Below are 108,300 nucleotides of genomic sequence, written 5' to 3' on the forward strand. Positions count from 1 at the left end.
CTCAAATATTATCTTCAGCTAAAGACAAAGGAGGATTTTGGGGTGGGGGGTCAGTTACATGAGGTTGCCAGACAGTAAACAACTTAAGTTCTTGCCTTCCCCATTAAGAGTTTCCAGAGATAAGGCCATCCCTCCTTCCTCCTGGCGCAGAGAGGGAGGCATGGAGATTTCCTTCACAAATGCAATTGTCTCTGATCAAAGGGCAAACAAATTCCACTCCTCGGAGCCTGCTTCTTATCTGTAGTTTTAAAAGTAACCAGCCTAAAAATCCTCATCATAAACTGTTTTAAAATTAAGCAACCTAAAAATCCTCATCATTCTCTAAATAAAAGAGCACTACTGCCAGATCTTGAGAGTCCAAGAAATCTTTCTTTCGACTCCTCCGACCCCACATCATTTCAGGCTTTGCTTTGGTAGAACTAATCTTATTTAAATAGAAGACAATGCACTTTCTTATCAGCTCTTTCCTTTCTATGAGCCATTAATTGTTGGAGTTGCTGCTCTGTTCTAGTTTATTTTCTTTGCTTAGTATGATTCTTTAGCATTTGATGCTACTAATTTTGGAAAAAGTTTGTAACTTTTCTGCACCTACAGCGTTCTGAATATGCAGTGTGCTTACCAAACACCTGTGGGCGCCGGCACTCCCTGACCTTGTCAGCACGCTCTCCCTTGCTCCTTCCTCACTGCAACCCCTTCTCCAGCCCCTGGAGCCAGGCACTAACCTGACTTTCCCTGGTAGTCATTTTCTTGCTTTTCTTTCCTCTTTTCTTCTTCCTTCCTCAGAGAATATAACAGGAGGGCCACTGTATTAGGGTTCTCCAGAGAAACAGAACCAATAGGGTATATATAGATAAACAGAAAGAGATTTATTATGAGGGATTGGTTACACAGTCATAGAGGCTGAGAGGCCCGATGATCTGTTGTCTGCAAGTTGGAGGCCCAGGAAAGCCAGTGGTGTAGTTCCAGTCCAAACCCGAAGACGTGAGAACCGCGGGAGCCAATGTGGAAGTCCTGGTCGAAGGCCCAAGGCCCAAGACCCAGGAGTGCCAAAGTCCAAGGAGAGGAGGAGATGGATGTTCCAGCTCAAGCAGAGAAAGTAAATTCACCCTTCTGCCCTTTGGTTCTTTTCGGGCCCTCTGTAGACTGGATGATGCCCACTGCAATGGGAGGGTGATCTTTACTCACTCTACTGATTCAAATGCTAATCTCTTCCAGAAGCACTCCGACAGACACACCCAGAAATAGTGTTTTACCAGTTATCTGGGGATCCCTCAGCCCAGTCAAGTTGACACATAAAATTACCCACCTGAGCCTCCTTTATCTCACCTTTACTACTTTATCATCCTCATAACCACCCCTTGGGAAGCCACTCTATGTGTTCTCTTTACCATTCATGGACCCAGAGCACCCTGGACCGTGTTTGTCCCACCTGTAGGCTCAGATTGCTTGTAGCTCCTTGGACAATAATTCCTGCCCCCTGTCTCCTTTTTACGTTGTTTTCCTCCAAGGCTGACAGCCAGGACAAAAGGATTCATGTAAACCCAGGGAAAATAGATGCTTGGGGAGGTGCAAGTCACAAGGTCGGAGGGGTGGATCTGGGACTACCATCCATGCTGCCTTTCAGCCCCAAGAATTCTTCACCTTGCTTTAGGATTTTGCTCTCAGATGTCTCAAGATTTGCCTTTTGGGGCCCTCTGTACTGGAGTATGGAGCAGGGGAAGGTGGTGAGGGTGGAGGCTATGGAGGAGGAATGCTTTGAGCCAACTGCAGAAAAGAAGGGACTAGACTCCCATCTCCTCTCCTCGGCGAGAGAAAACCCAACACTCCAGTCCCTTGGTCAAGTGGAAAACCAAGTCCAAGACATTGCTGAGTCCTTAGCTCTGCACTGTCCAATATGGCAACCACCAGCCACTATTTACACTTAATTAATTAAATTAAATGAAAAATTCATGGACCGGCCCAGTGGCGCAGCAGTTAAGTTCACGTGTTCTGCTTCCCCGTGGCCCGGGGTTCACCGGTTCGGATCCTGGGTGCAGACATAGCACCGCTTGGCAAAAAGCCATGCTGTGGTAGGCATCCCACATATAAAGTAGAGGAAAATGGGCACAGATGTTAGCTCAGGGCCAGTCTTCCTCAGCAAAAAGAGGAAGATTGGCAGTAGTTAGCTCAGGGCTAATCTTCCTCAAAAATAAATAAATAAATAAAAATAAAATTTCCATTTCTCAGATGCACTAATCATATTTCAAATGCTCAAAAGTCACATGTGAGTAGTGGCTGCCATTTTGGACAGCACAGAACACATCATTTCCATCGTTGTTACTCTTGGCCAAGAAGTCCCCAACATCCCCCACAGCAAAGCACGAATCACGGAACCACCTCAGTTCCACAGGGAGGCTGGGCTGGGCCCAGGCATGGAGGGGAGGTGGCCGGGGTGAGCTGGACTTTGGGAGATCTACTGAGGACTGCTTTCCTGCCTCCCTTTTGCTGATTGCCTTTCTCCCGCTTCACAAAATAAGTTTTGCTGTCTTCCATCCTAAACCTTACCCAAGTGCTAGTCTGGAGGATGTAAAAACCTCAGGCCTCCCCACAAATGTCAATTTAAAATATGTGCATCCATTTTGAGAAAGTGAATGAGTCTGGACAACAAATTTTTGTAAATTAAAATTTCCAAATCTTTTCTTTCAACAGAATTTAAGGAGGGCTTAATCCAGTTGTCACCTGATAGTTCATTACGTGGTAGTGAGTGACATTGTTGAAACTCCTTCCATCTACTGATTCATGGGAACAAGATTTCTTAGGTTACAGCTATACAAGTGAAAAAGAAAAAAGCATTGGAACTAAACCCTATCTCCTGTAGTAATAAATAAGATGCATCCGTCTAATTAAGAGATGCAGTTCCAATAAAATGACACTTTTAGCTTAATAATTATCAAAATATGTAATATATTTATGTTGTATTGATCATGTCTACTAGTAATAAGTGTAATGACAAGTCAATCCAGAAGAAAAATATTAATGCATAGAATTTTAAATTCAAAGGATGTGGAGAAGTTTTGAAATTCAACAAATACACTTATTTTATCAGAAAAATATAATTCGGTAATCAAAACACATCCAGGTATAAAAATATTATATTTGTTTTAAATTCTTGAAGAAATGGAATGGAAAAACAAGTTCAAGAAAAAAAGGAATTAGGGGCCAGCCCGGTGGCATAGTGATTAAGTTCACCGTGCTCCACTTTGGTGGCCTGGGGTTCACAGGTTTGGATCCCAGGCACAGACCTAGCACAGCTCATCAAGCCACACTGTGGCAGCCTCCCACATAAAACAGAGGAAGATTGGCACAGATGCTAACTCAGCAACAGTCTGCCTCAAGCAAAAAGAGGAAGATTGGCAACAGTTGTTAGTTTAGGGCCAATGTAACTCACACACACACAGAAAGGAATTATGCAAAATTTTTTAACTTTTTAGAAAATTATGAGAGTGGGTATCAGATCTCTTGGGTATTTAGCTTCCACTGATTACATTTTAAAGTGATATAACAGCTTGGAGTATCAATATTTACAACACACAAAGTAGTCATCCATTGCACCTATTTAAACATATGATGTTGTAAGCTACTTTATGAACACCATACATATGATCTTTAAAATGTGGAAGAGGAACATAAATTTTCAAAATTCTTTTAGGAGGTACGAGAGCAAAATGTTGGACTCCCTGACCTCAACAGTTGGGCCTCGAGCTGGAACTGAGCACTAAAGGGAAGCAGCACCGCCCTGTGGCCAGCGTAGAGGCTGCAGCAGAAACGAGCCCAGAGTCCCAGGAAGAAGATAAACCTGGAGGAGCTGAGACCCGGAGGTCCGATGCGCCTTCTCCACAGGGACAGTGTCTCTCCACTTCAAAATTTGAAAGCATTAGGTATTCCTGTGCCCAGACCTGTCTTTTGTAGCTGTGGCCCCAGGGATCTGGCCACAACAAATAGAAACCAGAAGACAATCTCCAGGAAGAGGCAAGGATGATTCAGCATTAATCTCCTAATGTAGATCTCCACTGGAAGAGATTAGAGAAAAGCCATTTGATAATAATCCTGTGAATGCAGAAAAGGCATTTGATAAACTCAAATACTCACTCGATATTTATCTACCTATCTTATTATACTAGAAATAGAGGGGAATCTGCCTAATCTAATGAAGAATACCAACCAAAAACCTCTAGCACACACCACCTGTAACAGAAAGTAACTCTCTTTAGAGAGAAAAAGACAACAAGAACAACCAGTAAGTATCAACACTTCCACTGGATTTTGTACTGCAGGTCCTTCCCAGCACAGTAAAACAGGAAAAGAGAAAAAAAAAGGTACAAGGGCTGGAAAAAGAAAAACAGAATTATCATTATTCTCAGTCAATACGATTATCTTCATAGAAGATCCTAAAGGATCCAGAACTGTGCTGTCCCATATGGTAGGCACCGGCCACATGTGGCTATTGAGCACTTGAAGTGTGGCCAGTCTGAATTGAGATGCACTGTGGTATAAAATACATGCTGGATTTGAAGATATGTATAAAAAATTAAAAGGTAAAAATCTCATTTAAAATTTTTATATTGATTATATATTTATATAATATGTTGGGTATATGGGATTAAATACAATATATTACTTAAATAAATAAAAATAGAATTAATTTTACCTGTTTATTTTTATTTTATTAATGTGGCTACTAGGAAATTTAAAGTTCCATGTGTGGCTCATGTATTTCCACTGGACAGTACTGATTTAAATAATCCTTTAGAATTAAAGCTATATTTCAGCAAGGCTGTTGGATAGAGGACTCATAACACAAAAATAAACAGTGTTTTTAGGCAACTAGTAAGTTGTTTGAATTATAACAATCAATTAAAATTTTTATTTCAAATATCTATCATTTATAATAGCAAAAAATACTCCTAGGGTATTAGATGTAAATAATTGTTTAAAAAGACCACTCCAGAGTCAGTTATGTAGCTTTATAGAAGGAGGTAAAGAAATGAAAAATATAAATGGAGCTCATAGAATGGTAGACTCAATGTCATAAAGGTGGGAAATTCTTCCTAATTTAATCTATAAATTCAAAGCCGTGTGAATCAAAAATCCCAACAAAGGTTTTTATGTTTTGTATTTTTTGTTTTTTAGGTTATTTCCTGTATTAAATATCAGTGTGAATTATTGCCAGAAATGGACGTGTCAGCTAGACCATAATCAATGAAACTGCATGGGCCTCTCCAACCCCACATTTACAATCAGGGACGAGTCCATGCTTTCGCTTCAGACGTCTTGGAAACTCCATGAATGTGTGGAGGCTGAAAACAAAAGTTGACCTTCCTCGTGGTTCTTTAACCAGTGAAAGCTGCCCAAGACCCTCCCAGAGTGGAGCAAAGTCCAGAAGATGAATGCCTCCTACCACCTAGGAGCAGGGAAACACTCTCTCCCGAGTTACAACGTGGAAAGAGCTCAAAGTGTTCAGAGCGGCTCCTTTCCTGGCCCTTCCCTCAGCTGCTGGCGTTGGAGTGGTGTAGCTGTGACCACAGGGTCGGAACTTTGTATCTTCCCGGGTCTCTAACTTCCCATTACAGTGAAATAGAGCAAGAATGCCAGAGTACTGAAACAAATGAATGTGTGGGTGAATCTCACAAACATGCTAAGAAGCGAGCCACAGGGGCTGGCCCCGTGGCCGAGTGGTTAAGTTCGCGCGCTCACCTGCAGGTGGCCCAGTGTTTCGTTAGTTCGACTCCTGGGCGCAGACCTGGCACTGCTCATCGGACCACACTGAGGCGGCGTCCCACATGCTACAACTGGAAGAACCCACAACGAAGAATACACAACTATGTACCGGGAGCTTTGGGGAGAAAAAGGAAAAAATGAAATTAAAAAAAAAAAAAAAGCCAGCCACAAAAGGTTGTATGCTTCCGTTTATATGAAATGTCCAGAATAGGCACTTTAGGGACAGAAACTGGGGGAGTGGTTGGCAGAAGCTGGGGGATAGGGGGATGGGGAGTAACTGCTAATGGGTACAGTTCCTTTTTGGGGTGACGAAAATGTTCTAAAATTAGATTGTGGTGATGATTACACAACTCTGTGAATATACTAAAACCATTGAATTGTACACTTCAAATGGCTGAATTGTAGGGCAAGTGAATTATATCTAATAAAGCTGTTTCTAAAATGTATCAGACAAATTTAAACGAAGTATATGTCAAATACGATTGACTTGTTAGCAAAAGAACCAGCAAAATGAAAAATGAATGTGCCAGTTCAGAGAAGCTGTCAAAGTTTGGAAGTGGAATGTTTACACGAGCAGCTAGAAAACACAAAAACAAAAAAAGGTGTAGTTTCCTTTCCCAAGGTTGTTGGGTTACCACGATTGTTAGGGAGGAGTCCGTGTGGGCTGGTCAGAGAACAGCACATTTTAAAAGCATGGGATAAGGAGACGTGAGAGCTGAAACTGGAATGCAAGATTGCATGCCCAACAGCAGCGTCAGGTGGGGCGGGAAACCTGAAACGGAGCGCGCAAGTCCCAAGTTTAAACAGACATTGCCAGGAATTTTTCTCAGACAAAAATGCAGAATGTTCAAGAGTGTATATCCCGAAGGTACACGGTTAAAAAACAAACAAAAACACAGCAAACAAACAAAACACGGGTGCGGCCACTACGTAGCTGAAGAAAAAGGAAATTGTCAAGCTTTTTAAACCCCTGTGTGCCTTTCCCCAGACACAGCCGTCATTCCCCACCGAAGGGAGGAACCACCGCCCTGAATCTTGCGGCAATCACCTGTTTGGTAGTTTTTTCGTTTTCAGTTTAACAGCAAAGTCTTTATTTAAAAGAAATCAAACTCAAATGTACAAACACAGAAAACATCCCGATCGGGACGGCGTTTCGCTCCCAGCCAGCCAATCCTGCGCTTCGCCACCTAACGGTGACGCAGAGGCACCCTGTGAATACTAAGATATTTCCCCAATCGGCAGGGTGGAGACTCGCTTTATTTGCATACCCACAGTGCACTGCGCACAGCTTAAAGAGGCAGAATTTTAAAATTTCTTCCACTTATATTTGCTGAAATTTAAATTTTTATTTTTACGGTAGTCTGAAAAATTTTATTCAGACACTGGATCTTGGTGTTAACTAGCCACCATCAGTGTAATAGGACGTTTTTTTACTCGCGCCATCAGCTACAAAGTTGCAAGTCATACTCTAGTTTCTCTTCAGATCGTATAAATCTTTCGCCTTTTACTAAAGATTTCCGTGGAGAGGAACAACTCTGAGTCTTAAACCAATTTTTTGAGGCCTTGTTTCGGCAAGGCTACTTATGCTGTCTTAAAAAGAAGAGTTTGCTGGTGTTGGTACTTGTTTTTCTGTACAACACCGATGTTGTCGTACGATTGGGGTCGTAGATGTCGTGAACAAAGGTGGCTTATTTTTCTCTTGGTTGAGGCTGTATGTGCACATGTGCGTGCGTATGTTGAATGCGTGTATTTGGGGTCCTCTTTTTGTGTTTTCCTGCTCTAGTGGCTCAAAGCTATTTTGAAAGCTCAGCATTTTGCTGCCTGTGCTTGCAGTTTTTCTGTTCAGTGTAGCACTAAATAGAGACAGATGGAATTTTTATTTTTTAGAAGCCAATTAAGTAAAAAGGAAAGCGTGTGAAGTTGATTTTAATGTCTTTAATCCAATAGAGCAAAAATACTTTCATTTTAGTATGCAATCAGTAAAAAACATTATTAAGATGTTTTGCATTATCTTCTTTGGTACTAAATCATCTAAATCCAGTGTGTATCTTACACAGCACATTTCAGTTGGGACTAGCTGCATTTCAAGCACTCAACAGGCATTTGTGGCTAATGACAGCATCTGACAGTGCAGCTTTGCAGCATTACAATGTGTGAACAGACCACGGTTTATGGATCCATTCTCCCTTCATAGGGATTTAGATTTTTCCCGATTTTTCTTATGAGAATGATGTTACTCTTAGTGAGCATGTGCAAGACTCTGTCCCTGAAGTGTGGCATGGAATTGCAGAGTCTTAGGACAGGTAGGTACAGTAATTTTTCCTCAAAGTGAGTGTACCCATTTACACTTCCACTAATGGCCTGTACGTGTCCCCATTGCTTCTCATCCTTACAGGCCCTTGGTATGCTCAGACTTTAATTTTTGCCCATCTGGTAGTCATGAAGTAATATCTTACAATACATAAATATCTTAATGTACATTTCTCTAATGACTAATAAGGTTGAACGTCTTTTCAAAGATTTTTTTGGCCATTCATGGTTTCTCTTCTGTGAAATGCCTGTATTTGTCTTTTGCCCATTTTTCTCTTAGATTGTGAATCATTTTCTTAGTGATTATGGAAGTTTTTTACACAGCCTCTAGACTCTAGAGACTTTAAATAGTAATCTTTTGTTGGTTATATGGTACAATTACTTTATTCCAGTTTATGGCTTGTCTTTCCACTCTTCTTATAGTCTCTCTTGATGAACTGGTCTTAACTTTAATGTTGTCAGATTGATTTTCTTTTCATTATGATTTGTGCTTTTTTGTGTTTTGTTTAATAAATAATTCACTACCTAAAGTTATTAAAGAAATTTTATATCTTTTTTAAGCTATGTCTTTCATATTTAAGTCTTTGATTCATCTGGAATTGAATTTTCGTGTGAAGTGTGGATCCATTTTTATTTTCCCACCAAATGACTGACAATCGTCCAGCCTATTTATTGACTATTTATTGACTTGTGTCTCCTTTCCCCACTACTCTGAGATGACAACTCTGGCATACACCAGCTTTCCTCGTAACCATGGGGATGCTCCTGGGTGCTCTCGCTTTTTTTACACTGCTCTGCTGATGTCTGATGGACATACAAAAAGCTGTACATCTTTAATGGACACAACTTGATGAATTTGGAGATAAGTATACACCTGTGAAACCGTCACCACAGTCGATCCCATGTTTTTTCTGGGCTCTCTATTCTGTTAGATAGGTCTAATTTATCTCTCTCTGAGCTAATATCACACATCCTAATTACTATGGGTTTATAATAAAACTTGAAATCTGGTACGCTTAGTCCCTCTCATTGGTTTTCTTTTCAGGAGTCACTTGGCTCTTCTTTGTTCTTCCCAAAAATGTTTAAAATTGCCTTGTTGATTTCCATGAAAATCCATGTTGGATCTGAGTTTAAGTATGTAGCTTAATTAGGGAGAATTGAATCTTCATCTTATTCATGGACGTGGTTGTCTCTCCATATGTTTAGGTATTCTTTATTATCTTTCAATAAAGTGTTAAATTTTCTACTATAGATGTTACACCTTTGTTAGTTTTAAAATTGCATTTCCTAACTGTAACATTGCTATTGTATAGAAATGCAATTGACTCTTGTCTAGGATCTTATATCTGACAATCTTACTTGACTCTCTTATTAACTCTAATAATTTGTGTATAGATTATTTTGAGTTTTCTATCTGCACAATCGTATTATTGGGAATTTTTTTCATTTCCTTTCTAATATTTATATTTATTTTTTCTTATATTATTGAGCAGTTAGCATACACAACATTGATGTTATATAATATTAAGTAGAAACAACAGTGGACCTCTTTTTCTTATGCCTGATTTTAAAAGAAATGCTTCTCCATTGAGTCTGATGTTTCTTCTAAGTATTGAATACCTTTTACAGGTAGAGAATGTTTGCTTATATTCTCAGTTTACTAAGAGTTTTACTGCATCTATTAAGATGATCCTATGGCTTTTCTCTTAGTTTGTTAATATGGTGAATGGCATTGATTGATTTCCAGATGTTGAGCCAATCCTGCATTTCTAGAATAATCTTGCCTTAGTTAGCTCAGGCTGCTACAACAAAATACCATGAATTGGGTGGTTTCAACAACAGAAATTTATTTCTCACGGTTCTGGAGGCTGGAGTCTGAGATCAGGCGCCAGCGTGGTTGGGTTCTGGTGAGGGCCCTCCTCCAGGTCGCTGATGGCTGACCTCCTGTGTCCTCACACTGCGGAAAAGGAAAACCCAAGCGCTCTGGCCTCTTCCTATAAGGACGCTAATCCCATTCATGAGGGCTCCACCCTCATGTCCTGATTACCTCCCAAAGGCCCCCACCTCCTAATACCACCACATTGGAACGAGGGTTTTAACAAATGAATTCGAGAAAGAAGGTCACAAACATTCAATCCATTGCAAAACTCAACTTGATCATATTACAATTTTAAACATTGTTGGATTCAGTTTGCTAATATTGTGATTAGACTTTTATATTTAAATTCTCTAGTGGGACTGGCCTGTAAAATATTACTTCATTGTACTGTCCTTGTCTTGTTTTATTATCAAGGATGTAAAATCTCATAACATGGGCTGGGAAGTATTTCCTCTTTGTTTTAACCTCTGAAAGAGATTTTGTAACTGATGGAGTGATCTGTTCCTTGAATGCTTGCCAGTGATGCCCTCTAGGCCTAGAGATCCGTGTCTTCCTTAGTCATAGGACATTCAGGTGTCCTATTTCTTCCTGAGTCACTTTTCTAAGTTACATGTATAGTTGGAATATGTACATTTTCTGCAGTTTTAAAATTTATTGGCACACAGTTGTTCATTATTTTCTCTATCCTTTAAGTCTCAGCAGTATCTGTAGTTATGTCCCTTTTTTCATTCCCAATATTATTTGTTTTTGCCTTCGTTTTTTTTTAATCTGATAAATCTTGCCAGAAATTGTCAGTGTTATTAGTGTTCTTTTTCAAAAAGCCAAATTTGAACTTTGATGATCTTTTCTAGCGTATCTTTTTTTTCCACACTAATTTCTGCTTATATCTTCAATTATATTCTTCTGCTTACTTTCTTTGTAGTTTTTCTGTTGTTTCAAGGGGAATTTTTGTGGCATTCAACAAGCTGATATTAAAATTCATTTGGAGGGGCCGGCCCCATGGCCGAGTGGTTAAGTTCGTGCACTGGGCTTCAGTGGCCCAGGGTTTCACTGGTTCAGATCCTGGGCATGGACATGGCACCGCTCATCGGGCCATGCTGAGGTGGCGTCCCACATAGTAGAACCAGAAGGACCTACAACTAGAATATACAAGTAGGTACTGGGGGGCTTCGGGGAGAAGAAGAAGAAAAAAGAAGATTGGCAACAGATGTTAGCTCAGGGCCAATCCTTAAAATAAAATAAGTCATTTGGAAAAGGAAAAGATGTAGACTGGCCTTTCCTAAACCCCCACCGCAGTGATATTTCAGTCTCCCCACCCAGGTTCTCATGTTCTGCTGGATGTCTTCCTTGTCCTTCTGTGTTGGCTTTCCCTCCACACTAGAAGCTCCTCCCGACAGCCTCAGTCTTGTCCTTCCTGTAGCCCCTGGCCCGGGCCCGTGGAAACACTAGGTCTCAGAAAATGCGGAAGGGAGCTGCAGAGGAAGGCAACGTCCCACTGAGCGTCCTCAAGAGGAGCCAGTCGTCTGTGAGAAAATGGAGGCAAGTGTCCCCCCGCCTGCCTCACGGGGGGTGGTGAGAGGCAGATATACAAACTAAAACATGGCTCTAATGTTCCCAAACTAGGCAGCAACGCAGTGGCGCCCTGCAGGGCCCTCCCTGCGTCTTCAGTAACAGGTGTGATCTGCTCCACACAGGCGGAGGCAAAGGAGACAAGAACCCAGCTCAGACACACGCAGACACACACGCACGTGCACACTCGCCACATTTGCTCCACACGCTGGAGGTTTGAGGCGACTTGTGCCTGCCACACCAAAGCCCCGCTGTCCAGCCAGGGCCTGCAGGCAGAACTGTGGATGCTGCTCTCACATGTTGACGTTGCCCGTGCCACTTCCCTGTGCAAGCAGCACCTCTAGGATGCTAAGGACGGGGACCTCAGTGACAGCACCTCACTTTGGGTGTCTTGGGGGGTGAAGGGTGAAGGGATCCCTCCCTGGTGCTCCGCGTGGGCAGAGCCGAGAAGGCAGCCCCAGGTGCTTGCTTCCCTCTGTTTCCTCAGAGCCCAAATCAGCACTGTGGGGGGGCCATGTCACCACACAGCCAGAATCACTGCCGCCCCCAGCCCTTGCCCCCCCACCCCGGGATCCCACACCAGCAAGGCCCAGCTGCCTCTCCTTTCTGAGGCTCCCCCCAAGATCCCTTTCTACGGGCAGCCCTGGGATGGTCTCCAGAACACATAGGAATTCTAATTACGCCCCCTTTCCAGAACAACTGGGTTGTTGTCTAGGAAGCCTCCTCCCTGTCACGGAGAAGCCTCTTGATTCCCTCAAAGGTAGTTTTCCTCCTGAGGTGACACAGGGGACTTCTGACCCTTCCTCTTGATGACGAGACCAAAAACCGCTCAGGTTCAGTCTCCCAGGACTCCTGTTATCCTGTCATCCTCCCCCTTCATTCCGCAAACCTTCCCAAGACTCTCATCGAAGGCACAGTTTACTATTTCTTCTCCTGAACACCACATACTGAGTGAGTTTTGCCACTGTGTTTATCAAGCAAGAATTTAGTCATTTCCCATTTGTAATGAATCAAGAGCATATTTGCCCACCAACTGGAGTTCTGATCAGCATGAGGAGACCAAAGCTGTCTCCCAGGACCGGGCTAACGCCAGCCCAAGGGGAGGGGGTCAAGGCCCAGCCGTGGGTGGACTGAAGCAGTTCCTGCCTCCCGGACCACCCTCCCCAGTGCTGAGTGTCCTCAGCCCCAGCCTGGGGACTGTTGGTCTATGATCTGCAGACTGTGAGGCAGACAAAAGTGTGGGCAGTGGGGTTGTGGCAAGAGCATGATAGCGGGTGGAGAGATGTGGGTTCTCGCCCTGGCTCTGCCACTAATGGGCTGGGTGACCTCCTCCAGTCAACTGCCCTCTCTGGGCTTGGCCTCCCCATTTGTCAGGGGAGGGGTGAATTAGATAATGTCCAAATTTCCCTCCAGGCCCTGGCATTTTGTGATGCTACACTCTGGGCTCAGGGGAGTGGAGATAAGAGTGTGACAGAAGCCAACGGGCGCTGACTGTGATCAGAACTGCCCCTGCCTCCAGCTGCACAGCTGCTCCCACTAGGGCCCATGGAGACACTGCTCCCTGTGGGGATGAGAGACACGGCAGGGCCAAAGCAGGGCTGCGTGGTCACGCCAAGACAGCCAAGCCAGACATGCTGGCACACGCCCACACACATTCACAAGCACACCGGCGCACACTCACACATGAATGCACACACCCACATACACTAACACACTTATCCCAAGTGCTGTGTGCTACTTGGCTTCACCAAGTCTGGGGATCTGCCCACTTCTGTGCCCTGAGTCGCCAACTGCCATTTCTTGGGGTGTGTCTGTGAGGCTGGGCACGGGGCATCCTGCTGGCCCAGGTGTGTCAGCCTCTCTGGGCGGGCTGAGCCCACAGAACCGCAGCCTGGTTTTCAAGAGCAGCCAGCAGGCACTGGATGCCAACTTTCCTGTGCAGATGTCTGCTCTGGGTCCCCACTGCCGGCTCCCGCTCACTAATATTTCATGAGTCTTCATCGTTCTCCAGTATCTCCCACAGAGTAATGGCACTTGTCGCTGACTGGGAAGGGGGAGGGAGAGCAGGAGTGACACGGGTGGACAACTGGCAGCAGGCAGATGACAGGAACTGACTGGCTATTGGCCCTCCCCGGGGAGAACCCCAGCATCCACATCTGTATCCCCGGCATTTATCCCAGAGCCTGGCACCTCCTGGGCTCAAGAAATGTTTCTTGATATAAACCAATGTTACAGAAATGAAAAATTAATTAATTAATTAGTAAAGAAAATGTTTCTTGAAGGGATGAATGGATGTCTGACTAGAAGGAGGAGAGAAGGAAAGAAAGACAGGAAGAGGAGGGAAGAAGGTGGGGGAGGGGAGATGAATAAAGGGAGGTGAGTGGGGACAGGCTTAGGGAGTTTTTCTTTTTACATCTTAATTTAAAAGGGGTCAGACCGATACTGTAGAGTCTGGTAAGAACATCGAACTGTGGGCATGGCTCTTCTTTTCCTTCCCATTTCCTCTTGAGATGAAATGTGTCCATCCTGCTGTGACGCTGAGCGATCTCTCTCTGAGCCTCAGTTTTCCCATCTCTACGTTGGGTCTTCCCTTCCCTCACAGAGTCATCAAGAGATAAAAGTGAAATAACAGAAAAGGAATAGTGTTTTGGGAAACAAGCGTGTGTGCCTAATGGCGGGGTTGGTACGCCCACAGTAAAGCTGAAAGGCAGTGTGTTCAGTGGTTACCACTCAGGCCCTGGAGCCACACTTCCTGGCTTCTGATCCCAGCTCTTCCACTTCACTTCCTAGCTGTGTGACCTAGAGCAAGTTACTTAACTTCTCTGTGCCTCGGGTACTTCATCTGTGAAGCGGGCATGATGATAATAGTATAGGTTTAGTATTAAGTGTATTAAAATGGGTGCTTGGCCCCTAGTCTGTGCTGTAGAAGGGAGCTAATATACATTACTAAAATCAGGCACTGGCCCACTCTGTAGATCTGAATCAAAACAAAAGGAAAAAAAGAGGGTCTCAGTTAAGAGAGTTGCAGGAAGGTGGAAAGAGACATGTTTTATTTTTAATTTAAAAATTTCCCATGCTAAGTATTTCTGTACATGTGTTTTATTTTTATTACACGACCATTTCATTATGGTGGTGTTACTTGTTGCTTTGTGATTTAGATCTTTTAAACAGTTAGTTAATGTTCTTGAATGAATAATGCATGCACGGGGCACAGTTGGCAAGGTCGCTGTGACCCGCGCTGGCTGCAGCGGCGGCGTTCCCGGGAGGGCCGCGCTCCCCAGCACACCTGCGACCTGTCCCGCTTTGGGCCGGAGCAGAGGGCGGGCGCTTGAGTGGGAAGTTGGCCCCGGCGGGCGCTGCACGTTCACCCCCAGCGCTGGCTCCCGGGGCCACTGTCCAGCCTGGCTGTGGAGAACCGGAGAGGCGGAGAGGCAGGTGGGTGGGCAAGAGGATCCGGGAGATGGCCAGGGACTGGGGACAGGGAGAAAAAGGGACCCAGAGAAACTGGATCAAGATCAAGCTGAGATCGATGGATGGGGCTAGCTGGGAGCGAACTGGGTGTTTATTGATGGGCAAAGCTCCCGGATTCTCTCTTTGATCCTCAGAGCAGCCTTGGAAGAGAAGGAAGCTGCCCCTGCAAGACAAAAACAGCCCCCGTCCTCTCAGAGACTGCTGGCGGAGAGGGGGCCCCCGGTCACGCAGGGGGGTCGCTGGGCGGTGCGGTTAGATTCCCCACGCACGTGCCCCAGGACCGGCAAATGCCCTCGGTCCTACTCTACAGAAATACAAGCCAACGAGCACGGGGAGACCGGTCAAGGATGTCCACTGCAGCACTGGAAATCGGAAACTTTTTTTTTTTTAAGATTTTTTTTTATTTTCTCCTTTTTCTCCCCAAAGCCCCCCGGTACATAGTTGCATATTCTTCGTTGTGGGTCCTTCTAGTTGTGGCATGTGGGACGCTGCCTCAGCGTGGTCTGATGAGCAGTGCCATGTCTGCGCCCAGGATTCGAACCAACGAGACACTGGACCGCCTGCAGCTGAGCGCGCGAACTTAACCACTCGGCCACAGGGCCAGCTCCGCAGGGGGCATTTTGAAAATATAAGCGGCATTATTTAGTCTACCTTATATTTGACTTAGGTGCTTATGGAAGTCCATAATTACATAGAAAAAGGCCTGGAAGGATACCCTAAGCTGCTAACAATTATTACCCCTGGGAAGGGTCTCCCTTGGGAGGGTTGAGTGGGGACTTACAAAACACTTTTACTTTTTTTTTCAAATGAGAATGTTTTTTGGGTTTTTTTTTTTTTTTAAGATTAGCCCTGAGCTAACATCTGCTGCCTAATCCTACTCTTTTTGCTGAGGAAGCCTGGCCCTGAGCTGACATCCGTGCCCATCTTCCTCTACTTTATATGTGGGACGCCTACCACAGCATGGTTTAGCCAAGCAGTGCCACGTCCGCACCCAGGATCCGAACCAGTGAACCCTGGGCTGTCGAAGCAGAATGTGTGCACTTAACCGCTGCGCCACCAGGCCGGCCCCTAAAGGGGAATGTTTTTGTGTATAGTTTGTTTGACTTAATAAAAAAAAAATGTTTAAGGCGCAGAGCTACTTGAAGAACCAAACTGATTCAGAGGGAGAAGGGATTTGGGCAAGAATGAATGAAAATCCACTATAGACTGGAGTTGGGGAAAGAAAAAAGAGGTTTGGAGGTGAAGGAGGAGCCGTGAAATGATAGGGAGAAAGATGGGCAAAGAGACTATGTATACCTCTGGAGTGTATGACATGTGATATAATTCATCCTCCACACCTCTCCCAGGCTGTTCAGCAAAGACTCAAACAGCTTTGCAATTCGGATGTTGGACTTTTCTTTCACATGTAAAACTGAGACTGACCAAGAGGCAGACTGGTTTTATTTGAGTTCAACTTATTTGGCAAATATGGATAGAGAACCTTCTATGGTGGGCACTGGGCTGGGCCCTGGACACACGGGGACAGTAAGAGCTCCACAGTGACCTCTACTACATTGAGACAAATCATGCAACGAGGCAGAAACACAGGTTTGTGGAAGCAGAGGCGGGATCAGGGATTCTGCCTGAGAGTCACGAAGGCCTGGCAGAGGTGGGGACATGGGGGTTGGGCCTTGATGCAAACATCAGGATGCTCCAGCCAGAAGAACTGGGGAAAGGCATCTCTGGCTGGGTTGAGCGGACCTGCTCCCAAGGTTCTAGGCTGCAATCTGTGGGGTTGGAAGAGTCCCAGAGAGCATGCTCCTCCTGTAGCTAATGCTAAGGGCGCCCCCAGGGAGAACCATTTGCATGCCTTCCCTCCATGCAGGAAACCTCTGGGAGGCAGCGGACAAGCGCCAGCCTTTGAGCTGAAAATCCGGGATCCCTCCCCAAAAACAGCTGGCATGATGGGCCTCCAGATGTGATGCCCTACAAAGGACACAGCATCACATGGGAACTGTTTATGGCAAAAATATTATCTGACTCTCTAACTAGTCAGGAGGAAACATGAGACAAATCCACGCTGTGGGTCACTCTGCAGGACGACTGACCTTGTCCCTTCAGAAATGTCAATGTCAGCAAAATCAAGGATGTCTGGGGCTCAGGGGAGAGGAAAGGGACATGACAGCCAAGAGAGGGGGCGAGTCTTGGTTGGACCCTGGACAGTGTTGAGGGCTGACTGAGCGCACACAGGAGAAGCGGGGCCAGTGGTTAACACACTTGAGCCAGCATGGAAGCTTAATGGGGACCTGGAAGCATCTGCAGAGCCGATCCCTTGGGGATCCCTTCCCCCTTGGGTGGGAGAGGTACCCTCGGGGGTCTGCAACCCTTTTCTTCCCTCCGCCACCCCCACCCCTACCCCATTTCCCAGCCAGCCCCAGAATAGGTGCTCCCAGCAAGATTTTTTTAACCGCTGGGTACAGCCTGGAAACATGGCTTAGATCCCCTTTGTTGGTTTCCAGCAAATTAAAATTTATCTCTCAGGGAGGAAATGAGGGAGTTGGGTTTTTTTCCTTCCTCTTAATGGGCCCTGATGAAGGAAATGAATGCGGGGAAGGGATCAGAAATATGATCCACCACTCACAGGCTCAGAAAGGTCTGGGGGCTCTCTGTGGCCTTCGAGGGGGCAGCTGGGCACAGTGTGTTTTATTATATAATTAACCTTGACCCTTCTGGGTTCAAAGAGAGAGGTTAGTTGGAAATAAATCAGTAGTCTGGTCTGGTCACTTCAAAGGCTTCAGAACCCGCTGGAAAATTCCATGTTTGTTCAGTGTGTAAATTGGAATAGGGTGTGCAATTCTTTTTGAAAGGTGGGGGAGTTAAGTCTAAAATTGAAATTAATTGTGTATCCGCTTCCTTTAATCAAGCAATCAGGAGTCTTTATTGTGTATCTTGTTGGGGGGGGTGAATGAGAAGCCCTGGGGGGTACTGTGTGACCTCTATGAGACCACTGGGCTGGGCTCTAGGACAATAGGCATCTCTCCAAGCTCAGGAAGCACCTCCCCTCCCAGCAGTGTGCAGCCCTTTATTCGGACATGTCTGAAATTCTTAGAAGCACTGAACCATCACCATCATAATACACAGCATTTATCGAGTGCTTACTATGGACCAGGTGCCGAGGATTTTCCAGCTATTTTCTTATTTGAACCTCATAACAACCCTATTAGACAAGTACCATTATTATCTCTATTACAGATGAGGAAATTGAGTAGGGGCCTAAATAGCAAGTCCAGGGCCACTTTGAGGTTTCCAAAGTGTGTTTCAATGCCACGGCTCAAGGAATGCAAATAAAAGCCAAGGAAGAGACGAATTACCCAGTCTCCAGTCTCCGTGTTCTTTTCCTGAAGTTGCTAGAAGGTAAGTGGAGCCGGGCTGGTTTCTCTTAAAGTCTCTTTTGGCCTCATCTCTAGTTCACCGCTCATCCTTCTCCTCTTTCTCTTCATCTTTTCTTTCTGTCTCCTTCCCTCCCTCCCTCCATCTTCTTTCTCCTGCTCTCTTGCTTTCTTTCTGCAAACATTTATCGAGTATTCAGAGCTCCTCATGGCAGCGCTTGGCGGGCCATAAAGAGAGAAGATGCCATGGCTGTCCCTAGGAAACTCACACCCCACTCCAAGCAGGGACGACAGGCGTACGTCTTGTGCGTATTATGCTGCAGAAGGAAATAGTTCTGTAAGAGAAGGTTAAGCCAGGTGCAGAGGAAGGGCAAAGGCCAGGGAAGCAGTTCTAGCTGGAGAGGACCGGGGAAGACATCAGGAGGAGGCAATGTTTGGAAGGATCTGGAAAGAAGGGACGGTGGAGGAGTATTATTCCAGGCTGATGCAACAGTGTGCAGAAGGGCCTGGAGGCACCACTGTGCATGGTATGTTCCGGAGAAGCCAGAATCCCAAGTTGGAAGATTGGAGATGATGACAGAAGTAAAAGGTTAGGTTCTGCTTTGATTAATAGTAATAATAGCAAGCAAGAGGGGGCCAACCCGGTGGCATAGTGATTAAGTTTGCCTTCCGCTTGGGCAACCTAGGTTCATGGTTCAGATCCCAGGCGCAGACCTACACACCATTCATCAAGCCATGCTGTGATGGCATACAAAGTAGAGGAAGATTGGCACAGATGTTAGCTCAAGGCCAATCTTCCTAAGAAAAAAATAAATAAAATACTAGCAACCAAAGTCCTAAGTACTTTACATAACTGACTTGTTTACTGCTCACAACAACCTCTGAGGTAGGTGCCATCCTTATCCATAGTTCATAGAGGAAGAAACGATGGCATCAGAAGTTAAGGGACATCCACTAGGTCCCTTACAGCCAGACGGTGGTTCAGCGGGGATTACAAACCTGAGCCTATGCTCTTAACCACTGGCCTATGCTGCCTCTTGTGAGGGGCCTTGAATGCCGGGCTAAAGGCATTGGACTGCTCTGGGAGCAGTGGGGAGGTATGACAGGTTCCTGATCCAACCTGCATTTTAGGACATGCCCAACCTTCTACTCCAGGGTCTGACATTCCTGGGTCTTTCCTCAATATTCAAAAAGAAATTCTCAGCCAATTTAGACCTCCCCTCCCCAAGTCCTCCTGCCCTCTTCTCCTCCATACACAGACAACGAGTCAGCAGACAGCATGGGCTTAGCACGAGGAGGCCAGCTCCACCATGTCACTTCTCTGGGCTTCGGTTTTCTCATCTGTTCAACAGGAGGATGAGAGTAAGTCCGGCCCTGCCCACTAGAAGGCAGGGAGAAGACTCAGATGAGGTAATGTGGAGGTGCTCTATAAAACACCACAAGAGGTAATGACTGAACTATCATCATCACTGGGGCCCTAAGGAATCCATAGGGGCTCTTTCCCCTTCCTTGAGGAAGCTACAGACTATTTGACCCTCTCACTGGTTCCTTTTACACCTAGAAAGTCATGTAAGGCTTTCTCCAGACATATCAACCATGCAAAAAGCGTGTGCTCTGGAAACCTGGTAATCATTCACTTATACACATCTTTCGAGCATCTACTAAGTGTCAGGCCCCATGCAGCAAATGACAGCCTCCTGGCTGTTCAGTGGTCTCACCATGCACTTTCACACCTCCAAGCATTTGCCCATGCTGTGCCTTTGGCCTTGGATTCCCTTTCCCCTTCTCCACTCCTCTTCAAAGCCTTCTTAATCTCAGACTTCAATGGATCCCATTTTCTTCTGTTTCCCCATCTCGTTGCTGGTACCCATCCAAGGACGTATTTGGACAAATTGCCATTATTTTTATTCAAGCCTATACTTTCAGCTCATTGAGGGCTGTGTCTGTCTCTCTCCTGTATGGAGCTGAGCACGTCTTAACTTCTAGCTTCACTCAGAGGTGGGTAGGGATGAGGCCTTAATCCCCATATCTGTAATTCTTGCTGATTCCACAGGGTGGCAGCAAAACCCTCCAGTCACAACCCTTCTCGCAGGAGCTAGAGCTTCTAGGCTGGGAGGCTGCATCGAGAGGCTCCCTCCTCTCCAGGGAGGCCAGGCCAGGTGCAGAGGTCGCTTCCAGCTCGCTTTCTTCTTTATCCCGCCCCCACCCTCCACTTTGGGTCACTTTGAACTGCCTACCCCAGTTTCTCTGCCTGTAACAATGGGATGGTTTGGACACTTCAACGGAGCACGTCACTTATTATGAACTCATCGAGTCCTCTCAGCAACTTTGTTTTAAATCACAGCCTTACCAAGATGTAATCTGCATACCATACAATTCACCCATTAAGATGTGCAATTCAGTAGTTCTTAGTATATCCACAGGGCTGTGCAACCATCACCAAAGTCAATTTTAGAACATTGTCATCATCCCAAAAAGAAACCCTGTGCCCGTTAACAGTCACTCCTCATTCCCCTCCAACCCCCAGCCCTAGGCAACCACCAGCCTACTTTCTGTCTCTACAGATTTGCCTATTCTGGACATTTCATATAAATGGAATCATACAATATGTGGACCTTTGGAACTGGCTTCTTTCACTTAGCATAATATTTTCAGCGTTCATCCATTATCCTGATAAATGATATCCTATTCTATGGATATACCACATTTTGTTTATCTACTCATCAGCTGATGGACTTTTTGGGTTTTTCCACTTTTTTTCTATTATGGGTAATGCAGCTATGAACATTGGTGTTCAAGTTTTTGTGTGAACATGTTTTCATTTTACTTGTGTATACGCCTAGGAATGGAACTGCTAGATCATATAGTAACTATATGTCCAGGCTTGTGAGGAACTGACAGGGTGTTCTTCACAGCAGCTGTGCAGCTCCACATTCCCACCAGCAGTGTGTGAGGGTTCCAGTTTCTCCACATCCTCAACAATACTTAATATTATCTGACTTTTTGATTCTAGCCATCCTAGTGGGAGTAAGGTGGCATCTCACTGTGGTTTTAGTTTTTATTTCTTCCATGTGCTTATTGGCCAGTTGTATGTCTTCTTTGGAGAGATGTCTATTCAGATCCTTTGCCCATTTTTTAATTGGGTTCCTTGTCTTTTTATTATTGAGTCGTTCTTATTGAATTGTAAGAGTTCTTTATATATTCTGGATACAAGTCCCGTATCAGAGATATGATTTGCATGTATTTTCGCCCATTCTGTGGTTGTCTTGGCATTTTCTTGATGATGTCATTTGAAGCTAAAAAGCTTTGAATTTTGATGATGTTCAGTTTGTCTATTTTTTTCCTTCTATTGCTTATGCTTTTGGTGTCATATCAAAGAAATTGTTGCCTGATCCAAGGTCACAAAAATGCATGTCTATGTTTTCTTCTATGTTTTAGCTTTTACATTTAGGTTTTTGACCCATTTTGAGTTAATTTTTGTTTTGTTTCTTTTGAGGAAGAATAGCCCTGAGCTAACATCTGCTACCAATCCTCCTCTTTTTGCTGAGGAAGACTGGCCCTGAGCTAACATCTGTGTCCATCTTCCTCTACTTTATATGTGGGATGCCTACCACAGCATGGCTTGATGAGCAGTGTGTAGGCCCACACCCGGGATCCAAACTGGCGAACTCCAGGCTGACAAAGCAGAATGTGTGAACTTAACTGCTGTGCCACTGGAGTGGCCCCTTGAGTTAATTTTTTTACATGGTGTGAGGAGGGGGGTCCAGATTCATTCTTTTTCATGTGCATATCCAGTTGTCTCAGCACCATTTGTTGAAAGTCTCTTCTTCCCTTATGATTGATCTTGGGATCCTTGTTGAAAATCAACTGACCACAAATGTGAGGGTTTATTTCTGGACTCTCAGTTCTATCCCACTGATCTATGTATCTATCCTTATGCCACTGCCACAGTGTCTTCATTACTGTAGCTTTGTAGTGTTTTGAAATCAGGAAGTGTGAGTCCTCCAACGTTGTTCTTTGTTCTCCAGATTCTTTTGCTATTCAGAGTCCCTTGCATTTTCCATATGAATTTTAGGATCAGCTTATCGATTTCTGCAAAGAAGCCAGCTGGGTCAACAACCCTTTGAGGTAGGGGCACATTATTCCTATTTTACAGGTGAGGAAACTGAGGCCTAAGGAAGTTAATCACTTGCTCACAGTCACACGACTAGGAAATGGCAGACCTTGGGCTTCAAAGCACCTCAGTAAGACTCTAATGTCCACACTGTGGACCAGGGCCACCACTTTCTCAGCTCCAGAGGACACCATGCTTCCCTCTAGGAGACAGAACTCATCACTCTCACCAACAGGGTGGGAGCTCTGGGCTAGCTCCCAGATGGCAAAGGGTTGAGGTATGTGGCCAGCTGAGCCACCAGCTGGAGTTGGAGAAGGTCCTCCATGAGATGGCACCTGAGAGGGGCATGGAAGGGAAATCCTCACCGTTCCCCACTCCTCCAGGACCCTGGTTCTCCCCATCCTGGTCTCAGCCCTAATAGCTGGGGACTTGGTGGCCACAAGAGAGATGACTGCATGCTTTCTTCCATTGCTTAGCCCAAGACAATACCATACTAGCCAGGGCTTGGTCCAAGGGTTTTTTATTTGTAGCTTCACAACAGTGTCCCCAGCATTCCAGTTGGACATCCTGTTCCTGCATGCCTTCTTTCAACAAACAGTTACTAAGTGGGTGCTGGGGACACAAGTTCATCCAGTGGGGAGCCAGAGTATGAGGCAAGGAGACAAATGCAGGGACCTAGCAGCACAGGATGTCAAGGGCATTTGGGGGAGAGAGCTGGTGAGAAAGCTCTGGAGAAAGAGGCACAGAGGTGAGAAGAAACTGTGAGGGGCAGGGTCGGGCCAGACTGTGGGCATTTCAGAGTGATGGCCAGGGCAGTGGGCACAGGGCACAGGGTGAGCAACAGGCCATCGGTGTCCTTGGGAGCTCCAAGTCCTACGTACATCTCTCTTGAGTCCAAGGAGCAAGGCACTTCCCTCCATGGTCAGCAGTTCCTCCCTGGGCGCTTCTCTCAGCCTCTCCTCTCCCCCTTCCTCCCTGCCCCAGAGGGCTCCGTGAGAGCCCAGTGGAGTGACAGAGCTCCGGAATCAGTCCCGGTAATACCTCTTTGTGGGAGGGGCATGGGTCTAGATGTCCTCCTCCCTAACTCTAACCTGAACCCAGAGTTTAGGACAGACCCCCATCCTTGGTTGTTCCCACTCCCCTATTTCCTATTTCCAACCCAGATCCCCCCTGTCTTGAGCAAGTTGACTCCTCTCACTGCCCCACCCCCAGTCTCCAGGTAATAGCCCACCTGCCCACCACACTCACACTCCCACTCTCATTCTGGTCCCTCTCCCTCCCCTCTGCTCTCTGGAGTTCAGCCCAGTTCCAAGAGTCTGACTGTGGCCTGGCTGGGTTCATTGGAAAGGGCCCCATGTGGCTGTCCTGGGCGTCAGCCCTGGCTCTGCCTCTAACTTCCCTGTGACCTTGAGCAGCTCCTGCCCTCATGGGCTCTCAGTCGCCTGTCTGTCTCACGAGGGGTCAGTGATCCCTTCCAGCCTAGGTGGTGGGGGGTCTCAGGCTTGTGCCCGCTGCCCTTGGCCCTCACTCCTCACTGCACGAGGAGGGGGAGCAGGCAGTGGAGAAGCCCCTCTCCGGGTGTTCACAGAGGCCTGGTCCCCCCTCCCTGGAGCCTCAGGACTGGACCTCAGACTGATCTTCACTAATGATAGGATGAGACCCACAGACAGGGCCTGGCGTGGGAGGCGGCAGCCCCCCATCCTCCTGCGGCCCCAGCAGCAGCCCCTTCAGGCTGGGTCCTCGCCCCCATCACACCCCCAGGGCTTTTAGGGGGGGCTTTCCTGCTCACCCAGGTTTCCAGCTCGTTCTCCACCTGTCCCTCTGGAGTGGTCCTGTGATAGCTTTAGAACACATCCACAACTTCAACTCTACTCCCATCCAAAAGTGGAATTGAATTCCCTGCCCTGGAAGCTGGCCAGGTTTGGTGACTTGCTTCTAACGAATAGAAAGAAGATGGCAGAAGTGACACTGTGTGATGTCCAGGGCTAGGTTCGAAATGATGATGCAATTTCCACCCGGCTCTCTCTCTCAGGAGCTTGTCCTTGGAAGGCAGCCACCATGCTGTGAGGAAGCCCAGGCCACACAGAGAGGCTGCATGTGGGTATTGGGGCACGAAGCCGGCATCAACGTGAGCCAGCAAGCCATCAGATGATCCCAGCCTCTAGGCTTCAAGCTGCCCCAGCTGATGCCGAGTGGAGTGGACACAGCTGTCCTGCTGAGCCCAGCCCAGACTGCAGATTCCTGAGCAAAAGAAGTCTTACTTCCAACCCCTCAGTCGTGAGGTGGTTTGTGCAGAGCGTCAGACGGTTGGAGCAGACTGCAAGCCCTGGCTGCTGCTGCTTTCTACCCAAAGATAGTGTGTCAGTGGGGGTGTGGAGGTGTGGGTGTGTGGGAGGGGTGTCTTTAGCCAGAGGCCTCTAGACTATTTGAGATTCCAGGACCCAGACTCCAGCCAGGCCACTCAGCTTTGCCACCTATTTCTGCTAAACTCCGTAACTGGAACTCTGCTTCTCCCTCTGCTGTAGCCGGCTCAGGACTTTGTTAGAATAGGCCCTGCCTCTATTTGCATGGAATTTGTGTGCAATTTGCATACATCTTCATGGGTCATATTAGGTGGTATCCTCCCTGGGGAAGGTACCAGCATCTTGGACTCTTGGAGGAGACAGGGGCCCTGGAGGTCCTGACCTACCCTCTCACCCCCTGCAGGGTCCACTTAACGGATGGCAAATCCACCTGCCCCCAGACAGCCCTTGGATGGCTGGAGTTGTTGAGGAATTTCTGTGCTGCGAAGTTCTCTGTAAAGAAAGATGATATATTATATCTCTATTTGGGCTCAGTTCTTTCCTCTGGGAAAATCGGGGCAAATCAACCACTTCCCTAGAGACGCAGGACAGGTACCATGACGGCCTCAGGCTTCTCTTCTCAGTTCAGCATCCACAGCACCATCACTGTTTCTGGCCTGACCTTGGCCCCAACCATCCCTGCAGGCCTCTTCCAGAAGGGCCAGATCAGAGGCTTTCAAACCTTCTTTTAGGAGCAGAACCCTGTTTTCAAGTGAAATCTCAGGAAGAGTCCAACATCAGAGAGAGAAAAGTGGAGCTGCTCTGGGTGAGGGTGGGCAAGGAGAGTGGAACCCCCCACACCCCTAGCCACAGCCGGAGAACTCTGCTTGCAAACCACTATCCTGGTTTGTTCCTCTCAAAAGGTGTCTCTGGTTACAGAACCTGGCCCTCCAGACCAGCCGGGCCTCCCAGGGGTGAGCCCTGGCTGTCCCTTCCAGCAGCAGAGGGGACACTGACATTCTAAGTAGTCCCATCACACCATTGCCTCTAACTAAGCTTGAGGCTCGCTAAGATCTCCAGATCTTTGTCAGTACAACCACCTTTAAGCCAAGTTTCTCTTGGCTGATCCTAAGCCTTGGCAGCCCCAGACACCTGGCTTCAGGAGCCTGGACTAAGGCGAGGACAGGGAGGAATGGAGAGGCCTGGCCAGGAGTTCTGGCTGTGTGCCCTGGAAAGAGTCGCTAGGTCAGACCCCCAGTTTCCTCAACTTTAGGATGGGGAGGAAAAAAGTCCTTCCTCGAGACAATGCATGAAAGGCACATAGCCCTGCCCAGCCCCAGGCTTGCGGACAGTCACAACAGAGCTGAAGGACTGGTCTGAAGGAGGCACGGAGCAGTGGCTGGAGGAGCAGTGGTTGGAATGCCGACCCTGGGACTGGGCCACCTGGCCTGGATGCAAACTGTGTGAGATTTTGGACATTTCCTTCATTTCTCTTAGCCTTTCTTGGTTTCGTCATCTGTAAAATGGAGATAATGATAGATAGAATGTCTACCTCCCAGGGTGGTCATGAGGACCCAGGAACCTCCCCACCTGTGGAGAAGACCCCGCACGCATGGTGCCTGTAAGTGGTACATAAGGGTCTGCTGTTGTCCTTCTGGGCTCTGACCCTGTGAGGGTCTGCCTGGCCCCCTGCACTCCCACCCCTTCCCCAGGGCCTGACGCAGCCATCAAAAGACTCGAGGTTCACTTTGGCAACAGGACTTTTATTCAGTCAAAATGAGTAGAGTGTGACAAAAGTCGGGTCAAGTTAAGCCAGGTGGCCCCCCACCTTCTCCTCCCCCAGACCCACCCTTCCCACAGGAGAAGGGGTTCCAGGATGAAGTGGGGTGCAGAGAAGCCGCTGCGGGGACCGAGGGGGCACTGCCCAGGAGGTTTGAGGGGCCCCCGGCATGGGCCCTGCATTTGGGAGAAGGAACGACCTGCCCTTCACTGAGTCCACACGGACACGACTCCAGTCTTCCAGGAAAACACCACAGTCTACCTTCTTCAGCTAATGAACTAAAGTTTGGGGTGGGGGTCCCTAGAGGGTTGGGGGTCCGGGACTTTGTGGTCTAATCTTATACTTCAGGAATACACATCTTTTTTTTCCTTTAAAAAAAAAAAAGTATTCTTTCTGATATTTAAAAAAATGTTTCTGAGTGTAACCAAAAATAAGCATTTGTTTCCTTGGTTTTTTTTTTTTTTTCTTCTTTAACTAAGTATTCCAAAAAAACAACACAACAGAAAGAGAAACAAGAAGTCACAAGAACATGAATCCTTAAACACACCTTGTATAAAAATAGCTTCCGGCCGCATCCGCTGACAGTGGTCATTCCACTGTCCGGGAGGTGGGTCAAGCTGGCTGTGTCCCATGGGACAGAGGGCAGGGGCGCCTCTGCTGGGGACCACCCCCCGCCCCTGATGCACGCACACACCCGTCACTCACACAGTACATTCCAGGGGCCAGCCCGCTCCAGGGCCTCCGTGTCTGGGAGCGACAGGAGGCAGGCTGGGGGGGACGCCCACCCCCCGAGGCCCAGGCAGAGAGAGGGTCCTCGGGATCCTAATCAAGGACGAGTTGGCTGAGAGGGTCAAAATGGGAATGAACAGTCGAGACAATAAGACAGGACAGAGGACCGGCAGTGTGCTGGCAGGCAGCTAGTTTGGAGCAATGATTTATATTTCATATATTTATATTTCCTCATTTTTGGCTTTTTCTCACATTTTCTTTGACCAATTTCATCTTTATTTCTGTAGGCCCCGAGAGGCCCACCCTTGGTAATTTAGCCTCCGGCCTCCTCTCTGGGGGAGAGATGGGGGGGTGCTTTGGGCAGGAGGAGCCAGGAGGGAGGGTCCAGTGACACAGCACGGCCCGGAGAGCCAGCGAGCCTTGAGGTAGACGGTTTCTTTCACACCTGGAAACGGGGAAGTGCTTTTTTTTCCTTTTTTTTTTTTTTTTAAACTCTGGACAATAATGTGGGGAGGGAGAGGGAGGGCCCCTAAACGGGCTTGAGGTAGGAGTGCATTGGGGGCTCTGCAGGGGTGGGGGACTGAGGCCTCGGCCCCGCCCCTAAGGACATTCATTCCGGCTGAGGTAGGTGCTGAGAGCCAAAACAGCAGCAATCCATCCTGAGAAAACAAGGTCGGCGGAGAATGACCATGTCAGGGCCCGGCTACAGCAGGGGCGTATTTTTGGAGTCTAATTCACCTTTCTCTCTCTTCTCTCTCTCTCTTTTTTGAAGGGAAACATTAGTTCAGTTCCGAGTCACGTGGGTGCCAGGCAGAGGTGAGGGGGCATTAGCCCAAAGCAGGGACTCCTGCAGCGTCCCCTCCAGGTCCTTGGGGGGGTTCCCGCTGAGACTACTTTAGGTCTTGACAACCTGAGGGGCAGTCAGGACAGAAATGCTGGGAAGCCCCCATCCAAATCCCACGTGACAGGAGAAATCTTGCCTTTGACCTGAGAATGGGGGGTTGCCCCCCACTGGAGCCTGCCAGACACTGTCTACTGTCCAGAGAGAGCTGGCTGGGCAACTGGTGCCATGGAAGGCCAGGCAACCTGTCCATCACTAGGGAGGCCGGGGCCTGCATCCTGGGGTAGCGGGACAGCCGCAGAGCCCGCACAGGGAGCCTTGGCCTCTGACGTCATCTCCTCCAGGAGGCCGAACCCCTGAAGCGGCAGCATGGAGAACTGGGTTTCCTCACACAGGCCAGGGGCTGCAGGATCCTGCTGGGGAAAGGACTGGTCACACAGGTGTCAGCGTGAAGGCCAGAGCCCAGGAACCCCCAGCCAGAGGGTCAGGCTCTGGATCCAACCCCACTCAAGGCTTAGGGTCACCAGGCCTTCCTGCCTCATTCAGGGGCACAGAGAGAAACACCAGCCCTAAGTTTTGTGCGTTGGGAAAGGCTGATGACCAAGGCCTGCGACCAATGTACAGAGAGGGCAGAACTGGGAGGTGGTGAGAGCGTGGAGGAGGAGGTTTGCTCAAGGTGAGGGCACTCACCGTGGGTCTGGGGTTAGGTCTGGGGTCTGCCTGTCCCACTGCCCCAGCCAGGGGGAACAACTGCTCTAGCTCCTTCACGTCCACACGCTTCTCGTCTCGGCCCAGCCGGCCCCGCTCTGCCCGTCCTGCCCCATTCAGTGCCAGGATGCCAGGGTCCCTCTGGCTCCGAGGGCCCTGAGGAGGGGAGAGCTGGTTTTCCACATCCTTACACAAGAGGACCCTGAGGGGTGAGCCAAGAGTTAGGGGAAGGATGTGGGAGGGAGCAAGAACAAAAGGACATGCAAGGAGCCCCAAACTCTCCTTCCCCTGCAGCAGCTTCTTCTCCAGGCCCCTCCCACCCCGGGCCAGCCCAGCCCCTCCCCGGCCCAGGACCCACCTGCCCCTTTGGCCGAACAGAAGGAAGAGGACACAGAAGATGATGCAGGTGACCCCGATGTGGATGCCAATGACGATGCCTGTGGTGGATGTCTGGTTGGTGGCTTCCTCCTTGCGGCAGTCACATGGCGGGCTCAGGGCTGGGGTGGGGGTTAGGGATAGGTTCGGGGCGGGGGCTCTCCTGGCCTGAAGCACCCCCAGACACCCAGCCTTTGGGGGCTCCTTCTCCCTCAGCTGCTCCCACCCCCAAGTCCATATACCCTTTGCCCTTGCCTATGGGACCCCACCCCAAACTTTTTGATTCTTTTTACCAGTTATTGAGCACTAACATTGCATCAGATACTGGGAATAACACTTTACACGGACCATTTCATCCTCGCCACAGCTCTATAAAGTAGGTATTAGTATCCCTGTTTTATAGAGGCGAAAACTGGGGCTTAGAGAGGTTATGTAACTTGCCCAAGGTCACACAGCTAGAATGTTGCACAGCCACACTTTGCACTTGATCGTAGCCAAAAGGCTGAGAAGCGATCACAGCCAAACTTTGAACTCAGGTCTAAGCCTATGGTCTTGAGGGCTGCAGGCACTACTCCACCCTCCTAGCTTCCCTCATCCCTGCGCCCCTCTTCCCTCAGCCCCGGGCCTCCCTTCCCAAGCCAGTCTTGAGTTCCACGCCTCATCCACAACCCTCACCTGTCCTCTCAGAGGCTCCCCTCAAGGACACGAAGCGGACTGTGGCGTTGCCGTCCCCATGCTGGTTGTAGGCAAGCAGCTTCACCTCGTACACTGCAGTGGGGTCTGGGGAAAAGGCAGGGTGGCTCAGCCACTGTCCCAGCCCCCGCCGGGTGGCTCTGTCCAAGTGGGGAAATAGTGGTGACCTCTGCGCCCCTGCCCAGCTCCCCAAGCCCAGCTGCGCCTGCCTCACCGAGCCGGCTGAGGTTGTAGGAGGAGACGGTCCCGGGCAGCAGGATGGGACCGGTGAAGGAGGCCTTGCTTGCTGGGCGGTAAAACAGCTTGAAGCCACCCTCGTGCTGGGCCAGCCGGGGCCAGGGCTCCCACAGCAGCTGCAGGGAGGAGCTGCCGAGGACCCGCACGGACAACGGGGGTGGGGCGGGGGCTGCAGGCAGAGAAGGAGGCCAAGATGTGAGCACTCACAGCTCTCTCTACCTTCCACCTTCCATCTGTGACCCAGAACCCCAGGAGCCCGACAGCTCTCTGGCCTCTGACCCATGACCTCTGCTCGCTCCAACAGCACCTTTACACAAATTAGAAAAGGACACCCCTTCCTCCAGGTAGACCCAGCCCCCACTGAGCCTCAGGGCCAGGCACCCTGTGCAGTGCACAACCTGAACAAGTGTGCATGGCGGGTCTGCTCCAATACCCCGAGTATCTGCAGTTTTGTGTTGCACACCCAGGCCTCACCTTCTCCTAGGGTGCTGGCCAGCGTGGGGGTGGAGGCTGAGCTGGCTCCCCTTGGTGTGTAGGCCTTGATGTAGAAGCTGTAGGCAGTGGAGGGCTCAAGGTCGCTCACCAGGTGCTGAAAGGTGCTCTTGCTAACTGCTTCCTGATACTCCAGCTCTGGGGGGTCTGGGGAGGCAAGGGGTAGGGCAGAGGCGTGTAAGGGGCCTGAAGGAGTCCTACCGGCATTGGTGAAATGAGGGCAGTCAGGGTGCAGGGGGGAGAAAGAATGGAAGGTCTTGGGTCAGGTCTTGCAGGATGGACAGGGATGAGAAACAGTGGAGGGGGAAGAGGCTGCAGAGCCAGCCTTGCCCTCCCAGCCCCCACCCACCGGCGGCCTTCCTGATGTGCAGGACATAGCCGATGATCTCCTTGGTGTTGACCAGGGGCTCGTTCCAGGACACACGGACCTCAGTGGATGACACGGAGACCGCCCGCACATTGAGAGGGGGCCCGGGCAGCCCCTCAGCCCACAGCACGGTCAGCCTGGCACTGGCCTGTGAGGAGCCAGCACTGTTCTCGGCCACGCACTGGTAGATGGCCTCATCTTCAGGGCCGATTCCAGAAATGGTCAGGGTGCTGCAGGGGGAGGGAGAGCCTCAGATCCCCTCCTCCTCTCAGAGCATCCTTCGAGGTCAGCCAGATCTCCCCAGTTGAGAGATGGAGAAACTGAGCCCCTCCAGAAGACAAACGACTTGTCTGAGGTCTCTCAGCAAGTTTAGGGGCAGACCCAGGACTCAAACCCAAGTCTCCAGACTCCCAATTTCGTGCTGTTCCCTGGCGGGAGGTGCACGGCCTGCCCAAGCCACTCCTTCCAGGCCCCCTTTCCCGCCTCTTCCTAGGCCTCAGCCCAGCACACACCACACGTGCCTGTTGTTATTTTTGAGCCTCACGTGGCCTCCTGGCCCCAGCACCTGTCCATTCTTCAACCACGTGACGTGAGGCGGCGGCTCACCCTGGGCTTGGCAGGTGAACATGGCTGTGGTCCCGGCTGGCCTGGAGATGGACTGGGGGTGCTGGACAAACTCTGCTGGGGCTGGGGTGGGGGGCACAGAGAAGCATGAGGAGTCATGAGGGTCAGCTGGAGAGGGACGAGACAGCTGTGAGCGAAGGGATGAGGAAAGCAGAAGAGGGGATGGGGCCGGAGGTCTGCTGGGGACACACGTCCACCTCTGGCAGAATCCTCCGATGGGGGCTCACCCTCCACCCAGGCCCAGGCTCCGGGAGATGGTGGCAGGCCACACCTCCTTCACCCCAGAGAGGCAGACCCAAGAGAGGACTCCATTTTAATAACTATTTAAAAGACTGACATTTGTATCCGAATGCAATCAAGCTGAGCTCCCTGTTCAGGAAATTGTTAAATAAATAAATGTGCTAATAGGTTTGGCTGCACCTCCTAGGCAGGGAGATGGATGAGCCCTCAGTACAGGCCCCCTCACCCCTACATTCAATTCCACTCTCCTCCAATCCCGGGCCTCAAGACTCCATTACACCCAAGAAATGAAATGCTCCATCACTTTCATTTGGGCAGATTAACGGTACATGGAATGCTAAACAAACAGCATTTAAGTTCCTAATTCCCCTCTCTCCCACCCCGGGAGGGAACAGCCACAGAAACCCCTGAGAATGGGAAACCAAGCCCAGCGCATCCGGGCAGTTGAGCCCAGGGCAGAAGGATGGACAGAACGACCTGCTCAGCGGCAGAGGCCCTGCACACCACGGGAGTGGAGGCCAGCTCTGCATGTGGGGCGGGAGCCGGGGTGTGAGCATGAGAAATGACAAACACACTGAGAGCGCACAGGCAGGTGTGAGCACGGCAGTGCCACTCGTGTGAATGAAGACAGCACGTGGGGGGAGGGACACGTGTGAGTGACACAGGCAGGGAAACCAGCTGAGATTAGAAAGTGGAAATAACTCGGGGGGAGGCGAGGGAGTGGCGGTGGCACCTGGAGGGACACTCACGGGCTGGATGACCAAGAATGTCCTCCCATTCCCAACACACCAGCATCGGGGAGAGAGAAGAGAGCTGCCACCTCTGGCCTGGCCTGAGGGCCTGGGGAGGGGCAGGGGACAGGATTCAGGCGGGGATAGGAAACTGGGTGAGCACAGGACACGGGGCTTGGTCAGGGATGTTGAGGAGGCAAGGAATGGGGCAGGAGGAGGGGGCTGTGTGGGAGGCTTTTCCCTCCCTCTGCTGGGAGTGGGAGGTCCGTACCTTGTACCACCAGCCGGCCCTGAGCGGTTCTCCTCACCCGGGTGCCGGGCCTGTTGGCCGCACAGACGTAGACGCCCGAGTGCTGGACGGTCACGTCTGAGATGATGAGGTTCCCCGTGCCCAGCACCTGGATGCCCTCCACCCCAATGGGGCGGCCATCTGAGGAGGAAGGGGGAGGGGGATGAGGGAGGGCCAGGGAGACAGATGTGGAAGCAGGGAAGTGCAGGAACATTCCAGACTGTTGACAGTACTACCAATCTTCCAGGGAGCCCCAACCTTTGACTCTGCACCCTCCCTCTGCAGCATCATGCCATTGTGGAGGCGGCAGAAGCAGCACGGAAAACTCTCGCCTAGCAACAGAGACCCAGGTCCTAATCCTACCATTGTCACTGACTCACTGGCGACCTTCAAGTCCCTTCCCCTCAGTTTCTCAATCAGGAAAGCGAGGGGTTTGGATTAGATGGACATTTCCCAGCCTGGTTAATCTCTCTTGAAAAAAGTTCCATAGTCAAATATCCATTCCATTCCAGGACAGTCACAGTATCCCTTAATATAAAGGCTCTGAGAAGTCCTGCAGCAGAGACCTGGTTGACTCCGTTTGCCAAACTTGTTAGACCACCAAGCCATTCTTTTCCCCTGCAGATCACGCTTGGGGAAATGATGGACCAGATGGTCCTTGCAGTGCCTATGGGCTCCTCCTAATGGTGAGGCCACTCTTCTCAGCCTCTCCCAGGGACCGGGTCCTCCCCCTACCCCAGGATCAGATTAGCACAGTCAGAATGCAAGGAGACAGCTCCCCATTCAGTCCCTGAAGTGGTGAAATCTACTCCATTATCCCGCCTGCTGCCCCCTCCTTCCCCGATCACTCAGCTGCTACAATGTGGCGCAGTCTCCTTGTGAATGCCCACCCCACCCCAGCCCCTCCAGACTCTCCTTCCCCCAGTGACCTTTCTGCTCAGACAATGTGGGCCCATCTGCACCCTTTCATTTCTCTCCCTCAGCTGCCCAGGGATTTAGGCTGGCGGATTTAGGGGGCCAAGCTGGAGACTGGGGGGCCAGAGTGAGGGTTTGACAACTGGCTGAGATTTTGAGGGGTTTGGGATTGCACAGCTGGGGAGTGTGGCCAGGGTATAGAGCGCAGGGAGGTACGGGAGGGCAGAGAGTCTAGGGGTGCTGAGAGCAGCAGAGGGGTTCTGGAGGGTGAGGGGAGCATGGATGGGGGAGCTGGTGCAGGACGGCCAGGACTGGACCGACGTAACCAGGGAGCTAAGCCATCTGTGCAGGGGGAGGGAGAATGCAGCGGGCAGGCGGACCTCCCGGGTCCTGCCAAGGAGAGGGAAACAGCCCCTCCCCAGGCTTCAGAGAAAACAGACCCCCCCGGGAGAACAAACAGGATTCAAAGTCCTCCTCAGAGCTGGGTGATGAGACGGGCCCTCCCATGGGGTGGGTTAGGGCTGGGAGAGGCAGGGGCAGCGGGACCAGGCTCACCCAGGCGGCTCCAGGACACAATGGGGCGCGGGTTGCCCGTGGCGACACACTCCAGCACAGCGGTCTGGTGCACCGTCAGGGTGAGGTTCTCAGGCCCCACGAGGATCGTCGGCTCCTTGTAGGCCCCGGAGCCCGAGCCTGGGAGGAAGACGCCATGTTTCTTCACTTCAGCTGGGACCCTTCCCACCCCGCCCCACCCATAACCCAGGACATAGAGGGTGGGAAACAAGCTCCAGCTCAGAAACCAGGTCCGCCAAGCAGAGAGAAGATGCCAGGGGCCCCAGGCTGTCGCTTACACCCATCCGTCCACTCCGGGGCCTGCAGGGCCTCTAGCAGTGGGAGAGCCCCCGGGATGAGCGGGGATGGGCTTCCCCAGGTGGAACTGAGCCAGAGAGTGGGCTTCAGATTCCTTCTGAACCCTCATCACGAGGAGCACAGAGCTTTGTGCTTAGACGGTGCTCTGCACACACTTGGCTGACAAGTCTCCAGGGGTCAGTTGAAGGGGGATTGATTTGAAGGTGGGGAGAAGTCAAGAGGACGGTTGCAGGAAGAACCCAGCATGGCAAAGGACCCTCACCCGACACGGTGAGCCTGGCCCCGTGGCTGACCCGGACACTGGCAATATTCGAGGCCACACAGTAGAAGACGCCGCTGTCCTCAGCCCGAAGTCCTGTGATCTGCAGGACGCCCTTGGGCAGCAACGTGTACCTGTTGAGGGGGGCACAGTTGACCACTAGCATAGCTACGGGCACTAGTGGCCACAGGGACACTGAGCATCACATAAACAGCCCAATACCCAGGCACTGCCCGGATGTCACCATCGTCATCAGACACACACCGGGACCCTCAAAAGTGGATGCACCCGCAATTCCAGCCTTGACAACAATCACACACAGTCCTTCTCACAGACACATCCCAGAGGGTTGACTCTGGGCCTGACAAGCCACACGGATACTCAGCCTTAACACAGGTGCAGAAACACCACTGTCTCAGGTGCCTGTGGGCACCGGCTTCCGCGCCCAGGGCTGCGGGCAGTCGTTCTCCAAGGCTCAGACACTGGGCCTGCCTCTCCGCCCTCCCTCCATCTTTCCCACGCAAGGCTCACCTCTCATTGTCGGTGTCAATGGGGACTCTGTTCTTTTCCCATGTGATCAGGGGTTTGGGAAGCCCATGGATTTGGCACTGGAAACGGGCCACACCACCCTCCTCGCCCACAGCAGCCTGGGGATGCACATGGAAGTCCGACATGGCTGGAGAAAGAAAGGAGAATGTACATAAGAAAGGCACCCTGTAGAGGTGCAGGGGAGAGGTGGGGTGTGGGGCTCACAGGCCTGTGTCCTGGAGCTCACTTGCTGAGGGCAGGGGTCTTCCTGGAGCTGGCAGATGCAGGGCAACAGCTTGGGGGACACATCAGGCTTTACCCTGTCTCCACCCGTGGGAAACATCTCCCCCAAAGGGGTGGTACAGGCTGGGCTGGGGCACTTTGAGAAAGGTCTAGACAAGTTATTGGATGACGAACCTCTAAAAAGGAAATCTTGGGCTGCCGACCCACAAAGGCCAGTCAGAGAAAGCTCTGCCCCCTGCCTTTTCCAGCTGCTTTTGGATTTATTTTTATGAACTCCCCCTAAGGTATGCAAGGCCTAGGTATTATGTTGCACATTTTACAGAATAGGAAACTGAAGCCCAGAGAGGAGAAGTCATGTCACCCAGCAGGGATGTCAGTCTTTAGACCCTGGGTACCAGCGCACGGTGGCTTTTTTTGCCCCTCTCATCACCCTCCTACCCCCAGTTCTTCTGCAGCCTGTCGATGTACCCCACAAGGATGGTGTATCCCTCCAAGGTGACAAGCCTCTCAGAAGACTGTCAGACCTACCAATCTACATTTCAATGTGTCATAAATATTCAGGGGCCCCCTCCCCACCTTTTGGGGATCGAACTAATACCGTGAACTCTGTTCTGCAGAGGCCAGCACAGAGAGGCTGTGGTGCACCACCCCCCACCCATTTTAGGCTGGTTATGTGTTCCTGCCCACCCTCATTCCCACCCATCCCCAAACCCCAACCTGTAAAACCCAGGGAAGGGGCCCCTCCCATGCGGGCTGCCAGCTTCAGCACCAGGGCTGCGATTTCATTAAAATCCACTTTGCTTCAAGTGCGGGAAGGCGGCTCGCCATCTGTCCAGGCAGGCAGGCAGCCCCTCCCCTCCAGCACTCCATCAACTGGGACAATCGTCCCCTCCCAGAAGGAGCCCTCCCCCCACAGCAGCAGAGACACTGGAGCTTGTCCTGGCTCCTGCTCCTGGCTCCCTGGTGTGGGTGGGCACACCCCGTCTCAGGTCCCCTTCATCCTCTGGCCTGTTCTGGACTCCAGGGCAGCCCCAAAAGGCCGAGCCTTTGTGCCCTTCTTCCCAGAGTCTCTGGGGGCTGACTCTTTTGTGGCGTGTTCTCCATCTCATTTGCATGTGGTTCATTAAATATAAACATGCATAAAAATCCCCTGCCCTGCCTCCTCCTCTCTCAGGGCCTCCTGGGAGTGTGGCTGATAGGTGTGAGCGCCTCCTTGCACATGTGAGTGGATTGTGTTTGCCAGGAGGATGTGGCTGTCTCCGTGTATGTGGTGTGAGTGTCCACGGCTGGATGTGAATGGGGTTTGTACCCCTCAGCTCCTGTGGCTGATGTGTGATTCTGGAACCGTGTAGGTAATCAATCATGCATGTCCCTATGTAGGTATAGCCTTTACAAAGGGTACCTCAGGGCCCTCGGGGTGGGAGGTGGGGGCAAGTGCCCCAGCTGGTGTCCCCAATCAGGTTTGGTGAGATGATCCCCAGGGAGCACCATGAGGTCAGCCTGCTCTCTCTCAGGCCAAAGGCTGTGTTTGGCCGAGGGCCTGCAGGTCAGCCCAGGGCCTTGGGGGAGGGGGCCGAGGCACTGCTGGGGCCCCTCTACTGCCTCCAGGCCTCAACCTCCAGGAAAGCAGGACCGGACATGGGCCCAGGGAGTGGAGAGGGCACCCAGGCTCCTGGGTCAGCTGTCTGTGCACCCGGGGCCTTCCCCATTCAGGAGCTGGGGAGCTGCCTGCCCCCTCCTCATTCCAGCTGGAGAGGAGCTCCAAGCCCCCCAGGGATCTGGGGTGGGGACTAATGGCTCTGCTGACTACAGATGCCTCCTCATTAAGGAACTGAATCCTTTTGTGTTTCTAGCCCCCATCCTGGGCTCCCTGGAGGCACCTAGAGCTGGGAGCTGGCCTGAGGAGAGATACAGGGAAAGGGCTGCTTCTCATCAGGGGGCTGGGGATGGAGTAAGCCTGGCCTCTACCTCTAAGCCCCTCCTCCTCCCCCAAAACTAGACACCAACAGCAGCGGGATGTGATGCTGAGGCAGGAAGGGGCGGTAGGCAAGGAGCAAGTCTGACCCTCTTCACAGCGCACAGCAGGACTCCAAGGGGTCCCTTGGGTCCCCTGCATGCAGCTGAGCCCCCTCCCTGCCTGGGGCTCCACATTCCCCTCCCATCAGAGCAGCACCTCACAGCACCTCTCTATCAGCTTTACTTAATGGCAGTTCTGCCAAACATTTCATTTGAAGGATAGCTTTGCCTTTAAAAGTGCTTGAAAGCCACTAAACCCAATCCATTCATTTCATGAAGGGGAAACTGAGGCCCAGGCCCATGTGGTGGCTCTACCAGGCCCAAATTAAGTCCCATGCCCCAGGCCCTCTGCAGGGGTGTCCTGTCCCTTAGTTCTCAAGCGAGTTTTTCACTCTCCAAGGGCAGGTGACCCCAGAGTGGAACGCATCTGGGACCCGCCTCTTCTCTCTGGCTGCGAGTTGGTGTCCTGTTGCGAGTTGCAGGGAGGATAATGAAGCTCAGAGATCATTCCTCAACCCCTCCCCTCCGAGCCCAGCTGCCTACACAGGCATGGTCCCCGGGGGTGGGTGCAGTAGGAGGGTGTGGTCCCCTTCATCGGAGGCTCCTTCTTCCCTCCCCTTCCTCATACTCCTACCCAGCCCTTGGGTCAGCCCTGCTTATCCCATAGGTGTCCAAGGGATTGCCATGAGCCCCTGGGCAGGCAGTGTTGGAGCCCTGGTCCTCCCATTCATAAATGAAGGGGTGAAAGGGTACTCTCCAGGGCGCTTCCAGCTCTGACTCCTGCCACCTTCATAAACAGGCCCTTCTCCATGCTCAGCTTAGCTGGGGTCTCTTAGAATCTTCCATGCACTTCTAGTTCACAGGTAGCAGCATTTTTTCTTTAGGAAGTCAGAGAAGGAAGTGTCTCAGGGACACTTAGGCCTCCTCCCATCTCTTAGGTGGGACATGTTTGGTTTACTAGTCTGTTTTGCCTTGGCTTGTGCGAGCAGGCCACAGAGCCAGGGGGAAGCTGTCCCTCATCATGTCCCTCTGGGGTGAGGGTCCCTGGGCAAGCATGGGCATGTGTGGCCAAAGGCTGGATCTCTGAGTGCCCTGAGCCTTGAACAAGTCATCCTGGAGGCCACTGTGTGGCTGCTGATGGTGTACACAAGTGACTGTTGTGGCTGGAGACACTGTTTGTGGCCATTGTCGGTGGTATTGTGTCTGTGGCTGGTGGACAGGAAAGTGGTACTGTGGCCTGTGGCTGTAGATGCTTTTATGCTCCTGCTAACACCTGTCCTTCCTGTATATTCAGGTAGGGACAGTTTTGGGTCCCTCACTTCAAGCTGGGTGATCAGATAGGGTAAAGGGCAGTGGTTGGGAGGCCCTTCCAGTGTGAGGACCAGAGACAGCGACAGGAGGACAAAGGCCTCTGTGGGGGCAGTTGTGGAGAAAGGAAGAAGAAAGCACCTTTGTCCCCAAGCAATCTGAGAAGGAATCGCCCAGCCTCCCTGTTCCAACCATGGGTACAGCCCCACCATAGGGAAAGACAGGGGCAGAGAGAGAGCCCAGCTATCCACGGGCTGGAAGGGAGCAGAAACAGGCAGGAAATGGCTCCTGGACACCCCTATAAATCACCCGAGGGGAGGGGTCTCCTGAGAGCCAGATCTAGAGGGGCTCAGGGAGGGGAGGGGGCTTTCCTCCTGGTTCAGGACCTCTGGCGAGGTCAGGCCTGGATCTGATTAGACAGACTCCAGGGGGACGCAGGGTGGCAGCGAAGGGTCAAGGCAGAGTTCTGGGAAGGAAGCTGGCAGCGTCCCCCAGGCCCAGCCTCCCACCACTTGGCTACAGCCAGACTCTCATCCGGTGTGTGATGACAAAAAGATCAGTAGGCCTGTTGGGATGGAGAGTTCAAAACAGCCTCTGCAGAAGCCAGCGGCACTGGGGGTCTGAGGCACCGACTGTCCCCACTCACACAGCCATTCAAGAGGAACAACCTCGAACCACAGACTTCCGAAGGCCATCAAGGCCAGTACCTTCCTTGTATCCATCCCTGCCAAGGACCAGGGACACCCCGGATGCCCAGCCCCTCCTGAGGCAGCTCGAGTGATTGTAACATTTTTCCTTACACTAGAGATGTCCCTGAATCCTACATGCTTCTACCCACTGCTCCCAACTTCCCCCTTGAGAATCACATTTTCCAATATGGTAGCCAGCTATTAAGCACTTGAAATGTGGCCAGTCCAAATTGAGATGGGCTGCGAGTGTAAAATACACACTGACTTTCAAAGACTTAGTAGAAAATAAAAAGACATTAAGCATTTGGGAAATGTGAATCAAAACCACAATGAGATACCACCTCACACCCATTAGCACGGCTACAATCAAAAAACAAAAACAAAACCAAAAAACAAGAGATGATAAGTGTTGACACTTATATTGGTGGGAATGTATAATGGTATGGCTGCTGTGGGAAACAGTATGGCAGTCCCTCAAAAAATTAAAAATAGAATTAGCATATGACCCAGCAATTCCACTTCTGGGTATATACCCAAAAGAATTGAAAGCAGGGTCTCAAATAGATATTTGTACACTCATGTTCATAACTGCATTATTCACAATAGCCAAAAGGTGGAAGCAACCCAAGTGTCCATGGACAGATGAATGGATAAACAAAATGTGCTATATACATACAATGGAATATTATTCAGCCATAAAAAGGAAGGGAATTCAGACACATGCTACAACATAGATGAACTTCGAGAACATTATGTTAAATGAAATAAGCCAGTCACAAAAAGACAAATACTGTATGATTCCACTTATATGAGGTACCTAGAGTAGTCAAATTCAGAGACAGAAAGAATGGTGGCTGCCAGGGCTGGGGGTGGGGGAAATGGGGCGTTGTTGTTTAATGGGAATAGAGTCCACTTTTGCAAGATGAAAAGAGTTCTGGAGATGAATAGTGGTGATAGTTGCACAATAATACAAATGTACTTAATGCCACTGAACTGTACACTTAAAAATGATAAAGACAGTATATTTCATATGTATTTTACCACCATAAAAAATTGGAAAATTTTATAATTTTAATTAATAATGGTAATAATTTTAAATATTGATTACAAGTTAAAATGATAATATTTTGAATTTTAAAGACACTCCAAAAATTGCAAAAATCTTAATAATTTTAAAATAATGATTATATGTTGGAATGATAATATTTTGGATAGATTAAGTAAAATAAAATTTATTATTAAAATTAACTTCACCTGTTTCTTTTTTACTACTAGAAAATTTAAAATTACCCATGGTGGCTCACATTATATCTCCACTGGACAGTGTTCTGGAAGACACAAACAGTCTTGTTCTTTACACAGCAGCCCTTTAAATACCTGAGGTCTGGGCCGTTCCCTGAGAAACACCTTCTGAGGTGAAACACCCTAACCCTTCAGTCACTTGTGATGTGAAATGATGTTCAGATCCCTCGAGCCTGGAGACCTTCCTCTAGCCAAGCTCTGGGTGGGCAAGGCCCCCTTATAGTGTGGCATCTAGAAGTGGCCAGAGCCCCTTGGGGATGCTCCTGGCCCACAGGGCCTCATATCACCAGAGGACTTTGCACAGATTTCACCTGTCAGCTGTAGTGAGCACCCCTGTGCTGTTCAGTATGGTAACCACTAGCCATGTGGTCATTTAAATGAACATTAGAATTTAAAAATTCAGTTCCTCTGACTCACTAGCCACCTTTCAAGCGCTCCACAGCTACAAGTGGCTACTGGTTCCATTATGGGACAGCACCAATAGGAAACTTCCATCATCACAGAAAATTCTATTGGACAGCGCTGATCCAGACCCCAGGCCAGGCATCAGACCTCCAGCTGCCTCTCTCTTGCTTCCACGCTCTTGCGGCCCCACAGAGAGCTGACCTTTCCTCTCCATCATCGTCACTAGCGTAGCCTTATCCCTGCTGATCCCTCCCCTCTTGGCCACATGGACTCAGAGGACACTGACAAGGCCCACATGTGATCACATCCTAGGACTGTCATCGCATGGCAAAGAAGGCGTCAATGGCAAGATTTCTGCTCCTGGTGGGGAAGTACTTGTTACATACGAGTGAAGAGGTTAATGGTAAATAGTACTCTGGAATCTAGTAGACAGAACTGGGTTCAAAACTCAACACCACCACTATTAGCTGTGTGACCTTGGGCAAGTTACTTAATTTCTCAGAACCTCTATTTTCTCACATAAAATAGGGAGGATAATAGCTCATGTCGCCAGAGCTGCAGCACAATAGGGATTCAAAAAGATATATTTATAAAGGGCTTAGCACAGTCCTTGACAAATAGTAAATACTTGCTAGCTATTGTTGAGGGAAAACAGTAGGATGTGGAGTTAAAAGGGAGCTGAGAGGTGATGGAAGAGCATGGCTGGGGGATGCAGGGAGGGAGCATGGCTATCTCCTCCAAGGGGGTAGCCATCTCTCCTCAGAGAGGCTAAGGCTCAGAGTTAGTGGTAGGGCCTCAAGCCCTCTGGAAAAGTGAGTACAGACAGAATTTGCAAAGCCTGAATGGTGAGGGGGTGAGCGGGGGCAGGGGCAGCCAGAGCTTGGCTGCTTCCATCTCACTTCTGCCTGGAGGCTTCACAGAGGCCCCAGTAGAGAAGCTGTCAGTTGGAAGAGGCCATTGGGTAATTGAGGCCTTGATTTCTCTAGTAAAATGTTTATGAAGCCCATAAACTCATGCCTTTATTGGCCAGGCTCATTCTGGGGGATGGATGTGGCTCTCCGAGGCGTAGTTAAAGCACCTGCTGAACTCAGGCGCCCGATGGCCACTCCGCCCGCCACTCAGATCCACTGGGCAGAGCCACTGGTAGAGCACGGCCGGGGCAGAGTGGCCCCTGGAGGGTGATGAGGCCAGCCAAGGCCCACCTCACATGCTCTTTAAACTCCTCAAAGCACCTGTAAATGTCCTATCTCTAACGGTCTGTGGGAAGGAGGGAGGTGATGGCAGAGAACTCTGGAGTCCTGGGGAGGCTGGTGACCTGACCACAGTCCCCAGCAGGGTATTGGTCTTGCTGTCAGGGTTCTGTGGCCCTGGCTTGCCCTCCCGAAAACTCTGTCCCATCCCCATTATCTGGGTCCCCACCTTGCTCTGACTTTGGCTCTGTTAGGGAAGAACCCCCACATTGATTGGCTCTGGTCATTTGGGGGAGGGAAAGTATGAACTTAGAGGACCTGTATTCACTTCCCTGGGCCTCCACAGGGAAGTCTGAGAGTTGAATTGAGGTCCTGAATCCAAAGACTATGTTCTGAGGAAGAGAGGGGGAGGGTGTGTGGGTTTTGGGTGTTGGATGGGTGTTGGTGGACGATGTCTGGCACTTACACACAGGCCCAGGAGACTGCGATGGCTCAGGGGCCCAGCTCTGCTTCCCTGGGGATGATTGATTCATGGGGGCCTTTGCCTGGTGACCCTGCTCTAAGAAGCCTCTGGATCCCTTTGTCTGCCTCCTCGTCCTCCTCAAGCCCCTCACCCCCTGCCTTGGGCTCCTGAACCCTAGCTCCTCCCTCCCATCCTCCCACTCCACCACCAGCTCACCACTCCCCTGGCCCCAATTCTAGCACAAAAGGCAACTTTGTCTTTCAAGTCAGCAGCCATAAATCCACGACTCTCCCCTCCCTCCCAGCAGCCACCTCTGACAAATGGGAGCCTGGATGGGGGAGAGATAGGGGGCTGTGGGCGGCTGGACTCAGCTTGGGAAAACCCCTGCATCCAGCTGTTGACCCACTATAGGACTAGTGAGCTTCAAACCTTTATGGCCTGATCTTTGATTCCAGTGGACCAAAGGCCCAAGGCACGGCTGCAGGGGAGGTAATTGGGGCTCTCTCAAGCTCCTGGCTGGGCTTTTACAACCCAAGGAGAATAAAACCTCTCAAAGCCCTACTTTTAATTACTCAGCCCATAATTCCAGGGGCTCCAGTTCTTCCTCCAAAGCAAGCCATGATCTCCTCCCCACCCCCTACCTCCACCCCCGCACTCTCCAGCCTTCCATGGAGGGTGTGTATCTGCTGTAGGACACAGGCAGTGCGCCTGCCTTATAGGCCTACGGGATGAGCTGCTGGGTGGGTGTGCCCCACTGCTGTCAGTGGCAGCCCCTTACACATTCAGGCAGAGAAGCATCATCCACCCCATGCGACCACCCTAACTATCCCACTGCTAGGTTTTCAAAAACAGTCCCAATTTCAAATATTTTGCCCTGTTTTCATCCCAGACATCAAACAATGAGTCAGAGGATGTGTCCCGGTTTTCGGTTTTGGAAACAGTCATCCGTCCTAGTTACACAGCAGACCCCCTGGGTCAACTCTATGCATTCATTCAATAGATGCTTACTGACTGCTACTGTGTCAGGGAGGATGTTCTGGCACCCCAGGAGCAAATCTGCCCCATCCCACAGGCCCTGTCCTTAGATGTTCTCACCCAAGCTCCTAAGAAATATCAGAAGGGGGAAAGCAGCAAGGCCAGGGTCTTAGGTATTCTCACAGTAATGTGGCCCTGAAACACAGGGCCTGCAGAAGCCACCCACGGTCAAGGATTAGATATTACTTACATTGGTAGAATTCTGAGAAGTAGGGATTACTAGTCCTTCTGAGGCTCAGACACCTTAAGCAACTTGCCCAAAGTCACACAGCCAGTTAATGGTGCTAAGGCAGGCATTTGAATTGAGAGCAGCCTAACTCCAAATCCAGCGCTCTTTCCCTGCCCCACAGCTGCCCTGGATGTGGGGAGGGGGAGACATATTCAAATGCTGCTCAAACCTGACTGATGATACCCAAGGACACTCACACTGGAAACACAGAGGCACACAACATCCCAGACCCTTACAAGTTCCAAGCCTACTCACATTCAGAGATACTCATGCTTGACTTTAGCTGAACACCCCCAGGGTTTGGGGGTGGGTTTCATGGAGTGTAACTAATGCAGATAAGCACCACGATAAGGTGGTGTTATCACCCCACTAATGCTCACTGAGCCCACACGTTTCCTAAGTTCTGTTAACACAGGTAAATCAACAACCCAGAGCTTGTCGCGGGGTAACTTCCCTGAGCACTTCCAACTCTGCAATCCAGGAAATCCGAGTGGCAGGGCTACTCCTGTCGCCTGTTGGGCCTTATAAAGTAGAGGAGTAATTTATTTCCCTGGTTTTGGGCAGGGGAGGGCAAAGCACTGTGAAATGCTAGCAGCTTCCGTTGGGTGAGTAGGAGGGAGGGGCAGGGGGAATGGAAGACTAACTCAGGCCTTTTAATAACTGGATGTGTGAGCTTGATAAAGCCAAAGTGCCTCTCTGGGCCTCTGTTTCCTCCTCTGTAAAATGGAGGAGTTGAGCTGGATGAGTTATAAAGTCTCATCTAGCTGCAGCCTTTGGGGCACATCTGCTTCCAAGCTCCAGCCAAGGGTGCAGGGTCAGGGCTTCAGGGCCGACTTGGGAATCCCTCTCCGTCTTAAACTTGAAAATGTCCAGGCCCAGCAGAGCCCCTCTCCCCAGACTGCGCGTCTCTGCCTGTGTCAGGGTCACCAATCTTCCTTATGTAAACCTGCCCCGACCCACAACATCCTTAACTTCCGTCGTTCTGCTCAGGACACCGGATCTCCCTCACCTCCCGGAAGGGCGTCTGGTTAGGGGGCCCAGGCTGGAGCTATTAAGTAAATTGCTTTCACATGACCATGAGGACTACTCAACAAAAACAGATACTTCCCCAAACTTCCAGAGCCATCTATTAGGATTTGTAAGGACTAATGTAGTACAGGTTAGGTAATGGAAAGGTGACCTGGGATAGGGCCTGGCTCTGTCACAGACGCCCCATGTGACCTTTCACTTCCAACCTTGGTATTCTCATCTGTAAATTGGGAGTGAGGCAGGATAGACAAGATAATCTCTAAGGTCCATACCAACTTTAAGATTCTAGGATAACACTGGATAAAGTGGTCCCTCTCCACCCATGAAAGGACCCTCTCCTATTCTTGAACCTTGATCTGATGCTGCATTTATGTCTCATGGCTCTATAGAATCTCTGGTGGCTCAACACTGGACCATGATAGCTTAAGGCCTGCAAGCTGTCCATCCTAACAACTCTCCAGGATAAGCCTTACGTGTCTAGGGGGAGAGGAAAGCCTACATCCCATGGGAAGCTCATGGAGTTTCTTGGTTGGTATGGGGCTGGCCACTCTTGGAAACAGACTTATTTGGGGAACTCCGCTCTTGCCCTTGAGTTGATGGAGGTCTCCTGGAGCCCTAGGAACCATCCTCTGTAGGGGTTTCAAAAGCTTTCCCATAAACTCAAAGAAATCACCACACCTACCCCTAACCTTTTTGCTCTTCCCATGTCCTTTATTAACAGCCTCATCATGCACCAACTGCCCAAGCTATAAACAAACCAAGGGGTCACTGCCCCATCCTTCTCCCTATCTCCCACAAGCTAACTGGTCACCCAATCCTGTCTATCCTCCCTCTGCCTTGGCTCCGGCTACCACTCTCAACTGTCTCTGTAACAGCTTCCTCCCTCCAGCCTGCCCACTTTCCTCTCTCTGTCCTCTTCTTCCTCCATCCTGAAGCTATAATTATCTTCCTGAACATCCAACATGATCCTTCAACACCTCTGGTGGTTCTCCATTGCCTTGAATCAAGGTATTCTCCTTGGGATGGCATTCAAGGTCTTCATTATTAGGTCCTGTTTCATCTTTCCAGTCTCAAATGTCAGGTAATTCGTCTTCATATGATTTGTACTCTGACCACGTGAAACAAGTTTGCCTTCCCTGGACATATCATAGATGTTCACGCTTCTATTTCTTTACTTCAGTTGTCGCCTCTGCCTGGATTGCTTTTGCTCCTTTCTCTACAAGTATCCCCATCCTCCACATCCCCTAAAAGAGGCCAAATTAATTCCTGCCTCAAATATGTTGCCTGTGTCTCTCTCCTAGCCCTTGTCAGACTGCATTAGAGTCAGGTGTCCACAGGTCAATCCACCTGCCGGCCTGTGAGTTCCCTATGGGCAGAGAACGGTCTAATTTACCTCTGTAGTTCCAGCATCTAGAACAAATCCCAGGTAAATAAGTCCTCACAAACTGTTTCCTGGATGCCAACGTTAAGGGTCATATGGTCTTGGGGGTCATTCCCCATCATCTTCTCTTCTACCCAAGTCCCCACCCTGCCACAATTCAATGTCTATCCTTGGGTAAATTACTTCCTCTACTAAGACTCAATTTCTTCAGTGAAAATGAAGGAGTTGGACTAGGCCCCTGTTCTCACACTTGGCTGCATATCACAATAACTTAGGGTGCTGGGTAACAATGCAGATTTCTGGACTCCACTGCCAGAGATTCAGATCTCTTGGTCTGGCGTGGTGCTCAGGAATCTGTATTTCTATTAAAGCTCACCAGGGTGTCTCATATGCACAGACAGGACTGGGAACCCCTGACCCGGCAGGTTCTTGAGAATCCTGACCGTCCCCAAGGCTCCAGCATCCGACAAGGGCAGATTCTCAGCCCAGCCCCCCAGCCCCTCAGTGCCCCCCTACCCCCCAGCCTTGCTAGAGGCGGGACTGGTCCAGGCAGTCTGACTCCAGTGCCAGGAAGCGCAGAGTGGGCATCTGTGCGGGTGGAGGAGCATGTGGGAGCCCAGCCCCCGCGGGGCCCCAGTTCAGGCATTCGGATGGCGGACGGGGTCAGGGCCCGGAGCCTGGGGCCCTGAGAGCCGCTCGCTCGGCGGCAGGAGTAAGTGGGACCATCTGCTCCACTCCTCAGAGGTCAGCGCTTTGTGTCAAGCTCCCATCCCCCTCGCTCCTCCTCCTCCTTCCCCTCTTTGCCCTTTGACTCCCGGGACTCAAAAGAAAAAAGCACTTGAGGTCCTGATGAAAGTGGGAGTGGGACGGCGAGCGACAAGAGCCGCCGCCGCAGCTCGGGGCGCCAGCAGCTCGGGCCTGCCCGGCGGAGCGCGCGGACGGCGAGGGCCCGGGCCAGGAGGCCGGCGGTCCCTGCCGCGGCGACGGGGCGGCTCCCGAGGGCGGCGCGGTTCCCACAGCCGCCCGGGCCCGCCCGGCCGCTTTGAAGTGGCCGCAGCTGCACACCCCGACCCGGCTAATCCCCGCCGACGCGGGCGTCCTCGCCCCCCCGCATAGCAATAGTGTCCGCGCTGAATGGCGCTGGCTAATTACCTCGCTCGCACCGCCGCGGGTGAATGAGAGAATCCGCATTGTGCGCGGCGAATGGAGAAAATAAGACAGCCATTGTCCTCGCACGCCAAACGAGGGTTTGATGTCGCTGGGGCGAGCGAGGCACCACTTCCCGCCACCCCCTCCCCCCAGCGGTGCAAATTCCCCAGCTGGGCCTGGCCCCTGGAGGGAAACTGAGGCAGCAGTTCCTGTGTCCGGGGAGAAACAGCCCCCCGCTTCCGTGGAAGACTGGAGAGCACACAACCGCCCCCGGGCTCCCCTCGCACTCCCACCGCCGCACCCCCACCGCCAGGCTCCTCACCCTCACCGAGCCTTCTCCACCAGCAGATTCTTAGGGGCACCAAAGTGGTCGTCCAGTTCTGTTTCCGACTCAGAAAAACAGGCACGGTCCTGCATTCAATAGTCTAATTAGATTTCCTTGGGAACGCATGAAATAACTGGAGAAGGGGGCTGGGGATTTATATAGGGTACCTCAGTGCCCAACTGTGTGCCACCAGCTGAAGGGGCTGGAGAAGTTCAGAGAATGGCTGGGAGAGATGTGAGTAGAGAAGGCGGGAGAGAAAGACGCGCAAAAGAAGGGGAAGGAGGATGGAACTGTGGGGAGACCCACCCGACTGATGAAGAGACTGGAAGACTCAGGAGGAAGAGGGAAATGGTTGGAATAGGGAGGTCCAAATTGCAGACGGGCTGCAAAGCCAGGCCTCGGAATTTGGATGTAATGCCTGAAGTACTGGAGCCACTGTTTCGACCCAAGGCAGGTCCTGATGAGAATGGGGGGCTGATAGGTAACACTGGCGTTCCAGCCACATGCCTGTGGAAACTGACTCATTATCAGAAAACTGGACTAGCCCGAGGCATTTCACTTTTTTTCATGTATAAGGATACAAGGTGACTCAGCTTAGAAATCAGAATTAGGGGCTGGCCCTGTGGCTGAGTGGTTATGTTTGCACGCTTCACTTTGGCAGCCCAGGGTTTCTCTGGTTCAGATCCTGGGTGCGGACCTAGCACCGTTCATCAAGCCACCCTGAGGCAGGTCCCACGTAGCAGAACCAGAAGGACCTACAACTAGTATATACAACTATGTACTGAGGGGCTTTGGGGAGAAGAAAAAAAAAGGAAGATTGGCAACAGATGTTAGCTCAGGGCCAATCCTTAAAAAAAAAAAAGAAAGAAATTATACCAAAAGAATAAGACATCCTTAAACAAAAAATCAGAATTAAAGGAAACCACGATGTAGATGGACAAGCTGATGATCTTGCTATTGATGCATTCAACAGATTCTTTGTGCTCTATCAGGCTGTCTTGTCTTCACCATCACCACCAAATAAGGCTGTTTTTGGACAGGAGGGTAGAGGAGATTACATCCTTCAAGATCAGGAAGTGTCTTATCTTTCTATTGCTCAGAGTACTTAGCTCAGAGGCAGGTAAGTACAGGACAGATGCTCTTTGAAATTTGTTGATTTGAGAACTGACCTGCTTTAATATCCTCCAATTCCATGTATCCTTTTCCTGGAAGCACGTATCCTTTTCCTGGAAGCACGGACTTCCTAATCCTTTCTGATGGGCTCTTAGACTATTTCTGCCTTAGGCTATTCCAGTGTTCTATTGGGCTTATCAAATGATAAAAAGGTCTGGTCTGCTGCTCAGATCAACAGTAGGCTGTTGGGCTGAACCAGTGGCCCTTAGCACCACTTATTTGATGCGTATCATAGAGCTCTTTCTGAGGCTGCAATCTTTTCTAACGTCCGTGTCACCACAAGAAGATTATAAACCCTTTGTAGGCAGCACTCTTAAAGGTAAACTCTTAAACAGGACCATCCATCTACCCAGCCAGCCATCCATTTATTTGAGATAAACTTAAGGAATGGACAACACTTGGGCCAGCCTGGCAGCGCAGCGGTGAAGTTCGCACGTTCCACTTCGGCGGCCCAGGGTTCACGGGTTTGGATCCCAGGTGTGGACATACACAACATTTTTCGAGCCATGCTGTGGTAGGCATCCCACATATAAAATAGAGGCAGATGGGCATGAATGTTAGCTCAGGGCCAATCTTCCTCAGCAAAAAGAGGAGGATTGGCAGCAGATGCTAGCTCAGGGCTAATCTTCCTCAAAAAAAAAAAAAAGGAATGGACACTTGTTGAGAGACTGAATGAACAGCAGCCAAAATTGTTCCTTTCTCTGACCATTAATATTACCAAGTGCTAGTTGTAACAGTGATACATGAAAAGCATGCTTTTAAAGGAGAGAAATATCTAAGTATAGCTCATTGTTTTTCTGACCCAATTCTGAATCAAGGTTTAATCTAACCCTGGTCATAACTTCAGATGTGATCATAATATTTTTCTTCATAATTCTCCTAAATCTTCATCTTAGAGTCATATTTCTTCTGCCTAAGGCTCTAGAACCTTAAGCTGCTTGGCCTTCCAGCACCTGCTGCTGCTGGACTATCCCCCTCCTTAGGCCAGTCTGTCTGGTTAGTTGATCTGCTTGGTTAGTTGATCTGCCTGGTTAGTTGATCTGCCTGGTTAGTTGCTTTGGAGAACTCCAAAACAAAACAAAACAAAAAGATAAAGCAGAGCTGTTACAGATGGGGTAGCTGTGAGAAGCCTGGAGTCCCACCAGTTGGGCCTCCGTCTTTCCTCCATGTCCAGACCCTGAGCCCCCTCCACCAAGGACCCAAAGACTCTAAGGAGTGATGCTTCAAGTCCTCTGATCTAGCAAAAAAAAAGGACTTATCCAAGGAAACAACAGCCAGTCAATAGCAGATCAAAGATCATTCTAATGCTATACAGGCCACTATGCTTCACTTTGAAAGACTGATAAAATGACCATCCAAACAGAAACCACAAATATAATTGTTCCTAGATATTACTATATATGTGCCTTTATGGTTTGTCCAGATTTCAGCAAGACTGCCTGAATGTCTAATCCCCAGATGAATTATACTTTGGAAAATGATCCACTATTCAAAAAGCAAGAGGGGCTCCAGGCCCAAATTAGAGACCCAATACTTTTAACTGAAAAAGTGTTCTTTTGGTGTGTTTTTGGGTGAGGAAGATTAGCTCTGAGTTAACATCTATTGCAATCTTCCTCTTTTTGCTTGAGGAAGGTTGTCCCTGAGCTAACATCTGTGCCAGTCTTCCTCTATTTTGTATGTGGGATGCCACCACAGCATAGCTTGATGAGTGGTGTGTAGGTCCACACCCGGGATCCAAACCTGCGAACTCAGGACTGCCAAAGCGGAATGTGCGAACTTAACCACTATGCCATGGGGCCAGCCCCATGCTTTTAAAGGAAGCCTATTTCTCCTCACATCTCTTCTTTCCCCAAACCCAAGACCATAAGTAACTTTAAAAATAATGCTCTGTGGGTGAGTATTCTGACAGGAAGACAATGGGTATAATAATGAGAGTGTGTTTTTCTCTCCCCTTACCCACTCCCACAGCAACATGCATTCACGAGATGCTTTGCTATCACGGTTATGACTTTTCAAGATAACAGGAAGGTAGGCTTGTACATGCAGGGATAGTCCTTCCAGAGAGGACGCAGAAGAAGCGGGAGGGCACAACGATGCCTCTTAGCATGGAACCTGGCCTGTTAGCTATTTCGAGGGTGAGGCCAGCGGTCTAGCATCCTAAGAGTTTCTCTAGCTTTGGGAAGGTGTCCCACCCTGAGGTGACCGAGGACCAGCAGCCACCTCTCCTGGGGTGGCAGACTGAGGACTGAACTTACCAGGCTTGGCCCTTCCCACGCAGTACCTGGTAGTGGCACCTGTGCTTCAGTCTAATCCTCATCCTCCCCCAAGAGGCCAGCAGTGGGACCTCAGAAGAAGGGTGTTTCAAGGAGGGGAACAGAATAGTGGGACAGGGGTGCCCTTTAAGACTAGCAGAGGCTGGGAGAGGAGATTTAGGATGCAGTTAGATGCAGACATGGCCACTCTCAGCTCCTAACAGGAGTGACTCAGAAGCCTGTGGAGAACAGCTTGGGTGAAACCACCCCTGGTGGCCCTTGTAGAATAATATCTGACTCAGCTTCATCTGCCCTCAAACCCAGACTGTTGAACTCCAGAGGGGGAGTGGCCCACAGAAGGCAGGAGGTGTTCCTACCCTCCCATTTCATATACCCACGGCTCCCCATCTCTCACCCTCACCAGGCGCCAACTCTAGGCCAAGCTCTGTGCTCAGCACTGAGGATGCACAGAGAAGCTAACCCCTCCCCTCAGGGAGTTTGCAGACCAGTGGGAAGGACAAGCAACATACTCATTGTTCCAGAATGGACCATGTCTCCTGATTCCCCCCACCCTAAAAAGCAAAGCCTAGCATACAGCCCAATGAATTCTTCCTTAATTGATGGAAGAAAAGCTGTATCATTTTAATTCAGCAAAGCCTTGATCCCATCAACATTACACTTACAGCTTGCTTGTAATAATCTTGACTTTTGTCACAGTTCGATGGGAAAATGACTGATCTGAGAAGCCAAATCAGAAAAACAGGAGAGGAAGAATATCAAACAAGCTCAATCTTGATGCTCATTCTATGTAACATCATTATTGATCATCTGACAAAATGGAGTCAAGAACATTCTATTCCAATCTGCAAGTGGGACTAAATTAGATAGGGCTTCTCTAAGATGCTAGAGGTGTGGAATACAATTTTAGGAAACCTCAAAAAATTAGAGTGAAAGGAATTATTGCAGAAAGAGGGTAACCTTTCACATAAGCCAGGATGTAAGAGAGGCAAAACAAAAATAACCCAAAAGGGGAGTGAGGAAAAACCAATCCAGGTGTGAAGATGGCAGAAAAAGATCTAAGAATTGTTTGTCATAAGTCAAATACTGGGTTTCTGTTCTCTAGATCTGGGCTCTGAAGTTGGAGCCTGGGTCCCATTAGGCCAATCAGCACATTGGAAAGAGCATCTGGATCCTTTCTGTCCCAGCCCTTACACCCAGGACTTGGGGCCAGGCCCTCTCTCTGGGCCTCAGTTTCCACAGCAGTGACATGAGAATCATGGGCAGGAGGCTGGGGACGAGGGGAGAGGAAGGTTGGGTGAATCAGCAAAAGCTGGAAATCCCCCCCTTCCCCATGCCTGTCTGCCCTTGGGGTGAGAGCACTGTTGAGCACTGTCAGGGGGCCAAGCACCCAGCCGTGTTCAGGTCTGCTGTTCCATAAAGGCTCTAGGACCCTCTCTGCTTCCTTTCTCTCCTAGAGCTGGTCCGTTCAAAGGTGTGCCCACAAACTGTCTAGCTCTAGCTCCTTGTCAGAAATCCCTGGCCTACACCCCAAGCCAGTTGGGAAGAAGGGGGCTGGGAGCCGGAGACCTCCATCCGCTCTCCTGCTCCATTTCACCGCCAAGACCAGCTCCAGGCCCCCAGTTGGTGGGGCTAGGTCTGTCCCTTCCCACCCTGGTCAGGGCAGCCCACTGGAGTAGTGACCCCAAGGCACTGTGTCCAGGATACCGGGAGCTCCAGGAAGCGAAGACACTCGCACACGCACACACTTGCACACGCACACATGTTCTCACTCACACGGACACACCACACCCACACGGACACACCCGGCGCGGTGACTTGACAGCCCAGCGACTGCGTGGCGCGGGGTCAATTGAATACCCATTGATTCTGCAAGAAGCAGCCACGCTTTGTGCTGGGGGTGGGGGAGGTCCCTCCTCCCCTGCCGCAAGAAAGAGCCGTCATTTCCAGAGCCCGGCTCCTCCCAGGCCACTCTCTTCCCACTGTGCTTGGCCAGGACGGGGAAGCGAGTTCCCGCCTGGGGACCGGCTTCGCAGGCGGCTGGCTCCCGGCTCCGGGAGCACGCCGGACGACAAGCGCATTGAGGAACTCGGTCTGGACCTGGCCCGGCGACCGCTGCTTTGGACACATGCGCTGGTGGGAGGAGGGGGACGACCAAATTGGGGGGAGCAAAAGAGAATGAGAATGACAAGAGAGCTTCTCTGCAAAACTTTGATCCTAACATTTAAAAAAGGAAGAGGCCAAGCCCAGCGCACCAGGAGCGCTGGAGAGAGAAGTCAGAGCGAGAGATGGAGGAGACAGCTAGAGCAAACGGAGAGAAGTGGAGAGGAGAAGAGTTGGGGAGGGGCGAAACCCTGTTGAAGATAAAAAAGGAGTCAGTGTCTCTGAATTTTAGAAGTGGGAAGGGACTTTAGGAATCTTTTAGCCTGGTCCTCTCCACACCACCTTCCACCTATAGGGAAACTGAGGACCATGAAGGTGAAATGATGGGTCCAAAGTCACACAGGGATGAAGTGAATATTTACATTTTAAAAGCAGCTTCTGTGGAAGTGGGAGCCAGGGAGGGCGTAGGAGTAAGCAGGATGATGACTGGGTCAAGTCCAAGCTCCTCCCAGGGTCCCCGATCATAATGGTGGGGCCAGAGGAGGTGGTCTCTCCAAGCCAGTCCAAGCAGGCACTTCCAGTTGGGGTCCTGTCTCCAGGAGTCAGTCCTCCCCCCAGCAACGCCCACTGATGCCTGAACAAAGGATGCCTCCACTGGTGGATGGGGGCAGCGCCCTACACTCTACAAATGCCTGGGACCTACTCATCCTCTCCCTTCAAAAGACAAGCAGGGCCGTGCTCCCTTCTGTTTCCCACAAAGACAAAATGAGGATCATAAGTGTTAAGGGAAGGAGGAAGCTTGAACCCAGAGCCGGTCCTCAGGGCAAGTCGACCTGCATCTTGAGTTGGCTCCAGCTCCTTGAGGGTGTCTGTAGTCCCACAATGGTCCCGCGGCAAGAACAAGTGGGGTTTATTACAGGTTGGCTTTGGGGATGAATTCTAGGTTGTCCTTGATTTCTCCCTGCAAAAGTCTTTGCAGAGTCTCTGTGGACACAATCCCAGGTGGGAAGGCACTAGGTTGAGAGAGAGACATGGAGGTGTGTGCCCATGGCAGGCAAGGCCACAGCCCGGGGCACATGCTCCAGGAATTAGTCCCCCAAATTAATGGCCTTCAGGCCAGGAATGGGGGCAGGGACCAGGACCCTCACCAGAAGTCAAGCTGCTAGGGAGTGAGTGTGAAGAAGCCCTGAGCATCCAGGGCTGCTGCTGGATCCCAGGAGGGTCTTGTTTGGTGCTCTCTGGAGGTAACGTCCCTGTTCCTGGCTCTCACCCTGGAGACCTAATGCCCACCCTGTTCCAGGGACCCCAGCCACAACTGCCCCAATCCTCCTTGCCAGTAAAGCTCCCTGCCATGTGCTTGGGGCCACACCTTTCCAGCAGGCACAGCCTGCCCCTCCCTGCTGTGCTGCTGGGGTTACCATGCAGCCTGCCGTCCAACCCATTGTTCAGTGGGACCAAGAGGGCAGGGGACCCAATGCAGACCCCTCCCCCAGGTTGGGGGGAGGGGGCAGAATCTCCCAGCCATCACAGCGAGCCAAGCCGGAACTGTGGCCTGGGGTCGGGGGCCAAGTAACTCCATGAGGCCTTAGGCCACCTTGCCCAGGCCAGGGGACAGCGCAAGGACAATCAGCAGCCTGGGTCCTCCAGGCTGATTATGGCTCTTCCCTACTACGCCTTCCCCCCTAACAGGACCCCTGGGGAGAAGGATCCTTCTTGAGCCACACCAGTTCTTCTCCTGTGATTTGTTCTGAATTTTCAAACAAAGAGTAATTATGACAGATGTGGAGCAATCAGCGTCATTATGCGGAAACAAGAAAGGAAAGGGAGCTGAGGGAGCCCCAGGGGGAGGGAACTTGTCTTTCCTCCACAGGGAAGAAGCACTCCCACTTCCACCTCCAGCAGCCCACCCCCCTCCCAACTTCCTTTCCAGCAGGGAACCTTGACCCAGCCGGCCCTGCCCTGCCCCACAGGTAGGGCAGAGGAGAGGTCCCAGCCTAACCAGCCCTCCAGATTCTCTGGGCCTCCAGCTACAGCTGGGGGTGGGGGGCCTGTAGCCCTGCCTGGCCCACCCAGAAGTGCCTCCTCCTTTGGTGGGGGTTCTAAGCTGTTCTGTGCTCCCCACACTCCCCCCTACATGCGTTCAGGTCCCTGGCTCTATTTTTGAGGCATTGATACTGATTATGTTCTCAAAGGACTATAGCCCCCTCTAAGGTCACTCAGGCCACTGAACCTTGTGTCAGGCAGAAAGAAGCTGAGTTTGAATCCCAGCTTCCCTACTTACTGTGTACCCTTGGGCAAGTTAATGAACCACTCTGGGCTTCTGTTTACTCATCTGTAAAATAGGACTAGGAATACCCATTAATGGAATTGGTGTGGGAATTAAGTAAATTAACACATAAAGGGCTTAAGACAGCGCAGCCCCACATTATTAGGCCTACCAGTTAGTGTACCACAAGCGCCAGCAAATAGGCAGCCCTCAGACCACTCAGCTCAGTATCCAGCGTGCTCTGGAAACTCAGGCCCTCTGTAACATGCCGTGGATGCCAGGAGCCCACACCCAAGGTCTGCTGGTTAACACTCACATCCAGAACCACAACCACAAAGCCTGGGCAGGGCAGGACACAAAAAAAACAGAAATAGGTGTGTCAGTCTGCTCTGGGGGGACAGAAAAAGATACCCCCCTTCTCCAGTAAGAGAGCAGTGAGGCACCAGGGAAGGTAAGAGGCATGAGGGACCTCCTACCTGCCCAGGCTGGAGGGACCAGCTCCGTCCTTGGGCAGGTTACTCCCTGGGGGCCTCAGTTTTCAAGTCTGTAAAATGAGAAGGTTGTTTCTCCAGAAGCTCTGGATGCCTGTGATCCTACCTGGAGGCTGTGAAGACCTCCAAGGTCCCAGATGGGCTGGGAATTTTAGGATTCTTTTGCTGCAGCCTGAAACTCAGTGAAAGGGCTAGAACTTGGTTCTCTCTCACGGTGGTCTGCCCCCTCCCTCTCCATTTAGGTGGTCTGGTCTCCATCTGCCCACCCCAAGTCCCTGGGGCCTCTTGCTAGTGCCCCCCCTCTCACATTCCAATGGCCTTGGGGGCAGCAGCCAGACCAGAAAGTCCAGTTCCTGCCCATTATCACTGCTCGCATCTGCACTGCAACCCAACACCAGCATTCCAGAGAGCAGCCCAGGGCTGCCCCCACCACCCACCGTGGTCAGTGTCCGGGCTCAGAGACAGGCCCCAAGCAGGGGCCAGTGTTCTCAGATTCCTCTCAGTGAAGGTCTGCCTCCAGGGAGACTCCGACTTGCTGGGGAGGCCATGGACCCCTTCCTTTGGGGTCCTCTTTGAACCTCATCTTCTCAGTCTCTCTTCTTCCTATCTCTTTGTTCTGTGCCCCCACCTGAGCTCACCTACTTTTGCTCCTGAAACAGAGGGATCTCTGGACAAGCACAGCAGAGGATGGTAGACACTGGAGTTGCCACAGTTGGACAAAGAGGCAGGAGGAGGAACAGAATAATAAAGAGAAAGAGGAGCTGGAGAAACGAAAGTGGTAGTAGGACAGGACAAGAGACACTAGGATTGAGGGATGATAGAGACAAAGACCCTAAGCGTGGGCTCACAGGAAGACAGAGGTGGGGGGACAGTGTGTGTGTGGGTGTCAAAGCCTGAGGAGCATTGAGACCAAGATCCAGAGATGAGATGGAGAGGGTGGGTGGGAGAGGCTGGGATGTGAGGCCTCTGCATCAAATTTTCCTCCTTCTGTCTGATCAGGTAGCTGGCTGGCTGTATTCAGCCCACACTCCCCACCACCTCCATCTCCCTGGGCTCTGGGGTCTGGCCAGGAGCTCCTCCTGCCTGCCCCTCTTCAGGCCTCAGCTCAACCTCTGCCTTCCTACCTTCACTGGGTCCCAATATCTCCTGTCCAGGCATCCCTCCTCAGGAAGCCACTGGGGCTGCTCCAGTCCATAGGGATGACTCTCTCTTCTGCTCTTCCCTTACATTTGAGGGCAATCACAAAGGGTTAGCGTTTCTTGGAATAGGGTGAACAAAGTTGGAGGTTGGGGGAGCAAACTCAGAAATGAAAGACCATCCTTTTTGGGGGATGGAACAGCACAGGCCAGCCGGCTTGGACCGCAGCCAGATTGTTGGCACCTGCCTAGTGAGTAAGGAAACTATGGCCTAGACTCCTGGAGGTACTGTGGCCATGCCCACAGGCCCATAATGTAAGCCCCCACCCTCCGCCAATGACCTAGGGTTTGCTTGCCCCTCTCTTACTTCAGCTGGCTGGGCAAGTATCAGTCCCTTGTAGGACCAGTGCCTCCTGCCCTGCATCAGTTCTGTCCACTCCAGTTCTCCAGCCTGGCATATGCTCAAGGGAAGGATTCCCACAGGAAAGCCCCTTGAGGAGAGCTGGACCCCACTCCTGGGGCCCATGAACATCCTCCGGCACGCACCTGTATGCTCAGGTACCCACAGAGGTCCATGTGGCCACATACACACATACTGCTGGTTTCTACATTCCTTGTTGCAACAAAGCTATGGCCAGAGAATCTCAGGGTGCCATAGGTTAGTTACACAAGGCAGACATTTTTGGAATCACTCAGCCCAGTTTAAACAAAGACAGCAGTGAGCTGTTTGGTTTTCCATCCTGGGTGTCCTTCTGTTCCATTCTACTTTTATTGAAGGCTGTGTCGAACAGCCTTCAAGCTGCTGTGAAAAGTCTCTCTCTGTCTTATACACACACACACACACACATACACACACGCATGCACACACGCCTGCAGGGACTCTGGAGAGGAGAGGGAAAGGCAATACAAGAAGGCCAGGAGTGAAAAAGTCCTTTCTCCCTGGGTGTGGGGAGGGGACCGGGGTTAAGGGGGGCTGGGGGCCTGTTTCATTTGCAGGCTGCAAATGCCTCTCCTATTCACCGGCCCACATTCCCAGCCAAGGCGCCCGGCCCCGGACAATGCCGGGAACAGGAACAGAGAAGATTTGCACATTGTGTTCAAGGGGCCAGCTGGCTGCCTGCGACAGTGGAGCCAAGGTGTGGGAACCAGAAGCGTTCAACTTCCACACTCGAGTCCTGCTGGGGGGGCGAGGGGCAGCCCTCCCCGCCCACTTGGGGCCAGTGGGCCTGGGGACGCAGGCCACATCCAGCCCGGGAATAGAGCACAAGGCAGGAGACCCCAAGACCCAGGTATGAGGGATACGAAGCAGTTCAGTCTGTGATTCACACCCCATCTGGCGAGGAAGAGAGAGTCTCAGTTCCTCTAGAGATAAACACGCAGCAGCAGCCACCCCATGACCCTGCCCCGGTGTGTCATAGTCCCTGCTCACAAGCTTTTGTGCCTTTGAGCTATGCTATCAATTACGAGGCGGGAGAGACAGGGAGAGAGAAAGTAAAAGAGAAGCAGAGAGAAACGAGAGAGACAGAGCTTTGCACCCGGAAGGCCACATGTTCATTTCGTTTTTACCAAGCTCCGCAGGCAGGGGATGTGAGAAATACAAAAGAAAGAGAAGCCCTTTAGGAGCTTAAAATCTATGGAGGAGACAGATGGAATATCCCGCCGCAAAACAGTTACTTAACAATGCAAGCAGCCATCACTGAGAGGAAGGTTGAGCCTGAATGCCACAGACCACAAATACTCCCAGCCTGAGAAGGGGGAAGAAGAAATTACTGCAAGCTAAGTGGTCTTTGGGGATGGATTAGGTAAGGGATGAGCAGTGGCAAGAACAGACTGGGAAAAGGTCCAGCAAAGGCAGGCATGTCCCAAGGACTGGCTGGATGGTAAGGAAGCCTTAATATCATAGAGCAGAGACAAACCTTGGTCCAACCACTCAATTTTACAATGAGAAAAGCAAAGCCCAGAGAGGGTGAGCGACTTGCCCAGAGCCACACAGGATTTCCCATGTGCAGGCAAGAGCCTTTCCATCGACCTCACAGCTTCTCAAGAGTGTCAGAAGGGCTTGGTCTGTGGAGTACCGACTGGCAGGTAAAAGGGCTGACGCTCACCCATTTGCACCTACTGCTGTGCCATGGTGTATGTACACGTGAGCTGCCTGGCATAAGAGCAGGCCTAGGCACCGCCACTCACCCATCACACCAGTGATGCTTCAGCTGTAGCACCTGCTGCCTCCCCTCCTGGGTAGGTAGATGGGTGTGTTTGAGGGGCAGTGGCAGAGACTTCCTCAGGGCTACCTTAGCTGAGCTACCCTTCAAGGAGGAGAGAAAAGCTTGGGTTCCACACACCAGACCCAAGCATATACCCTGCAAGTGACAACGGCCTCCAGGGTTACCAGCCACTGTGCCCGGAACCACTTCCCTCCACAACCCACTCCCCTACACTGAGGCTCCCCGGGGCCCCCTAAATCCACTGAGCCCCCCACACAAACTATACTCCCCAGCAGCTTCAGCCCATGGTTCTCCCAACCCCCAACCAGACCTCTTCCACAGACCCATGCCTGGTCCCTGGCCGCGGATCTGCACAACCACGGGTCTTGCTGCTGAACAAAGATCCCCGAGTGGCTGGTTAAACTGCCCTCCCTCAGACAGGTTGAGGGTGATTCCGACTTTAGAAGTGGGTAACCGAGGGCTGGAGAAGTCAGCAACTTTCTGAGGTGGAGACAGCAGGGGATCAGAAGCGGACTTTCTCCCCTCTCACCACACCCCACTGCCTCTTTCCAGGAGTCTGAGCTCACCAGGGGCCTTTCTGGAATCACTACAAATAAGGAGCTTAGAACTCCACATTTCTCGCTTCTATTACTTCTCCAGAATCATAAGAGTTAATATTTAAGAAACACTTTCTGGGCTGTCCCCGTGGCCAAGTGGTTAAGTTCGCGCGCTCCGCTGCAGGTGGCCCAGTGTTTTGTTGGTTCAAATCCTGGGCGCGGACATGGCACTGCTCATCAAACCACACTGAGGCAGCGTCCCACATGCCACAACGAGAAGGACCCACAACAAAGAATATACAACTATGTACTGGGGGGCTTTGGGGAGAAAAAGGAAAAAAATTAAATCTTAAAAAAAAAAGGAAACACTTTCTGTGTGCCCCGCACCAGGCTAAGTTCTTTATGCATATTAACATAGGTAACCCTCACAACATTCCTCCTTGGTAAGTATTTCCTCCTTTTTAAAGATGAGGAAACAGAGAGGCTAAGTGACTTGCCCAAGTCCACCCAGCTGGGGTCTGTTTGCTTCCACAGCCCACCCTCATAACCACCCTTGCACCCTACCCCACTCTCCACCCCCTATCCCCCACCCAGTCAGGCCGGGAGGGAGGCAGTCCTGGCTCTTTGAGAACCCAGCTCGCACTGAGACAGGCTGGACCTCATCCTAAATTAGTGGTCAACCCCTAGCACTAACAATAATACTTAATGAGCATTTCCCAGAGGCCAAGCCCTATGCCAGGTGCTTTCCATCCATCATCATTTAATCCTTCAACAGCCCCGAGAGGCTGATAGGATTATGCCCATTTTTCCAGATGAGGGCACAGAGGCTCAAGAGAGTTAAGCAACTCAGGCTGAGGACACAGGATCAGTGAGTGGCAGAGCTGGGGTCCAATCCCACTTAGGTGTGTCCCAGAACCCCTGTCCTACAGACTTCGCTATGCTGCCCGCAGATCCCACACCAGCAGTTATGACACGGGCGTGGTCTCTCCTCTAGCACCCATGGACCAGCACCATCCGCATCACCTGGGCTCTTGTTAGACAGGTGGAACCCCAGGCCTTGGCCCAGACCTACTGATTCAAATCTGAATTTTATCAAGATCCTCAGGTAATTCACGGGCCCAGGAAAGTTTGAGAAGTCCTGCTCTGCCTCATATAGCTCTTCACTCCAGTTTCCCAAGGGGCCTGCGACCAACAACCGAGGCCAGGGACTGAGGGCTTCTGCCTGAGGGGAGCTGAGGGCGGGTCCCCCAATCACCCCCGCTCCTGGAAGCTAGCCCATCCCTCTTTGGAGTCATCAAGGCACACAGACCTCAACACGTATGAGTCAATGCACACATTCCCACTGGGTCGAGTGACCCTCGCGCCCTTCCTGGAGCCCCTCCAGAGGGATGGCAGAGGGTCTCACAGGCCAAGCCAGCTTCAGCCGACGCCCAGAGGCTTGGGAGAATTCCCAGGTCCTCCCAGGAAGGGGTTAAAACAGAACAAGTTGCACTTCGGCTCCAGTAATTCCATTCCCTGACAGATTTCCCTGGAGTGCTCCCTAACTGAATCCCAGTGAGGGGAGAGCTGGGGGCTGGGAGCGCGTTCAGGCAGTTTGCTTTTGCCAGCAATGTCAGTGAAACTGTCTTCAAATGAAGCAGAAAGCATTGGCTCCTGTTCCTGAGCGCCTCCTACTTGCCAGGCAAAGTGTGGGGTGAGTTAGTCCTTGCAACCGCCCCACAAAGTAGGATGATATGCACACTTCACAGGTGAGGAAGCTTGGCCACGGAGAGGTTAACTTGTCCAGCTTAACTCGTCCATCAGTAACAAGTGTCTCAATTTTCAGCCCCCTCCTATAGGCACATAGAAACCAAGACATGCTGGAAGCAAGAGTACTTTTAGGACCCTGAGCCACTTCACCGTAACAAGGAGATACTTGGAACTGAAGCCCCAAGGAATTAGCCTGTAGCTTAGCCCACCCTAGTCAGGCCAGCCTTCAATGTCAGCATCCGAGACCACTGGGGTGGAAGAGGGGCGATTCCCAGCCACCAGCCTGTGGCCCAGAGCTCTGAGGCCCCAGCAGACCCACCCACACGGACCTGGATCCCCATCTGCCTCACTGGACTAGTCCACTGGGTGGATTGTGTATCTGTGAGGGGCACCTAGCATGCTCCTGCCCCACCGGCCGTGGAGCAGGCAGGAGAAGTAGGGGCTCCAGAGGGCTCCTCACACCTTTCAGCAAGGCACTCCCCCCATGTCACACAACATCTGCAGTGCCTGCGGCACACAGGCAGGGAGTTAGTACTAAAAAAGGAAACCCAGGCAGCTAATCAGCTTTGCAGGTTTCTAGGGACATCAGCCTGTGAAGTGAGAAAAGGAGATCCAGCCACGCGGTTGCTTGGTACCCAAGCATTCCCCCCATGGGGCCACGAGCCTTGCAGGGGAGAGAGAGCCCACATCAGACTGCCACTGTTTGGAGGCAAACCCCTCAGCTGTCCTTAGGACCCCAAAGGATTAACCAAGCTGACCTCACTCACTGGCCCTTCCCCCAGCCAGAGGCCACAGCTCAATTTCTTATGTTGTTAGGAGTTTAGGGAAATCAAACATCTTGAAGGTATTACCATTTATAGAAGAGCACATTTACAATTAGCTATATATTAACACCTGGGGATTTATCTCCCACAATTCTCCGCTGGTGATGCAGGAGCCATCTAGCTCTCAGCACTGACACAGGCCAGGGAGGGTGTGGGAGTCATCTCCCTGAGAAGTCTCATTTCTCCCACCCGCAAGTCTTCCTGGGGTCCCCACCCTCCATCCACGCTTCTCTTCCTCACACCCAGCCATCTGCTCAGAGGCTGCACCAGCCTTCCCCTACACTGCCGGGAGGGCCGGGAGATGAGGGGTTGCTGAGCCAGAAGTGATTCGGTCTCAAGGTCCAGGGCTGCCTCCCAGAGAGCTCCATATGGGGGCCTGGATCAGCCTTCTTTAGAACAAAGGGGCATCTTAAACTCAACGAGAGAGCTCCTGCCTCAGAACGATTCATCACTCACCAGCCGTTCAGAGCAACTGTGCAAATGCCCTCAGAGCCAGGAAGAAACTTGTCAGCGATCAGACAGGGGAGAGGCAGTGCGCCACAGGAGTTAAGTGGGAGGGTGTAGGGTTCACACTGCCTAGACTGCAGCCCTGGCTCCTCTGAGGACCAGAATGTCACTGAATCCTCCTACATCTCAGTTTTCTCATCTGTAAAAGGAGAGATGATAAGGGCCTATCTCCCTGGGTTGTTGTGATGACTAAATGAGATAATTCATGTGAAACATTTACGCAGGGTGCCCAGTAGGCAGCAGGTGCTTAATAAGTATTAGCTTATTAATAATTAGCTAGAATTATTACAGGACACCCACCCCCAGAAGGATAGAGATATGGGATGGAGAACATTTTCCCCTTGTCAAAACTTCTGCCCTTTCTCAAGAGCAGTGGTTCTCAATCATGACACCCCTCCCCACAGCCTGCCACCTCCCCAAGATACATAGATAATTTGGGTTTATGCAACACACTCCCACAAGTGTGCACAGATTAAACAACAACAACAGAATTTTTGCAGGACAGGGCAGTAAAGCACAGCCATCATTTCATCACCACAATTGGCAGTCCATCAGCGCAAGCAAAGCACAATTCTAGAGCTGAAACGCTCTGGCTGGCCTTTTCTCTCCTATTCAAAAAAGCACATCAGATGTCAAGTCACCACAATGTACGCTTTAAATGTCTTAAAATTTTATTATCAATTACACCTCAATAAAGCTGAAATTCAAAAAAAAAAAAAGCATACCAGCATGAGGTGAGTAGGAGTAATGTCATGATTACAATAACCCTGAAATTATTCCACCATATTTTTTGTAAAGCAAATTTTTGACAGGCTTCAGAATGTTATTACTAGTATAGTGAGGTTTTATCATACTCAAAATGTTTGAAAGGCAGCACGTAATTAAAAATTGCATGTAGCCAAAATTACCCTTCAAAATTCTCTTAAATTACCCATAAACTATGACAATTGTTTATCTTTAAACACAAGAATTGTACCCAATGGACTGGGATGCTCACAACACACAGGGATATGGAAACTAAGACACACTGACCCAAGAGGTGGATGAAACACGTTCTCACTCTCGCTCGCTCACTCGCTCTCTCCCCCAACAGTGTTTGGCTACATTCTTGTCTAATCACATTCTAATAATTTAAATAAGTATATGATATAATTCCACCACCACAAATTGCTACTGCTATGCACCTCTCAACTGGCCCATGCTGTGAATTCAGTCCTCCAGAACTCTGCATAAGATGGAACTGCTCCACCTGTCCCCCATGCCCTAGGCTGACCCTAGATCCCCAATGTGGGAAAAAAAGAAAGAGGCGTCCACTTACTTGCAGCCTGGATGCGAGCCTTCCGGCTGACCACCAGCCCAAAGCGGTTCTGAGCCACACACTCATAGTCACCCTCGTCTGAAAGGCTGCCTCCCGGATCCAGCCGGAAGTGATGGATCATCAAAGACCCATTGGCCAGCAGGGTGGAGTGGGTACTCTCTGGCAGCTCCACCCCATTCTTCCTCCAGGAGATTCGCACTGGAGGGGTGCCCTCCACCCTGCAGCCCAGCATTACAGGCTGCCCGGGAACTGCAACATCATCACTCGGCTCCACAGCAAATGCCAGTTCAGCAGAGTGGCCAAGACCTGCATCAGGCAGGGGAGGTGAGAGGAAGAGGAGAGGTTAGTGTGGTGTGAGCAGACAGGAAGAACGCCACACCGGAGGATTCTAAGTTCCCTGGATCTGTGCAGCCCATCCCTATCTTTCTGTAACGTGAATAGGAATCTCTATTATACACAGAAGTTTATGCATTACAAAGTGCTGTCCCATGCAGTATTTTACTTAATCAGCAGACCATCTCAGAGAGGTAGAAATTATTTGTACCATTCCCTCTTTTAGAGATAAGGAAACTGAAACCCAGGGATATTAAGCAACTTGTCCAGTGTCTCACAGCTAGTAGCGGCAAATCTGGGATCCAAAGATAAGACTGATTCCAACACAGCTGGTGCCACTTCTGTGGTGACTCTAGTTAAGCACTGAAGCCTCAAAGAGTTTCGGGATGTGACCTTGGGTAAAGTATTCAACCTGTCCTGGGGTCCGGTTCCTCATGTGTTTAAATCAGGAAGAATACGGCTTGTGTCATAGGGTAGTTGAAATGATTAACAGACTCAAAGACACTATGAAAAGTTAAAAGTTCTGGGGCCAGCCTGGCGGTGCAGCGGTTAAGTTTGCACACTCCGATTCTCGGGGGCCCCGGTTTCGCTGGTTCGGATCCCGGGTGCGGACCTACGCACTGCTTATCAAGCTATGCTGTGGTAGGCAACCCACATATAAAGTAGAGGAAGATGGGCACGGATGTTAGCTCAGGGACAGTCTTCCTCAGCAGAAAGAAGAGGATTGGCAGTAGTTAGCTCAGGGCTCATCTTTCAAAAAAAAAAAAAAAGTCTAAAAAAAAAAGGGGGAAAGTTAAAAGTTCTAAACAAATATACAGTGAGATAGTAATAAATCATTGCTTCTTTTCACTGGCAAAGCCATCAGATGCTTGGCAGGCCGCAGGACATGTGGGCCCAGTACCAGGTACAGGCTGGGCTATGACCCAGCTCCACTGCCTCTCCCCTAGGATGCTCGGGATTTTGGTTGTTCTGCCTCTGTCATAAGGAGAGATGAGGGGTACCAAACATCAACTCAGTTTTCCCAAAATTCAGGAAGAGAAGAGTTCCTAGAATGTTTACTCTCAGCAACCTCACAGCTCCTGCATAAGAGAAATGAGCTGGAAGAGGAGGAGGAGAAAGAAGAGATGGGGAGAAGGGTGATCACGGAATTAAGAAGACTGACAGGAAGGACAAGTGCTCCAATGCCAGGCATGATACCAAGTCACCAACTTCTCCAACAAGCAACTTACCAAACCAGTTACAACTTCAGTCCAGGAGGAATGAATCCACCTGCGCTGAAACGGCAGCCACAGACCCCTCACGTTCCCAGGGAACTAGCGATCCTAGGAGAAGCTGGCCACTCTGCAGCAGAGCAGCGCCCTCCCAGGCTGGGGGAGATGGGGAAGGGGGGCGGGGGCTGGGGTTATGGGCGTTTCCCCTCACCCTCAGGGATATGTAATATTTTAAGACATTTGAGGGTCACACTCCTTCAAACCCCTACCCATCCTGCCCCTGTGTTTCAGAGGCCTCAGTCCCCAACGCAACCCCGCTACAGTATAGCAAATTGGGGGATAAAGTTTCTCCTAGTGCGGACGCGATATCCTGCTTCTCCGGAGGCGAGAGGAGAGAACACGGCCCACATGAGCGTCTGCTGAGAACTGGGGGTGGGAGGGGAAGGGACTAGACTTGCACCCCTCTCCTGTGAGATGCGCCCACTGAGGGAACAGGGTGGTGGTGGTGACGGAGCTCTGGGCAGCAAAGCGGCAGACCCTCGAGCCCGGGGGGAGGGACGCTCTGCGTGTGCACACTCCGGGGAAGGGCGGGCACGTGGGCACTCCTGCCCCTCGCTCGCTCTCGGTCGGTTTCTCTTCCCCCGCCTCAGCTCGCAGGCTGTCCACGCGCGGCCCGCCAGGAGTCTTCGTCCTCCTGTTCCTCGGTCTCTCCCGCGCGCTCCGGCTCCAAATCCGGGACGTGCCCTCTCTGCCCAGCGCAGCCCGCTCTGTCCCGGCCTCCGTCCCCCGGTCTGCTGTCTCCTGCCTCGGCCGCCTCGGGCTACTCTGAGCCACCGCCGGGCTCCGCGCAGCCCAGCTCGCCCCTCTCGGACGGGACTCAGCCCTGCGGTCTCCCCTAGCTCGTTTCCTGCTCTCCCCAACTCCAGCCCGTCCGCTCGCTCCTCATTTGCCGCGCTGTTTGCCCCTTGGTCCGGGCGCCGGGTCCTGCCCCGAGTCCCGAAGCCGCAGCCGCAGCGGACTGAGCCCGGTCTCTCTCCAGGGGCTTCTCAGCATCTCCCTGCTGCCCCCAGCAGCCCGGCCTCCTCGGTGCCCTCTCCCCGGGCTCCGCCCCGTCCCGCTCGTCTCCCCTCCTCGGGCAAGTCCCTCCCGCCCCGGGTCCGCGCCGCTCTCCCCAGGTCCGCCCCTCGCGCCCGCTGACTCCCTGCTCGCCCTTCCCCGGCTCGGTCCGCACCGCGCGGGCGGCGGGCGCCCTCGCTCACCGTCGCTCGGCGCGGGCAGCAGCAGCGGCAGCAGCGGCAGCAGCAGCGGCAGCAGGAGCCGGGGCCGGCGGCGCGGGGACGCGGCGCGCGGAGCAGCCATGGGGCTCTCGGTCCGCTCGGCTCGGCGACGCGCGGCTCCGGGGCCTCTCGCGGCTCACAGCGTCCCGCGGGGCCGGCGCCGGGGCCGGGGCCGGGGCTCCGGCCGGGGCCGAGCCCGGGCGGCGGGGGGCTGGGGCCACATGCCTGCCTAGGAGCGCGCGGGGCGCAGGGGGAGCGCCGCTTGCGCCATCTTGCACCCCTCCCCGGCGATCTGTCAGCCTTGCCCGGGGTGCGCGCTCCGCACTCGCACTGCCCGCGCCCGCCCCGCCCTCCTCCCTCCGCCCGCCGCCCCCTTCCCTCCCCTCCCGGTCCCCTCCCCCAGCCCCCTCTCCCCGGAGGCCCGGTCTGGGGAACAAAAGAGCCGGCGAGCGCTTTAAGCGGCCGGACATTCCCGGCTGCGCAGCGGACGCGCCCCCTGCGCTTTGAACTGCGGCTGGAGCGGCCGGCGCCGTCCCGGGCTGCAGCCCCGTCCCCCCTCCCCGCGGGCCGGCCCGGGTCTTCAGGGCTGGGGGAGCGGAGACCCAGCGGACTTTGGAGTGGGTCGGGGCTGTAGAGAAACACGCTAAGCTGCGGGATGTGCTCTGACCCACTCTTTCTGCTACGCCTTCCTCCACAGTGTCCAAGTCTATATTTTCGAGATAATTCCCTAAAAGCTGCACAAAGTTGTCAAAGATTCGGTTTTCCATGGGTTTCTGGTTCTTCCACCCAAAGGCTAGGACGTTTAGCTGCAGGGCCGGCCTCTCTAGACTGAAGAGTTCTGGCACTTGGGTGGACGGGAGGTAAGAGGGCCCGGGGAGAGCAGACCGACAGGACGATGAGAAGGTTCAGGTATCCCGGGTTCCGACCCCGGGTCCGCCTGCGGTCCAGCCCAGCCAACAGCCGGGCAAGTCACTCTCTGAGCTCATCTGCAAGGTAAAGATAATCATTTCTTCCACCCCTAGAGACCCTTAAAGACACAGGTCCTGACAAATGACCTGGTAACTGGAAAAGCACATTGAAAGTTAAAATTCCCAGTAACATTTCTCTGCCACAGAGGAGACTTTCAATGTTTCATGTCACAATATAAGGAGACAACATAGGTCCCAGGTAAGAAGGTTATAGAAGATAGGCCTGCCTCTTTGGAGGTACATATCCACGCTAGTCCTCGAAGATCTTGAATGTGGGCCATTCACTATTGAATAATCTTCTTATGAGTCCAGCATGTTGGGCTAGTCCATCAAAATAACCCAGCATCTACTAAGTCCAGGAGTAGGAGATTTGAAGGTGGTAGTCTCTGCCTCGCTCAGCTATTTGCTCCTCTGGTGTTGGACTGGAATGGCAGAGGAGTAACTAAGTCTCTCTTTTGATACCAACTCTGGAATCTTGGGATTAGGAGTGTTAACCACACATAAAACTAACTTTGGTTCAGATGAGTAAAGAAGTGCGGTCCTCCAGAAACGGGGTAAGGTTACTAATAATGGGGTGTGTGCTGCCCAGGGACTCCTTTCTCTGTAGTAGCAATTGGAAGATGAGTTTGTGAGGCAGGACATGAGGCATATGAATGAGCGGAAGGAGGCAGTGGAGAAATTCACGGCCAGGGACCCCGGCATACCAAAGCCCTAAACCGATTTCCTTGTGAGGAAGGGCAGGAACGGGCTCTACTGGCCATAGGAAAGGAGGGAAGGGGGCCCCTCCCAGGGGCCCACAGTCCTGTAACTCCCTCCTGCAGGGCTTGAATTCTCAACAACCCCTTCTTGGCTTGTCCTAGATCGGGAGAGGTCAAATTGGTGTCCTGAGTTGCTGTCATTTTAAATTCATTTTGACAAGTGTTTAATTCGTCTTTATCACAACCCTTGGTCTGAGAGTGATATGCAAATAATGGCTATTCTGCTGCGTGTAAAATTCGCAGTATCTCTCCCTATGATCTGTCAATTAACTCGGGTCTGGCCCACCAGCCACTTGGGGGGTGGTCCTGGGCAGGACAGCCTCTGGCTCTTGGTTCCCTCCAGTAGAAAATCATGCATGGTCCAGGCTCTGTAAACATCTTAGCAGAACAGCTGCCAACTGTGATCCTGAGATGTGTGTGGGGTGTGAGTGTGGAGTTTTGTGTGTGACTGTGTGCCCATGTTTGAGTTAATGGACACAAGGGTGTTTGTGAAGGTGAGGGTTCACATGTGGGTCTCTGAGCCTGTAGGCACAGTGCCCATATGTGTGAATGTGCAGCCATGCACAGTTTTGGAGACCAGAGTTATATAGAAGAATAGTTGTTGAGCCCAAATCTCTGGAGTCGTTCGTTCAATCCTCCCTTGCACCCAAGAAAGTTAAAAAAATGTATGCCCAGGGGCCGGCCCGTGGCCAAGTGATTAAGTTCTTGTGCTCTGCTTCAGCGGCCCGGAGTTCACCAGTCTGGATCCTGGCCACGGACCTACACACCGCTCATCAAGCCATGCTGTGGCAGCATCCCACATAGAAGAACTAGAATGACTTGCAACTAGGATACACAACTATGTACTGGAGCTTTGGGGAGAAAAAAAAAAAGAGGAAGATTGACAACAGATGTTAGCTCAGGGCCAATCTTCCTCACAAAACAAACAAACAAAAAATATGCCCAGATGGAAAGAGACCCCAGACAGCCTAAAAGAGTACCATCAAAGAAATCATCTTTCCTAGGTTTAAGTCTTTTTCCTAAGTGCCTGTTGGGGGAGGAAGATGGTTCAGTTCTTTCCCATGACCACTTGCTCTCTACCCTCAAAACCCAACATTTCCCATCCTGGTAGGAAATACATTCTCTAGGGCAGAAAGGCTGAGGAAATTCTAGTCATGGCTTCCAAAAGAGAATTCCACATTTTTGGAAAATAGTTTATTAAGCCATTATAGGGACAGATACATGATCAATGCCTTGGCCTGACACTAAAGAATATCATATTTGTAAGGAGAGAAAAAATGCTGGAACAAATAATTAAATAATATAGCATAAACTAAATACAGACAAATAAATGAGCAGGTACTGATTACACTTGTCATGCATCAAGAAAAAGAAGGTTTTTAAACGAGACTCAAAAAATATAAGGCATCGATGGTAGGTGACAAAGGGATTAATACCCTGTAAAAGGCCAATAGACTGTTTTCTAATAAAAATACTGCCACAAAGACACAAACCTAACACTTCCAAATTACCCAGAGCCCAAATCATATATAATGCTAGTGAGTAATGGCCACTTTCTTATCAACTGTGAGTTATAGGCAGATACCAGATTTATTACTTATTTGCTTTTGAGAAACAATTTTCCACCCAACCTAATGGGTTATAAATTGTCTCATTTGCAGCTATTTAATTTAAACCAGAACCTCAGTGCCTGTTAAACAAGAACATGAAAAATGACTATGTGGTGTAATGCTAAGAGCCTACTATTAAAACAGTCATTTAATTCAGGGCAGTTTTTTTCCTTTAGAAAAAAAATCAAACCAGAAAAATAAAAACGAGGCTTTTGACCTTCAGAGCAATGATGAAACATACACAGTGGTGTTAGCCACAGCAACGCTGAATGCTACAGAAGAGTACAAGTGACAGTTCTGTCCTTAACGAGATACAAAACCAACATTAATAATCTTTCGTGTTATCACAGGCTGGTTGAGGGAGGGGGAGGGGAGGAGATGTGGGTGCGGATGTCAGATGTGAGTGACACCCGAGTGTAATAAACACAAATGCTGAAAGGGTCTGAGGAAGCTGCAACTCTGCTGAGAGACAGTTCACCATTAAAGAAAGAGAGAGAGAGAGAGAGACTGGTTATTTCTAATTTGGCCCAGAAGCCAGAGTTAACCCTTGATGTGCCGATCAGTTAAAAAGATGGCACTTAGGAGAAAAGATCCCACATTCTATGCTCCTATGAGAGGCGGAGGGGCAAAATCAAATAAATGACATTGTTTTCTCTACACAGAAAATAGTCGTCAAGCTTGTCCCTGTGTGGTGGGTCAACAGAAAATGACTTCAGGATTGAATTTAAAGAAAAAATGAAATGAAATGAGCCAATGACCCTTGTCTGTGCAAAGACCTCCCTTCCAGCACCTAGAGAATGAGATTCTCTTCATCCCTACCCTATCAGCTCATGTTCAAGGAGCACAGAGTGGGAAGCGGCCAGAACGTGGCACCCCTAATCCCCAATCCCCTTCTCCCCCATAAGCTTCATCTGGGAAGGAAGGTCCCAAACCACCCCCCCATCCAGCAGACCTGCCAGCCTGCACAGAAGGGAGGGAGTAATTTTATCCTGAGCCTCTGGGTCACGTTCCCCTTTCACTGTCTCAAAAATCCCCTTGTGTGACGTGGATTCATCACCTCCTAGGAGAACCCTCCTATCTCAATCCCAGAGAGAAAGATGCAAGGGAAGCTGGACGGTCTTCTCCAAATCTGCAATGGGGATGGGCAGTCTGCTGGGGAGGGGGCAGAGGAGGCACAGAGAGAGGAGGGAGCAGGAGGATGATGGTGAAGTGAACGGTGGACATGGGAGCCACGCAGCTGCCTCCTAGAAGCAGACATGAGGTAGTCGTGTTGTGAGGGAAGGATGCAGAGACTGAACGCAGGCAGGAGAACCACGTGGCAGTGTGGGAGAGGCAGCAGAGACCGGGAACAGCGGAGAGGACAGGAAAGAGCATCAGGGAGGAGGAGAGGGGCTCTAGAATTGGGAGAACAAGTGGACTGGGAGACAAACCACTAGTGTAGTGAAGGGGAGGGCAGGAGGGGAGAGCAAGAGAAAACAGACTTTCAAAACCAGGCACTTCCCAAATTACAAAATGCAAGGCAGAGTTGCTTTGAGGGGAGCCAGAATCACCCTCACAATCTGAGCAATGGGCACATGGGAGATGGGAGATGATGCATCCAAAATGTTAGGCATTCAGGGGCCAGCCCGGTGGTGTAGTGGTTAAGTTCCCGCACTCTGCTTTGGCAGCCAGGGGTTTGCAGGTTTGGATCCCCAGTGCGGACCTGCATACTGCTCATCAAGCCATGCTGTGGTGGCATCCCACATACAAAATAGAGGAGGACTGGCACAGATGTTAGCTCAACAACAATCTTCCTCAAGCAAAAAGAGGGAGATTAGCAATAGATGTTAGCTCAGGGCCAATCTTTCTCACCAAAAAAGAAAAAAAAATTTAGGCATTCAGAGTCTACTTGCACTCAGCCCAGCCAGACAGGAAAGTGAGCTGGGGCTGTCTTTGTAGACAGGGCATTGGAGACACTCTCAGAGTGTGTAATAAAAGGCTGGATGATGGAGGTGGGGGGCCCACAGGGCTGGGGGCTGACCTCTCTGGGGCACTGTCCTGACCTGGAGGATCAATTAGGCCTTAGTGACCACTGCCTGGACTAAGGTTTTCCAGCTCACCAACCAGCACACACACATGTGCTTCACACATGTGTACATCACATATAGCTGTGCCTCACATGTCTCTCATATATCACGTGTCACAGAATATGAGGGGAGTGAATAATCCATTTCTTCCTCTCCCCCAGCCAGAGCACCCTAGGAGGCTCCAAATGGCTTGATGTTCAGTATCTGCAGGTACACACGTGTACACGCATGGCCACATGTGTCACGTCCCATGATCCATACCAGCCTGCTCCAAACTGTACCCTCTGGGGGAGCTAAGCAGAGGGGAGTGGGGCTCTGGGCAGGCCTGGGCTGGCTCCTAGAGGGCAGGGGGTGGCCTTTGGCTGGCAGCTGTTCCCAGGGGCCTCCTCCAGAGCCTCACTGGGCTGGAGGTCCGGGTAGGTGCAAGAAACATTGGCTGCCTCTGGCAGGCAGGTAAGTCTGTCCGGCCCAGTGGTTGTCTGCCCACACCCTCCCAGCTCCCTGTCCAGCCAGTCTGCCCCTTGCCCTAGATCCACAACACTCGAAGTGAGGTCAGGAGCCTCCAAAGGCAGGGGATCCTCGGGTTCCAGGTCTCGGAGGTGGAGGTGAAGGTTCCCCTTGGATGCACTAAAGTCAGAGTGGACAATGACTTCAGCCTCCACCTGGTTCCTGCAGGCTGGGGGAGGCTTCTTCCTCCCGTTGCCCTGGTCAGAGCAGAGAACACAAAGACAAGGTGACCATCACTGAGAGTGATCATCAGAAGAATGACCTATATACCGGGGGTGGAGAGATTGACCCCCCCCCCCGGCCCCAGAGTGTATATTACATGGGAGTTGTTGGTAAAGGAAGCACAGTGACTGTCCTACAAGAGATGATGATCAGACCCATGGGAAGGCAGGGAGAAGAGGAATACTACCCATTTGCCCTTGCCCAGGAGTTCCAGAAACACCAGATACAGTCAGGGCCTCAGTAAAGAGGAGGAAGGGCTGAACACACCCGGGCGGGGCCACCCTCAGGTCCATGGTATTCTGCTGTGACTCGCTTAGATCTAGGTAGAGGAGGGTCTGTCCCCAACCCAGGTGAAACAGGGATGCCTGCAAACTGGCCTGCCTTTCCCCACTCACCATTAGAGGGTCCAGGGGTCTCCCGGCTAGACTTCTATCCCCAGGGAAGTTGCCATCAGGGGTCTCTACTCCTGTAGTGAGTAGGGAACTCACTACTTGATGTGGACAAGCATGGGGACCCTTTTCTCCTTTCCTCCCAGGACACTGACCTTTATGGCATCGTACACCAGAGCCTGCAGCAACAGCGTCTGCCCAGTTCCAGCAGGGGGCAGCAGGGCCCGGGTCAGGGAGGGCATGGGGCCTGCCTGGGGCAGCTCACAGCCTGCCCAGGAACCTGCCCAGCTCGGCCCACCTGGCTGAGCCCAGGAGATCTGCACAGGGGAAAGAAGCAGGAGCGCTGAGACGTTGGCTGGGAGAAGGAAGCATGAGAGAGGGCAGTGGGTGGAGCCCCTCCACAGACTCTCAGCCTCGTTGCTTTCTCTCTCCCCAAGGCTGTGGGGAAGAGCACAGAATGAGCTGAGAGTTTGGGGGTGAATTTGAGGATGGAGAAGTCTTCCTGCAGAAAAGCCTAATACCAGATGCTCTGGAAATGCCCAGAGGCTTCCAAGCCAGGTAGGATCTCTGTCACCACAGAGGCAAGGAAAGAGCGAGGAAGGACTCAGGGGTTCGAGCAGGCTGGTCAGAAAAGGGCGGGATGGGTCACTACTGCCAGCATGGGGGGGCCTGACCTACGTGGGCCCACCTTATCAGGGTCCCGGTCCCACTTGGCCACAGCCAAGCTGACCAGCCTCTTTTCTCTGTATTGGGGAGGGCTGGGTCTCAGCAGTCTCCTGGGGTCCCAGGATGAGGAGGGATCTGGGTGTTCTGGCCACCCTGAGTCACCTGCAAACAGCCCATTGGGGGCCCTCCCCTCCTTCCGTGAGAACCAGGCTGATCTATTCTGCCAGAGATGGAGGCCCATCTGCTTCCCTGCCCTGCCAAGGCTTTCATGGAGGAGGGGGAGAGTGCCTTTTCTTCTGCAGCTGGCCTAGGGAAGGCGGGGGAGGGGAGAGGGGTTACTCTCACTGGGTCACACTTTGTCCTCTTGCGCCCCCTGGTGTCCCATTTGGGAATGAGCCTCAATGTGGGGCTGCTTGACCTACCCAAGCTCCAAGCTCACCTTTCTCTTGGAGTGACCCCGGCAGTCTGAAACGCCACCACCCATAAGGCTGTGCACTTCAGCTCTGTCCTCGATGTCTGAGGGTGGTGGGGACCAGTCTTGGGGACGAGGGTGTACAAGGGACTCCAGTTCATGGGCAGCTGGGGGACTAGGGGGGCCAAGGTGGGCTCGGGAGTACAGCGTGGGGTTCCCAGTGGTGGCCGTGGAGGACAGGCCAGGGAGGGCCTCCCTGGAAGGGAAGATGGGGGACAGGCACAGGGGTCAAAGAGTGAGGGATGGAGGCAGGACTGGGATCCAGGCCAGCCTATGTCCCTGGGCAGATTCCCGCTCACCCCTGGGCCTCAGTTTCCTGGTGTGTGCAATGAGTGAGAAACTCTGTTCAAAACAACCATGACTGCAGATGGCACCCTTCCTCCCTTGGCTCCAGACATCTGGAGAGTCGGGGGCCCTCTTTCCAAGATGCTGGCAGCTACAGAGGAAGCAGCAGAAAGCCTCTGCCCACCCTCCCTGAGAGGGGAGGTCGAGGGCTCCCCTAAACCCACCCCCAATCCCTTCATCCCAGAGTCCTAACTTTAATGGGGCTTCTGGGGATGCCTAGGGCAAGTCATGGCCACTTTCCTTGCTCTCTCATCTCTGCAGCCCTTCTGGAAATATCTCCTCTGCGGTCACACTGGCTCCTTTGCCCACCTGTGGGGGCTGCGGCGCAGACCAGCACACATGCAAGCCAGGAGGCAAAGGAGGCCAAGGCAGACACCCACAATGATGCCAGTGACTGAGTGCACGTCCAAGGAGTCTGGGGAGGGAGGGAGAGAGAGGGGACAGAACAGGTCAAGGACAAGAGAAGGCCCAGGGTTCATAGATCAAGACTTGTGGCTTCCTCAGGAGACCACTGGCCTGAGTCTCATCCTTTGAACACTTGAAATCTTCTGATGCAAGGAGAGGAGGGACCCACAGCCTCACAGGGACCACCACTACCTCTCTCTCCAACTGTCCTCTCCACTGGACATCTGGAAGTTGTGGTCCCTCCCCCTCAACCTGGCCTTTCAGTGAAACACATGTGTTGCCTGCCCACCAGGGCTGGTTTCACAAGTGTGCAACAAGTGTGGTCACACGGGGCCCATGCTTAGAAGGGCTCTGTGCTTGTTTTAACGCTCTGCGGTCACCATCTTGAAATTCTTCCTAATCTTTTAATAAGGGGTCTTGCATTTTCATTTCACACTAGGCCATGCAAATCACGTCATCGCTGGTCTGGTTGTGCAGCTCCACCTCATAAATCTCGTCACCTCTCCAAGCCAATCCTCCAATCAAAGCAATCCCCCAAAGCAAAAAGCCAGCATCCCATAAATTTGACCTCTTAACCGAACCACCACTGAACCACACCCATTTCCCCTTCATTTGTCCTCTCCCCACCAAACCAGAAGGGCAGCTGGCCAAAACAGTGAAATGTAGTCATGCCCAGCGGCACAGCCTTGGAAGAGATGACTTTAAGGTTAGAAGTCAACCCCAGGGGCCTCTGGGGACCTTGGGCTGCCCCAGGATGGCCCCCACTCCTCCCTTCCTGCCCTTGTACCTGAGAGCTTCTCTTGGAGGGTGATCACATCCTGCAGGCCAGAGAAGGGCCCTGGCCCCACCTCTGTGCGTGCCCCCATCTTGAAGAAGTACCTAGTGTCACTCTCGAGCCCGTGTACTTCAGCACTGAAGATGTTCCCTGAGGGGTGAGGAGGCAGGGAGAGCAGGGTTGGTGGATGGGGTGGGGGTGGGATGCAAGGATAGTCTGGGAAGTAGGACTGAGAAAGTCTGCTCCTCCTAAGGACAAATCTTAGCATCACTCTCACTACTAACTCAGCCACTGGAGAGGGTGGGAAGGCGGGAGAGGGTAGGTAAGCTCTTGCTCAGATGCCCTGGGGTGGGAGCTCTCACCCTCCGTGGTGAGCAGGGTCCACTGGTGCTCAGGCTGCGTGTGGTTGTTGCTGTACAGGATCAGATACTCCACGATCTCGCCGTTGGGCTCCGTGGGAGGGCACCAGTGCAGCCGCACGGTGGACGGCGTCAGAGGGCTCAGGCGCAGGTCAGATGGGGGTGTCGACGGCCCTGGGGTGCAGGGGAGGAGATGGGGAGAGGCAGGGTCACTGAGAGCCCAGCTCTGGGGCAGCTGGGGGACAGGCATGAGGACATGGCCTCCCTTCTTCCTCCTTCACTGGAGCAAACCACAAAGCAAAATGAGGTCTGATCCCTAAATGGGGGATTTCTGGAACACAGTTGGGAAAGAGGGCTTCATCCCCATCCCTCCCCTTCTGGAAACTCCTCTCCACTCCTTGGAGCAGAGCTTCTTACTTCCACACCCAAACGCCTCCCAGGGTTGAGGAGATTGTCTGGTGTTCTGGGGACCTGGGGGCAGAGCTCAAAATTTTTAGGAAGGCTTACAGTTTATTTTATACTCTCCTACTAAGTTTGCCATCTATTCCACGGTAAAGCTTAATACAAAAATAGTGTTTAAACATATTTATCATTTAAGGTGCCCATCTCTCCTTCCACCCCAAACCTTCAAGTCAACTTGGCCAATGCCCTGAGCAGCCTTTGCCTGTGTCTGCCCCCAGCACAGGGCCTACAGGGTCACAGGAACCCCAGTGTGAGAAGGACCATCTTAGAAGACTTTGTTTTGTTTTTAGAGAAGCAGCTGAATCTGAGGCGGGGCAGGGGGAGCAAATGAGGAAGGGAGAGAAGGAGGGACACGTGGCGGCTGGTGAGTTGAGAAGGGACAGAGATTTGGGGGCTCAGGTCTTCAAGGCCCGACAGAGGGGGGGATGGGGACCCAGGGCTCTAAGGTGGAACAGAGCCACAGCACCACAGGCTGCCAGAACCCTCTCTGACACTCAGTGACTCTCAGCTTCTCAGGTTCCAGTGTCCCCACCTGCAAAAGGAGAAAACATCCCCCCTCTGCAGTATGGTCGGTTGTGCTGCGGATGCAATGTCACGAAGTCTCTTTTGAGAAAAGAGCAAGTCTCCCTCAACTCCATATGCAGTTTAAGACCATCATGACTGAGGTCATGGGTGGGTGGGAAACAATTTGTAAGCAGTTTTTTAAAAAGCAAATTCGTGAGAGTGGAGGGCCTCCACACCCCACCCACACACATGTTCCTATTTCAGATCCTGGGACAAAGGTCTTCTGTCGATGGGATGATCTTAGGGCCGGCAGGACCGAGGAGCCTCTGCTGTAAGAATAAAAGTTCATTTGTCTTGGAATGCCATTTCTAGAGGGTTCCAGAGTCACAGACTTGCCGAGTGAATGGTGCCATCCTCTCTTTTTACAGATGAGGACACGGAGGCCCTGGGTGGGGAAGGGACCTTCCCACGTCTCCCTGTGTGTCAGGGGCAGGATGGCGATCTGAATGCAGAATCCAGGATGCCTGCCTCCCTGACCTGGCCCCTCTTCACCAGCCCAGAGAGGTCTTGGCACAGCCTTTAAAAGAAGCTGCTCCTCTAAATCATATGTTATTACGTTTATGAGTAAATGGTTAAGACCAGCACAGGACTGGCCTGTGTAAATACAAAGGGAATGACAGACACTTATGGGGTTCTGAGGGAGGTTTTAGAAAAGAGGGCTGCTGGGGCAAGAAGGAGTTGGGTAAAAGACGGGTTGGTGGCCAGAGGGCTGAGGGGCCACTCACGGTCAGGCAGGGTGGAGCGCTCTACCACGGAGCCAAAAGGCCCATCCATGTCCACGCCGTGGGACTGTATGGCAAACTCGTATTTGGTGAATGGCTTCAGCCCGCCAATGAGGATGTCTTCTCCAGAGCTGCCGAGGCAAGAAATGTGACTAGTGCTCTGAAGCACACCCTCCTAGCTGGGCAGGCCCCTCCAAATCTACTCCCCTACCCCTAGCCACAGCCTCAGGCTCTGCCCTGGGAAGGGAATCTGTTCCCTGCATGGGGGCCACTGACACCATCCAGAGGACCCACAGAGGGGTCTGGATGTACGTTGCTCCCAGGGTATCGTGTCCAATCTCCAAGCCAGGCCTCCTCCTCTAGGAAACCTTCCTGGATTAATCCAAGCCATTCTCCACCCAAGGAACCATCTCTGATACACCTTTTCCTTGACTTCCTGTCTCCCAGTCCAACTGGGGGCCCTCTCAGGACAACAGCTGGGCTGTCTCCTCCCCATCATATTTGGAGCCCTCTGAGGTTGCACAAGTAGGTCAGTCTGTCCTGCATCACGTTCCCCAGGGTTGAGTACAAGGCTCTGTTGTGAGTGAATGGTATGGGATGGAGTCCCCTTTTCCATCTGTCACAACAGGTCATCAGACCCCAATCTAACAGGTGAGCCATGAAACGTTCCTGAACCCCCAGGGTCCCTCTCCTCCTCCTCATCTGCTGCCTTCTTCCCCCTTTTCTGCTCTTCCTCCCCCTCACAGCGTTAGCCCCTCTTCCCACCTGGTGTAATAGGTGACCAGAGAGGCATTCCTGAGCCCCCAGGGGCTGAAGCGCACAGTGTAGTTGACAATCTTGACTGTTGTGAAGTCTGGCTTTTTCCACCGAAGCCAAATGGATGTGGAGCTGTTTGATTCTGCGTGGACGTGGGCAGGAGGCAGCGGCGGCCCCCTCTGGATGGGCAGGTCTGGAAGGTGAAAACTAGAGTGTGGGAAGGGAGGGAGGGTGCTCATCCCTAAATATGTATAGTGGTTTACAGTGCCCAGGCACTTCCTTTTACCCTTTCTCTTTTGATCTTGAGCTGGGTAGCATCATGCTTACTTTACAAATGAGGAAACTGAGGCTCCCAAGAATTTAAGTGATTTTTGCCAAGGTCATACATGTAGCAGACTGCGGAACACTAGTATGTAAGAATATCATAAAAAGAGGCAGCAAATCAGGGCAATTAAGAGCACAGATTCCGGGGCCAGGCTGCCTTGGTTCAAATTCCAGCTCTGCTACTTACTAGCTGTGTGACCATGGAGAAGATACTTAACCTCTCTTTGCCTCCATTCCCCATTCTGTCAGTGGGGCTGATAATAGTGCCTATCGCATAGAGTTGTTAGGAGAATTAAATTAGTTAACATTTGTAAAGTATATAAAAAAGTGTCCGGCATATTGTTGTGGATTGACTGTGTGTGTCCCCCCAAGATCATATGTTGAAATTTGAACATATGGTGGAGCCCTCATGAATGGGATTAGTGCCTGGTTTTGTCCATTCAGGCTGCTATGACAAAGTACCATACACAGGGTGGCTTATAAACAAAAAATGTATTTCTCACAGTTCTGGAGGCTGGAGGCTGAGATCAGGGTGCCAGCACAGTCAAGTTCTGGCGAGGGCCCTCCTCCGACTTGCAGACTGCCCATTTCTCAATGTACGGTCAAGCGGTGGAGAGCAGAGAGAGAAAGCAAGCTCTCTCAATCCTATAAGGGCACTAATCCCATTAATGAGGGCTCCACCCTCATGACCTCATCTAATCCTAATGACCTCCTAATACATCACATTGGAGGGTAGGGTTTCAACATATGAATTTCAGGGGGACACACACTTTCAGTCCATACCAGTGCCCTTAAAGAAGAGACCCCAGAGAGCGCTCCAGCCCTCCTTCTGCCACTTGGGGACACAGTGACAAGATGGCCTATGGTCTATGAACCAGGAAGGGGCTCTCACCAGACACTAACTCTGGGGGCACTGTGATCTTGTGTTTCCCAGCCTCCAGAACTGTGAGAAATGAATGTTGGCTGTTTAAGCCTCCGAGTCTATGGTATTTTTGTTACAGCTGCCTGAACTGAGACATATATAGTAAGTACTATAGGATGATAAGTGTTTATTACAGAAACATTAAATAAAATAAACTCCGTGAGAACAGGTACCTCATTTGTGTTTTCATCACTAAATTCCCAGAACAGAGCTGGCATGTAGTAGACATTCAGTAAAAGATTTGCTGGAGGAACACACTAGAGTTAGAACCCAGGTTCCTTGGCTCCTAGTTGAGTGCTCCTTCCACTAAACCACATGACTGAAAATCAGCCTGGAAAGTTAGGGGTGAGGAAGTGTCATGATGGGCAACTGAGGCATCCAGCACAGGGCCAGGAGGCAATGGACTGCAGTGGGAAGACTTCTGCTGGCAGCCAGGAGGCCTGGTTCTGGTCTAGGCTCCGTGTGACCTTGGACGAGTCCGATTACCTCTCAGCCTCAGTTTCCTGGTGGGCCACATAGGGATAGTCTCCCGGCCTAGAGTGGAGGGATAATCTGATAGACAGTGTGATACAGGTGGATGTGTTTTAAAAATTGTTTAAAGGTTAAACTTGGGGTCAGGAGTCACTGATCAACCATGAGGTTTCTCTCTGTCCAGTGCTTTCAAATTAGCACTGCTCACGCACAACGAAAATACAGTAGCAGGCCTAAAGACAGTGCACAAACTGGAGCTTCTTTCTATGACAGAGGCTGTCTGGAGCTAGAAGAGGACCCCTGAGCCTAGGAGAATGGGTTTGGGGGTGGCTGAGGCTACCAGATGGCCTGACCATCAGGGCCGACTCAGAGGAAAGGGAAAGGAAGCCACACATAGACCCCTCGACTGAGCCCCCTCACCTGGCGTGGGAGCCTTCTCCGTTTTGCCCTTCCACACTGCTGCATAGCCGTCCTCATGTTTGTTGAATGCCACAAGCTTCACCTCGTACAGCTGGCCAGGGACTAGGGAAGGTCATGGGAGTCACTCACTGGCTAGAGGGATCTCTGAGGTCACTCTCTCATCCCCAGAGAGAATTCTAGCTCCAACTCCCGCGTCCAGCTTGTCCAGTCCCCCAACGAAGCTCCCCCAGCCCACCTCACCTAGCTGGGTCAGCTCATACTGCTTCACCTTCTTCTTGAGCCGGACAGGCCCCACATCCCAAGCCTGGTCTCCACGGCCCCCTGGGGGGCTCTCACCGTTGGCCTCTTCCTCGGCCCCCACCTCCCGCCAGTACAGTTTGTAGCCAGAGATCTGGGCGGGGTGAGGGGGTGGCTGCCACGACACGACCAGGGACTCCATCCTTGCCCGTACCTTCAACTCTGCAGGGGCAAAAGGGACTGGGGACAGAAGAGCGGGATGGGAAGGAGAAAGAGAATGGGGACCATGGAGGAAGAGGCCAGGGATGGGAGAAGGGGAAGAGGCGAGAGGAAGCAAAAAGCAGGAAGATGGCATTGAGTGAGAACCTTGCCAGCCTTCTCCCAGTGCATCACCCCTCAGCCACCATCCTAAGTGCCAGGCCTGGGTGGGGCCTAGAGGTGAACTCACTAGTCTACAAGCCCAGAGTGCTGAGAATGTAGGGATGTCTCCTGGGCATTTGCAAAGAGGTTAGCAAGGAGCACTGTGGGGCGGGGTTGACAGTACCTGGCACAGGGTAGGGGCCTATGATTCTCCTGAAGGAATGGATGCATGGATACTGGCAGGCAGGGGGGTAACAGGGGATGCTGAGGCCGGGAAGGAGGGATGGAACCATTGGAGTGAGGAGCCCTTCTTGGAGCTCAAGAGTGAAGAGGGCTTACTCTCTGTCAGTTCTGAGCACTTTGTACGTGTATTTTAACTTTATTCTCAGAACCCTAACAAATAACGAAAATACTATTACCTCTATTTTATAGACAAGAATACCGAGGCTCAGAGAAGTTAGATAACTTGCCCAAAGTCACAGAGATAGTATGTGCACCAGGTTCTGTCTGCATTTAATCACTCTGCTATTGGGCCTCTCAACAAAACCAACAACAATCATAACTATGGAGGCAGCTACCATTTAACAAGTTCTTATTATGTACTAAACATCTTGTTTATAACGCCTTAGTAATCCTCATGCCAACGCCTCGCAGTAATGAAGACTTAGAGGTGTGAATGGTTTGTCCAAGCTCACATAGTGGCAGAAGGGTGAGCCCAGGTGCATCTGCAAGGCCACCCCTTCACCTCTACACCCCTCGCCCCTCACCTGTCAAGCAGGGGGAGCCGTGGAAGGACTCTGATGGAGGACGTGGTTGGGTCTGGGTTCCGAGAGCACACATACACCCACACAGTCATGTATACCGCCCTGTCCTGTCCCCTCCAACCCCGTACCGTGGCTCTGGTTGTGCATACTGGGCGTCCTGTGCTGCATCCACTGGGAGGGGGCCCCATAGCCAGCCCCTGTGCCAGCCGAAATCCGCACTCGATACACCTTGTTGGGCTGAAGCGAGTTCAGTGTAAGCTGTGTCTCATTCCCTGGCACCTCGGTGAAGAAAATCTGATCTGCTGGGACAGAAAAGACTGGCTGCTGGATGGCCACCTGAGGACCACGACCCTTAAACTCCCCTACACCAAATCTGCCACCTCAGATCCTGATTCCTCAGTGCCCATCAGAGCCTGAGGCCCTCTCAGCACTGACCCCTCGGTGTCTGGACAGACTCCATGGCTCCTGGGGTGACTCCTGGGCCTCCAACCCTGGCTGACACAGGCCATCAGCCTCGTCTCAGAGTGGGGAGAATCATGGCATGCTCTCCCCACTTACCCATAAGCTGTCCGTGACCACCCCCACATACACCAGGGCGCAGGCACAAGGCGTTGGCTATGGAGACACGAGGCACTGCCCACCTTCCAGAGCCCTTCCTCACCCTTCCCTCCCTCCTCACCCTCACCCTGGCCCCCAGGCCACTTGCCTTCTAACCCTTTATCCTTCTTAGACACCCTTCCCTAGATTACCAACACCTGCCCTAACATGCCTTCCCCAGTGCGCCATTTTACCCAGTCCCACAAGCACAGCCTCTACCTCCCTATCCCTCATCTGCTTTTGAGCTGGAAGCCACCCCAGGGATGGCACAGGCTCACTGCCTCATTTCACAGATAAGGACACTGAGGAAGGGACTCACTGTGGAAGGATCACACACCGTGGCTGCAGAGGAGGTGGGGCTATCGCCCAGGCCTCCCTCTGTCTTGAGCTGGCCCTCTTCACCTTCCCTTTTCATCCCTGACACCCCTCCCCCTAGTCCACACTCTCTTTTCCAGGTTCACCTTTCCCTGCTCCACTGGGCTGCCTAATTTCCTCAGACTCCCCACCCCACTCTGCTCAGGACCCCAGCTGCTCTGACCCACCCTTCATGTGGACAGTTCCCCAGCAGGTGGAGCCCACACCCTGCCCCCACTCACCTTCCCTTCCCAAACTGTACTCTATCTTGTACTTCACCACCTGCCCATTGCTCAGGCTGGGAGGCAGGGGCAGCCACGCCACCCTGATGTCCGAGGGGTTGGGGCTGGACAGGGAGAGCTGGGGTGCTGCGCTGGGGACTGAGACAGAAGAACATCAGCGTGAGCTCTGCTCCACCGACGTGGAAGGTGAGGCCCAGGAGCGGTCAGAGACTTGCCCAGGTCACACGGCAAGTCAGAAGTAGGCCCAGGATCTGAGGGAGGAAAGGGAGCCTCTCAGGGGAGCCCCAAGCTGGAGATGATGAGGGGACATCCCTCCTACCCTGAAAAAGGTTTGGGGCACAATCTTCCACATCCTGTGGGTCAATGTCACTGGCCCCTGCCTGACTGGATGGTACAGTTTTTGGAGAGAAGGGCCATAAGATTTAGGGAATCATGAGACCTGGGCTCAAGTCCCTGCTGTACTACTGACCTTGGGCAAGTCACTCTCATTTTCTGGGCCTCAGTTTTCCCAACTGTAAGTTGGGGAGAAGAACCCTTGTCCACTCCCTTATTGGGCACAAAAGATGACACAAGGCAGGTAAAAGTGCCTTAGCTTACGCTGGTAAAGAGAAGTATGCAACCACCCCCAGGGAATTCTCTGGGTCCCAAGGTGCCCATTGCAGGTTCAGAGGCCCTACCATCATCCGGCGTGTGGACCAGCGCCGGGGTGGAGGTGCGGCTGGCCCCCAGCTGGGAGTAGGCCACCACGTAGAACTCATAATCAGTGTTGGGTTCCAGGTCCCGAACCTGGAGCTCTGTGGTGTCATTGTTCACTGCAAACTGGTATTCCACGTTGTCCATGCCTGGGGCAGTGACACAGGGGACAAAGAGACTGTCACAGGGCCACCCCCAGGGGGCAACTAGCTAGAGGCTGACCAGGGAGCCCTCATATTGTTCCAGTCTCTGGAATAGTCTATTTATAACTAAATCATCCCAGATCATCTGAGTTGGAGAGTATAAACTCTCTTGGCTTCTAGCCCCACTGTATTAATTCCTCCATTGGTTAGGAAGTTCTTTTTAGCGTCTAAGTGAAGTGACTCCTGCTGCAGTTATGAGCTGGCTTCAGGAATGCCCAGGCATCTTCCCCGGGAGGAGAAGCACCCTCTCTCTCCTCTCATAACCAACTACCGGCTGAGAGGGAAATGTGCCACACTCCACCCCTCTCACCAGTCCTAACCCCCATCTACGCGGGTCTCTCCTGAGGACTCCCACCTCATCCCATCTTAACCCCAAAGGTACCCACCAGGCAAACTTTCAGTCATCCAACATGTAGCCCCCTCACGGCGCCCCCACGTGGGCCTTTACTGGGACATCTCGAGCCCCCAGCAGACGTACCCCGTGCCTTCTGGTAGTGCAGGGAGAAGCCGATGATCTGCTCGCTGTGCAGCTCTGGCCGCTCCCAGGCCACCAGCACCGCGGAGCTGCTCAGCGGCGTGGCCGTGACCCGGGTGGGGGCGCTGGGCAGCCCCTCGCGCACCACCACGGCCAGCGGTGCTGCGGCGCACGCCGTGCCCGCGCCATTCTCGGCCACGCACTGGTAGTAGCCGGCGTCCTGCAGGCCAATCTGCGTGATGACCAGGCTGCCGCCGCCGCCCTGCACCTTGACGCGCCCGTTGGGCCGCAGCGGCGCCCCGTCGTGCAGCCAGCGCAGCACGGGCCGCGGCTCTCCGGACGCGCGGCACACGAAGCGCGCCGTGCTGGCCCGCGTCCGCGACAGCGCCTCGGGCGCCTGCGAGATGGCAGGGGCCGCTGGGGGCGGGGAGGGGGACGCTGACCGCGCGCCCCCGCCACCAGGGGCCCTCCCCCGCCCCTAAACGCCCTGACGTCCTGACGGACTCCCGCATCCCCTCCCCTCACTCTACTCTCTCCCTGACTCACCCCTCCCCCCAAACAGTGCGTCGGAGCTCCACCTCTTCTCCCGCAGTCACCCCAGTCCCACACTGACATTCTCTTCCTCTCCCCAGTGGTCCCCAGGCCTTCTCGGCCTTCCCCCAAATACCCTCGCTCTTCCTGGATCTAACCCCAGTCCCTCATTGACCACCTCCTCTTCCCCTACCCTCCAGTGTCTCCCACACCTATCAGATTGAGCCCCCTCCACAGTTAGGGCAGCCCTGAGCACCCCTGCCCCCAGTTTTCTTAGAACCACCCAGGCCACTCCACTATCTCCCCCAAGACCCTCAGTCTCACCCTTCCCTCCCTTACCTAGGTCCCCCCAGACCACCCCCTACCCCTCAATCACCCGAGCCAAGTCCTAGTCATCCCTCTCTTCTCTCTAATTCAACTCTCCCCACCCCGTCCACCAAACTTTCTGCCACTTCTCCTCAATTACATAGTCTCTCCCCTCCAGTGCGCCCCCCCAATGTAGGACTCCTCCCCACGAGCTCGACCCCCCAGCGCTATCCTTTTTACATCCTCCAGGATCACCCGCTCAATTTCCTCTAACACACTGCCCACTTCCCCTCTCCCTGTTCTTCCCTTAGCTCCAGCTAACCAGCTCCGATCAGGTCGTCCCAACACCCACTCCTGGGGCCTCCGCCCCGCCTCTCCCGTCACCCCGCCTCACCCAGCACGCGGAGCTCCGCGGCGGCGGTGGCGAAGTCGCGCGTGCGGGGCTTGTTGGCGCGGCAGACATAGACGCCAGAGTGCCGGGGCTGCGCGCTGGCGATTAGTAGGTTGGTACGGCCCAAGACGATGACATCCGTGGAGATGGGCTTCCCGTCTGGGGAAGGAGAGGGAGAGCGCTGGAGGGGGTCACTGAGGACGCCCCTCCTTCCACTCTCCTGACCCAGGGGCCCCTCTACACCCGGGTTAAGACCACACAACAGTCCCTGGTTCTGTCAGTTCCTCCACGTGCTAGACCAGTGACTCTCTCTGAGCCCACCTGCCTCTGTCTGTAAAATGGGGAGATAGTCCCTAGCTGGAAGGGCTGCTATGAGGGTGGAACGAACAAGGTTTGTGAGAACGCCTGGCACAATGCAGGCACATATAGGTGCTCAGTCCACTAGCCAGTTATTACCATTACCATTATTATTAACTTCATTTCTCTCAAGAAGGACACACTCCTCTCGTATGGTCTTAGCCCAGTACCATGATGACGATATGGCTGGTGAGGTCTGACCAGAACCAAAATTTTGAATATGTGCTGAGACATGTTATCTTGATGTGAAATGAAAACCATTTTAAAAGCCCTTGCCTTATGGATGTGAACAGAAAACCCAGAGAAGAAATGCAAATGACTAAGAAACACACAAAGAGAGCGTTCAACTTCACGTAATCAAAGAAATGCATATCAAATCACAGATGTTAATTTTTCACCTATCAAATTGGGCATGTTTTTAAAAATAGTAAGTTGCAATGCTGGAGAAAGGGTACATGTTGATAGGACTATACAGGGGCCCCACCTAGACCTCGAAGCCAGGGAGTCCACTTGTGGTCACCTGTCCTGCGGAGATGTGAACAGGGCCAATCACCGGAATGCTAACTGTAATAGTGGACAACTGGGATGGACTTGAAAATTCAACAGTAGGAATTGGCAGATTACATTCAAATGAGGGAATATCATATAGTCATTAAAATTATCGTCTGAAAAAGTTTTAAAGATGGGGAAATGCTTACGATATACTGTTGAATGAAAATAGAACTTGGAACTGTAAACAGAGCATGCTCTCAATTTTGGGGAAAAATGTACATGTGCATTAAAAAATCTGGAAGAAAATACACTCATATGTTAACAATTTTAATCTCTGAGTGGTGGGATGTTTTCTGTTCTTGCTTTTCCCTAGTTTTCTACCATGAACACGTACAACTTTTGCAATCAGAAAACAAAGCAAAGCAAAAAGCCATGCCCTTTCCCTGTCTTAGTGGAGTAAGTTCTTACAAAAAGAACAGTGCCCGGGGGCAGGAATTAAGTTCTTTCCCAGCCTTTCTCTTTCCAGTCTCTGCCCAGGAGTGCTATTAGCTAAGTTTCTCCAAGTAAGTTGCTGGAACCACAGGTGTCAGGATCCTCTGGGACAGCAATTCTGAAATCCTCACTGTGCACACGAATCACAGAATTGCAGGGGACCTTGTTAAGATGCAGAGGCCTAGGGCAGGCCCTGGATTCTGCATTTCTAACTAGGTCCAGGAGGTAGGTCCAAAGACCACACTTTCAGTAGCAAGGACCTAGGGCATTTGTTAAGCATTAAGATTCCTGGGGCGTAACTCTCTAGGTGTGAAGGGAGGGAGTCTTCAGGTTAAACAAGCTCCCGGGGTCATTCTGATACAGGGTCAGGATTTGAGAAATATTGACTAAAACTACCAGGCAACACCACAGGCTTACCTCAATAACAGGAGGGGCCTGCTGGCCCCAGGATCCCCCTAACTGGGCAAGTGTCACAAGTCCAATGAGGTCGTTCAGGTCAGGGAGGCGCAAAGATACCAGCACTGTTCTATCTCATCAGCTTGGCGGGGGGTGCATGGTTGTTTGGTTTATTATTTTCCTTTAAACTCTATGTATTCATTATATACTCTTGAATATAAGATATAAACTTACAAAAAAGGAGGCAGTGTAGGGTAATAGACTGAGCCAGGGTAAAGAGAGCTGAGTTTGAGACTGACTTCTGCTATCAACTTGGGACAAGTCACTCCTAATAGATAAATGGAAACAAAAACAATCCTTGTTTTTCTTCCATACAGGACTGTAGGGAGTGATGCACTGGAAAGAGAACAGGCTCCAAAGTTCGGGTCCTGGCTTTCCACCTGCCTCCCTGAGCCGCAGTTTCCTCATCTGCCCACTGGGAATAATAGTCTTGGCCTCTACCCTCCTCAAAGGGCTCTTGGAGGCTCCAGCAGGAGAATGGGTGTGAGTGCTCAGGAGACTGCAAGGTGACATTCGGCCCAGTGCTCTCGTTACCCTTATAGCATCTCCTGTAATGCAGTCCCACTTGGCACTTATCACTTGCTCCTGATACCATCAAGCCTGTCTTCATGGGTGTGTGTTTGGTCTCCCTCAGCCAGACTGTGAGTTCCAAGGGCAGAGTCCCTGGCTCTCTCATCTGGGTATTTTATTCACTGTGTCCAGCAGGAAGCCAGCCACACAAGGGCAGCAGCACCCGGGGTGGACCAAGAGGTGGCTTTGTACTTAGACCGCAGGGGGGTCCTAGTTCTCCTTGACTCGCTGGCTGTGTGGCACCTTTCCAGCTCTCATACACTCACTTGCAACACAGTTGTGGAAATAAGTAAGGTGGAGAACCTAGCCCAGTGCCCACCCTAAGAAGGTCTCAACGACGATTTCGTGAGTGGCAGACTCAAAGTGTCTCATAAAGGAAACGTGCTACTCAGATTGATGATTAAGTTTGTCCAGGTTCTCCCTCCCACACTCAGCCATGGGAGAGGAGTTCCCGCCATACCAAAGGTCGGTGACCATGGAGTGGTCACGCTTATAGCTCCCTGACCTGGGGACATGTGAGATGCCACACCCCTCCTTTCCCATGCCCTCTGGTCCCCTCCTTCCACTTACCCTGTCGGACCCAGGACACGAAAGGGGTGGGGTCAGCCGAGGCCACACATTCCATCACCACACTCTGGCCAGACACCACGGTGGTGTTCTCGGGGGCTGCCACAATGACCACGTCCTGTCCCCTGGTGGATGCCAGGGACTCTGGAGAGAGAGCAGGCCAGCAGGCAGCCTTATCATTAGGCATCTTCACATGCAGTACACAGTCACCTGGTGAGGCAGGTGGGGCAGGGAGCGGCCAGGGTTCCATCTGATACGTGGAGTAAGCAGCCGCATGGTTCAGCAGAGCTGACTGGAACTCAGAGCTCTTTCTCTTGGATCAGGAGAGGAAAAACCTGGCCTCGGACACACCACCCCCCGTCTTCCCTGCCAAATCAAACCCACCCGCCAGACAGAGGACCGTCAGGGTCATGGGTAGTCTTGGAGTCTGGACTTGGAGTCAACAGTCATAGTTTCTAGTTCTGGCACTGTCATTAATGTGCTGTGTGACCTTAGGTAAATCCCTTCTCCAAAGGGCTTCAAGTTCCTGTGTGGAATAGGCACGAGGCGGGCTCCAGTTTCTGCCAGCTTGGCAGCTCCCTGAGCACAGATTTCCTGCGACATTCTCAGTGTGACCCTGGCCCCCTGGGTCAGCATGGTGAATACCTGATCTGTCCAGCAGGTGGAGGCAGAGACCCTGAGCACAGAAGGGAGAGCCGCTCAGGAGCTAAATTAAGCCTCAGAGGACGGAGGGTGGGAGGGAAGGGTGGGGAGAGGAGGGCAGGGATGGGAAGAGATGTTCAGAGGGGCAGGGGTGGGGGGAGATGCCATGGCAAAGGGAGGCAAGTGAGAGGCGCATGGGGGAGGCCTGAAGTAAGATCTGTGGGGCACCTGCTAGGTGCCAGGCACTTTCCGCTCTTAATCTCAGCTATTCGCACGACCTCCCTGCGCTGGACATTTGATAATGAGCCCAGGGTCACACAGATGGAGAGTAGATAAGCCAGGATTCAGACCAGGCCTTTCCGACCCCAAAGCCTGTGCCCTTCCTTCTGCATCTCATTGGGGCAGGAGCCTCTGAGAGAAATGGAGAGGACAGGAGCACCAGACCTCAGAGAGCCAGATTCCCTGTGCACAGCAAGCAGCAAGGGGCGAAGCACAGCCCTCAGGGCACACAGAGGGGTGGGAACCAGGGCTTCAGGGCACTGACACCCTCCTCAGATGCCTCACCTCCCCACCCCTGTCCCCAGTCCTGGATGCTAATCCAACCCAAGGGAACACACAGCCTCCGCAGGAAGGGAACCTGACCGGGAGGGAGTCTTGGTTTCCAGCCCTGGCTCCTTCTCTGACTTGCTAGGTGGCACTGCCTTCCTTGGGCTTCATTGCCTCACTTCTCTGATGGGACTAATACCCTGTCACCTATTTGAAGGCAGGGCTTGGACCTCCTGAGGCCCTCCAAGCTCTGAGGTGGCAGACTCCAGAAACCCCCAGGTGTTCCCACCCAGCCAGACTCCTTACCTCTCCCGGCCACGCTGAGTAAGGCCTCCTGGCTGAAGCGCTGGCGGGCTGAGTTGGTGGCGACACAGCGGTAGGAGCCTGCGTCACTCTCCTGAACGTCCAGGATCTGGAGGACCCCGTTGGGAAGAGTAATGAGCCTTGGGAAAGGGGAGAGGGCACCTGTGAGGTGGGCAGGAGCTCCGCAGGGAGGGTGTCGTGCCCAAGCTGGCCCGCTCCAGCCTGAAATACCTACAGCATCTCACTTTCAAGCTTCACTCACTGTTTTAAAAATGCAAATTAAAACCATAAGATACCATTTTCACCTATCCCACTGGCAAAGGTGAAAAGGTTTAATAACACCCTATGTGGATGAGGGGATGGGGGCAAGGCACTCCTGTCTTGTCGGTGGCCCTGCCAATCAATACACCCTCTTTCAAGGGCAAGCTGGTGACATCTTAAAATCAAACCTGCCCGTGTCTTTTCACCCAGCAATGCCACTTGGAGAACTCTACCCCACAGATATTCTCATGCATGTACACAAATGTATGCTTAATGATGTTCACTCCAGCACTGACTGTAATAGCAAAAGGCTAGAAACAATCCCAGTCCATCTGCAGGCAAGAACTAGCTAACTCGGCGTGGCTACGTGCATACGATGGAATGCTAGGCAGCTGTTAAAAAGGAGGCAGCTCCATGTGTGCTGATGTAGGACGATCTCCAAAATGTGTACAGTGCGGAACAGTGTGTGTGGGGGACATGCACACTTTTATGCTTGCACTGAATGTCCCTGGTAATGGTGGTTGTCTCTGGGGAGGGGACCTGGGATCCTGGGAGCTGACAGTGGGAGAAGGCTTGCTTTTTATTAGACAGGCTTCTACACAGTTTGAATTTGTTTACCCCTGCCTGTATTACTTCCTCTGCCCCATGAGGAAATCCATTTTATTCACACTATCTCATCTGACTCTCGAGAAACAAGCCCAAGAGATAGAAGGGATCACATCTTCATTTTATTGGTGACAAAACTAAGGCTCGGAGGGAGGGTATTTTCCCGGGGCCTCACAGCTGGAGCAGAGTTAAAACTTGAACCCAGGTCTTCTGGTGCCAAATCCCATGTTCTTCCCACTTGCCTGTCTCAGCAGCCATTAGACAGCCGAGAACACCACTGAGAGGGATGTGGTCCCCAGCAAGCCCCAGTCAACACACACATTACTGAGGAGGGGCAGGATGGATGAGGGTGGTGTTCTCTGCCCTCTTGGTGAGAGGGTTGGAAATCAGCTCAGGTTAGAAAGGCTCAGAGACCTTGCTTGAGAGACAACACAGTCTGGGGCAGGGAAGTGTCCTTGGGGGCCGGGGTGGTGGGGAGCCAAGTGGGCTCTGGCCCAAGCAGGGGGTCAGCGGGTCCTCCTGAATCCTCCAACTGTGGTCCCTGCAGGGTCAGCTCCAGGTTGACAGTCTAGTTTCTCAACAGAGAAAACAGTGCTGGCCCCAGGATGTAGGCTGGGCCAAGGTCAGAGAGGGATAGGGCAGCTGTGCACTTGATGAAGATCCTTTGGCTCATGGGAACTGGGGTATGAGAAAATCTAAACACAGGAGAGGACTAGCTCAAGGGTGTTGGAGAGAATTCAGGCCTCAGGCCTGGGAACCTGCTGTTGGCCAAAGACTTAGAGAAAAAACGTAAACTTGCATCACTCCTCCCTCACCCCACAGGCAAAAGCACATCGGCCCCAGCACCCCACTCTCAGCTCCAACAGCTCCTGTGTCAGTGCCGGGGCCCGTGGGGGAGAAGCGACAAGGAGCAAAGGGTGCTGGAGGGGAACTCCTGGGCCAGGCCCCAGCGTACTGCCATGGAAAATCTGATGGGAAAGGACAAGCGGGACCCATCTGGGAAACAAGGCCCCCATCCCCATCCAGGTCTCCTCCACCTCCTGTACTCTGCACCCAAACCCCTGCCCCCTCCTCCAGTCTAGCTAGCTGACTATGCCTGCAGGGTTCCCGCCAGGAGCTGCCCACACTTCCTAACCCCAAAGGTTCTGTGTCTTTCCAGGGAAACTGTTCTAGGTGCCAAGAGCCAATACCTCCTTTGACAAGTCACATTTCCTTAATTATGTGTGTTGAAGGAAGGCAGGCAGGAAGGAGGGAAGGAGGGAAGGAAGGCAGGAAGGGAGGAAAGAATGGAGACCTTTCCTTGGATGTGGTGCTTTTGCTGCAGCCAACAAAAGCGAGATGGAACCACTTTTGGTGTTCATCTAAAATCTTTTCTGTTTTGTTAAAATGTGTTTTTAGAGGCTCTGTCCTTAGAACGATGTCCAAGATATATTGGTTAGTGGAAAAAAAAAGTCACAAAACAATGTTTATGAAGCAATTCTATTTTTGGAAAGTAGATAAATGATATGTTAGGATATGCGCAGAAAAAGCCAAGGGTGGTAAAGCTCACGTCATTCGCGGAGGTTTTCTCTGGGAGTGGAGTTACGGGCACTCTTAATTCGTTGTGTTTAAAAAAAATTTTTTTTGCAGTGAATATTTATTTGGAAATATAAAACTTTTAAAATTTTAAATTGAAAGAAGCATGTGTCCTTGTACACTTTCTTTTGTGACGCCGGGCTGTAATGGAGAAGCAGCTGTGGCAATGTGGAGAGAAATGGGTCCAACATATGTGATTTCAGCAAGTGATAATCCCATGTCTGGGCCTCAGGTTTCTCATCTGAAAAATGGGTTAAATAATTCCTGTCCTGCCTACTTCACAACCCTTACCCTTTTAATGTGTTAGAAGCCCACATTAGATAATGGATATAAACACTATTTATGAATCACAAACTCTAAATACATGTTTACAATGGTATAAACTGTACACATATTTAAAGACTGGGAAGGAACACTCAAAAGAGTAATAGCTGTCTGTGTTCAGTTGGTAGGTGACTTTTTTTCCCTTTAAGTTGGTATATTTCATCATTTTAAAATTAATTCAAGTTTCAAATAAAACAAAATAGAATCATAGAGTGAAAAGCAACCTCTACCCAAAAGGAAGGGATCATTCTTTCTCCAAGCCTGAGCTCGAGCCTTCTGCTCCCACCCCAAAAGGCCACTTGGACCCAGGGATCCAAGAACGCAGAAGAAATGACACAGCTGCTCTGAATTTGCTGAGGGCCAAGGAGCACCCACCCTAAGCCCTTCAGAGATCCACCCAGGGAAAAGGGACACCAGCCGAGGGTCACATGAGGTTGACAGGCATGATGGATACCAGGAGATGGGTAGGGCAGAAGACTGGAGGAGGGAGCCTACGGTATTTAAGTCCATTCGCGCCATGTTTTTATAGTGTGAGTGAATGGTGATAACAAAATGATTTCAAGTGGATCCAGACACACATTTTTTATTCCAGTGGTTATGTATTCATTTTTATGGCTACCTTCTATTTATGGTAAGTGTTGCTGGTTTTCCATTTTGCTGCCCTAAGATAAGATTCCTTTTCAGTACATGTTAAAGTTACAAAAGAGAACGTTGATTTAAGGAAATGTATTAAGTAAGTGATTGTATAAATGGTTTAGGAATGGCCAAAATTAGGAACGGGGTTTGTGAATGCCTGGGACTTGGGGAATATTGCTCTCATTGATTACAGGTTCTCATGGAAGAAAAATGATCCCCTATCACTAGAAATTAGCATAAGTACCAGGGAATTGCCTCAATGTCTAGTCTTCACCATCAGTTCCAAAAATATGTACATATACCGTGAGAGAGTGTGTTTATTAACTGCACATGTGCACAGCCTACACCCAGGCATATGGTCTCCTTCCAACCACTGGGCTGAGTTTATGAATAGCATATTTGCACATGTACTATATCTGGGCACGTGTAAAAATACATACCTTGGGCAGAATCAAGTTGCTGTTTGAGACATTTCTTTATTCCTCCCACACAATGTGCTGGGACATGTGAGCCTGGCTTATTTATAGATGAGGATCACTTTTCAGAGGACCCGGGGCAAACACTCCAAGAACTCAAGAACTGGCAGCTCCAGCCTCTTGGGAGAGGACTGTGGCTTCATGGAATGATGCCTGAACTAGCTGTTGGGAGGTGAGGTCTGAACTCACCTTTTGCTGAGAAACTTTGGGGAAGTAACTTCTCTGCTAAGTCACAGCTGGACCACCTGATCTCTAAGCCCATCTACAGCAGGAACTTCTACAGAGCCTGTAGCTTCCCCACCCCAACCACCAAATCATAAGAGGCTTATGTGTCATCCACACTGGGGCTCCAGTGTCCGACACTCTGGGCACTAGCTGTGTGACCTGGGGTGAGTTACTTCTGTCTCTGATCCTCAGTTCCCTCATTTAACAATCCAGATAATATCTGCCACAACCATACGTACAGATTGGGAAGGATGCTCCTCATGTGTTAAGTGAAAAAAAGTAAAAGTTGCAATATAATCCCATTTTTGTTTTGAGAAAAAGATGATTGAACAAAAAACCTAGTAGGTACAATATAATCCAAATTTTTAAAGGAAATATTTATAAACACATAGGGGGAAAAATCCAGAGGATAGACATCAGAACTAACAGTGGTTTTACATGGGTGAAAGGATGATGAGTAACTTTTGCTTCTTTTTTGTTTCTATGAATTTGGAAAATGGATCGACTAGGAATATAAACTAAAAGTAAATGGAGGAAAACATGAAAAATAAGAAACACCTACCTTGAAGGATAATGTGAAGGATTAAGTGAGAAAACATAGCTCTCATTAAGCGGTGCCTGTCGTGACCTCAATGCAGGCAGATTTTTCTGCTCTCTCCCACTCTCTCTGGGGGCTGCCAAGTGGGTTCTCACTTGGTTCTCACCAGCCACTTCCAGGGAGCACCCCTCGAACAGTGGTGAGAGGCCCCGCAGTTAGGAAGGCAGAGAACTTAAACTGTCAGTGCTGGAAAGGCTGGGTCAGCATCCTGAAGGCCCGCTCCCTGGAACGCTCGTCCATGGGATGCTCACAGGGCTGCTGCAAGAGCGGCTCTGGGCAAGGGAGTCCAGGAAGCCCTTGGTTAAACAAGTCTAACAGGCATTCAGTACAGGACTCATCAGGGCCTTGGCAACTCCAAGAGGGAGAGCTATAGGCAGTTTCCTGATCTTATTCAATCACAGAATACTTTTTTCAAGGACCATCTTTAGGACTAATGTTCTGCAAAGAACACACTTTGGGAAACCATGATCTGATCCAACTCTTTCATTTCCCCCCCCCCTTTAATTTTATAGATGGGGAGAATGAAGCTGAGTGAGGAGCAACTTGCTGAGGACCAATGGGGCAAACCAAAAGTTAGCCAAAGTCCACAGGGTCCCTTATGTCTTGACCTTTCATCCTTCTTCCCTCACGACTGTTGCAGGGATGTGTCCTGTGGCTTTTCCACCCAGAAGTCTCTCCTACACCTTCACCCCTACCTAGACGTGGGCAGAAGTCAGAGGAGCTGGGACAACTGAACACACTCAAGATGGGTTAGTCCCAGGGCAGGGAGATGTGGAAACCAGCATTTCAGAACCTCACCTCCACCAGGAGGGAAGGAGAGAGCGAGCCGGTAACTCAGCTAGAGAGACACAGGGAGAGGATTGTAGGGTGGCTGGGAAAGGCCTCTGGAGTCGCATTTCCAAGATGTGAGAATCCACGGGGTGACAACCAAGCCACGAGACCAATTCAGAGACCATAAACGCAAAAGAGCCTTGCCCCATCTGGTCGTGCGGTGTGCACATCTGAGCCACCCAGGAGGCCACCGTGGGGATCAAGTCCTGAGTGGAGCTGCGGCTTCTCTTCCACCCGACAAATGCTCCCCTGGGATTGTTCCGCCTACCCGCTGCCTTTATGGGGAGAGAAGAGGGTGAAGCAGGAAGGACCTCCACACCCCATCTATCAGATGCTGCACCTCACTGGATGGAACTGACAGAGGAAGAGAAGTTACGCATGGAGGGTAGGAACTCCAGAGGATCTCTGCAAAGAGAAAACCTGAGCCAACAACGAACGTTCTGCCGATGCCTCGCCAGGTGGCCTTGGGTAAAACATAGCTCCTTTCTGGACCGCAGTTGCCTTCGCAATAAAGCAAGGGGTTGGACTAGATATGCTCTGAAGGACTCTATCACTACTCCCTACTCAAGCTCCACAGCTCGGTGGGTGGCTTTCCTCCCAAGGAGCAAAATCTTGCCCAACTTCTCTTTAGGACCAGAAATGAGCTGAGAGCCAGGTGGTGGTTGGCTCCTAGTCAATTTGGGCAAACGGGGCCACCCTGACTGTAAGAATCCCAGCTCCTGAGCACATCCCAGAGCCCTCTCTGGCCTGCCCACTGGGAGCCGCTCCCCACACCCCTACAGGCCACTCACCGAGGCTCCTCAGGCACTGTCACCTGGTCCTTCTCCCAAGTAATGACGGGTGCTGGCAGCCCTTCAATGTGACACTCAAATCGAGCTGTGCCGTTCTCCTCCACCGTCTGAGACTCCGGGTGCAGAGAGAAGCCTGCGAGTGCTGGGGATGAGGACAGTAAGACAGGGGCAGGGACACGAGAGAGAGAGGCCACAGCGAGCAGAGACAGTGAAACACACACACGGACACATGGACAAAGAAACACAGGGTAATAGAAATACGAGCAAATTCAGACCAACAGAGACACAGTAGAGAGGCAGCCGGAGGGTAAGAAGTGGTGATCGTTGGTCAGATGCTGCAGGCAGGGTGAATTCCAATGTCCCCCTGCCTGACATCACCTTGATGGTCCGACTACAGGGAGATGCACATTTCTTCTGGCCTGAAAATTATTTCATGGTGGTCTGTGCCTCCTGAGAGCCCCCTGGGGGTGGGCTGGAGCATGGGTCATGAAGCCACACACTCCACCTGCTGTGAGGGTGGGGGGCTCCCTGAGGAGGCACCTTTGTGCCCCTGACCCTCTCTGGCAGGCTTCCTGGAGGAGAGCACAACTCTAGACTCTCAAACTCAAAGGGAAAGAAAAGGAGGAGGAACAGAGGAGTGGAGAAGAACAGGGACTACTGAGCAGTGAGGCAGACAATACCAGGAAGGGACTCGCTGAGCAGGACGGGAGGCAGGGAAAGGGGAGTGGGCTCAAGAGATAAGCCTTTGTGCAAGCACCTAACTGCAGATCCCACTTCCCACACCCAAGGTCTCGTGGGTCTCAGCTCAGCCCCCAGTTGCTGGCACTTACTGGCAAGCTTGACCACCGCAGCCTGGCTGGCCACCACTCCTAGGGGGCCATGGGCCAGGCAGGAATAGCTGCCCTCGATGACTTCAGAGGCCCCAGGGGCTGCCTCATCACTGCCAGCGGGTGATAGCGGCTGGGACAGCCACAGGGAGCCATTGGGCAGCAGGCGAAGGTAGTCATACTCTGGCAGGACACCTCCATCCTTGCTCCACGTGACGCTGGTGGGGGGTCCGGCAGCGGCAGAACCCAGACTACAGTCCAGCAGCACGGCCTGCTCTGGGCCCAGGATCACCTGCAGTGGCCCTGCTCCACAGCTCAGCTCCACAGTCATCTCCGGGGGCAACGGCAGCTCCCCTGTGTAGAGGAGGGGGCACCAGGGCCATCAGTGTGTGTCCTCCCACCTCCCACCGACCCAAGCAACTGAGTCACCCAACCAGCGGCTGCGGCAAATCACGGAGAAAGTGGACTCATGGAAACACCTATGTCTGGATCCAGGCTCTGCCCCTTACTGTGATCTCGGGCAAACCACTGCACTTCTCCATGCCCATCTTCCTCGGCTGCTCAATTTCCTCATCCACAAAAAAAATCAGAGTTCATAGCAACATTATTCATATTAGGCAAAAAGTGGAAACAACCCAAATGCCCATCACCTGACGAATGGATAAGTATATTCTCAGCCATCAAAAGGAATGGGGCACTAATTCATGCTACAATGTGGATGAACCTTGAAAACCTTATGCCATGTGCAAGGAGCCAGTCACAAAATGACACATATTGTATGATCTCATTTCTATGATATGTCCACAATAGACAAATCCACAGAGACAGAAAGTAGATTAATGGCTGCCAGGGACTGGGGAGAGGGAAGAATGAGGAGGGATGATTAACAGATATGAGGTTTCTTTCTTGGATGATGAAAATTTTCTAGAATTAGATATTGGTAATGGTTGTACAACCTTGTGAAAACGCTAAAACCCACTGATTTGCACACTTTAAATGGTGGATTTGGTGGTATGTGAACTGCATCTCAATAAAAAAAGACATAGGAATTCCTTCCTCATGGGGCTGTTATGACATTAAATGGGAAGATGTGTGGGAAAGGAGTATAGCACAGTGTCTGACCTGGCACAGAACGGGGCTCAGTAATGTCATTCCCATCTCTGGAACCTTAGAGATCATTTCAACCATTATTACCCAACCAAAATAGACAATAGGCTAGAAAAGCACTGTACCTAAGAATCATTGAAAATGTATTGTGAGTGTGAGAAAGTGCATGTGTGTGTATACATATATATCTTGAATAAACAAAACAAAAATAAATCTCAGCTGGTTTGTGGAGTCACCTGGATGATGGGAAGTCCCCCTCCTGCCCCACAATGGACAAAGTGAGTAGACCACACTGGGCAAAGCTAAGAGCTCCAGCCCCATCAGGTAGGGGCCAGACTCATGCTAGATTCAGAGCAAGCCCAAGAGGGGCCTCCCTGGTTCATGGGGCATCTGGGGGCCAGCTGTCTCTTCTGCCCCAGTGACGAGAAGAGCTAAACACTGCTTCCTGCAGCTAAGTTCCCCAAGGCCACATGGCAAGCCAGACCCAGAACCCAGTCTCCTGACCCCATCCAGGGCTCTTTTCCCTCCAGAGGACATAGAAGAGCCTGCAGCTCCAACACTGCCCTTGCCACAAAGGGAAGAGTAGAGGAACACTGGAGGACGGGAATGCCATCCCAGGGTTAGGGCAAAAACACACAAGGGAAAATGCTGATTATTTTAACCAGCATTTCAGTAGCACCCAGTAACCATTATTCACGGAGAAATGGTTGGTTATCTCAGTTGTGTCTTCCAGAACGTTGACCTGCTGCCTCTCTGTCCCTTCAAAGCTCAATGGCCCAAGGTCCCTTCTTATCCTCTGGCCTGACTCCTTCCTTCAAGGTAGAACGGTGTGTCTGAGAGTGAACCAGGGACAGAGGAGGGGACAACGGCCCATACTCATCATGAGGCAGGTCTGGGCTGACAGAGCCATGTGGGGGCAGGTAGAAAGCACAGTGACTCGGGAATCAGACAACCCTCAGTTCTAGACTCAGCTCTGTCACAGTCTAGCTGTGTGACCTTGGGCCAGTTACTTCTCCTTCTGGGCCTTAGTTTATGCAAATGTAGTAGGTGATGTCTGAGGGTCTATGATTTTAGGACTATTCAGTGAACTGGACACATCCAATCCTGAGGAAACAGAGAACATCATCTGAACACAGACAAAACTGTGTACAACCATCCACACCCGAACAGATGCACCCTGGTATCTGCCACGCTCATCAACACCTGGACCCAGAGATGCCCACACTTAGAATTCCTGTCCGTCCCCAGGCTCCCTTCCCACCAACCTCAAAGGAGAACAAGACTGAGGCACAAACAGAAGTCCCAAGTGGCTGAGATCAGGAGGCCAGGGCAGAGGCCAGGGCTCTGATACTGCTGTGTGAAGGACGGACAGACAGATGGCGTCTTTACCAGGCCTCTGCCTTTCTTAATCCATCAGAAAGGCCCTGCTGGCATGTCCAGCTACACAGCTGGGCTCAGCATTACCAGTGGATGCAGGGAGGAGAAGGTAGCCCTTGCCCTCACCCAGTTTCCACTCTAACTGGGAAAACCAAACCGGCGTTTCCCACCACTGCAGGCCATGTGCTGTGGGGGAAAGAGCATTTGACCTTGGGACAGAAGATCAAGCGCCCAGTCTCGCAGCTCCACCTACCAGCTGTGTGACAAGCCGCTTAACCTCTCTGGGCCTCAGTTTCCACATCTGTAAAATGAAGATGATACTAGCAAGCCTGTGAGGATTAAACAAGGTGCTGTACGTCAGGGCTCCAGCCTGGAGCCAAATGGACCTCACTCAAGGAACAGGCTCACTCTTTAAACACACGGCAAAAGGTTGTACAAATGCTAGTGGCTGTTCGTAACACCCAGTCCCTTCTCTCTCTGAGGCCCTTGATTCTATGATTCAAACACAGGGTAGGGAGAAGGCCAGCCCAGGCTGTCAGCCCAGTCGTTTCCAAATGCCTCGTTCCAGCCGCTGAGCAGTCAGTTTGAGTTTCAGGGGAGAAAAGCCCCACATAACACGAATCCCTGAGCCCTCCGGCAGCCTCCCCGCCCCCCAAAGCATGTCCGGGGCTTGGAAAATCCCCTGCCGCGCTGAACAAACAATGCGAACAGTTGGGGCCCTAGCAGCTGCTGGGTATGTCAGCAGCCTGGGCTCTGGCGGGCAGGACGGTGGCCAGAGGGGCCGGCGGCTGGCTCGGGAGCCCAGAGGAGGCTCCGATTCCCTTCCTGAATATTCATGGATCAGCAGATGTCTGGCTTCCCCACCTCTGAGGAGCCCAGCTCCTCATACAATAAGGCAGAATGAGAACCCAACAGGGGTGCAGATCTGGAGAGAACTGGGGGTCTCCCTCAAATAGCACAGGGCTGTGCCAGAAGCCCATGTTGGTTAAAATGTCTGCAAAGCCTGAGATTCCTCATTTTCTAGACCGGGAAACTGAGGCACAGAAAAGGGGTCTCATCTCTCTGAGGAATGGCCTGGGGAAACTGTCCTTTGACCTTCTGAGGATGAACCCAGCATTGAGGAGACAGTGGCTCCCAAATAAGAGAGTTCTCTCTGCCTCAGTGCCCAGCCCAACTTCTGAGCCCAGGACACGCCTCCTCAGGGCTCAGCCCAGGCACCAGCCCTCCAGGAAGCCACGCTGCCTTCCCCAGCAGACACCGCACAGACACCTGGAGGGCCCTTCCCGTCCTTCTTCTTATCTAGATGGACAATGAGATGCAGTGGGACAAGCTTTGGCCTGGAGCAGAGTCCTGGGTCCATCATTTGTTGTATGACCTTGGGTCTGTACTTTCTTCCCTTCGGCCTCCGTTTCCCCAGTCTTAAAATGAAGAGTCTCCACGTTTCTCATTTTCACCAAAATTCTCCCAGCAGCAGCGGAGAGCATACTCAGGAGGCTTGCGGACTGCCTGAACTGTTTTTATTTTTAAACCTTTGGCACATTTTGCATTCTCCTGCATTACACAGCTATGTTTGTTTTAATATAAACGTGGTTCCCACACCACCAAATCTCTTTGTAAAAGTGATGCTCTGGGGAGTGGGCCTTGTTTGTCCAGTGGCTTCATGACCACCCCTCTCCTGCCACTCCAAGCCCACTGCCATGGGCTGACCCCAAAGCCCCTCCCATGAGCACTTCTCAGCTGTCCCTCTCAGGACTGGGACAGGGGACGCAGTGGACACTTGCTGCCTGCCAGCTCTCTGCCTCGAGGGGGCCTCCCTCTCCCACAGTCCCTTCTCCTCAGTCTGCTGGGTGAGATCCTGCCACACACACAGCTTCTATGCTTGGGAGCCCCAGGGCCATCTCTCAATCTCCTTTTTCTGACAGATTATTTTACCCACTTACAGGATAAATTAGATTTTATGAGGCCAATTAGAACCCAGACAGAAAGGAGATTCACTGCTGAGCCCCAGGGCCAGCTCAATGCTGTTTCGTGGCATTAGTGGGGCCTGGTGTAAGCCAGGGTGCCATTTTTCAATGAACTCTCAGGAAACAGGTGAGTGGGAGGGAGGAGAACAAAGCAGAGATGCCTCCTTCATTAAGCCAAGAACTTGCCACAAACATCAGTGCCTTGTCACTGCTGAATTTCAGAGCCCAACAGATTTACAACTTGTTTTCCGTGTAGGGGCAATTCTCCATGACACCATCACTACTCTCCGTTCCCAGGAGACACAAGTCAGTTTCTTCCAGAAACCTCACTCCCCGCCCCCCACCTTAGCCACCTCCCTTACCACACACTAAGCCCCTCCCACCAACAGCTGAAAGGAGAGCTTGGGATGGTGGCCTGGGACCCAGGGAAGGCTGCAGGGCTCCCTTCATCTGTGATCCTGAGGAGAGTGGCTCAGCCTCAGTCAACTTGACAGCAAAGCCACACTCAGCCCGATCTGCCCACCTCCTGTTCCCTTCAACGCTCTGTCCCCACCAGACCCAACCACATCAGTTCTCTGAAAGCACATTGCTGTTCCATGTGTTGTTCGTGCTGCTCCCTTTCCCTATAAGCTGTGCCATCCCTGGGTCTGACTTAGACGCCTCTCCTTTTTCTGCCCCACAGAACCCTGGGCACCTCCGTCATGGCAGCTGTCATTTTAGATTTTTGATTTGCTTTTCTCCCCAGCTAGGCAACAGCTGGAGATTATGTCCTAGTGAGCTTTCTAAATCTCCAATACCTAAAACAGTGCCTGGCACATAGTAGGTGCTCAATAAATATTCAAATATTTAAAATATTCAAACGTTCAAATCCTTGAACAGATGAGTGGACATGCAGAGACACACTCAAAAAGGTAAGACACAGAGTCACTCATGCTTTTCCAGGCCTTAATTTCCTTATCTGTAAAAATTACAGGAACTCCCTTCAGGGCTGGCGATGACGTGAATAATATATGTGGAAACTGCCCAGCACACTATGGGGCGCCTAGCAGACACCTAACAAGATGCTAAGAAAGCACAGAGACAGAACAGCAAATTCACACTGAAACACTGTACTTAAACATTACTAGCACTGGGGAGCGCACTACCTCCCATGTTCTTAAATGATTAAAAATATCTTCCTCTTGTGCCCACCTCTGTCTCCCTGTATGCTCTGCTCACTTGCCAGAGTTCTGTCTCCAAACTACGTGACAAGGTAATGAGCCCCTTATCGAACCATCCAGAAGTCTGGGCTCCGCACCAGCTTGCATGCTCAAGTCTGTACCTGAGAGAGAGCTCACTGAGCCTCTGCTTCCCTGACCCCAATGACCCCCCCACAGCCCCTCAAATCCAGGGGCTGCCTCAGCCGCAGCAGTCCAGATAGTCTATAAGACAAGGATTCCATTTCTCTGCACGTCAAGCCCAGAACATCATCCCTCTGGTTTTCCTTACCCTCCAGCTCCCATCACGCCCCTCTGACCAGGCTGGGGTTGGGGTCCTCCCCCATCAGAGCCACTCTTACTCCTCCCCCGACCCCGGGAAGCTGGGAGCCCCTTTGCCTGCCTGGCAGTGACATCTGTTCTACATCTGGAATTCCGTGTCAAGTCTGCTTGCTGTACCTCAGAAACAGTGAAGGCCGAACAGGAGGCAGCAAGTGGGGATGGGTGGAGGAGGGTGGGTTCCAGAGCCCAGACAGACTGACGGAGGGGGCCAAGCCCAAAGCTGAGAACTTCTCCTGGGAGGGGGAGGGGGAGCAGAGAGACTGAACCAGGGTCTGTGTGTACCGGACCCCAGGAAAGTGTGGCTGTTCCGAGAGCCAGGAGACTGGTTCCAGCCCCGGCTCAGTCCCTATCCCTGTCACTTTGGGAAGCCACTCAGTTTTCTCACCTGTAAAATGGGTTCGTGACAAAATTAATTCTAAATTTCCTTGAGAGCTGACATTCTATGACAATCTAATTGTGAGATCGCTTAAATTGAAAGCGGTACCTTTCGGAGAAAAGAAAGGAAATGCTAATTTACACATAATGTGTGATTAATTGGGCCTGAAAGTATGTACAGGATCAATGAAGGTTTAGATAACCTCTGGATAAGATTCACCATTAAGAGAAACTATAGGGGCCGCCTGGTGGCAGAGCAGTTAAGTTTGCACGCTCTGCTTTGGCGGCCGTGGGTTCTCTGGGTTGATCCCAGGCACGGACCTATGCACCACTCATCAAGCCGTGCTGTGGCAGGTGTCCCATATATAAAACAGAGGAAGACGGCCACAGATGTTAGCTCAGGCCTACTCTTCCTCAAGGGGAAAAAGAATTCTGTAAAATAAAAAAAAAGAGAAACTATATTTGACCTGGTTCCTAACCTCTGAAGGTAGGGTCAGAGAGGGCCATCCCAACACCCAACTGACTGAGGAAAAGCCTCTGAGCCCACGGGTGAGGAGAAGGCAGTTTTCATGATCTTAGAGACCTCCTATTACTGACCTCTGGCTTTCCCACTCCCCAAATTTTGATTGCTTGATTGGGTGGAAGGGAGCCCCACCTCTTGCATGTGGTGAAAACAGCACACCCAGTATTCCACCACTGTGGCCAGACAGGAGTCCCATTCCTATAAAAAGTCTCCCAGTCCCACTCCCTGAGTCAAGAGCAGTGTAAGGAGAGAGAGGGACAGTCACCAGCCCGACCCCAACACTAGCCCTTCATTCTGCCATGTTGAGGTTGCTGAAGTGTCTATTATTTTTGACTTCCCTCTCCTTCACTCCTACAAACTCAATCCATCCTCAAGTCCTACTGATTCTACTTCCTAAATATCTCTGGAATTCAGCTACTCTGGTCACCAGGCTACTACGGGTGGTGCCACTGTGCTAGTTGCCACCATCCTCCCTTCTGGATTACTATGACAGACTTCCAAGAAGCTGGAGCTTCCTGCCTCCAGCCCTGCCCAATTGATTCTCCACGCTGGCTGGAGTGAGCTGATGCAAAGCTGATCTTAAAACCCGCCAAGGGCTCACAGGGACTCTCAGGCCAGAAACCCTGGTGGGACTTACAAGGCCCTTCATGACCTGGGTCCAGTCCTCATCTTCGCCATTCTCTCTCGACACTCCATGGCCCCCGTCGCATCCCTCCCCAATATGTCCTGCTGTCATCCCTTGCGCTCTAAACTCTAGCCAGATTTAGCTTCATTCAATGGTCTAAACAAAGGCACCTTTGAGTGTTTGCACATGCTGTTCTCCCTGGAACATTTCCCATCATTAGACACTCCCTTCTACAGGGCTACCTCTCGTTCTGCATTGAGCTCTGCTATGCACCTCTTCTGGAAGGATGTCTTTCCTGACCTTTCCAGGGTACCTGTCAGTCTCCCCTCACCAGACTGAAAGCTTTGCACCAGGGACCAGGTGGGCCTCCTAACTTACTATATTCCAGGCACCAGGCACATGCTAGCCAAAACAAGTGCTCAATAAATATTTGTTGAATGAATGAATAACCTGGCTCCAGATCAGGGTGACCAGTCAGAACTCTATAGGAGTGTCCCGAGGCCGCTGAGCTTTGCACAAAGAGTTTAGGACTGAGGGCCAGTAGAGTAGTTGCTTTAGCCACGCACACCGTTGCCAAGGGAGCCCCACCTCGGACCAGCCCCTGCCTTGTGCATCGGGCGCAGGGAGAGGCCCGGTTTCCGAAGCAAACTGAGCCCCTTGCAGGAGGGAGGCCCCACCGGTACTCGATAGTGCTGCTTTACTGGGTAACCCTGAGCCCGCTCCCGGAGCTCCTGGAAGAGCAAAAGAAGGTGGGCACAACATTCCTTAATCTCCTGGGCTGAGGGAGGACAGACGCTTCTCTGGCATTTGCCCGCCCCTTCACCTGACAACCCGGAGCCCCCCATTTCCAGAGCCCAGCCACCCAGACCCTGCCCCCAGGCGGCCTCCGGTCGGTCCGCAGTCCCAGCTGGAAAGGGGCGCGTCTTTGTAGGGGGAGAAGGGGTCCAAGCAGCCCCCGCCACTTTCCCACCCGCTGTTTGGGTTTCCTGGAGATGGGCCTGGGGCCGGCCAGCCGGAGGCTCCTTCCCCACTCCGCCGTCCCTGCCTCCCTCCCACGTGGCCTGGCTGAGTCTCTCTGGAAAGCCGCGGCAGCTGGAGAGAAATCCCCCTCCCCACCCCCACCTCCAAGTCCCTCCCCGACTCGCCCCGGACACATCCTCAGCTCCCTCCTCGGCAGGGAAGGCAAGAAGTAGGCGAACAAAGCGGGCAGCCCATCCCCCTCACCAGCCCTACCATCTACCTTCCCTACCGGCCGCCCCCCAAACGCACACAAGACAGAAAGCGAGAGGGCTTGGGGTGGAAGAAGGAGCCCCAGGCATAGAGACTTGGGACTCCGTGCCCCCCATCCCCAGCCCTTTCTCCAGCGTGGCCAACTCTGACTCCTACCCCCACCCCTACCCCGCACTGAGGTGGGGGGCTGGAGGAGGCCTGGCTGACCTCAACAACGCTTCCCTCATCTGCCCCTGGGGGGGTGGGGCAGGAGTGACACGCGTCCATCCTGAGAGCGAGTGTTGGACACGTCCACGAAGGCAACTGGTTTCCTGCCCCCTCCCCCAGCCCATTCCGGGCCACAGGTCTGGGGAGCAACACTCCCACCCACCGGCCCCCCCCCCCCCCGCCCCACCCAGCCTCAGGGACCACACCCACTGGGCAAAGTTGAGTGTTTTATCATCACTATCCCGCGTCAATCCGGAATCTCCTGCTCTGTGCCCCCACCACGGGCAAGGACACTCCCCAAAAGCCAAGGCCAAATATTAGCTCAGCCCCATAAACACAATTACACACGGTCTCGACGCAGATGGAGGTGCAGACACACACCCCCACACCCTCCTCTTTCACACATACTCTCAATCCGGAGACACGCGCGGGCCCGGCAGAGCCCATCCCGCACGAGCCATCAGCATCGCAGCCCCGGCCCCGCGATCCCACGCCGCGACCGTGGCACGCGCTGCAGACGCGGACGCCCGCAGAAGCCCCCGCTCCCACCCCCTGCGCGCACAGACACACACACACACACACACACACACTCACTCACTCCAGACTCCGCTAACCAAGGACACACACCCCCTGCGGACTAGTACTAGTTCGCGCCGCAAACGCGCCCCAGGCCACAGCTCGCAGACCCCCGAGAGCACACAGGCATCCCAGGCACAGGGACGCGCAGCCCGCGCCGCACGGCCCCGCACTCGCTCGGGACCCGGGACGCCCGCCAGCCCCCAGCCGCGCGCAGCCCCCGCGCGGGCGCACCGACACCCGCAGCCGCTCCGGC

General features: G+C 51.8%; 2 protein-coding genes and 1 non-coding gene across 4 annotated transcripts; 1 reads left to right on the forward strand and 2 right to left on the reverse strand.

The window, feature by feature from the left end:
* The first annotated feature begins 7,220 nt into the window (after positions 1–7,220).
* On the forward strand, positions 7,221–7,336 carry LOC124236550 (U5 spliceosomal RNA). Its single transcript, XR_006887782.1, has one exon. It is a non-coding gene; the product is annotated as a U5 spliceosomal RNA (small nuclear RNA).
* A 20,489-nt stretch (positions 7,337–27,825) lies between these two features.
* Positions 27,826–67,823, reverse strand: IGDCC3 (immunoglobulin superfamily DCC subclass member 3). Its single transcript, XM_046655097.1, has 14 exons — positions 67,594–67,823; positions 64,791–65,096; positions 35,432–35,576; positions 34,904–35,034; positions 34,327–34,464; positions 32,839–32,997; positions 31,494–31,659; positions 30,955–31,202; positions 30,588–30,752; positions 30,091–30,282; positions 29,859–29,963; positions 29,167–29,305; positions 28,791–29,010; positions 27,826–28,516 (listed from the first exon to the last, which is right to left on the reverse strand). The coding sequence occupies exons 1-14, from the start codon at positions 67,691–67,693 to the stop codon at positions 28,292–28,294; spliced, it is 2,439 nt and encodes an 812-aa protein (XP_046511053.1). The 5' UTR covers positions 67,694–67,823; the 3' UTR covers positions 27,826–28,291.
* A 4,913-nt stretch (positions 67,824–72,736) lies between these two features.
* IGDCC4 (immunoglobulin superfamily DCC subclass member 4) lies at positions 72,737–98,855 on the reverse strand. Of its 2 annotated transcripts, XM_046654168.1 has the most exons (19): positions 98,526–98,855; positions 97,696–97,828; positions 91,376–91,512; positions 89,885–90,025; positions 86,951–87,106; positions 85,723–86,136; positions 85,026–85,190; positions 84,349–84,486; positions 83,284–83,454; positions 82,035–82,271; positions 81,795–81,896; positions 79,667–79,850; positions 78,905–79,032; positions 77,157–77,327; positions 76,807–76,944; positions 75,924–76,029; positions 75,237–75,465; positions 74,287–74,448; positions 72,737–73,717 (listed from the first exon to the last, which is right to left on the reverse strand). In XM_046654168.1, exons 1-19 carry the CDS (start codon positions 98,851–98,853, stop codon positions 73,307–73,309), a joined length of 3,651 nt encoding a protein of 1,216 aa, XP_046510124.1. In that variant the 5' UTR covers positions 98,854–98,855; the 3' UTR covers positions 72,737–73,306. The 2 variants fall into 2 exon arrangements, 1 of the variants encoding a protein (XP_046510124.1); XR_006887564.1 differs by lacking the exons at positions 72,737–73,717; positions 74,287–74,448 and having other exon boundaries at positions 75,444–75,465; positions 76,807–76,931; positions 97,696–97,837.
* Between the last annotated feature and the right edge of the window lie 9,445 nt (positions 98,856–108,300).

Source organism: Equus quagga, chromosome 2, assembly GCF_021613505.1.
Source record: "Equus quagga isolate Etosha38 chromosome 2, UCLA_HA_Equagga_1.0, whole genome shotgun sequence".
In the NCBI taxonomy this organism is placed as follows: domain Eukaryota; kingdom Metazoa; phylum Chordata; class Mammalia; order Perissodactyla; family Equidae; genus Equus; species Equus quagga.

What these genes read in the sequence shown, in the direction of transcription:
- IGDCC4 (XM_046654168.1), bottom strand. Translation starts at nt 98,853, where the DNA reads ATGACTGTGGAGCTGAGCTGTGGAGCAGGGCCACTGCAGGTGATCCTG. An exon ending in ACAGTGCCTGAGGAGCCTCG is followed by an intron (nt 91,513 to 97,695) that starts GTGAGTGGCCTG and finishes CCCTTTCCCAAG; the next exon opens with GCTCATTACTCTTCCCAACG. An exon ending in CTGGTCACCTATTACACCAG is followed by an intron (nt 79,033 to 79,666) that starts GTGGGAAGAGGG and finishes TTGCCTCGGCAG; the next exon opens with CTCTGGAGAAGACATCCTCA.
- IGDCC3 (XM_046655097.1), bottom strand. Translation starts at nt 67,693, where the DNA reads ATGGCTGCTCCGCGCGCCGCGTCCCCGCGCCGCCGGCCCCGGCTCCTG. An exon ending in GCTGCCCGCGCCGAGCGACG is followed by an intron (nt 65,097 to 67,593) that starts GTGAGCGAGGGC and finishes TGCCTGATGCAG; the next exon opens with GTCTTGGCCACTCTGCTGAA. An exon ending in GCACATCAGGAAGGCCGCCG is followed by an intron (nt 30,753 to 30,954) that starts GTGGGTGGGGGC and finishes TTGCCTCCCCAG; the next exon opens with ACCCCCCAGAGCTGGAGTAT.